Raw genomic sequence first — 144,179 nt, 5'->3', positions numbered from 1 at the left:
TATAACATCATCGGAATTCTCGTCAGAATCCGATTCATCGGAGAATTGGTAATCCTCCCAATATTTTGCTTCCTTAGCGGAAACACCATTGACCATAATTAACCTTGGTCGGTTGGTTGATGATTTTCTTTTACTTAACCGTTTTATTATTTCCCCCACCAGTTCTATTTCTTCATCCGGTTCTGATTCTTCTTCCGGTTCCGATTCTTCTTCTGGTTCCGACTCTTCTTCCGGTTCCTCTTCGGGAACTTGTGAATCAGTCCACGAATCATTCCAATTTACATTTGACTCTTCATTATTATTAGGTGAGTCAATGGGACTTGTTCTAGAGGTAGACATCTATCACATAATATCAAACGCGTTAAGAGATTAATATATCACATAATATTCACATGTTAAAAATATATAGTTTCCAACAAAATTTGTTAAGCAATCATTTTTCAAGTAAACACGGTCGAAGTCCAGACTCACTAATGCATCCTAACAAACTCGATAAGACACACTAATGCAAAATTCTGGTTTCTAAGGCCAACGCTCGGATACCAACTGAAATGTCCCGTTCTTATTGATTAAAAACGTTCCATATTAATTGATTTCGTTGCGTGGTTTTGACCTCTATATGAGACGTTTTTTAAAGACTGCATTCATTTTAAAACAAACCATAACCTTTATTTCATCAATAAAGGTTTAAAAAGCTTTACGTAGATTATCAAATAATGATAATCTAAAATATCCTGTTTACACACGACCATTACATAATGGTTTACAATACAAATATGTTACAACAAAATAAGTTTCTTGAATGCAGTTTTTACACAATATCATACAAGCATGGACTCCAAATCTCGTCCTTATTTAAGTATGCGACAGCGGAAGCTCTTAATAATCACCTGAGAATAAACATGCTTAAAACGTCAACAAAAATGTTGGTGAGTTATAGGTTTAACCTATATATATCAAATCGTAACAATAGACCACAAGATTTCATATTTCAATACACATCCCATACATAGAGATAAAAATCATTCATATGGTGAACACCTGGTAACCGACATTAACAAGATGCATATATAAGAATATCCCCATCATTCCGGGACACCCTTCGGATATGATATAAATTTCGAAGTACTAAAGCATCCGGTACTTTGGATGGGGTTTGTTAGGCCCAATAGATCTATCTTTAGGATTCGCGTCAATTAGGGTGTCTGTTCCCTAATTCTTAGATTACCAGACTTAATAAAAAGGGGCATATTCGATTTCGATAATTCAACCATAGAATGTAGTTTCACATACTTGTGTCTATTTTGTAAATCATTTATAAAACCTGCATGTATTCTCATCCCAAAAATATTAGATTTTAAAAGTGGGACTATAACTTACTTTCACAGATTTTTACTTCGTCGGGAAGTAAGACTTGGCCACTGGTTGATTCACGAACCTATAACAATATATACATATATATCAAAGTATGTTCAAAATATATTTACAACACTTTTAATATATTTTGATGTTTTAAGTTTATTAAGTCAGCTGTCCTCGTTAGTAACCTACAACTAGTTGTCCACAGTTAGATATACAGAAATAAATCGATAAATATTATCTTGAATCAATCCACGACCCAGTGTATACGTATCTCAGTATTGATCACAACTCAAACTATACATATTTTGGAATCAACCTCAACCCTGTATAGCTAACTCCAACATTCACATATAGAGTGTCTATGGTTGTTCCGAAATATATATAGATGTGTCGACATGATAGGTCGAAACATTGTATACGTGTCTATGGTATCTCAAGATTACATAATATACAATACAAGTTGATTAAGTTATGGTTGGAATAGATTTGTTACCAATTTTCACGTAGCTAAAATGAGAAAAATTATCCAATCTTGTTTTACCCATAACTTCTTCATTTTAAATCCGTTTTGAGTGAATCAAATTGCTATGGTTTCATATTGAACTCTATTTTATGAATCTAAACATAAAAAGTATAGGTTTATAGTCAGAAAAATAAGTTACAAGTCGTTTTTGTAAAGGTAGTCATTTCAGTCGAAAGAACGACGTCTAGATGACCATTTTAGAAAACATACTTCTACTTTGAGTTTAACCATAATTTTTGGATATAGTTTCATGTTCATAATAAAAATCATTTTCTCAGAATAACAACTTTTAAATCAAAGTTTATCATAGTTTTTAATTAACTAACCCAAAACAGCCCGCGGTGTTACTACGACGGCGTAAATCCGGTTTTACGGTGTTTTTCGTGTTTCCAGATTTTAAATCATTAAGTTAGCATATCATATAGATATAGAACATGTGTTTAGTTAATTTTAAAAGTCAAGTTAGAAGGATTAACTTTTGTTTGCGAACAAGTTTAGAATTAACTAAACTATGTTCTAGTGATTACGAGTTTAAACCTTCGAATAAGATAGTTTTATATATATGAATCGAATGATGTTATGAACATCATTACTACCTCAAGTTTAGTAGGTAAACCTACTGGAAGTGACAAGAAATGATCTAGCTTCAAAGGATCTTGGATGGCTTGAAAGTTCTTGAAGTAGGATCATGACACAAAAACAAGTTCAAGTAAGATTTTTACTCGAATTAAGATAGTTTATAGTTATAGAAATTGAATTAAAGTTTGAATATGAATATTACCTTGAATAAGAAAGATAACCTACTGTATATAACAAAGGTTTCTTGATCTTAGATGATTACTTGGAATGGATTAGAAAGCTTGGAAGTAAATTAGTAAACTTGAAGGGATTTTTGAAGTGTTCTTGAAGTGTTCTTGAAGTGTTCTTCCTATGATGATTATAGCTTGATTCTTGAAGTGATTTTTGATGAAGATGATGATTAACAATTTTAAAAATACGTTCATAATAGTGTGTGTTTGTTGAGAGAGAATTAGAAAGAGAATTGGAAGTGAAATGGAGTGAATGATGAGTAGTAATTGGTGAGTGGGGTTAAAAGGAGTTCTAGTTAGTTGACTAGCTCATGGTAGAAGTTAAAATTGATTAGTCATACATGACATAATCAAGAGTGGAATCCCATGCTAGTTCCTATTGGTATATACCCATAGTAAGTACGTTTTGAAGCTGTTATAATACGGGTAAGAATACGACTAGAATTCTTGATGAAAGAAAAGAATGGGAAAGTAACTGTAACCATTTTCGTTAAGTATGAGTGTTTTGATATATGTCTTGAAGTCTTCCAAAATTATTTTAATACATCTAAATACACTACATGTATATACATTTTAACTGAGTCTTTAAGTCATCGTTAGTCGTTACATGTAAGTGTTGTTTTGAAACCTTTAAATTAACGATCTCAATTAATGTTGTTAACCCATTGTTTATTATATCTAATGAGATGTTAAATTATTATATTAGCATGATATTATGATATATTAATATATCTTAATATGATATATATACATTTAAATGTCGTTACAACGATAATCGTTACATATATGTCTCGTTTCGAAATCCTTAAGTTAGTAGTCTTGTTTATGTGTATATAACTCATTGTTAATATACTTATGGAGATACTTACTTATCATAATCTCATGTTAACCATATGTATATCCATATATATATCGTCATGTCGTTTTTACAAGTTTTAACGTTCGTGAATCGCCGGTCAACTTGGGTGGTCAATTGTCTATATGAAACATATTTCAATTAATCAAGTCTTAACAAGTTTGATTGCTTAACATGTTGGAAACATTTAATCATGTAAATATCAATCTCAATTAATATATATAAACATGGAAAAGTTCGGGTCACTACACATATATTGACCAACCTAAATACGTATACTTAGGTTGCATTATTCAGCTGTAAACCGTACAAGTTATTTGTTCACTTTTTCAATCCGAGCTTATTCAAAGGTGAGTCTACAGTCCCGCTTTTTACATGTTTTCATGGATAAGAATACACGCTGTTATACTTACATTTTCAAATGCTTTTGTATTGACATGAGTACTATATATGCATATTGAGTTTGTTCAAAAAGCCTCTAGCTTTAATACTTTTAATACCATCGGTGTAAGCACAATTTAGATGGACGGATCCTTTAGATTGACAACCTCACCCACTATAAAAACTGTGGTTCATTTACTTTGAACATTAAATACATTTGAACAAGTGTATAATATTTTACGAGGTAAGGCGGGTATAGTGGCTTCTATACTCGGGTCATTGCTAGTATTCAGGTGCTCATATTATGCAAACGTTTTACGACTTTGTGTTGTACTTGTAAAATCTCGTGGTCAAGGAACTTAACTATTTTTCTGATAACTGTTTTTCAGATACTATACAACGTTATTTAAAACTGTGGTTTACGATCAAATGAGATAAAACTTGACATGTTAGCGTCAACAAACTTTTGAAATAGGAAACGATGTTGTCTACAACTATAACATTAAACCTTGGTGGTCTTCCACTAATAAACGTTTTCACAATATTGAATATTAAACATACTGCATTGTTTACCTAAAACCTGTAGATTCACTCAACATTATTGTTGATTCGTTTTGAGTGTTTTATTCTCAGGTATTAATTGCTTCCGCTGTAGAATATTGCCGTTACGTAGAAGTTAAGCCAAGCACTGGGACCAGAGTTAACATTCCGTTAAAGGAATTTTCGACGGGGTGTTAAATGTCAAAAAATTATTAACTCTTCATTTAGAAGTCGAATGGTTTCGATGAACGGATTATAAGTTATAGTCAACTGAATTTTTGTATTATTGTTAAAACGATTATTATTACTATCGTCGTTATTATCGTCGTTATTATTATCTGATTATTATTATTATTATCATTATCATTATCATTATCAATATATGTATTATCATTAAAAATTATTATTTTATTATTAGTACTATCGTTATTATTAAAAATCATCATTTTTATAAAAACTATCATTTTAATCTTTTTATTGTTATTATTATTATTATTATTAAAAGTATCATTAATATTAAAACTATCATTTTTATTAAGATTATCATTTTTAATAGAAATATGATTGTTATTATAAAATATCATTATTATTATTATTATCATTTTAGTAATATTATTATTAAAAATTATCATTTTTAAATAGGATTATTATTTTTATATAAAATATTATTATTGTTACGGTTAATATTAAAGAGTACCATTATTATTAAAAATTATCATTTTGAATAGAAGTATTATTTTAACAATATTATTAATATTGTTATCGTTAATATTAAAAATCATTATTTTTAAAATTATCTTGCTTGTTAGAAAATAATATATTTTCATTATTATTTTATTAGTATTGTTGATAACAAACAATATTATTAACATTAACATGACCATAATATTTTATCGTTATCAGTAATAATATCATTATTATATTAGTATTATTACAAAAGATTATTATTTATTATCAAAATTAATATTATTATTAGTAAATATAAATATTGTTATTATTACTATTACTAACATAATTAATGTTATTAATACAAAATAATACAACTTTTACTTATTTTTATTATTATTAATATTATTATTAGTAAATATAAATATTGTTATTATTACTATTTTACTTAAAGATATTACTTGGAGTCATTCATGGTATATTTCAAAAGACGTTGCATTCGAGTAGTTGAGTTCATCAAGATTATTACTAAGTCAATTATAGTTGGATATATTATGAAATGGTATGCATGCCGTCAACTTTCGATGTAAAGAAAGATTGTCTTTTAAAAACGAGTGCAATGTTTGTAAAATGTATCATGTAGAGGTCAAATACCTCGCAATGTAACCATATGTTATTGTATTCGTCCTTATGGATTAGGACGGGTCGCTTCATGTGGTATCAGAGCGGTGGTATTAGCGAATCAGGTCTTGCATTAGTGTGTCTAACTGATAGTTGATAAGATGCATTAGTGAGTCTGGACTTCGACCGTGTCTTCATATCAAAAGTTTTGCTTATTAATTTTGTCGGAAATAACATGCTTATTATTCTTAGTCTAGACACATCTTATTTCATTGATTGCATGAATAATGTATAGACAAAATTCATATCTTAGCGTATCTGCTAATTCATATCTTAGCATATCTGTTACTGTAAACTTTGCCTGGCATATTCCGTAAATTCTTCCGTAATCTACGAAATCTTTTGCTCTATTTATATATAGATATTCTATGTAATTAGAATACCATCCGATAGCCGGAAATCATTTCATATCGAAAAATTCTTTATTTAAACGTACGAAATGGAACTCTCCACTAGTTCAAGTCCCTCGGATTCCGATATGGAGTTTCATTCGAGCTCCGAAAGCAGTGTGACCAGAATGGATCAACCAATTAGCCATCATCTATTCTAGATGAATTGGGGATGAGTTCGTAGTCTACTTAATCATTGGAGACAAGAAGAAGGAAATCTCTTCCATTCACCATATTGCCCTCTTGGCGATGAACCTGAAGCACTCACCGACGAATCTGTTCGAGACACCATTTTATCTCTCATTTCTAGAGTATCTCGTCATGATTATATACTATCTCAAATTCTAGATTTTATTCATCCACTCATCTTAACCGACAATCACCCGGTGTAATAGAAGAAGTCAACGAGCTTCGCGCTCGGGTAGTGGCTTTAGAGAATATGGTACAAAGATTACAAGCATCAGCAGCAACACCGGCACCAACAGTACCACCATCATCAACGCCGACAGTACCATTACCACCAACAACAACATCCACATCCCACATGTCACGACCCGGAAAATTTCGACTAATTTTAAACCAAACTCTCGATAGGATATTATATTTTTGACACGATATGCAAAGTCTAATAGGATGAGTCTCAAAAATTTATTTATTTATTATGTATATTCATTTACCTTTTGACTAATCCCGATGATTCACGAACTATTATTTGGAAATGTGTGTATATATAAATGTATGTATATATATATAACTTAAAACAATAATAACTATTATACGAATTATTATTATAACCAAATAATTAAAATAAAATACGTTGTAATGAAAACTATTATTATATATATATATATATATATATATATATATATATATATATATATATATATATATATATATATATATATATATATATATATATATATATATATATATATGAATATTACTTGTATATATATTAATATATTAAATTTAAATGTTTAATATATATAATTAATATTTTTATTTACGAAGTAAAATTTGTTATTTATGAATATTCTCATATATTTAAAGTATACATTAAATAAAAATGATTTCGAGTCTAAACTGTAAACGTTTGGAACACCCGGTTGACGTTTCGTTAATTTTAATATAAACCTAATATATATCTATGAGGACTTAAATAAAAGTTGGTACGCATATTGATTAAAGAGATTATAGGCTCGATAAAATATTTTTACCTCTTTTAGTTTAAGTTTTAGTACTCCGTACATATTAATTGGAACATAAAAGAAATAATTAGTTAACCTTTTTGATCAAGTTTCAAACAGCAAATGAGTGAAACAATTAAATATAGTTAACCTAAAAAATTTAGGATTTTTAGGAACACTTTTATACTTCAACTGTTTAGCAATGGACCACGATATGATACCCGTGTTAAGATGTCGGCAGACTAATAGTAAACTGATCCGTGATATTTAGAATATTAAAAGTAGGATACTGTGTTGTTTTATTATAATCAAATATCATTACATCTTATATATACATAAGATGCAGAAACATAGAAGAAATATATCATCTTCACCTTCCATCTTGTTCAAGCTCGACACTCCCCATCTCCGGTTAACCATTTCACGGCCACCACCATCACGGAATACCACTTTCATCCGCCACCATCAACACCCTCAAGATCCATCACAACTGTCACCCTTTAAAGGGTTAATGGAATCTGTTTGTTTGGATTTGTTGTATAACCACTTTCACTCATCAATCAAAAGCACCCTCTCTATCATATTCGCCACCACCTTCTATGATCACCATGAACACATTCACCATCTTGTTCTAAAAATATACGAACGTACACCTACAACCATCACCGGTTATCATCAATAGAATCACCGTCAAACCTCCATGTTATTTTTCTGTTTCTTTCATGATTATCGAAACCACCGGTTACCATCGATAGCACTTTTCATCGTGAACCACTTCATCAAACACCACCTTGATCTCACTATATTTACCACCATAAACCGCTAATTTCCACCACCCACATGAACAACCATCCCCCACCATGAACCCATTTAAATCGACACCTCCATCTCATCTTTCCTCTCATTCTCTCTCTAATATTCCTGTGTGATCATCGTTACTACTGTTCCTGTTTCTGTTCTATTATGTTTCAGTCGATAAAAATCATCACCAAAATCCTTTTATGTTGTCGTCGTGATCAATTACAGCCGAACTGTATATTTTTTTCTCTCCTTGCCTGTTCGTGGACCTGCTGCTCACTTTTTGTTTTAGCTGTATACAGCTGTTGCCTTTTCTTTCTATCTGTTTCACACGAGATCACCCCAAAAGCCATCGGTATTTAAACAAAACATGTTAACGGGCCTTTGAAGTATATAATCAAAATGTTGGGCCATTTAGTTTTAGGATAACTTGGGCCTGAACATTTAATCTTTTCGTTGTTGGGCTGTTAAGACCGTGAACATGCTTTCCATGTTGGGCCGTGAGTGTATCTGTTGGGCCGAAATTCTGTTGGGCCAAAAAGATAGACAAGATGAGGTTGAAGCTGCAGCTAAATCACCGAGTGTGATTACAAAATTCGTTCGTGCCATTTGGAATTTTATGTTTGATCAAGTGATGGACATGTAATCTTTGATGATGAACGAGATAATGAAGTTATGATGATAATATTGTTTTAATATGATGGTGATTAATTAGATGATTAGGATGATTGGATTAGGAAGATGAAAGCAGACAGAAAAATGGTTAAAGGATTTAAGGGGCGAACTAAAACAGAAAATAATAGATAGATCAATGGTTAGTAAGGTGTTAGTTGAAACAAAAGGTCATGGGTTTGAATCTAGGTAGTGACATTTCTTTTTATTTAATCAACCATGGAAGCTACAATATACTTAAGGTAGTATTATTATTATTATTATTATTATTATTATTATTATTATTATTATTATTATTATTATTATTATTATTATTATTGTTATTGTTGTTATTATTATTATTATTATTATTATTATTATTATTATTATTATTATTATATCATTTTTAGGAATATAAGTATTATTATCAATATTATTTTTTTCATTATAAAAATGAAATAACTTATTATTATTATTATTATTAAAAATTATCATTATCATTTTTATTATTAGTATTATCATTATTAATAAAGTTATTATTATTATTATTATTATTATTATTATTATTATTATTATTATTATTATTATTATTATTATTATTATTATTATTATTATTATTATTATTATTATTATTATTATTAGTAGTAAATCATTATTAACAAAACTATCATTTTAATGAATAACTATATATAACATGTAATTTAAGATATAATATAAGTATACGTTTTTTTAAAAGGATTTTATTATAAATTCCATATAGCCACAATTATATAGATAATATATATTAATAAGTGAAATTATGATATTTCTATTATATGTTTTAACAGAAATACAAATGATATAGGTTCGTGAATCCGATGCCAACCCTGTATTGTTCAATATCGTTATATGTATTTTTACTACAAAATACAGTATTGTGAGTTTCATTTGCTCCCTTTTTATATATATTTTTGGGCTGAGAATACATGCGCTGATTTATAAATGTTTTACGAAATAGGCACAAGTACTAAAACTAATTCTATGTGGGTTTAAACCAGAAATATACCCTTAGCTTGGTAACATTAAACTACTTGTCTATGTACGGTAGGCGCGAATCCTAAAGATAGATCTATTGGGTCTGACAAACCCCATCCTGACTATGGGATGCTTTAGTACTTCGAGGTTATTTTAAACACACCTGATCTGGTGTACTTCAGAGGGTAAAACATGAACGTTAAGGCTTGCTACCGGGTGCCTATAACTTATAGAATACTTTTATCTACTTACGAGTGTACATATATTTATAAACAGAAATCTTGTGGTCTATTAAAATATTGAAATGATTGTTATGATAAACCTATGAACTCACCAACCTTTTGGTTGACATTTTTAAGCATGTTTATTCTCAGGTACGAATTAAGTCTTCCGCTGTGCATTAGCTCATTTTAAGGACATTACTTGGAGTCGATCATCGTAATGGGACCAAATGTTGATGACTTCGTCCAGGAGGGTAAGGACAGGCTCGTCACAGGTGGCATCAGAGCTGGTATAACGCCGTCCATGTGTGGCGGTGAAAGGATCCGAAACTAATCATCCGGACATCGTCCATATAGATTAAAAACGAATTACAATAGTTGATAACATCGCGAGGTACTTGACCTCTATATGATACATTTTACAAACGTTGCATTTATTTCTTAAAGGCAATCTATTATTACATCAAGAGTTGACATATTAGCCTAACATTTTATAACAACCAAATGATCTAATCTGCCATTTTCATAACAATAGTCTTTAATGAACTTCAATGACTCGAATGCAACGTCCTTGTATCATAGCTTAAATGGTCCCAAGTAGTATCCTTAACATGAGCTAATGCACAGCGGAAGACTTAATTCGTACCTGAGAATAACATGCTTTAAAACGTCAACATAAAGTTGGTGAGATATATAGGTTTGATGCTAGCAGCGTTATAACAATGGACCACAAGATTTCGTATATAATCATTTCAATAAAAATATTCTAAGTGGTTGAGCACTTGGTAACCATACTTAACATTTTCACGTCGCATATTCCCTTTAATATGAAATCTTACTACACCGTACCAAGTGTAGTCACAAAACGAAGTACTGTGCAACCGTTGAATACTGGTCGTCCAGTCCGATTGGGGTTGTCAGGCCCGATAGATCTATCAACAGGATTCGCGTTTACAATACCGCTGTAAATATTAGTTACCAAGCTACAGGGAAGTATGCCAGTGGTACAACTCAACGTAGAATATATTTTTCAGTTACTTGTGTCCATAGCGTAAAACATAAAATACATGTATTCTCATCCCGAAATATTTAGAGTTTAAAAGTGGGACTATATACTCACTGTTGTCTCGAAGATATATATATTTTTGACTTGGTCTTCCGGTTGATATCACGAACCTATCCATATATAATATATCAATATATTTTCATTTTAAACAAACATCTCGTATATATATTTATAATACTTTTAATACTTTGAATAATTCCTTAGTCCGTAGTTAGCGTTTCGATGTTAGTAATTCAATTTTAATGGTTCATTTTTAGATGTTTAATATACCCGCAATAAATAAACCCCCAACGAAATAAATAAAACTCCCATAAAACCCCATCGTATATGTGTTGGTCGAGATTAATCTTGACCCATGGTACCGGTGTTGTCAAATGACGTGTTGCGTACATAAAGTACCGGTGTTGTCAAATGACGTGTTGCGTACAATCATGGGATCTTATGATTAATCTTCTCGTGTTGTTTACGGGTGATCCTGAACCATATGAAATTGAATTATGAGTACATATATATAAAATATCATGTTATCTTAGAAATATGTGATTTATATCTTTTTTTCCAATTGATCCCGTAGTTGAAATGATCTAGGATAACCAATTTTGTTTCGGTCATAGTTTCTTCGTTACAAGTCCGTTTTCGTTGATTCAAATTGCCATCTTCTTGGATCGAGTTCTTCTTTAAGACTATGAACTGTAAATACCTTGGTTTGTATTCAAAATCATACGGCATAAGTGAAACATTAGTGAAATATATGAAGTTAAACATTTTGTTACAAAAAAAAATCATTTAATGACCATTTTTCTAAAAATACTTATACTTTGAAAAACCAAGTTTTACCTTATTAAATTAGCATATATTTAAGTTATATTACAGGTCTTGAAGTATTTTAAAAGTTAAGTTAGAAGGATCTATTTAGTTTGCAAACAAGTTTGAAAACATTCAAACTATGTTCTTGTTGTTAAACTTTTGTACCACAAAATAAGATAGCTATATATATATGAATCGAACAAGGTTATGAACATAGATTCTACCTCAAGTTCCTTGGATAAGTTTGCTGTAAAAGAGGAGTAAGAAGCTAGAATCAAAAGGGTGATAGAAGTGGATGAAAGATTGGAAGTAAGTTGGTGTTCTTGGAAGGTTTTCTTGAAGTGTTTTTGTATGGTTTTCTTATGGTGTTTATGTAAGGTTTTTAAAGCTAGATCTTCTTAGAACTTTACTGAATTGTTGAAGGTGTTTAAGGGTTATAAGTGTGTGTGTTTTAGCTAGGAGATTGAAGTAGTAAATGAATCAAAATGATGATACATATATACTCCTAAAAATGTGATCTTTAAGGATAACATGACAAAATTTTAGTTTGTAATCTTATGTATTTGTCAAACAATAATACAAAAGCAATTACCTTATACCTAGGGTAGTAACAAGGGCTGGTTAGGTGGTGATTTGATGTGTATATACCAATAGTAAATACGTATAGAAGCTAGGTATGATACGAGTACAAATACTCTAGATATACGTATAGAAATTTTGTGAAAAATGGAATGAGGATTCAAATATAGCTATCTTTTGTGAATACACTTATATGATTTTATGTATTTAAGTCTTAAAAGTGAGTAAATACATTACTTATACGATATATGTATAAACATTATAAGTCTTAAGTATTTATGTCAAATAACGTTACGTATAGTTATCGTTTTGAAAACTTAAGTTAGTAGTTTCAAAATATACTTATAACTTATAGTTTTTGATACAAAATAAGATATTAAAACATTCATTAATCATGTTAAATATGTATATATACATATATATACGCAAACGTATAATTATCATATATTGTATAGTTCGTGATATCGTCGGTCAAACTAGACGGTCAAACGTTGTGTAAAACTCTTTTCGGAAATATAAATCTCGACAATTTGGATTACTTATCATGTTGGTAAGTTTTAATTTATGTAAATATTAATCTTATAAGTATAGAACGATCGAAAAAAAATGCGGGTCAACTTTAGGGTTTTTGCTTATCGTGTCGGAACCATATAGAGATTAGAGTTTAAATTTGGTCGGAAATTTCCGGGTCGTTACAGTACCCATCCGTTAAAGAAATTTCGTCCTCGAAATTTGGTAGAGGTTGTCATAAATAACCATAGGAATGTTTTCATGACGAATATGAGGTAATAATGAAATTTTATCATTATTGAAAGATTTAGATAAAACGATTTGGTTATGTGAGACGCACGAGCGAAGCTATCACAAAAAAAAAAATGAAATGAGTAAATATGGAATCGTTTTTAATCGATGACGTGGTTTAGAATTGATTTCCGGGATTTAAGGGATTTAGGAAAAATCTTACGTAATAAGATTTGGTTATTCGGCGATCAGAATCTTCTTTGATTTAATGCGGTAATCTGTTTCGATTTCTCTGTCGGATATTTCACTATAAATCCACCCCTTCGTTTCCTTATTTTTCACAACTCGCATCTTCTACTCTTTCTCCTTAATTCCTACTTTAAGGTATCCTTTGAAATGCTTCATCCCGTTCTGATTTTTGTTATACTTCTAACTTTTATATCTTTCATTCTTCTCTTCCATCTACCGCCAGAAGAATCTATTCACTTTTATGATTTTCTTGGAATTATAATGTTTCTAATTCTCCCGTGTCTTTACGTCGCCATACGTATTGATATACATGGTTTGTAGTTTCTGGGTGGTTGTTGGGTTTGATATCTTTCCTTATACTTCGATGCTCCTGCTTCTGTTTTCCATAATCATTGTCATCCATAGTTAATATTCTCTCCTATTTGCTGTGATCTATACCCCAATTTCTATTTTGGGACTTTGTCCCTTCGTTTCTTCTTCCCGTCCTTGAGTCAAGCGATCAATAGTTCGGAATTCGTAGGTATAAAATTTGGAATGAACCTAGCTATTGGTTTTAGAATAAAATTGTAATGGCACGATCTTGATTCGTTAAATTACTCGAATATTCCGGAAAAATAGAACTATCAAGGTGATACGTTCTAATATGTTTGGAGACTTGATAGAATGTAAGAGCCGTGTAACATGGCACATGATGACGGTACTGTGAATCATCACATTCCATTAGAAACTTAACATGACTTACTGTAATATAATGAAGTTGATCAAGTTTCATTATATTATACTAATTCATGTATCAGTTCCCAACACTACTTCAAAACATTCCTATTTTAAACTTGAAGGTTTTAGAACTTAGAAACTAACACAGTTTCTTTTATATTGTAACGCAGATATTACGGAGAAATACATGATTTTGGATAAGAACAGTTGTGAGAATATCTCCAGAAATATGGAGGATATGTATAACAAAAGATATGAAGATATCTTATAATATCTAAGATAAGATGATGATGAAGAATATCATCGGGAAAGGTTTAGGATAAGGGGTAGGTTTTTTTTTTTTTTACTAATGGTTTCAGCAAGCACTGAATCGTTTGAATCCTTTGAAAGCAGATTCAGTTCTTGTGATTTATCTACATCCTCCTTCATACTTTGCTCAATCCGTTTTCCAGTTCCAACTCTCCTCTTTTTCTAAGCTTTACCAATACAATGTACTTCATCATTAAACTTTTGACTGTTAAAGTCGTTTACAGTTTTTTTTTTTTTTTTTTTTTTTTTTTTTTTTTTTTTTTTTTTCTGCTTCTTCAGCATTTCAAGAACTACTTCATAGTCCAGGATGTTTTTCAGAACTTCACATTCGAAAAATGTAATTCTTAGGGATAGTCGTTCTCGGTATAACTGGGAGAATTTCTACGAGATTTTCAAAATACTGATTGCGGGTTTCGCCAAAGAGATAACGAGTTGCTGGTACGTCTGCTGATGATGTTGTGAAAAAGGTTCTCCGGTAACAACGTCGAAAGGACAAAGTATAAATATCGAGATTATAATAGGAGTAGTCTCACTGAGAAGTCGAAGTGGAGCTGTGACAAAATTAGCTTCTTGAAAAGGAATCGTATGATTGTTTTTGATAATGAATGATAAGGAATTCGACGCGGATACGTTTTAACTATAACTTCGGTTTCGAAAATTTTTCAGGTGCATCACTGTATGCATAAATCTTTCTTCCGTAAACGAGGTGCGGCTGGTTCAACTTCTCGATCGAGGTGTTTTCAAGAATCATGAAAAGATTTGAATGAGGATTATAATTGTCGAAGTACAAATGAGGTTTAGGATGAAATCAAGTGGCAAAATTGAAGAATTGTTTAGTTTCATATGTTATAATCAACATTTTATTTCATTTTAATTGTCCAATGTTTCTTCTTTATGCCACTTGTTGGATTTGGATAGGTAAAAAAAAATTCAAATATGAAATTTAAATGGAAATGGTTATTCTGGGGTGAACGGATACGTATATCGATGGTTGTAAGTAAAATAACAAATGACCGTTGAATCAGATTCAAGAATGTACAATATAACTTATTAATGTGAATTCTAAATATTCCTCGGGTACTACCCACCCGTTAAAATATTTTCATCATTATTAGTTTGTACGAAGGAATTTTTAATTACTATCTTTATGAAAATATACTTGCATATATATTTTCTTCAGAGATAATCATAGATTTAATGAGTCAATAAGATAATAAACTCATTTGATTTATCGTTAATTCTAGATTACATAATCTCTAAGACTTTAGAAATTACATAATCGTCATACGATACGTAAAGCGAAGATAATCGATGTAGAACGATATATAGAACGAAGATCATACTCGAAGTACAGATATTGAGTCGTGTGATGTTGATATTCGAGATACAGATTGTGATGTTGAGATTTTGGGGGTGACAAAAGTACTGTCGGCGTTGATGATGGTGGTATAGATTATGCTGCTGGTGCTGCTGCTGGTGTTTGTAACCTTCGCACCGTATTTTCTAAAGCCACTACCCGAGCGCGAAGCTCGTTGACTTCTTCTATTATACCGGGATGATTGACGGTTGGAACGAGCGAATGAACAAGATTCGAAATATGGGATAGTATGTAATCATGACGAGATACTCTAGAAATGAGCGAGAAAATGGTGTTTCGAATAGGTTCACCGGTAAGTGCTTCAGGTTCATCGTTAAGAGGACAATTTGGTGGATGGAATGGATCACCTTCTTCTTGCCTCCAGAGATTTAGTATATTACGAACCCATCCCCAATTCATCCAAAATAGATGATGGGAAATTGGTTGATCCATTCCGGTGACGCTGTTCTCGGAGCTCGAATGGAAATCCATATCGGCGTAGCTATCGAAGTCGGAGGAATTCGAACTGGATGAAGAATCCATCTTGTATAGTCGGAGAAGTGAATTTTTGGTTTGGAATAGATTATAGGAGTTGGGTTTGGTACTCTTCAATACATAATTTACATATGTATATATAATATCAAAATCCCATGAATTACGGAGAATCTTTGAAATACGTCAGGCAATGTCTATAGTAACAGATACGCTAAGATATGAATTTTGTCTATACACTATCGATGCACTAAATGCAGTAAGACGTGTCTAGACTTAAGAATGATAAGCAGGCAGTTCCCTAAGGATGATAAGCAGATGATTTCCGACTAGGATTGATAAGCAAAACTTTTGACAGGCAGACACGGTCAAAGTCCAGACTCACTTAATGTATCCTAACAACTACTAGTTAGACACACTAATGCAAGGCCTGGTTCGCTAAGACCAACGCTCTGATACCAACTGAAAGGATCCGAAACTAATCATCCGGACATCGTCCATATAGATTAAAAACGAATTACAATAGTTGATAACATCGCGAGGTACTTGACCTCTATATGATACATTTTACAAACGTTGCATTTATTTCTTAAAGGCAATCTATTATTACATCAAGAGTTGACATATTAGCCTAACATTTTATAACAACCAAATGATCTAATCTGCCATTTTCATAACAATAGTCTTTAATGAACTTCAATGACTCGAATGCAACGTCCTTGTATCATAGCTTAAATGGTCCCAAGTAGTATCCTTAACATGAGCTAATGCACAGCGGAAGACTTAATTCGTACCTGAGAATAACATGCTTTAAAACATCAACATAAAGTTGGTGAGATATATAGGTTTGATGCTAGCAGCGTTATAACAATGGACCACAAGATTTCGTATATAATCATTTCAATAAAAATATTCTAAGTGGTTGAGCACTTGGTAACCATACTTAACATTTTCACGTCGCATATTCCCTTTAATATGAAATCTTACTACACCGTACCAAGTGTAGTCACAAAACGAAGTACTGTGCAACCGTTGAATACTGGTCGTCCAGTCCGATTGGGGTTGTCAGGCCCGATAGATCTATCAACAGGATTCGCGTTTACAATACCGCTGTAAATATTAGTTACCAAGCTACAGGGAAGTATGCCAGTGGTACAACTCAACGTAGAATATATTTTTCAGTTACTTGTGTCCATAGCGTAAAACATAAAATACATGTATTCTCATCCCGAAATATTTAGAGTTTAAAAGTGGGACTATATACTCACTGTTGTCTCGAAGATATATATATTTTTGACTTGGTCTTCCGGTTGATATCACGAACCTATCCATATATAATATATCAATATATTTTCATTTTAAACAAACATCTCGTATATATATTTATAATACTTTTAATACTTTGAATAATTCCTTAGTCCGTAGTTAGCGTTTCGATGTTAGTAATTCAATTTTAATGGTTCATTTTTAGATGTTTAATATACCCGCAATAAATAAACCCCCAACGAAATAAATAAAACTCCCATAAAACCCCATCGTATATGTGTTGGTCGAGATTAATCTTGACCCATGGTACCGGTGTTGTCAAATGACGTGTTGCGTACATAAAGTACCGGTGTTGTCAAATGACGTGTTGCGTACAATCATGGGATCTTATGATTAATCTTCTCGTGTTGTTTACGGGTGATCCTGAACCATATGAAATTGAATTATGAGTACATATATATAAAATATCATGTTATCTTAGAAATATGTGATTTATATCTTTTTTTCCAATTGATCCCGTAGTTGAAATGATCTAGGATAACCAATTTTGTTTCGGTCATAGTTTCTTCGTTACAAGTCCGTTTTCGTTGATTCAAATTGCCATCTTCTTGGATCGAGTTCTTCTTTAAGACTATGAACTGTAAATACCTTGGTTTGTATTCAAAATCATACGGCATAAGTGAAACATTAGTGAAATATATGAAGTTAAACATTTTGTTACAAAAAAAAATCATTTAATGACCATTTTTCTAAAAATACTTATACTTTGAAAAACCAAGTTTTACCTTATTAAATTAGCATATATTTAAGTTATATTACAGGTCTTGAAGTATTTTAAAAGTTAAGTTAGAAGGATCTATTTAGTTTGCAAACAAGTTTGAAAACATTCAAACTATGTTCTTGTTGTTAAACTTTTGTACCACAAAATAAGATAGCTATATATATATGAATCGAACAAGGTTATGAACATAGATTCTACCTCAAGTTCCTTGGATAAGTTTGCTGTAAAAGAGGAGTAAGAAGCTAGAATCAAAAGGGTGATAGAAGTGGATGAAAGATTGGAAGTAAGTTGGTGTTCTTGGAAGGTTTTCTTGAAGTGTTTTTGTATGGTTTTCTTATGGTGTTTATGTAAGGTTTTTGAAGCTAGATCTTCTTAGAACTTTACTGAATTGTTGAAGGTGTTTAAGGGTTATAAGTGTGTGTGTTTTAGCTAGGAGATTGAAGTAGTAAATGAATCAAAATGATGATACATATATACTCCTAAAAATGTGATCTTTAAGGATAACATGACAAAATTTTAGTTTGTAATCTTATGTATTTGTCAAACAATAATACAAAAGCAATTACCTTATACCTAGGGTAGTAACAAGGGCTGGTTAGGTGGTGATTTGATGTGTATATACCAATAGTAAATACGTATAAAAGCTAGGTATGATACGAGTACAAATACTCTAGATATACGTATAGAAATTTTGTGAAAAATGGAATGAGGATTCAAATATAGCTATCTTTTGTGAATACACTTATATGATTTTATGTATTTAAGTCTTAAAAGTGAGTAAATACATTACTTATACGATATATGTATAAACATTATAAGTCTTAAGTATTTATGTCAAATAACGTTACGTATAGTTATCGTTTTGAAAACTTAAGTTAGTAGTTTCAAAATATACTTATAACTTATAGTTTTTGATACAAAATAAGATATTAAAACATTCATTAATCATGTTAAATATGTATATATACATATATATACGCAAACGTATAATTATCATATATTGTATAGTTCGTGATATCGTCGGTCAAACTAGACGGTCAAACGTTGTGTAAAACTCTTTTCGGAAATATAAATCTCGACAATTTGGATTACTTATCATGTTGGTAAGTTTTAATTTATGTAAATATTAATCTTATAAGTATAGAACGATCGAAAAAAAATGCGGGTCAACTTTAGGGTTTTTGCTTATCGTGTCGGAACCATATAGAGATTAGAGTTTAAATTTGGTCGGAAATTTCCGGGTCGTTACAGGCGGGTTAGTCGTAAAGGAGGTTCTCACAGTGTTACCTGTGACGAAGCATTGGCTCTTACTCCTTGCGATCCCTTACGAGGGTTGGCAGTAGCCGGGAGGCAGGCCCTAAAATCAGTATCTGAGGTACACTCAGTGGTCACCAGGCGGTTAGCTGGGAAGGCACTGGGTGGGACGGTGGTTGTCCCCACTGTATTCACAGGTGGTATCAGAGCGTTGGTCCTAGCGAATCAGGTCTTGCATTAGTGTGTCTAACTGATAGTTGTTAGGATGCATTAGCGAGTCTGGACTTCGACCTTGGCTGCATATTATAAGTATTGTTTATCTTTCTTAGTGGAAAATTACCTGCTTATCATTCCTAAGTTTAGACACGACTTCCTGCACTTATTTGATAGATAGTGTACAGATAAATTCATATCTTAGCGTATCTGCTAATTCATAACTTAGCGTATCGGTTACTGTAGACTTTATCTGACACATTTCCTTAATTCTCTCTGTAATCTACGGGATCTTCTGTACTACGTACAGGTATTCTATGTAGATAGAATATCATCCGACATCCGAAATTCATTTCATATCGAAAACCCTTTATCTAATCGTACGAAATGGAACTCACCACTAGTTCAAGCCCATCGGATTCCGATATGGAGTTTCACCTAAGCTCCGAAAGCAGTGTCATCAGAATGACTCAACCAATTAGCCATTCCCAATTCATTTGATGTGTTCGTAGTTGACTTAATCAATGGGACACGAAGAAGACGGTCCTTTTCATCAACCGAATTCACCTCTTGGCGAAGAACCTGATCCACTTACCGGTGAACCTATCTGAAACACCATTTTTAGCCTCATCTCCAGGGTAGCTCATCATGATTATCTTCTATCTATAATTCTAAACCTTATTCATCCGCTCGTTCGAACCGACAATCATCCCGGAATAATAGAAGAAGTCAACAAACTTCGCGCTCGAGTTGTAGCTTTGGAAAATATGGTGCAGAACCTACCAGCGTCAGCAACATCACCGGCACCAACAGTACCACCAACAACCCAAGTTTCAACATCACATGCCTCAACATCTCATTCTGTACTTTGAGCATAATCATCGTTCTACGTATCGTTCTATCTACTTTATCTTCATTTTACATATCGTTCTACATCATTTATCCTCGTTCTACATGGTAATTATGTAACCTCTAATGTTTTAGAGATTATATATTCTCGTTCTAACAGTAAATCAAATGAGATTAATATCATATTAACTCATTAAATCCATGATTACATATGAAGAAAATATATATGTATGTATATTTTCATAAAGATTGTAATTAAAAATTCTTTCGTACAAACTGTTAATGTTAAAAATATTTTAACGGGTAGGTAATACCCGAGGAATATTCAGATTTCACATTAATAAGTTACACTGTACATTTTTCGAAGCTGATTCAACAGTCATTTACTACCCTACTTACATCCACCGATATACAAATCCGTTCACCACAGAATAACCATTTTCAATCAATTTCATATTTGGATTTTGACTTATCAGAATTCAACAAGTGGCATAATGAAGAAAATATTGAACAAAATAAAATTTGTTAGAAACAAACAAATTAACTATGAGAATTTTGTTAAGAATCCACGCTAACTGTTCCTAGCTAATTGTTCCTAGCTAACAGATTACATTTTATTTATCGCAGTTTAATTATCGCAATTTACATTCTCGCAATTTTATTTATCGTCATTTAATTTCTGTTATTTACTTTACGCACTTTATTTATCGTCATTTAATTTCTGTTTTTTTTTTTTACGCACTTTAAATATCGGGACATGTATACAAGGTTTTGACATATCATATCGATGCATCTATATATATTATTTGAAATAACCATAGACACTCTATATGCAGTAATGCGGGAGTTAGCTATACAGGGTTGAGGTTGATTCTACAATAATATATATAGTTTGAGTTGTGATCGAGTCTGAGACGTATACGGGTCACGAAACGTATTAATTAATTCGAATATTATATATATGAATTATTGGAGTGTTAACTGAGGACTATCAACACTGGACAATTAAAATGAATTAAAATATTGATTATAACATATGAAACTAAACAATTCATCAAGTTTGCCACTTGAATCCATCTTAAATCTCAATTGTATCTTAACGATTACAATCTGTGTTCAAACCTTTCATGAATCTTGAAAATACCTCAATCGAGAAGATGAATCAACCGCACTTCATCTACGGAAGAAAAGATTTATGCATATAGTTATGCCCCTGAAAAACCCTCGGAAACTGAGTAAAGGTTTAACACGTAGCTATGCTAATTCCTTTAGTGTTATTATTACCCAAAATAATTTGGTAATCCCTTTCAAAGTAGCAAATTTTGTCACAGCTCCAGCAAGTCAGCTTCGACTTTTCACTCAAAACAACCTTATTATAACCTTTATGTGTACTCTTTTATCGTTACCGGAGAACCTTTCATATTCCACCATACTACCATCAGCGTTTAATCATCTAAAAACATAAATTCTCTTAAAACCTCTCGATTTGATAACCAATGATCCAGATCCGAAACTTTAAAAATGCTGACGAAGCAGCATTTAGTAAATGGTCTTAATGGCTAAAAGTGATGATAAAAGAATGGAGTGTTGGAAACACTCAATAGAAAATTGGTACGGGAAAACGAATTGAGCAAACCATGAAGGAGATTGTGAACAAATCACAAAGACTAAGCATGTACTTAACGAATCCAGCTGATTCAGTATCTGTTGAAACCTTTAAATGAATATCTTGCTCCTACTTATTCTAAATCTATGCGGATAAATTTCCTCACCATCTTTTGATCTTAAATAATTTTAGAAATTCTAGGATATCATTGTATCTCCCGTTATAAATATCTTCGATATTTCTGTGGATACCATCACAGCTATTCTTGTCTGAAATTATTTATCTTTTCGTGCTATCTATATTACATCATAAAAGAAACTGTTTTTGTTTCTATATTTTGTAACAATCGAGTTTAAATTATGAATGATTTCCTAGAGAAGTGTTGGGAATTGAAGCATGAGTTAATATAATGTAATGACGCCGGGCTAACATGGTTATATTATAGTAAGTCTTGCTGAGTTTCTAATGGAACTTGATGATGGTTCACAGATCTTATCCTCATCATGTGCCATGTTACATAACTCTTTCATTCTACTTAACCTCTAGACATATCAAGAGATTATTTTCTTGATAGTTCTATCATTATCGTAATTCCAACTGTTGTTAATAAACGTGCTATTACATTTTCTTTATGATTAGAATATTTCCCTAATTTCTTTGAATTCCGGAAATCAATCATGACTATGTCAAAAGCTGAGACGAATCTCTACTTTCTCATTTGACACTTTTGTGATAGCTTCACCCGTACTCTTCAAATACTCGAATTATTTTATCCATATTACCCAATAATGATAAAACTCTATTTATCAACTCATATTCGTAATGAAAAACATTTTTAGTGTTAGCCATGAAGACCTCGATCAAATTTCGGGACGAAATTTCTTTAACGGGTAGGTACTGTCACGACCCGGAAAATTTCGACTAATTTTAAACCAAACTCTCGATAGGATATTATATTTTTGACACGATATGTAAAGTCTAATAGGATGAGTCTCAAAAATTTATTTATTTATTATGTATATTCATTTACCTTTTGACTAATCCCGATGATTCACGAACCATTATTTGGAAATGTGTGTATATATAAATGTATGTATATATATAACTTAAAACAATAATAACTATTATACGAATTATTATTATAAACAAATAATTAAAATAAAATACGTTGTAATGAAAACTATTATTATATATATATATATATATATATATATATATATATATATATATATATATATATATATATATATGAATATTACTTGTATATATATTAATATATTAAATTTAAATGTTTAATATATATAATTAATATTTTTATTTACGAAGTAAAATTTGTTATTTATGAATATTCTCATATATTTAAAGTATACATTAAATAAAAATGATTTCGAGTCTAAACTGTAAACGTTTGGAACACCCGGTTGACGTTTCGTTAATTTTAATATAAACCTAATATATATCTATGAGGACTTAAATAAAAGTTGGTACGCATATTGATTAAAGAGATTATAGGCTCGATAAAATATTTTTACCTCTTTTAGTTTAAGTTTTAGTACTCCGTACATATTAATTGGAACATAAAAGAAATAATTAGTTAACCTTTTTGATCAAGTTTCAAACAGCAAATGAGTGAAACAATTAAATATAGTTAACCTAAAAAATTTAGGATTTTTAGGAACACTTTTATACTTCAACTGTTTAGCAATGGACCACGATATGATACCCGTGTTAAGATGTCGGCCGACTAATAGTAAACTGATCCGTGATATTTAGAATATTAAAAGTAGGATACTGTGTTGTTTTATTATAATCAAATATCATTACATCTTATATATACATAAGATGCAGAAACATAGAAGAAATATATCATCTTCACCTTCCATCTTGTTCAAGCTCGACACTCCCCATCTCCGGTTAACCATTTCACGGCCACCACCATCACGGAATACCACTTTCATCCGCCACCATCAACACCCTCAAGATCCATCACAACTGTCACCCTTTAAAGGGTTAATGAAATCTGTTTGTTTGGATTTGTTGTATAACCACTTTCACTCATCAATCAAGAGCACCCTCTCTATCATATTCGCCACCACCTTCTATGATCACCATGAACACATTCACCATCTTGTTCTAAAAATATACGAACGTACACCTACAACCATCACCGGTTATCATCAATAGAATCACCGTCAAACCTCCATGTTATTTTTCTGTTTCTTTCATGATTATCGAAACCACCGGTTACCATCGATAGCACTTTTCATCGTGAACCACTTCATCAAACACCACCTTGATCTCACTATATTTACCACCATAAACCGCTAATTTCCACCACCCACATGAACAACCATCCTCCACCATGAACCCATTTAAATCGACACCTCCATCTCATCTTTCCACTCATTCTCTCTCTAATATTCCTGTGTGATCATCGTTACTACTGTTCCTGTTTCTGTTCTATTATGTTTCAGTCGATAAAAATCATCACCAAAATCCTTTTATGTTGTCGTCGTGATCAATTACAGCCGAACTGTATATTTTTTCTCTCCTTGCCTGTTCGTGGACCTGCTGCTCACTTTTTGTTTTAGCTGTATACAGCTGTTGCCTTTTCTTTCTGTCTGTTTCACATGAGATCACCCCAAAAGCCATCGGTATTTAAACAAAACATGTTAACGGGCCTTTGAAGTATATAATCAAAATGTTGGGCCATTTAGTTTTAGGATAACTTGGGCCTGAACATTTAATCTTTTCGTTGTTGGGCTGTTAAGGCCGTGAACATGCTTTCCATGTTGGGCCGTGAGTGTATCTGTTGGGCCAAAATTCTGTTGGGCCAAAAAGATAGACAAGATGAGGTTGAAGCTGCAGTTAAATCACCGAGTGTGATTACAAAATTCGTTCGTGCCATTTGGAATTTTATGTTTAATCAAGTGATGGACATGTAATCTATGATGATGAACGAGATAATGAAGTTATGATGATAATATTGTTTTAATATGATGGTGATTAATTAGATGATTAGGATGATTGGATTAGGAAGATGAAAGCAGACAGAAAAATGGTTAAAGGATTTAAGGGGCGAACTAAAACAGAAAATAATAGATAGATCAATGGTTAGTAAGGTGTTAGTTGAAACAAAAGGTCATGGGTTTGAATCTAGGTAGTGACATTTCTTTTTATTTAATCAACCATGGAAGCTACAATATACTTAAGGTATTATTATTATTATTATTATTATTATTATTATTATTATTATTATTATTATTATTATTATTATTATTATTATTATTATTATTGTTATTGTTATTATTATTATTATTATTATTATTATTATTATTATTATTATTATTATTATTATTATTATTATTATTATTATTATTATTATTATTATTATTATTATTATTATATCATTTTTAGGAATATAAGTATTATTATCAATATTATTGTTTTCATTATAAAAATGAAATAACTTATTATTATTATTATTATTATTATTATTATTATTATTATTATTATTATTATTATTAAAAATTATCATTATCATTTTTATTATTAGTATTACCATTATTAATAAAGTTATTATTATTATTATTATTATTATTATTATTATTATTATTAGTAGTAGTAGTAAATCATTATTAACAAAACTATCATTTTAACGAATAACTATATATAACATGTAATTTAAGATATAATATAAGTATACGTTTTTTTAAAAGGATTTTATTATAAATTCCATATAACCACAATTATATAGATAATATATATTAATAAGTGAAATTATGATATTTCTATTATATGTTTTAACAGAAATACAAATGATATAGGTTCGTGAATCCGATGCCAACCCTGCATTGTTCAATATCGTTATATGTATTTTTACTACAAAATACAGTATTGTGAGTTTCATTTGCTCCCTTTTTATATATTTTTGGGCTGAGAATACATGCGCTGATTTATAAATGTTTTACGAAATAGGCACAAGTACTAAAACTAATTCTATGTGGGTTTAAACCAGAAATATACCCTTAGCTTGGTAACATTAAACTACTTGTCTTTGTACGGTAGGCGCGAATCCTAAAGATAGATCTATTGGGTCTGACAAACCCCATCCTGACTATGGGATGCTTTAGTACTTCGAGGTTATTTTAAACACACCTGATCTGGTGTACTTCAGAGGGTAAAACATGAACGTTAAGGCTTGTTACCGGGTGCCTACAACTTATAGAATACTTTTATCCACTTACGAGTGTACATATATTTATAAACGGAAATTTTGTGGTCTATTAAAATATTGAAATGATTGTTATGATAAACCTATGAACTCACCAACCTTTTGGTTGACATTTTTAAGCATGTTTATTCTCAGGTACGAATTAAGTCTTCCGCTGTGCATTAGCTCATTTTAAGGACATTACTTGGAGTCGATCATCGTAATGGGACCAAATGTTGATGACTTCGTCCAGGAGGGTAAGGACAGGGTCGTCACACCACACCTCAACGTCACAATCCGTACCTTGAGCATCAACATTATACGCACCGTAAATACCAAGGAATACCAACAACAACAAACGATGAAGTACTGATTCATAACTTCATCGAGGAAATATTCTGCAGAGAATATGTAGTTTCTAAAAGTTTTAGAGATTATTTATTCTAGTTCTAATTGTAAACCAGATGAGTGGGCGAATAGAAATGATGAAATGAAACCCTGACCGGAATGGTGCAAGATTTACAAGCTAGACTTGTTTTACCAGCAGCATCAACAGTACTGTCAGCATCGTCAACACCAGCAGCATCTACAACATCCCAAGCACTGCCAGCTTCGTAATCACCGCGGACATCATCACTAATCAACAACGAGTATTTTGTATCAACGAGTTATGAAGTATTAACTCATTCCCACTGAAGGATTTATATGTATATATATATATATATATATATATATATATATATATATATATATTTTGAAACCATAATAAATCTTTTTGTACTAAGCTATTACATGTGAATCTTAACTACTCGGTTAATTCATATTACTAATATGCTATAATGTACATCTTTCATCTGCGACTTAACCATCGTTAACTACAACCTCTGTTTCAATTCATTGAATTTCATTTCATAATAAATCAAGTGTATTATTCAAATATATGTTTGATTTTACACTTTCATCATCGATGTACTCGAAACTTTTCAAACAACATCATTCGTACCTTACGAAGTTCATAAGAATTCCACGAACACCAACATCATGCATCAACAAATAACGAAGTATTGATTCATAATACTCCGTAAAAGTTATGTAATTTCTAAAGTTTTAGGGATTATTCAATTCTATTCCAACCATAAATCAAATGAGTTTAATATAATATCAACTCGTTAAATCTATATTACATCTGAAGAAAATATACATATCTATATTTTCATAAAGGCTGTAATAAAGATTCTCTTGTATGAAATATTACTTGTGAATTTTTTTTTAACGGGTAGATAATACCCGAGACATATATAAATTCACATTTAATATGTTACATTCTTCGATTCTGATTCACAAATCATCAACTATACGCATTACTTTCACAACGATATACATTCTTACATAGGAATCAGAACAACCATTCTCATTCAGATTCACTTACATATTCCGACTTTAACAGATCAGAATCCAAATCGAGATATAACCGATATCATCACTCTTAGATTCCTACATTTTTCAAAGCCATACTTTGACTTCAAAATTGTGCTAGAACATTACTACTAATCATTAAACTCATAAAACAATTTCTGTATCATTCAAAATCCATTACAATTTACATTCAAACCCTTCATGATTTTTGAAAACACCTCAATTAAGAAACAATTGAGATGATGATCCAACCACATGTCCTCCACAATCATGCATCTGGAAAACTCCCGAAACCTAAGTAAAAGTTTAACACGTACCCGCGTCAGATTCTTTGGCAATTATTAGCAAAAATAACCTTGTGATTCCTTTTCAAAGTAGCAAATTCTGTCACAGCTCCAGCAAGTCAACTTCGATTTTTCATCCGGAGTAGCCTTATTATAACCCTGATATATACGATTACTCTTTTTGTTACCGAAAAACCTTTTATATTCCACGACATTATCAGCAGATGTACCAACAACTCGTTACCCTTTGATGTAAGTCTTTCCGAAAAATTATTATATTTATCGAAACCCCATCATTTACTCATTAGCATCTTGTAACAAGAATTCTCATGCCAATTACTGGGAATCAGCAATCAGTATTTTGAAATCTCGCAGCATGTCTATGCCAACAGTTATATGTGTACATAAAACATCTATCTCCTAGACTTACATGCTTCGAATGTGAAGTTCCTGAAAAACGCCCTAAACTGCGAACTAGTTCTCCAAATTTTGAAAAAAGCTGAATGAAGCAGCAGAAACTATAGACAACCGTAACGGTCAAAAGTTTAGTGATAAAGAATCAGGTGTTGAAAAAGCACAGAAAAAGAGAAGGTTTGGAACTGAAAAACGGATTGAGCAAACTATGAAGGAGGCTGTGGACAAATCACAAGGACAAAATCTACCTTTAAAGAATTCAAATGATTCAGTATCTGCTGAAATCGTTAGCAAACACCTTACTCCTTATTCTAAACCTTCGCAGACAAATTTCTTGCATCATCCTTTGATTCCAGATATTTTAAAATTCTAAAACATCATCTAATCTTTCAGTATAAATATCCTCGATATTTCTGAAGATATCATCATAACTATCATTGTCCGAGATTATTTATCTCTTTGCGCTATCTGTATTACATCATAAAGGAAACTGGTTAGTTCTATATTCTGTAAACTTTCGAGTTTAAATTATGAATGTTTTTGAAGTAGTGTTGGGAACTGAAGCATGAGTTAGTATAATATAATGACACTTGATCAACGTGATTATATTACAGTAAGTCACACTGAGTTTCTAATGGAATGTGATGATTCACATATCATAACATCATCATGTGGCATGTTACACGACTCTTGCGTTCTACTTAAACTCTAAACATATCTAGAAAATATATTTCTTGATGATTCGGTCTTTTCCGAGGTATTCTGGTAATTTGACAAATCAAGATCGTGCCATTACGATTTCCTTCTTAGAACATTAACTATGTTCATTCCGAAATTCATATCCGCGAATTCTGGACCATTACATGCGGTGCTTAATAGATAGAAGAGAAGATAGAGCATGAAGCTCCGAAATAGAAATGGAGGTATAAATCGCAGCAAATAGGAGAGAGCATTAGCTGTGGATGTCGATGATTATAAAAAGACAGAAGTAGGGACTCTGAAAAATAAGGAAGGATATAAAGGTCGACGACAACACATAAATTACAAACCATGTATATCAATAAGTATTGCAACGTAATGACACGGGAGAACTAAAAACACTATAAAGCCAAGAGTATAATAAAAGTGAATAGATTCCTCCGGCGGCAGATGAAAAAGAAGAATGATGGATATGAAAGTTATGAGTATATCAAGAATTAGAACTGCATGAAGCATATTGATGAATGTTTTAAAGTATAAATTGAGGGAGGAAGAATAGAAGGTGAGCTGTGGAAATAAAGAAAGGAAGGGAGTGGATTTATAGCGAAAAATCTGATAGAGCAATCGTGACAGGTTATCGCATTTAATCAAAGAAGATCCTAATTTCCTTGATTACCGAAGAATCAAATCTTATTACAAAGATTTTCTCCAAATCCCTTGAACTCTAGAAGTCAATCCTACCTACATCAAAAGATATGACGAATCAACATTTACTCATTACACTCTTTTGTGATAGCTTCACTCGTACTCTTCACAAAATCTAACTGTTTTTTCTATATTACTCGATGATGATAAAATTCTAATTTTCAGCTTGTATGCATCATGAAAACATATTTAATGTCAACCATGACCATCCTAATCAAATTTTGGGACGAAATTTCTTTAACGGGTAGGTACTGTGACAACCCGGAAATTTCCGACCAAATTTAAACTTGATCTTTATATTATTCCGACACGATAAGCAAAGTTTGTTAAGTTGAATCTCATGAAGTGTAAACTGTATTCATACATTCATTTAACCTCTACCAAATACCGACGATTCACGAACCATTATATGAACGGATATGATTATATATGTATATGTGTATATATTATAACTTGAAAACATTAACAAAGTATTAGATGTATAATACTTTGCATGATCATATTTACCGACGGAATTAAAAGATGATACTAAATAATTGAGTAATCAGATTCATTATGATATGATTTACGTGTCTCTGTTGATAGGTCCATTTTGATTTGAGAAATCTTTCCATTTTAACAATATTCGGAAAATGCTAAAGTGATTTATGAGTAAGAACAAATGTGTCTATTATCGAGAATTAGACAAAGGTTAGTGGAAGACTAAATTACATAATAATCATTTGATTTAGTTTCGAATGTACGAAAACGCTTTACGATATAATAGAACTCGATTATTTAAGATGTCTTTGATTAAAAAACGTGAGATGGAATATTGGTTGATTAATATGTAGATAACTTGCAACGTGTATTTAAAACGTGTTCACGAATATTGAAGATATATATATAGTTTCAAATTAAGTAACACTTGATTCGATTGATATTTAGATATGTCATCTAGGATGTTTGATAAACGTTGGAGCATAAATGAATTACGCAGAATTAAGTTTTAAAGTATAAACGATACGTGTTATAATATTTTCTAAATAAAATTTAAAACGAACTTTGAAATATAATTAGTTTCAAAAAACTAAATATTATATCATTACATAAATATTTCCATTACTTATGATATATACAAGTTTATATTTTTAAATAAATAAATAAATAAATAAATTAATTAATATACATATATATATATATATATATATATATATATATATATATATATATATATATATATATATATATATATATATATATATATATATATGTATATTAATTTAGTTATAAGACGTGTCGATTTAAAATAATACTTTTATATATATAACGAGGCGATGATTTATAGAAGCAAATGACCAAAACACTCAAAGGATTAAGATACTGTTGACAATATTTATTGTAATATTTAATGTTGTGCGGTTTATGTCTTGTATTAGTCTAGTGGCGTGTGCGTTTTAGTCTTATAATTGTAATAGTCTAGATTAGACTATTTACCACGGTAACTTAGTATTTACCAGGCGTTTGTAACTTGGGAGCTTGCTACTATATAAAGCAAGCTCCCCACCCTTGTAAGAAAGCTAGTCATTAATATCACTTTACTTTATCTCACTAGCATCTCTCTACAATAAATCCTCTCAAAACCCACTAACACTTTCAAGAACAAGATCGAACACTCTAATTGTGGACTAACAATTGGTAACAGAGCAGAACTATACACTCGTGTAGTAGATCCTTGTCGCAAGGTGTTCATCGCATTTTTAGTGTTCGTGTTTCATTCGGTTTTGGTTGGATCTTGAAAACATACCCGCGTTCTTATCTTTTTAAACTGATCTGTTGTTTTTATCTAAAACTTCCATTGTTTGTTTTCTTTTAAACAAAACCAGATCCCGCTGTTTAAAAGATCTGAGAAACACTTGATTTAAATTTTAAATTAAAAAAAAATCAGATCTCAGGTTCTTATTATTATTACGTACTAAGTTCATATTCATGAGTTCATATTCATGAACTTTATATCCTAAATCATCATTTGATGATTCTTAGTCCAATAAATACTAGATCTGAGTTCACCATCCTAAACCGAGACTTGTGAGTCATCACCTTCGATTAATTGCATCAATTTCATAAAGAGGAAAAAAAATATCTCGTGTTCATCAACTGTTTTGGTCCCTAGACCAATTTAGAGAAAATCAGGATGAATCTTTAATAGATATGAGTTCCTCATCATTTGTTCAAGCTTCGTGAGCTATTAATCGAACCAAAAACATCAAAAATTTTCAGATCTAATTTCTATTTAAAGTCAAACAAAAAGTCAACGAATCAATTACTTTGATTCTGTTAATTTCAGGTTAAATTGATGATGAACGAGTGTTAGTATGGTGACTTGAAACATATTCATGAAGAATCCATAATCTAAGAAGCTCTAATTCGTGTTTTTTGATTTCATGCTCGTAGCTTCATAAACCCAGTTGTTCTTCACTTTGTGCTCGAAATCATCTGTCATAAACCTCTTTCTGCTCGACAACCTGCTACTCGACAACCTGAATCCCCTGCTCGAATTCTTCTCAAGCTGCTCGAAAACAATTAAGCTCGAAAACTCACCTGCTCGAAATCATCTAACCTGCTCGAAATCTTGCTGCTGCTAAAAAAAAAATAAAAAATTTGGTGCTCGATGGGTGCTTGAAACGTTGATGCTTGAAGGATAAATGCTCGAAAAATTGATCTGCTAAATATTTTTTTCTTGCTTTTTAAGTTCCAGCGTAAAGAGATATAGATATGATGTTTGGTGATGATGGTGTTGAGTAATTGAAATAGGGTCTGTAATGTAATATACTAGTCAAAACAAAACAAAACAAAAACAAAAGGGGAGGGGGAGGTACAATCATGTGGGAGTGTGGGACTAACATTGGGTGAAATTAAAACCGATTACTTCACGTGGGAGTGTAGGCCAACCATTATTTCAATTACATAACTCATATTCAATTAAAGTTTAGTCCAACACCAATTAATCATTAAAACTAAAACCATCTTTTATACTCCGTATATACCAACAATTTCCTTTAATCGAAAACGTGACCTTTTAATCTGTTCGAAAACCCTAGGTTGGATCGGTAACCGTGACTGTCCGAAGACCTTCTCTGATCGAGAACTTTTGTGTTCAAAAACTTGACCAATTCCTTTGGTTGCTCAAAAACTTTGCTCGAGAACCTTGGCTAAGTAACTTAACCAAAAACCTTGTCTGAAAACTTGGTTGTTCGAAAACTTGGCCAACATCAGTATTTGCTCGAAAACTGGTTGATGTGAAACATTGACCGAAAACCTGTGCCCGAAAGCTTTAACCTGATCGAAAACCTTTGATTGAAAACATTAATCAACAGGTTTTGACCAACTTCTATTTCGATCAAAACATTTGGTACTCAACAACGTCCAGTGTCTGAAGCGGTTGACTGACCAAAAACCAACGAAACCTAATTTTCAAAATTTGATTCATGTGAATCATATTTTGAGGGGGAGAAAAGTGATATTTCTTAAGTTTATTTGTTGTTTCGTGGTTACCCGTACAGTTAACATGGCAAATCATGATGATCACGTGTCCACCGATGTTGAGGAAGAGGTACAATTATACACTGATATTACTCATGAATGTTACAACTCTGTGCAAAATAATTATGTGTTTATATCTGATGTATCGTAAACTTTTCCTGAAACACCTCTTGATCAAAATGATACAATTGCATGTAGCTCTTCTTGTCATACCCCACTCCCACATGTCCAAATGAAACCACTTATTAAATCTGAATCTGTGCATGTTTATGATGAATGTGTGTTTCCTATACTACCTGATATGTATGTAGACAACTTTGCCAAGATGAATAGAGACCTTCGATCATTTGCTAGTCAAAATAGCGAAATAGTGGAAGGCATTTGAGACGTGGGGCATACACTGAAATGTGTGCATACACCATATAAGGTTTTGGACGAAACCTACTTTGATTTACGGGTCCCTTAGAGACCTATTATGATCATCATCATTCTCAGGGACTTCTTTGGTTTACGGGTCCCATAGAGATCTATTATGGGAACCATCATGTTCTCTATGGGAACCATCATTCCCCCTTTCTCCCCCTAAAAAAATTGACGTTTCTCCATTGAAATGTTTTTAAGAGAAAGAAAGAAAGACAGTTGAGACTCGGGGCATACACTGAAATATGTGCATACACCGTATAAGGTTTTGGTCAAAACCTTCTTTGCAGTGCGAGTCCCATACAGATCTATTATGGGAACCATCATGATCTATATGGGAACCCACATTCCCCCCTTCTCCCCCTAAAAAAATTTTGACGTTTCAGATTTTGATAACTGTCATTTCATTGCGGGTCTCATTGCTCCCTCTAGGCACATGCATTGCTCCCCGTAGACACATGCAGTTGCCAGGTTCATCCAGGAGAAGAAACTCAGATGAGTCTTTTTCAACGGACGGTGATTCGCCTACAACTACTGAAGTATATGTACCAAAGGTTATGGATTAAGGCAAAATTGGTTTTGGATTAACCGGGGATAGGACGAGGTTGAAGGAAAGATATGTTCAAACAACATATCAGGTCATCTGAGGTTACGAGTGGGTCATGCCTGAGTGAACAGTCAGGTGTCAGCGGGTTAAGTCCGGGTCTTGAACCATTGTGTCCAAGAACCATTTTGCAGTCAAATCAATTTTTGAAAGTCAAATTTGAATACCATTTATAGGCATTGTCGATATGACTTATGGACATTGAATTCCACTTGGGTTTGATAAACGGTGTATCTTTCGAGAGTAGTTCGGGTGGAATCATTGAGAATGGAAAATCATTTAACCTAGCCAGAGAAACGGATCCCGGCTTCATTTTAAGTAGCTATGACGAAGAGTACTTAACAGGTTTTAAAGAAGAAGTGGATCTTGGTGTTGAAACTGGTTTGGTTGTCCACTTCTTATTTGATACTTGTTTAGCAAAATTATTCCTTGAGTGTTTAGAAACAAGATCGGTTTTGGTACGAGGGGTTTGTCTCGGACTGATTAATGACTTCTTGGGTTCATGTGGAAGCCATCCATATTGATCGCAAAACCCCTTAATCTCCCTATTCTCCCCATAAGTAGTTTCCAGAAATGGACGGTTTATTGTGGTCTCGTAACTGGAGTAAGTCCTTTTCCTATGGGGAACGTAAATTCTGGGTTGTGAAGCTTGAGGATCTTTAGGTTTCAAGGATGTTTTTCTCGAAGTCATCGTTGACTTTGGAGATCCTTGATTGGTTGGTTTGGAGTTCTTTGAAAAAGTAACCCACTTTTCAACCGTCTTGGGTGTAGACGTTGAAGCATTAGGTGACTTGGTCTCAACATGGATCATGTTAAAGTAAGACTGTCTGGACCGACGAGCTTGCTTGCGACTATTTTGCTTTTGATTCTTTGATAAACCACCAGATACCGTGCACACAACCTTATCAATGGCAGAATCCAATTGATGTTGAATTTTTGGTTGTTGCAGGTTTCTGGTTGTTTCAGACGCTTGTTTTATCGGTCTTTCACTCCTGTTTTGAACATGTTTAGAGTAGTTGGTTGGGATCTTTGCAGACTTTGAGGGACCCTGATCTTTTGGTTAGAGGCTAGAGGGCCTTTTGGGTTGGGTAACCGGGTAAACTTTTGAATTCATGGGGGATTTCCTCACTGTCTTTATAGACTTAGGAGGACCGTTGTATTTTGGTTTTAGAACCTCCAAGGTCTTTGGTGTTTTATGTGAAGCAGTCTTCAAGTACATTGAGGATTGATACACTATGGGTTTGGGATTGGTCTTGGCAAAAGTCACATGCTTTTTCATAGTCTTGGGTGTAGACATTGAATCATTGGACAACTCAGACTTTGTAACTCTGGAACCAACTGACACATTTGATTTTGGAATGTCAGTGGAGGTCAGTATGGTCTCAGTACTTGGATAGATCTTGTAAGAACCAGGTTTTGAATATATGGTCTTGGTCACGAAGTCCATACTTTCCAGTGAATCACATTGGTCATGCAAGGTCTCATTCTCTTCCTTAAGTAGATTCACATGAGCTTTTAACTCCTGAATTTCTAAGACAAGATCATCAATAGAAACTACAATAGAGTCTTTAAAATCATAAGTGGGTTCTACTTTGGGAACTACAAGCATCTTCTCAATTGTTGCTAGAGTTTTCTTGTAGGTCTCACATTTAACCTGAAGATTTATGTTTTTTCGTTCTAGCTTGTCAACAAATTGAGTAAGGTCAGACTCAACATCCTGAGCTCCTAAAGAGATAGGTTCTTTCTCGGGTTGTAGTTCTACCTTAACTTCTGGAATCTTGGGTTGAGATTCTAAGAAGTGATCTAGAGATTTAGACCTAGATGATTCTAACCTGCGTTCAACAATGTCAAATTTGGTCAAAAGAGAATCACTAAAGTCTTTGAGTTCTTATGCTAGACCTTCACAATTGATGGAATCATTCACATATTTTGGGTTTGAGTCCCTTGATTCAGTGTTCTTTGAAATCAATTCACAAAAGTTAACAACTTGATTTGCAATTTGATTTTCAAGTTTATGAACATTGGAGACCAGTTTGTTGTTTTGGGATTCAATGATAAAGATTTGGTGTTGTAAAGCCTTAATGATCATTTGAAATTTGAGTTCGTTGTCAAAATATTTGATTTTGTTTTGATCAAGTTCATCCTCCAGACTGATGATGTATCTTTCTAAAACCAAGGTTGGTAAATAGATTATACGCCTTTTAGGACTATTTTGAGCATTCAAACTTTCAAAATCATTGAATAAATCGAGAGGTGTGTTATAATATGAACCATCTTTTCTCATGTAATTTGCATTTATTTTGTCATAAATTAACGACACCTCACGTTTCATTTTTGTTGATCGATTGGCTATTCTCTCCTCAATCTCACTTTCATTGGCAAAAGTGAGTCTCTCTGGCAAACCTATCTTAATGTATCTACCATCATATAAACAAGGTTCGACTTTGGAGATCTTGGACTGTATTTGAGGATTTTCAAACCCTAACCCCTGGTGTTTTTGTAGGAGTTTTTGGGTCGATTCAAGAACAGAGCTTGTTTAGAAATGTGGTCATCTAAGACTACTTTAGCTTGGTCAGTTCTGTAAAGTTTTTCTTCAAGTAAACGTAGTTGGGTTTTCAAGTCTAAGTTTTCTGTAACTAACTTAGAGCATTCAGAAGTCTTCTCGGCCAGGTCACTCAAAGGCTTTCTAGTGTTCTATTCTACAGTCTCTAGGAAAAGTTTCTTAGAATCATTAAGCTTCTTAAGTTCTTTTTTAGCGTTGTTAACTTTTTCCGTGAGAACTGCATTCCTCAGTTTAAAATCTGTCATTTCTATCCGTAGGGGTTTCACACTACTTTCTAGATCTCTTAATTCAGTTACTTTGTCAGCTAGATCTTGTTTTATTTTCAAATAAGTATGATTTGACACTTTTGTTTCCAATTCCGATTTCAACCTAGAGTTATCATTTTTGAGTTCGCTAATTTGACTAGCAAATTATCATGATGGTTCCCATAATAGATCTGTATGGGACTCGCACTGCAAAGAAGGTTTTCACCAAAACCTTATACGGTGAATGCACATATTTCAGTGTATGCCCCGAGTCTCAACTGTCTTTCTTTCTTTCTCTTAAAAACATTTCAATGGAGAAACGTCAAAATTTTTTTAGGGGGAGAAAGGGGGAATGATGGTTCCCATAGAGAACATGATGGTTCCCATAATAGATCTCTATGGGACCCGTAAACCAAAGAAGTCCCTTGGAATGATGATGATCATAATAGATCTCTAAGGGACCCGCAAATAAAAGTAGGTTTCGTCCAAAACCTTATATGGTGTATGCACACATTTCAGTGTATGCCCCACGTCTCAAATGCCTTCCACTATTTCTCTTAAAAACATCTCAGTGGAGAAACGTCAAAATTTTTTTAGGGGGATAAGGAGGGAATGATGGTTCCCATAGAGATCATGATGGTCCCATAATAGATCTGTATGGGAACAACACTTCAAAGAAGGTTTTATCCAAAACCTTAAATGGACCCACAAAGAAGGTTTTTCACCAAAACCTTATATGGCCCGCGTCTCAACTGCCTTACAACCTTTCTAATCAAAACCTATATTTTCTGTGTAGCAAATTGTCAAAATATATTTTAATTCCAAATAAATCATATTTTGAGGGGGAGAAAAAGACCAAGAAAATAAAGGTTTTATCAAAACATGACACGTCATATATTGAGGGGGAGGGTAAAAGGATTAAAACCAACATGGGTTCCATCCAAAATGGCTTCTACATACTTTTGTGTAGAACCCGCATTTCAAAGTGGTGTCAAACACACTTCAAAATGGTGTTAAACATCAAAAAGGCTTTTGCACTAATAACAGTGTAAAACTCATATTTTCACAGAAAACTCTTCCAAGAAACCAAAGCTAAAACGTGCAACTATCAAGGGGGAGTTTAAAGATTCAAATGTCAGTAATGATGGAGGATGTGTCCTAGTGACTGCCTCAAAAGGATGTGTCTAGATGACTGCCTCAAACAAAATAGTCATCAAATGACGGAGGATGTGTCCCAGTGACTGCCTCAGGAGGATGTGTCTAGATGACTGCCTCAACTGTGGAATGACCCAACAACTTGATGCAAATTAAGTGTTTGGAGTCTCGAACTGCTGAAGGGGTTTCGAAAAACCATGAATAGGAACCCTGCGTATCGGCCGGAAATCCTCTATCAACGCCTTATTTTAGAAGGTGGGACCTCAAAAAGGGTCCAGAGGTCAGACTTATCTTGATGAGGGAGATCTGTCTAGTTCAACGGAGAGGCAATATGCGATGACCCGAAAAATTTTGACTAATTTAAACCAATTCTCTATACGATTTATAATTTTGACACGTTAAACAAAGTCTGTTAGATTGAGTCTCAAAAATTTTAAAACTGTTTCATATATACAATTACCTTTGACTACTCTTGACGATTCATGAACAATTATATGTATGTATATATATATGTACAAGTAAAAACGACTTTCCTACAGTAAAACACTATTTGCTACAGTAAAACACTATTTGCTACAGTGAAACCGTATTTTGCTACAGTGAAACGACTTTGCTACAGTGATTTGCTACAGTAAAACACTATTTGCTACAGTAAACTATTTGCTACAGTAAAACACTGCTTGCTACAGTAAAACACTATTTGCTACAGTAAAAACTATTTGATGTCGACGAACTAGCAAACAAAACGGGAAAGGCGGCCATGCGATCGCATGGCAAAAACACTGAAAACTCATGCGATCGCATGAGCTACAGTAAATCGAAAAGTACTATAAAAAGGCCAGTTTGTTCGACGAAATACTTCACAACATATTTTCTTATGTAATATAAATTTTAATTTATAATTATAATTTTAATTTTAATTTAAGTTAATAATAATAAAGTATATTCGAGGGTGTTTTAATTCGGGTTTCAAACCGCTTTAAGCTAAGGAAATATTGGGTATTGTTTGGGGTATTGTTCTTGAATCCAAGGCCAACCATACAGTCATCTACCGTCATTACGTCTACGCAATTTGCCTACAATATTGAGTCTCAATATTGAACTGTGAGTTTATAGTCTCCCTTTTTAAATACTTTAAATATTTTTGGGCTGAGAATGCATGCAATTTATTTTAAACGCGATAAGACACAAGTACATACTAAATTCTACACTGAGTTAAACCGGAAATCCCTTAGCTTTGGTAACTAGTAGCTGCCAGTACATAGGATATGGACTGGTGGGCGCGAATAATTGTATATGGATCCATAGGGCTTGACATCCCCGTCCGAGCTAGAGCGCTAGCCTTTTAACGGACGTATGTTATTTGAGTTTAAGACACGTTGGTTTGCGTGTATTAAAACGAATGGGGTAATTATCACTATAGCGTTAAGTTTAGTTACCAGGGTGCTCTGTTACGTAGAATCTATTGATAAACTTTTGATGAAATCTTGTGGTCTATCTTTATACATGTTTATGACTCGAGCAATTAAACCTATAACTCACCAACATTCGTGTTGACTTTTTTAGCATGTTTTATTCTCAGGTCCTTAGAATGCTTCCGCTGTGATGTGCTTGTTGCCTGCATGGAGTCTCTCATGCTTTGTACAAAGTTTATTGCATTCAAAATAAAACTGCGTTGTGTAATAAATAATTGGACTGTGATGTCAACCTGTAAATTAAAGACTTATGTATTTCGGGGTTTTGCTTATACCTAAGCACTCGCCCACATGTTTATAACTTTCTATGTTTAGAAAGTCACTTATTTTAATGAATGCAATATTTTATCAAAACGTATCATATAGAGGTCAAAACCTCACTGTGGAATCAATTATTAACGTGCCGCGTCAATAGCGATTTTGACGGGTCGTTACACAATATGACAATACTTAGGCTTACCTTGGTAGATTTATCAGACCTCTGGAAGGATGATTACCTTAACGATCAATCAGCCTTTAAGCCTGACCACACATATTCCTTAGAGAGTACAACAACTGAAAGAGATTTGTCACCTCATGACATATCAATGAATTCAGGATGCGATGTAACATCTTCCTACATTACATTGATTTCTACCGACACCAATGCGGTGTTAGGTACAGTTGGAAGACTTGGTATAACCAAGATCGGCATAGTCGCACAAAAGTCCCATGATAGTTTAATCATGTAGGTGGATAGCTTGCTAACGCCGACTGGAACTACGGTGATCAGTCATCCTTAACATCCACCAAGGTTAAACATGGACCTACCAATACCGGTGAGGTCCCCAAATTCAAAAAATGCTTTGGTCTCAGAAAACTTATCTAGTGTAACAGCTAGCATGCCTGATTTAAACTTGTCTAGTATAACAACTAGCTTGATTTTTACAAAACCAAAACGTTTTCTGAAGATCCTGTTTTCCTTGAGGATCAAACTTTTACCTTAACCTCTTGTTTTTTTCTTAGCAGGTATACGTTCCCACTCAAGCGATAAACATATATTCTCTCTCTGCTATTTTGCGATGAATACGGGATGCCATATTCATGCTACACATGCTGAACACGGTACACAATATTCATCATGTGGGGAGAATGACACATGAGTCAAAAACAAACCAATCACGATCATGAAAAAGACGACTCAACATTTGAGGGGGAGCAAAAGAGGTCTTCACAACTAAGAAAGATCATATCAAGCCACTTTCAAGACCTCTTTGTCTGAACCCAAGAAGAAGATAAATCAAATCAAAGATAACACTCCCAAATCAGCTCTTCATATGTGTAAATGTTCGTGTTCAAAGTTGATAGCATCAAAAGCTTCATGGCTTCAAACCGAAACCAAAGCCCAGAAGAAGGCTGCACAAGAAACTGCAAGAAAATGATCATAGGAGGTGTTAACATTTGTAAACATAACTCTCTCGGATGAAGAATCCAAAAGAATCTACAAGAATCATGATGTCGTGCGAGGTATATATAAAATAGTTATTAATTTTAGCAGAAAATACTATTAAATACGATACAATTTTACACAAGATATTTATTTATTTATAGAATGGATATACTTAAACCTTGCTACAACACTTATAGGCAGTGTACCTAATCGTACAGTAGTGTAGTTTTTAGTAAGTCCGGTTCGTTCCACAGGGAATCTTTTTAAACAAAGCTTAACGCTATATTAGTTTACTTTTATAAAAATACAAATATATATATATAAGTAATATTATTATTATAAAGGGGGGTTTTTACCGTTTAATGACCGGTTTGTCGATTTTAAAACTTTAGTCGCAGTTAAAACCAAATGTAAAAATATTAAAAATAAATACAAGACTTAAATTAAAGCATAAAGTAAATAACGATAATGAAATTGCGAATAATAAAAATGCGATAAAATAAACTTGCGATAATTAAAAAGTACAATAATTAAAAGTGCAATTAAATACAATAACAATAAATAAAATGCGATAATTAGAAGTGCAATTAAATATAAAATAAAGGAAATTAAATATGAAATAAAAGAATTATGCTTATTTAAACTTCCATAATCATGATGTTTGACGTGTTGATTTTAGTTTTATGCCCATGGGTTAATTGTCCTTTGTCCTGGATTATTTAATATGTCCGTCTGGTTTTTGTCCATAACAGTCCATCAGTCATAAATATAAAGTGCGAGTGTCCTCGTCAAATTATTCTTATACCCGAAGTTAAATATTCCAACTAATTGGGGACTTAAACTGTAACAAGATTTTAATACTTTGTTTAATAATTACACCAGGATGTCAACTGAGTGTAACCCAAGGTTTTAATATTTTGTTATCAATTATACCAAGTGTCCTTGTACATAATTTCACCCCTGTTTTAATTATTCTAGTGACTATTAATCCATTCCCGTGTCCGGTTAAATGAACGATTATTCGTACATATAAATACCCCGCCCATCGTGTCCGATTGAGTGTATATGGTAATTTATAGGGACGCCCAATTGTAAATCTTTATATTAACATTAACAAACTATCATTTAGTTAAACAAATATAAAGCCCATTAATAGCTCATATTCTAATTTCCACAAGTGTCGTTCTTTTGTCCAAACCCCAATTATGGTACAAAGCCCAATTACCCAATTTTAGTAATTAGCCCAACATCATGATTACTTCGTTTTAAATAAGCATAATAATAACTTAGCTACGAGACATTAATGTAAAAAGGTTGAACATAACTTACAATGATTAAAAATAGCGTAGCGTTACACGGACAGAATTTCGACTTACACCCTTACAATATTCGCTAACATACCCTTATTATTAGAATTATAATTAAAATTAAAATATAAATTATAAATATATATATATATATATATATATATTACGTATGAATGAGGAGAAGAAAAAGATAGATTATTACGATCAGAATGCGCGAGCTTTATAGGGAGTTTCTGAAATTGGGGCTCCGCGACTCGCGGCATATTTTGCCTTCAAACTCCGCGAGTCGCGGAGTTTGAAATTCCAGCTCACACCAGTTTGGAGTCTTTCTTGCCGACGGTTTTTATTATTTATTATAATATATAAATAATTATAAGAATTATTTAAATATTATATTATATTTATGTGCATAGTTGACTTGTAATTTTTAGTCCGTTGCGTCGAGCGTTGAGAGTTGACTCTGGTCCCGATTCCGGATTTTCGAACGTCCTTGCGTACAATTTAATATCTTGTACTTTGCGTTTTGAATCTTGTACTCTTGTAATTTCGAGACGTTTCTTATCAATAATTGGAACCTCTTTGATTGTCTTTTGTACTTTTGAGCTTTTTGGTCGTTTGCGTCTTCAATTCGTCGAATCTGTCTTTTGTCTTCCCCTTTTATTATTTAAACGAATATCACTTGTAAATAGAACAATTGCAACTAAAAGCTTGTCTTTCTTGAGGAATAATGCTATGAAATATATGTTCGTTTTTAGCATTATCAAATATTCCCACACTTGAGCGTTGCTTGTCCTCAAGCAATATCGTCTTGAAATACTAGAATCACTTCTTTATTCTTCACACTTTGTACATCAGTGATTTCTATACGGTGATATAAACAATGGTAGTAACGATATGGTTTACAGTCCCACATGACTATGAAAATTTAGATCCGTTAGGAAATTGGATCTTTATGAAAACATTTGATCTTTTTTAAAAATTAAATCTAGTTTTTACCCTAGATAAGTTTTCCGGAATAACCCTTTACCGGTGTTTTCAAAATATTTTTGTGGGTTTGGTGGGTTTCAGATTTGAAAATTTTAGCTCAAAACTTGCGGTTTTGTGTCACCCACTTGCCAACCTTGTATTTGAAAAGCAACACGTCCAGTTTACTTGTCCCGTATATTACCTTTCGGTAAACTACCGTCCGGTTGTAAAGGAAAGCGTTGAACAAGCAACTGTTAAGGCAATGTCCCCTGACATGCTTTTAATTATGGTCTATAACGTGTCGGACGCAATTACTATCCTTGGTAGGAGCAATAGTAAAGCTCACCCTTATAATTTTTCGGTATGGCACAAGGTCCTGTCTTTGACCACTATGCAACCACCGTTCTTACGGTTGACACCCAATTTAGTTCAGGTGACCTAATGAATTCCAGGTGAATTCCTAGGATTTTACGTTCAATGGTAATGAACGCATTGAAAATAGGGTTTTCAGAAAACAAATCGGTTTGTAATTTTGATCAAAATATTTTCTCGTTCAAGCTCGAGTTTAGATATCATTGAATTCCATGAGTTTGTAATTCTCAATCTTTAAGGTCAATCTCAAGGATTGAGTAATATCAGGCTTAAAAGCTAATTTTTGATCTTTTAAGGAGATTATCCTTTCTGGGGATCTGATTCATTAGTCTTATCCAGCTAATTTGCATGGTGCCCCCCATTGTACGAGATAAATCCTTCTCATGGTTAGGATAAATCTGACCACTTGGCAACCCTGTTTAATGCTGAGGTCCGTGGATTTCCTGCTGATTTTAGTGATGATTTTCTAGATTTTTCGTCAACCTACAGCTGGTCTGGACGACAACTTCATGACCTAAATCAAGAAGCGCGTTTCTTTTTCGGAAGACTTTACTTCCTTTTAATGATGGAATTGATTCATCGTGTAGATCCATCTCTTCTTTTCTTTCATCGGGTAAAACAGTTTAGTTTAGTCCAAAGCAAAAGTATTTTCAGTTATTTGTTACAGATATATGTGACATATGTTTGAAATAACTTGGTAAATTTTCCCACACTTGGCTTTTATTTTCCTTTTTATCGTCCTCTATTCCATTTTAAATGAATTTTAACATTTTGGTTTGTTTCTCAATTTATGTCCTTTCCGAGGTAACAATAATTTCGGTGTTAACACCTAGTTTTATCGTTCATAAATATGTATAAACATGAATTTGAGTTCATTTAATTGAAATTTTTTAAAAATTTTACTAGAATTGGGTAGTCAGTATATAAGACTAGGGCTGTTCTTTATTATCAGAGAGCACTAGATTCTAATACAACTACTGCTTTACTAGTATTTTTAATGGTAACCAAGTGTTTAAGATAAAAATTTTAAAATCCGAAAGAATTTAACCCCTTCCCACACTTAAGATCTTGCAATACCCTCATTTGCAAGAAATCAGTAATAATTTAAATTATTGAGGGTGATTTGTGTGAAAATGATTAAATTTTTACCAAAGTTTCCAAATATATTGGCGTTTGTTTGCTGAATGATAAATGGTGCACATCATTTGTTCATTCCGTCTTGTTGTTATTTCACATATATTTTGCATATTGTCGTCAAAATTAGTTGCTTTTGCTGAACTTAATGCCAGTCTTTGAAAATGCGTTGTTTTACCCTGTTGTGTACATAAGATAAACTGCAAACATATATACATATTTTTAAAGTTTGGTATATTACCCCACATTCAAAAATTATTAAAATCTAAGAATAAAAGTTAGATAATTATAAAAACTATTACAATATTAACAAAAGTATTAAACGTATCAATCATTACAAATTACAAAATAAATAAAACTAAGTATACTAGGGATGATACTGGTACCAATAGGGGTTCCAGGCATAACCATAGGTGCTATAGAATGCTTCGGCAGGGTTATACGTAGGATACGGTGGTTGCATCTCTATAGACTAGGGAGGGAAGATGGGTTTCGGTGTAGGAATATAGTTTCTACCTATATGTTGGCAATGAGCTATGATTTGGTTCTGATGAACTTGCCAATCTTCAAATGCTCTCTGTCTAGCATTTTCGTACTCCTGAGAAGCTATAAACCTTTGCATTTCTTGCATCTCATTCCCCCCTCCTACATTACCTTGCTGTTGGTTTCTCTCAACCTTTGGATTTCTACCATGGTATGGTACAGCGGCGTTATTTCGTCTTTTCAAAACTTTCGCACCATGGTATACATTTAAACCTATAGTATCGCGAGGTTCTGGTTCTTCTACTAATAATCCCCCCTGACTTATATCCACACCGAGATATTCACCAATCAAAGTAATAAAAATACCACCTCCTATTATGCTATGCTGTCGCATCCCCCTAACCATAGCTGATAAATAATAACCCACACAATATGGTATACTTACAGCGCTTTGTGGGTCTCGAATACACATATGGTAAAACAAATCATGTTCATTTACCTTTTCCTTGTTCTTACCCCTTTGTGTAATCGAATTAGCTAAAAACCTATGAATCACTCTTAATTCGGCTCTATCTATATCCAAATAAGAGTAATTTCCCCCTTTGAAACGGTGATGGCTTGTCATTTGACTCCACACACCGTGTGTATCAAAATTTTCATCTATCTTTCTACCGTTTAGTATCAACCCTCTACAATCGGCAGATGCTAACTCCTCAGGCGTATATATACGTAAAGCCTGAGCCATGTCCAGTAAAGACATGTGGCGCATCGAACCGCCTAACAAAAATCTAATAAAAGAACGATCGGTTAAACTAGCTACCCGATCATTCAACTCTATACTACACAACAATTCTTCACACCATACTTTATATACAGGTCTACGCATGGTGAATAAACGTACCCAGTCATTAAAAGTAGAATTACCATACCTCTGTACAAGTAATTCCCTAATTGGCCCGGCCAATTCTACAGCTTCTAAGGGTCCCCATTCTATGACCCTCGGTACCTCAACAACCTTAGAATGAAGAGTATGCAAACCCCTTTGGTATTTTGGATAATCTATCCAAAGTCTGTCAAATCTCAGGTTCGGGTGCAACTCTTCCAAGTGCATATCAGAAAATGTCATGACCTGATGAGGTATATCCTGCTTGTAGTAGTTATCCACCTCCTATTGTTCCGCATTCTCAGCAGGAGCATTGCGAGCTTGGGATGAAGATTCACCCCTTTCAGTCTGCAAAACACATCAAACACAATTTTTTTGTGCATCTAAATATGCATTAGTGTCAGCAAAATCATCAATCAAAATAATTACAATGACATGATCAATTTATATCAAACTTAAGTTCATTTTCACATTTTTATCAAATCTACACTTTTTCAAATAAGCATATACGAAAATGTTCGCCAAGTTCATAAGCATTCAACTCAAATAACATGTCAAAATAATCATTACTAGCAATTAAACAAGTCTCAAATGGCATTATCTCTCAAAAATCAAGTTCATGAATTTTAGACTTGAAAAAGTCCACTTTAATTCTCAAAATCATGTTTAGGCTCAAAGTTTGGATCATTTAACTACCTAGACATGTTACACTACTTAATTTAGCAACAATTCATGACAAAAATCGGCCATAACCTGTTTATATCAAAAAGCCCCAAATTTGCTCAAGAACACAAACCCTAGATTACTCAAAATTTGAAGTTTAAGGCTTCTAATCATGTTAAACAGCATCAATCTAGGTTATACAAGCATAATACATAAACAATTTAAGCCTAATTACACTAAAAAGCATCAAAATCAAATTGGGGAAAAAAATTGCTCAAGAACACTAATTTCGGATTAAATGGTGTTTAGGTGTAGAAATTTACCGTTTTTCTTGAGTAATTCCTAGATAGCATCCTTCTCAACATGATTTTAGTAAAAGATTTGATGATTAACGGTTAAAAATTGTGATTTTGGGGGTGTTTTTTCGTTTATTTTCGGCAGTATTTTCGCAGGTTTTTAGTTTTTTGTGGGTTGGGGACTGATCTGTTCTGCGGTTATATTTTTTTCTGATTTTTAGTCCCTCCGCGACTCGCGGTGTTTTCCCCTTCAAACTCCGCGAGTCGCGGAGTTTGGTATATTTTTTTTTTTTAATATTTAACTTATAAAACAATTAAGTAAATAATTTTTAAAATTTTGTTTTCCTTATTATTGAGGACGAGGTCGTTTCGGATCGATGTCCTAGTCTGTCCCTCGACAAAATTTTAAAATTTGTCTTTTTGTAGCGATTGTTTTAAAAGCTAAGATTTTTGGTTTTTTAATGTTTTTGGCATACTTTAATTCAATAAGATTAAAAATAATGATAATAAAAGTTCTCGTCCCTCCCTTGGGTAAACCAATTTCGGTTCAAAGACCTAGTCTTCAACTTACGACGAATTTTTAAAAATCATATTTTTAACTTAATGAGATAAAGTAAATTTTTGTTTTTAAATTCACACAACTTAAATATAAAATTCAAAATTAATATTAAAAATTCACACCAAACTTAAAATTTGAAATGCATAAAATTAAAAATTCATATTTTAAAAATTCACACCAAACTTAATTTAAAAATTCATATTATAAATTCACACCAAACTTATATTAATTTTTCAAATATTTACAATTTTAAATATATTGTTTTTACAAAGTTTACAATATTAATTTAAGATTTAAATATTAATTTTAAAAACATGGTAAAAATAAAATTAAAAATCTTTTTGGCTTTTTATCCCACTTTGATCAATCAAATATTATCAAAAATATGCGCCCCTCTTTTCGGTAAAGTAATTTCGGTTCCAAAAACTAATTTAACTCATGACGAATTTTTGAAATATTTTGTGTTGATTGATTAAAGATATTTATACCTTAAGAATAAACGTTAAATTTCGCAGTGATGTAATAAATTTTTGAATGATATCAATAATTTCGGTCACCAAACCTAATTTTATTTAATACCAATTTAATACTTTTTAGCGAACAAATTAGCGTTTATTATCAAAAGGTTAAAAATAAAAATAAAAATAAAAACTGTACAGACATACCTGTGAAATAGATTTCTTAGTTATATGATCTATCCCATTCATAAGATAGTCGGTTTAATTGTTTTTCCATGGCTACATAGGCGTAACCTCGAGCATTAGTGTCTTTTCTTCTAAACATATGAACGGTCCGTCTCTGCATAAAGTAACAAATTCGGTATTTGAATAGATTTGATTATTTGAACATTTACCTCCATGTGACCATTTTCCGCATTTGTGACATCTTTCTAGGTGTCGTGCTCTTCTTTTCGCTGCGGATTTTGATTTTCCTTTACCAAATTGTAATTTATTATCTTCGCATCTGGATTCTTTTCTAACTCCGTCCATTCTTTCTCTGATTACTGATACTAATTCACTCGGTAGTATGTCATTATTACATTTAGTGATCAAAGCGTGTAGCATTAGACCATGGTTTAGTTCACAGGCAGTCTTCATTTTGTAAAAACCTAAAAAAAAATAAAAATTCAGAATGGGGGAAGAAGACCAGTTCTTTAGGGTCTGCTAGGGAAAGACCATTCGGGTTCCATTTTCGAGAACTACACGAAAATAGACAATCTAACTCTAACAGAAATACATATTATCCTTTAAAGACTTGATTCTCCCCACACTTAGTTAGCTGTGGTGTCGAAATTGTGATTAACTTCGTTGTCGACTTCCATCGGACTATCTATGTAGTGTTTAACTCTGTGACCATTAACTTTAAATTCAATCCCATTTGAATTTATCAATTCTACTGTTCCGTATGGGAAAACTCTTTTAACTATGAATGGTCCATACCATCTTGATTTCAATTTTCCAGGAAATAGCTTGAATCGTGAATTGAAAAGAAGAACTCTATCTCCTTCTTTAAATTCTTTTGAACTTCTGATTCTTTTATCATGCCATTTCTTCGTTCTTTCCTTATAGATTAACGAATTTTCGTATGCTTCATGTCTTAATTCTTCTAATTCGTTTAGTTGACTTAATCGTAGACGTCCAGCTTCATGTAAATCAAGATTACATGTTTTCAAAGCCCAAAATGCTTTGTGTTCAATTTCTACTGGAAGATGACATGCTTTTCCATAAACAAGTCTAAAAGGTGTGGTTCCAATTGGAGTTTTGTAGGCTGTTCTAAAAGCCCAGAGTGCATCCTCCAATTTAATAGACCATTCCTTCGGATTTGATCCTACGGTTTTCTCTAGAATACGTTTTAAGGCTCGGTTGGTATTTTCAACTTGTCCACTTGTTTGTGGATGATATGCGGTAGAGATTTTATGAGTTACTCCATATCTTTTAAGAACTTTCTCAAGTTGATTATTACAGAAATGAGTACCCCGATCACTTATCAAAGCTTTCGGTGTTCCAAACCTTGCAAAAAGACGTTTTAAAAAGTTGACTACAACTCGTGCATCGTTAGTTGGGAGAGCTTGTGCTTCCGCCCATTTAGATACATAATCAATGGCTACGAGTATATATAGATTATTATGAGATTTTGGAAATGGACCCATAAAGTCAATACCCCAAATGTCAAATACTTCACATACTTGGATGACATTTTGTGGCATTTCATCACGTTGACTTATTTTTCCGGCCCTTTGACAAGCATCACAGGATTTGCAAAGAAGGTGTGCGTCTTTGTAAATTGTAGGCCAATAGAATCCAGCATCATAAACTTTTCTTGCTGTTAGTTGAGGCCCATAATGCCCTCCAGTTGGTCCTGTGTGACAATGGTTTAAAATTTTACTAGCTTCATCTCCAAATACACATCGGCGTATTATTCTATCGGGACAACTTTTAAACAGATGTGGATCTTTCCAGAAATAGTGTTTTATATCACTGAAGAATTTCTTTCGTCTTTGGTACGATAATCCTTTTTCAAGGAATCCACATACTAAATAGTTTGCATAGTCTGCAAACCATGGAATTTCTTTATAATCTATCTTCAATAGATATTCATCAGGAAAGTTGTCTTGTATGGCCGATTCATTTAGAACTTCTAATTCGGGATTTTCAAGACGAGAAAGATGATCAGCGGCGAGATTTTCTGCTCCTCTTTTATCTCGGATTTCAATATCAAACTCTTGTAAGAGTAAGATCCAACGGATTAATCTTGGTTTAGCATCTTGTTTTGAAAATAGGTATCTAAGAGCAGAATGGTCGGTATAGACCACCGTTTTTGCTAGAACGAGATATGATCGAAATTTGTCAAAAGCAAAGACAATAGCAAGGAGTTCTTTTTCAGTAGTTGTATAGTTCGTTTGTGCTCCTTGTAACGTCTTACTAGCATAATATATAGGTTGAAATCGTTTTTCAATCCTTTGTCCTAAAACGGCTCCCATTGCAAAATCACTTGCATCGCACATTAGTTCAAATGGTAGATTCCAATTTGGTGTTATCATGATCGGTGCATTAGTGAGTTTTTCTTTAAGAATATTAAAAGATTTGATACACTCATCTGAAAAGATGAATGGAGCATCCTTTTCTAGGAGTTTATTCATAGGAGTGGCAATTTTTGAAAAATATTTTATGAAACGTCGGTAAAAACCGGCATGCCCTAGAAAACTCCTAACTCCTCTAATATTGGTGGGATGTGGAAGTTTAGCAATTACATCTACTTTAGCTCTATCCACTTCAATTCCTTTTTTTGAAATTTTATGTCCAAGAACGATGCCTTCTTTAACCATGAAATGGCATTTCTCCCAATTAAGTACTAGATTTGATTGTTCGCATCTAATAAGCATTCGTTCAAGATTAACTAGACATGATTCAAATGTATCACCGAAGACTGAAAAGTCATCCATGAAAACTTCCATGCATTCTTCTATCATGTCGTGAAAAATTGCCATCATACACCTTTGAAAGGTTGCAGGGGCGTTGCAAAGTCCAAATGGCATGCGTTTGTAAGCAAAAGTACCATAAGGGCACGTGAATGTGGTTTTCTCTTGATCTTCGGGTGCTATTGGAATTTGAAAATATCCGGAAAATCCATCTAGAAAACAATAGTAACTATTTCCGGCTAATCTTTCCAACATTTGATCAATGAAAGGTAAGGGAAAATGATCTTTTCTGGTGGCGTCATTTAATTTTCTATAATCAATACATACGCGCCATCCTGTTACAGTCCTAGTAGGAATAAGCTCATTTTTCTCATTTGTAATGACAGTCATGCCACCCTTCTTAGGTACGCATTGAACTGGACTTACCCATGGACTATCAGAGATTGGATAAATTAAACCTGCATCTAGCAGTTTAATAATCTCTTTCTTAACTACATCTTGCATATTAGGATTTAGTCTTCGTTGGCGTTGCACATACGTTTTATGACCTTCTTCCATAAGGATTTTATGTGTGCAATACGAAGGACTTATTCCTTTAATATCATGAATCTTCCATGCAATGGCTGGTTTATGGGCTTTCAACACAGAAATGAGTTGTGATTTCTCATTTTCAGTAAGAGAAGACGATATTATTACAGGTAATTCAGATTCACCATGTAAATAAGCGTATTCCAAATGGTTTGGAAGTGGCTTTAACTCTAATTTCGGAGGTTCTTCTATCGATGATTTATATCGATATTTGTCTTCTTCTTTTAGCATTTGAATTTCTTCTGTTGTTGGTTCATATCCATTAGCTATAAGTGTAGCTAACATTTCAGCTTCATCAATTGGTTCATTACCTTCTCCTAAAGAACATTCTCCTGTTCCTTGTAATTCTGGAAATTCTTCTAATAATTCTGCATGTGCATCTATAGTTTGAATATAATAACATGTATCATCTGCAGATTGCGGTTGTTACATTGCTCTATCAACTGAAAAGGTAACACTCTCATCCTCTATACTTAGGGTCAGTTTCTTACCGAACACGTCTATCATTGCTTTAGCCGTGTTTAAGAATGGTCTTCCTAATATGAGAGGAACTTGAGAATCTTCTTACATGTCCAAAACAACAAAATCTACTGGAAATACTAAAGTACCAACTTTAACTAGCATGTTCTCCATTATCCCTCTAGGATATTTTATTGATCTATCGGCTAGTTGTATGCTTATTCTGGTTGGTTTCAATTCTCCAAGGTCTAGTTTAGTGTATAGTGAATACGGCATTAGATTTATACTAGCACCTAAGTCTGCCAATGCTTCTATTGAACTAAGACTACCCAGAAAATATGGAATTGTGAAACTTCCTGGATCAGATAGTTTTTCTGGTATCTTATTCAACAGCACTGCTGAACAATTAGCATTCATAGTAACAGCCGAGAGTTCTTCCATTTTCTTTCTATTTGAAATTAGATCTTTCAAGAATTTAGCATATCTAGGCATTCCTGAAATCACATCAATGAAAGGAAGATTTACATTTATCTGTTTAAACATATCCAAGAATTTGGATTGCTCGGCTTCAAGTTTCTCTTTCTTCATTTTACTCGGGTAAGGAAGTGGTGGTTGGTATGGTTTAACATAAGGTTTATCCTTAACTATGTTATCTTCATTAACCTTTTCAACTACCGGTTCTTTTTCCTTATCTTGATCAGGTTGTGGTTCTTGTGGAGTAGGAATAGTTTCATCAGAAGTTACAGGTATTTCCGGTGGTTTAAGTGTTGTACCACTTCTTGTGGTAATTGCTTTAGCTGTTTCATTCCGGGGGTTAGCATTTGTATCACTAGGTAGACTTCCCGGTTTTCTTTCACCTATTAACCTTGCTAGGTTACTTACTTCTTGTTCCAGATTTTGAATAGAAGCTTGTTGATTTCTAAATGCTTGAGCATTTTGTTCATTGGTTTATTTCTGAGAGGTGAAAAACTGCGTTTGAGTTTCAACTAGCTTCGTCATCATATCTTCTAAATTCGGCTTTTTATCATCGGTTTGTTGTGGTGGTTTGTTTTGAAAATTAGGTCTTTGCTGATTGTAAGTATTATTGGATACTTGTTGATTGCTAGGACCTTGTTGGTTGTTGTATGGAATATTTCTGTTATAATTCTGGTTTTGATTGTAAATCGGTCTTGGCGGTTGATAATTATTCTGATAATTATTTCCAGGCCTTTGGTTTATGTATGAAATATTCTCTCTTTGTTCCATTGTTAATTCAATACTGAGACAATCTTTTGTCAAATGTGGTCCTCCACACTGCTCACAACTAATTCGTATTGAGTGAATATCTTTAGTCATCTTTTCCATTCATCTCTCCACAGCATCTATCTTTGCGGAAATGGAATCTAAGTCATGGATAGAATCGGCTCTAGCTGCTTTAGATGATCTAATGATATCTTTTTCTTGGTGCCACTCATGTGAGTGGGAAGCAGTGTTATCAATAATTTTGTAAGCATCAGCTTCGGTTTTCTTCATAATAGAACCACCAGCTGCTATATCTATGTCTTTCCTTGTAGTGATGTCGCATCCTTGGTAGAATATTTGTACTATTTGACAGGTGTCTAAACCATGTTGCGGACATCCTCTTAATAATTTTCCATATCTTGTCCACGCCTCATATAGAGTTTCATTCGGCTTCTGTGTAAACGTAACAATTTCTGCTTGAAGTCTTACGGCTTTAAATGCAGGAAAGAATTGTTTAAGAAATTTGTCAACTAAAACATCCCATGTATCGATCGCCCCTTCAGGTAATGATTCCAACCAATCTTTGGCTTCTCCCTTTAAAGTCCAGGGAAATAACATGAGATATATCTGTTCATCCTCCACTTCTCGGATTTTAAATAGTGTGCAGATCCTATTAAAGGTACGTAGATGTTCATTTGGATCTTCCTTCGGCGCACCACTAAATTGGCATTGATTAGTCACCATGTGTAGAATTTGTCCTTTGATTTCATAATCTGGCGCATTAATGTCTGGATGAGTAATTGCGTGACCTTGGCCAGTGCGTTTAGCTCTCATTCGGTCTTCCATACTTAATGGTTCCTGATTCTCCATAATTGAATTTGTTGAATCGGAATCACTAGAGGATTCTGATTTAATGGTTCGTTCCTCAACAATCTCTGTTTGAATGATTGGTGGCTCCAGAGGAAAGTTTAATGGTTCAGGATCTACGAACCGTTCCTGAATATTCTCCGGATTCTCAATTGTGAGGTCGGGTTCAAAAAATGGATTATCGGAAATTTGAACTGAAGTACTTGGTCGACTGGATGACGATTCTAAAGAGAAATCAACGGCGATTATATTTGCTAAATGTCTTGATCTAGTTACAGGTGGTGAACGTACAAAAGGTGGTGATCGTCTTGCTCGGTGCATTCACTGAATATCCTATTAGTTTTTAAAAGGAAAGAAAAATTATAATAAGTTATCCAATCAATAGACTTTTCTGATTTTGCCCACGTTTTGAATAGCCAAAAGATGCAGCAGAGGGGCAGGATTCGTTTGGTCTCAATATAATTGAGGACTGTTTGGCTCCAATAACCCGGTCCACGTACAAATCCAACTATTACTACGAACCAGAAAATTTTGATGTCTATCAATTTAACCACTTAAAATAAATTTTCTTAATTTTAAGAAATTTAGATAAGAAGTAGAATAAAAATCTATGTCCTAAAAACTAGAATAGCGAGAAATAAGAAAGAAAAAAAAAGAGTTCGTCGGAAAAAGATCGAAAAAGAAAAATGGTTGAAAAATAAAAGGTGACGGAAAAATAAAAGAAACTTATAAAACTTAAAAATACTTGACTAACCTAACCTTATTACTACAACTAACTTAAAATTATAATCGCAAATTGAGATTACTAATTGGAATGATAATTGATACATAGGTAAAAGTCGTCTAAAAATATTAAAGCTTACAGGAAAAACTAAATCCCAAATGGAAATAACTTAAAAAGAAACTAAAACTTAAAAAGGCGTCGCAAAATTCTAAAGCACCTAAATCTTAGTCTAAAGAAAAAGCACTTAAGGAATTCTACGGCAAAGCCTAAAAATCTAGAAGTAAAAATAACTATGGCAAAAACTAAGTTTAAAACTAAATATGAGCTAAATATACAAATATTACGCTAAAACGATTAAAAAGGGACGAAATATAAAAATATACAAAAAGTTGTAAAAATTACAATTTTTATAAAAATATTATTTTTATATTATTTATTTATTAAAACTACTAATTTTACAATTTAATTAAACTAATTAAACTAAATAAAACAAATTAAATAAAAAGAAATTTTAAAATAAAACTTAATTATAATAATAATAGATAATTAGGGTTTATAATAATAATAATTAATAAATACTCCGTAATTAATGCAGAGTTAGGGTTCTGTCGGTGGCATCAGAGAAACTCCGCGAGTCGCGGTAATCAATGAAGCAAACCCCGCGAGTCGCGGGGTTCAGAAATTCAAATGACAGTTTTTTTTAAAATTCGACGCGTTTTTATTATTTTTTTTTTTATTTTCTGTTTTCAGTTTTTATATAAATAAAAGATATTTAAATAAAACTTATATTTTTATAAACTAAAATAAAAATAAAGAAACTTATAAAACTTAAATATTTAACAAAATCTTAAAAATACTTATATTTTAGTTTTTTTTAATATTTTTGAATATTTAAAACGTATTTTTATAAAAACAAATTTTAATAAAAGTAAACTAAAAATCTTTTTTTTTTTTTTTGTGTGTAGCGTTGCGCTTCCGGCTTTTAAGAAGATCTCCCCGGCAGCGGCGCCAAAAATACTTGATGTCGTGCGAGGTATATATAAAATAGTTATTAATTTTAGCAGAAAATACTATTAAATACGATACAATTTTACACAAGATATTTATTTATTTATAGAATGGATATACTTAAACCTTGCTACAACACTTATAGGCAGTGTACCTAATCGTACAGTAGTGTAGTTTTTAGTAAGTCCGGTTCGTTCCACAGGGAATCTTTTTAAACAAAGCTTAACGCTATATTAGTTTACTTTTATAAAAATACAAATATATATATATATATATATAAGTAATATTATTATTATAAAGGGGGGTTTTTACCGTTTAATGACCGGTTTGTCGATTTTAAAACTTTAGTCGCAGTTAAAACCAAATGTAAAAATATTAAAAATAAATACAAGACTTAAATTAAAGCATAAAGTAAATAACGATAATGAAATTGCGAATAATAAAAATGCGATAAAATAAACTTGCGATAATTAAAAAGTACAATAATTAAAAGTGCAATTAAATACAATAACAATAAATAAAATGCGATAATTAGAAGTGCAATTAAATATAAAATAAAGGAAATTAAATATGAAATAAAAGAATTATGCTTATTTAAACTTCCGTAATCATGATGTTTGACGTGTTGATTTTAGTTTTATGCCCATGGGTTAATTGTCCTTTGTCCTGGATTATTTAATATGTCCGTCTGGTTTTTGTCCATAACAGTCCATCAGTCATAAATATAAAGTGCGAGTGTCCTCGTCAAATTATTCTTATACCCGAAGTTAAATATTCCAACTAATTGGGGACTTAAACTGTAACAAGATTTTAATACTTTGTTTAATAATTACACCAGGATGTCGACTGAGTGTAACCCAAGGTTTTAATATTTTGTTATCAATTATACCAAGTGTCCTTGTACATAATTTCACCCCTGTTTTAATTATTCTAGTGACTATTAATCCATTCCCGTGTCCGGTTAAATGAACGATTATTCGTACATATAAATACCCCGCCCATCGTGTCCGATTGAGTGTATATGGTAATTTATAGGGACGCCCAATTGTAAATCTTTATATTAACATTAACAAACTATCATTTAGTTAAACAAATATAAAGCCCATTAATAGCTCATAGTCTAATTTCCACAAGTGTAGTTCTTTTGTCCAAACCCCAATTATGGTACAAAGCCCAATTACCCAATTTTAGTAATTAGCCCAACATCATGATTACTTCGTTTTAAATAAGCATAATAATAACTTAGCTACGAGACATTAATGTAAAAAGGTTGAACATAACTTACAATGATTAAAAATAGCGTAGCGTTACACGGACATAATTTCGACTTACACCCTTACAATATTCGCTAACATACCCTTATTATTAGAATTATAATTAAAATTAAAATATAAATTATAAATATATATATATATATATTTTACGTATGAATGAGGAGAAGAAAAAGATAGATTATTACGATCAGAATGCGCGAGCTTTATAGGGAGTTTCTGAAATTGGGGCTCCGAGACTCGCGGCATATTTTGCCTTCAAACTCCGCGAGTCGCGGAGTTTGAAATTCCAGCTCACACCAGTTTGGAGTCTTTCTTGCCGACGGTTTTTATTACTTATTATAATATATAAATAATTATAAGAATTATTTAAATATTATATTATATTTATGTGCATAGTTGACTTGTAATTTTTAGTCCGTTGCGTCGAGCGTTGAGAGTTGACTCTGGTCCCGGTTCCGGATTTTCGAACGTCCTTGCGTACAATTTAATATCTTGTACTTTGCTTTTTGAATCTTGTACTCTTGTAATTTCGAGACGTTTCTTATCAATAATTGGAACCTCTTTGATTGTCTTTTGTACTTTTGAGCTTTTTGGTCGTTTGCGTCTTCAATTCGTCGAATCTGTCTTTTGTCTTCACCGTTTATTATTTAAACGAATATCACTTGTAAATAGAACAATTGCAACTAAAAGCTTGTCTTTCTTGAGGAATAATGCTATGAAATATATGTTCGTTTTTAGCATTATCAAATCACGGGAGGTGTTATATCTTGAAGAACCCATGCCACTGCAAAAAGAAAAAAAGACGAAGACATGATCGCATCTTTCAAAGAAGAAAGATCAATGAACCCTATCAAGAGGGAAGATTTTTGAAAATCTCACAGATTACACAACCATAACACTCCTAGGTGAAGAGTGCAAGTACACGCACTCAGGAGGCGTTTCAACAAAGGTCGTAATCCAAAACCCCACGACAAGGGGGAGATTGTTGACAATATTTATTGTAATATTTAATGTCGTGTGGTTTATGTCTTGTATTAGTCTAGTGGCGTGTGCGTTTTAGTCTTATAATTGTAATAGTATAGATTAGACTATTTACCACGGTAACTTAGTATTTACCAGGCGTTTGTAACTTGGGAGCTTGCTACTATATAAAGCAAGCTCCCCACCCTTGTAAGAAATCTAGTCATTAATATCACTTTACTTTATCTCACTAGCATCTCTCTACAATAAATCCTCTCAAAACCCACTAACACTTTCAAGAACAAGATCAAACACCCTAATTGTGGACTAACAGATACATCTTTAGTGATATAGTTTATTAATAATCTAAGTTTATATTTTGACAAGGGTACGAGTCATTAAATGTAAAGTGTTAGTTTTCTCAGCGTACGAGTTAACACACGAGAAACCGAAACCGAGACATAAGTCGAGTGACAACGTACGATCCATTGGAACAAAAATTACAAATTTACTATGCGTATGAATATAATATAATATATAATTAATTATATAAATTAAATAAATATATATTATATAATTTAAACCAAGTGTCGGCAGTTTTAATTGGAGGAACATGAGCTGGAACATCAAGCCATACGATCGCATGGCAAGATGCCCACAAAACCATGCGATCGCATGGCAGTGTGGGAGAGGCCAAGTCTATAAAGCTCGATCAAAATTGGATGCAGTTTCATTCATTCATCTCTCGTACTACTCTCTCTATATATAAATCATAATTATTATTATTATTAATATTATTAATATTAATTATTAATATTATTAATAATAATTATTAATATTATTATTAGTAGTATTATTATTATTTATACATAAAATACTACGACGAAGTGCTGCTCGAGTGATCTAAAACGGATTTCAAAACTGGTTTTTGAGAGGGATAGAGTTAAGGAAATTATGGGTTATAGCTATGGAGGTTATGGGTATTGTTCGGGGGTATGCTTGTGAGGTCAATCTAGTGTTTACCATCTCCGTTGCGTCTACGTACTTTCCTAGCAATATTGAATCTCAATATTGATACGTGAGCACTCATAACTTAACTTTTATATATTAATAGTGTATCCCTGACTAGTGCTCGAGTATATAGGATTATGCATGCTTGTATATTTAATTTTGTCGTTAGATAGTTTATGATAAATTATAAATTTATTACATATGTGACTGAGATAAGGTATATGATATGCATGTCGTTGGAAAGCTGTCAAAAAATTATTAACTCTTCATTTAGAAGTCGAATGGTTTCGATGAACGGATTAGAAGTTATAGTCAACTGAATTTTTGTATTATTGTTAAACGATTATTATTACTATCGTCGTTATTATCGTCGTTATTATTATCTGATCATTATTATTATCATCATTATCATTATCATTATCATTATCAATATATGTATTATCATTAAAAAAAATATTATTTTATTATTAGTACTATCGTTATTATTAAAAATCATCATTTTTATAAAAACTATCATTTTAATCTTTTTATTGTTATTATTATTATTATTAAAAGTATCATTAATATTAAAACTATCATTTTTATTAAGATTATCATTTTTAATAGAAATATGATTGTTATTATAAAATATCATTATTATTATTATTATTATTATTATTATTATCATTTTAGTAATATTATTATTAAAAATTATCATTTTTAAATAGGATTATTATTTTTATATAAAATATTATTATTGTTACGGTTAATATTAAAGAGTACCATTATTATTAAAAATTATCATTTTGGATAGAAGTATTATTTTAAAAATATTATTATTATTGTTATCGTTAATATTAAAAATCGTTATTTTTAAAATTATCATGCTTATTAGAAAATAATATATTTTCATTATTATTTTATTAGTATTGTTGATAACAATCAATATTATTAACATAAACATGACCATAATATTTTATCATTATCAGTAATAATATCATTATTATATTAGTATTATTACAAAAGATTATTATTTATTATCAAAATTAATATTATTATTAGTAAATATAAATATTGTTATTATTACTATTACTAACATAATTAATGTTATTAATACAAAATAATACAACTTTTACTTATTATTATTATTATTATTATTATTTTAGCAAATAAATTTGTAATGAAAAGATATTTTTACCATACGTAATATAATTAAATTAATAACACATACCGTTATATTTTTATGATATTAAATTGTGACGATCGCTCCAAATCCATATGGACGAACACGTCATTCATTGATTTCATTGCGAGGTATTTGACCTCTATATAATACGTTTTGTAAACATTGCATTCTTTTGAAAAGGCATACCATAAATGAATATTTAAATCAAAGGTTTTCGACATCTGATGATTTCTACATATAGACAATCACCGTATATAATAGTTTACAATAGTACTTCCGTTGACAATGCAGTCAAAATAAGGTACATGATGATGAATTGGTGAATGCAACGTTTTCTTGAAAAATATGCCATATAAGACTCCATACACATAGCTTGTCTATTATATAAGCAAACAGCGGAAGACTTCTAGGGAACCTGAGAATAAACATGCTAACAAGTGTCAACACAAAGGTTGGTGAGTTCATAGTTTGTATGTTTCGCATAATCTGTATAAAAAGATGGATCACAAGATTTCAGTTGTTTCATCCAGAAACGTTTATCAAAATATTCTACGAAATTGAGCACCCTGGTAACTAAACTTAACGTATATATAATTTGTACCCTTTGTATAATCATCTAAATAATACACGCAAACCAACGTGTACGCTTCTCAAATAGCATACGTCCGTTAAAAGGCTAGTGCTCTAGCTCGGACGGGGATATCAAGCCCTATGGATCCATATACTACTACTCGCGCCCACCAGTTCTTATAACTGGCAGTTACTAGTTACCAAAGCTAAGGGATTTTCGGTTCAAACTCAGTGTAGAATTTAGTATGTACTTGTATCCATTGTGTTTAAAATAAAGTGCATGTATTCTCAGCCCAAAAATATATATTGCAAAAGCAATTAAAAAGGGAGCAAATGAAAATCACACATATAAATATTGTATATCGGTTAATAAAGCATTTGCATGTATTCTCAGCCCAAAAATGTAGAGAGTAAAAGGGATCTTATGAAACTCATCTTAGCAGCACATACAGTTGTTCATCGTAATGTAACCGAAACTCGGTATATCAAAGAATCGTAGATCTCAACCTAGAGAACATATGTTGGTCAATAAATGTCTATCAATCTAGGTCAGGTCATAGTGTATCACAATCCTAATGCTCGAGATCGACATATAAAAGTTATCCAAAGTCGTTTCAAAAAGTCAATTTTGACAATAGTTTAACAAAACGAGACGTACCTTATATAAGGATTCATTTACTCGGTTGGTAATATTCAAAAATCCAATTTATCAATCTCGTAAACAAGTTGTTTAAATATTAATTGTAGATTCAAAAGCAATTTCAATTAACTTCAATCATAATTCAGTTGCTCATATCTTTTAATCCGTTCATCGAAATTATTCGATATCTAAATGAAAAGTTATTGATTTTTCGCCAGCTTTCCAAAAACATGTATATCGTATACCTTTTACCAGTAATATATGTATTTAATTCGTGATCTATTATAAACTGTTTAACGACGAAATTTAGCATACACGTATGTATAAAAATATATACTCGAGCACTAGACATGGATACACAATTAATATATAAAAGATAAAATATGAGTGCTTACGTATCAATATTTAGATTCAATATTGTAGGATAGTACGTAGAAGTAACGGAGATGATAAACACTAGGTTTGACTTACGAGCAAAACCCTCGAACAATACCCATAACCTCCTTAGTAATAACCCATAGTTTCCTTAGCTCTATCCCACTTGAAAACCCATTTTGAAAGTGACATGCTCATGACCTCGTCGTAGTATTTTAAGTGATATAATTAATAATAATAATAATAATACTATTAATAATAATAAAATAAATAATAATAATCTTAATAATAATAATAATAATAATAATAATAATAATAATAATAATAATAATAATAATAATAATAATAATAATAATAATAATAATAATTTAAATAAATAAATTTACACATAGTAATATATGTGTAAAACAACTCGCGCAGAAACCTGGTATTTATAGGCATAATTCCTGATTCTGATGCCCATGCGATCGCATGGGTTTTATGCCTATTTCTCATGCGATCGCATGGCCGTCAGATCCAGCTCACATATTTTTGTTTTTTTGTTTGTCGACATAATAATTAATAATATATATAATATATTTAATTTATATAATTAATTATATATTATATTAAATTCACATGCATAGTTAACTTGTAATTTTTGTTCCGATAAGTCGTACGTTGTTACGCGACTTATGTCCTGGTTCCAGTTTTTCGAGTGTCCCTTCGTACGCTGAGAAAACTTGTAATTTTCATTCTGGGACACGTACCTTTGTCAAAATATAGCCTTAAATTATCCCTAAATTATACCACCCAGAGTATATCTTAAACTTTAGAGTATTTTGGTCATTTACTTCTATAAATCATTGTCTCGTTATTTATTAATATAATAGTATTTTTCAAACGTTTCATAACCAAGTTAATATCTATTCTCAATATTTATAAACACGTTTTAAAATACGTATCGCAAGTTATTCATATAATTAATTCTTAACAGTTAATATTCCTTATTATTGTATGTGTCCAAATTACGTTATTTAAACAAATAATTCACCATTTATTCCGAATACCGTTAAAATGAATGATTTCTCAAATCAAGTGGACCTCTCAACAGAGACTCGTAATAATATCATAATTCTTAAGAGACTCGGTAAATATCTTTTACTTGAATCGTTTGGCATAATCTTTTAACTCTGTAGTTAAATATATCAATCAGATAATTAAACCAATAAGTTTAATGCACAGTATCATATCCTCAACACTTTGTTACGTTTTCAAGTTATAGTATATGTATCTATATATAATTGTTCGCGTTTCATTGAGAACAATCGAAGATTAATTGAACAGTTCAAAATTTTGAGATTTAACTTCATAGACTTTGTTTATCGTGTCGGAAACGTTAATCATACAAGATTAAGTTTAAATTTGATCAGAATTTTCCGGGTCATCACATAAATAAACTTTATAAATTTTATTACTTAAGAAATATAAGAGTATATTTCTATATATACAAATTTATACAAATTTTTATTAATAAATGATTTATATTATTTACTTAAATAAAATCCGATAAATATATTTAAATATATATAACGACTATTTAAGTTATATAATAAACATGTATAGGTTTTGTGAATCATTTTGGGTCAAATTGAGTTTTATTGACTTTTGCATATCGATCCCGAGCATTAGGATTGTGGTACACTATGACTTGACCTAAATTGTTAGACATATATTGATCATTATATAAATATAAATATATATACTTAATATAGGTTCGTGAATCCGAGGCCAACCCTATACTTGTCAGTGCCATCATATGCACAATTGCTACGAAATACAGTATTGTGAGTTTCATTTGCTCCCTTTTTAAATGCTTTTGCAATATATATTTTTGGAACTGAGAATACATGCGCTGCTTTTATAAATGTTTTACGAAATAGACACAAGTAATCGAAACTACATTCTATGGTTGGATTATCGAATCGAATATCACCCCTTTTAGCTTGGTAGCCTAAGAATTAGGGAACATACACCCTAATTTACGCGAATCCTAAAGGTAGATCTACGAGCACTAACACCCCCCATACTGAAAAATGGTATGCTTTAGTACTTCGAGTTTATATTATACAGATGGATTTATGTTTTGGGGATATTCTATATGCATGATGTTAATGTCGGTTAGCAGATGTTCAATCCATATGAATGATTTTTAAACACTTGCGAGTGTATGATTATTGAATAAAGGAAATCTTGTGGTCTATTAAAATTATGTAAGTGATTGATTACGATAAACTAATGAACTCATCAACCTGTTGGTTGACACTTTAAAGCATGTTTATTCTCAGGTATTAAGGAAATCTTCCGCTGTGCATTTGCTCATTTTAAAGATATTACTTGGAGTCATTCATGGTATATTTCAAAAGACGTTGCATTCGAGTAGTTGAGTTCATCAAGATTATTACTAAGTCAATTATAGTTGGATATATTATGAAATGGTATGCATGCCGTCAACTTTCGATGTAAAGAAAGATTGTCTTTTAAAAACGAATGCAATGTTTGTAAAATGTATCATGTAGAGGTCAAATACCTCGCAATGTAACCATATGTTATTGTATTCGTCCTTATGGATTAGGACGGGTCGCTTCATAAAACCAGAAACTTGAATCAAAAATCAATTCAAAAAAACAACAAAAAACTAACCTGACATGGATGTTGTATGTTAAAAAACAAAATTCATGGTTTGAGAGCATAGTCTTTTTTTCTGATCTATAATGTGAATCAAAGACCCTTATCTTTGTTTGTTTGTCCCCTTTTATTAGATTAACAAGGTATTTTGGTATGTTTAACTAATCCAAAAGGGATTATCACTTGACAATGTTGACTAATTTTAATCAATGACCTAGATTGAGTTGTTATTAATAATGGATGGTTAAAGATGATGGTTTTAGCTTCATTTGTCACTCTATTTTTGTTTTATTTTAAGTGAAGTATAGAGATAGAGATTGAAGAAGACGAATATTTTTTTCTAGATTTAGGCGAATTAAATGAAATATATCACTGATTTTATCGAGTATTTTATCATATATATGGGGCTTAAACCGATTATCTCGTAAACATGATTAATCATCGTTTATCCTTTTACAAATGTCCAAAGGGAAAATTGATTCAAAATGCATTGAATTTTCACACAATTCCTATTGTATGCATCCAACTTTAAAAATTCCTATAGTATGCATTCAACTTTTATATTTTTCTTATTGTATGTATTGGAAGGGTAGTAACCGGTAACCATCTTATGTGTTTCCAGTTACCTAAAAAATGTATCCATGTCATCGTCCACGTCAGATCATTATTTCATGCTGGATTTTTCATCTGGCATCTTATTTAAACCCTTTGTTGACAATTCTTTTCCATCTTTTCACAGTAAAAACCAAAAACCCAAACATGGCTGCTTTTTCATCTAGTTCCAAGAACACCGTGACTTCAAACCAAGGAAGAAACTTTTGTGATTGTGGTAATCGATTGTATGAGAGTATTGGATGGACAAAGAAAAATCCGGGAAGAAGATTCATTGGTTGTCCAAATTTTGTAAGTGTTTATTTTCCCCTAATTTTGACCTAATTTTTTTTTCAGCTTTTTCCCAAATTGGTGTTTGCTTTTACAGGGCAAACCAAGAAAATGTAAAGTTTTTTGGTTTATTGATGACGAGCTTCCAAACCAACACTACAAAGATTTGTTGTATGAAATGCATTTGGAAATTATGAAATTGAAGTCTCAATGTATGTGTAATCGTGATGTTGAAGATTTGAAACTTTTGGAAGAGTTAGCAATGTTCAAGTCGAAGCTCAAATTTTATGATAGGTTATTTGTAGGTATGGTAGGAATTTTGGCAGTGTTATGTATTGTAGTAGCTATTTTGGCTTTAAAATGAAACTCATGTGTTATGTAATGCAGTAGAAATTGTGCAATTGTTTTGGTTTCAATGTTTCAAAGCTAATGTAATGACTAGATATTTTGGTTTCAATGTTTCAATGTTAAGTGATTTATCTTGTGTGCAAGTGTTTTTGGTCACAATGAAACTGATGAGCATGTGTAATTGCATCAAAAAGGGTTTATAGTTGCAAACAAGTATTTTTGTGCAAGTGTTGGAACAAACATTCTGTTGAAAAAAGACTAACATACAAAAACAAAATACAAACAAACAATGGCATCATTACAATGGCATGCCATTCCAATACAAAAGACTACATCATTACAATTCAAAGCAAAAGACTACATCATTACAATGGCACAATTCAAAGCAAAAGACTACATCATTACAATGGCATGCCATTCCAATACAAAAGACCACACAAACACCTGCAATTCGTGCCAAAATACATCTCATGACCCTATACAATAGACCACATTACAAAAGACAACATAAAAACTAACAAACAATTCATGCCACCATTCTATTCAACACCACTTGGCTTGCCATCCTTCCTAGGCCTTCCAATAGAATTACTAGCCTTAACAACTTTTTCTTTTGGATTGTTTGTACAGCTTCTTTTATTATGGCCAGGTTCTAAACACTTTGAGCAAGTCATGGAAGCTCCTACCTTTGATATCCTAACTCCAGAATTTGATCCTTCATGTGCAGCTCTTCTTCTCTTCCTTTTAGGCCTCCCTGGCATTGTTCTAGTTACTGGTGGTAAAGGTTTGTTCAACTGGTTTGGTACCCAACTTTTGATTCCACCAACAAGTCTAAGATATGCTGAGTATGTCCTCATGTACATCTCTTTTCTAAACCATGCTGGTATATAATCTTCAGGTGATTTGTTTATGGCAAATATGGCTGAACAAGCATGAGCACATGGAATACCTGACAACTGCCACATCCTGCAGCTGCAAGTTTTTCTTTGTTCATTTACTTTAAAAGCTTCATTTTTATGCCTCACTTCAAACTCAAAACCACCAGCAAAAATTGCATGCCAATATCTAAAATCCATAAAATAAGTTAAATAATACACATATGAATAAAATATGTAACTGAATAAAAATTAATTATGTACATACTTGTGATGATCTTTATTCCTTTCAAGTGTTCTTGCAATATTTGGAGCAATATCACCAACCCAATTCTCAGCAAGCCTTCTCATTACATTCATTCTTTCCATAACAATAACCCTTATAGATTCCAACATTGTTATGATGGGCTTATGTCTACATAATAAAATCACAGCATTAAAACATTCACTGAACCCATTTTCAACAGCCTCACATGCTCTATCAGTTTCAAAAAATGCCCTAGACCAAGATTTTGGATTTTTGTCACTCAAGTATTTAAATGCATTTGGGTTAGCATCCTTAATCTTTTCCATGTTTGTATCAAATAAAACTGGATATGATGATTTAGATACTGCCCAAAAAAGATTTCTTAATTCTACACCACTGTATTGTTTCCTAAAGTTTTCATAGATATGTCTAGCACATTATCTATGTTCAGCATGTGGCATAATGTGAAATGTCCCGTTCTTATTGATTAAAAACGTTCCATATTAATTGATTTCGTTGCGAGGTTTTGACCTCTATATGAGACGTTTTTCAAAGACTGCATTCATTTTTAAAACAAACCATAACCTTTATTTCATAAATAAAGGTTTAAAAGCTTTACGTAGATTATCAAATAATGATAATCTAAAATATCCTGTTTACACACTACCATTACATAATGGTTTACAATACAAATATGTTACAACAAAATAAGTTTCTTGAATGCAGTTTTTACACAATATCATACAAGCATGGACTCCAAATCTCGTCCTTATTTAAGTATGCGACAGCGGAATCTCTTAATAATCACCTGAGAATAAACATGCTTAAAACGTCAACAAAAATGTTGGTGAGTTAAAGGTTTAACCTATATATATCAAATCATAATAATAGACCACAAGATTTCATATTTCAATACACATCCCATACATAGAGATAAAAATCATTCATATGGTGAACACCTGGTAACCGATATTAACAAGATGCATATATAAGAATATCCCCATCATTCCGGGACACCCTTCGGATATGATATAAATTTCGAAGTAATAAAGCATCCGGTACTTTGGATGGGGTTTGTTAGGCCCAATAGATCTATCTTTAGAGTTCGCGTCAATTAGGGTGTCTGTTCCCTAATTCTTAGATTACCAGACTTAATAAAAAGGGGCATATTCGATTTCGATAATTCAACCATAGAATGTAGTTTCACGTACTTGTGTCTATTTTGTAAATCATTTATAAAACCTGCATGTATTCTCATCTCAAAAATATTAGATTTTAAAAGTGGGACTATAACTCACTTTCACGGATTTTTACTTCGTCGGGAAGTAAGACTTGGCCACTGGTTGATTCACGAACCTATAACAATATATACATATATATCAAAGTATGTTCAAAATATATTTACAACACTTTTAATATATTTTAATGTTTTAAGTTTATTAAGTCAGCTGTCCTCGTTAGTAACCTACAACTAGTTGTCCACAGTTAGATGTACAGAAATAAATCGATAAATATTATCTTGAATCAATCCACGACCCAGTGTATACGTATCTCAGTATTGATCACAACTCAAACTATATATATTTTGGAATCAACCTCAACCCTGTATAGCTAACTCCAACATTCACATATAGAGTGTCTATGGTTGTTCCGAAATATATATAGATGTGTCGACATGATAGGTCAAAACATTGTATACGTATCTATGGTATCTCAAGATTACATAATATACAATACAAGTTGATTAAGCTATGGTTGGAATAGATTTGTTACCAATTTTCACGTAGCTAAAATGAGAAAAATTATCCAATCTTGTTTTACCCATAACTTCTTCATTTTAAATCCGTTTTGAGTGAATCAAATTGCTATGGTTTCATATTGAACTCTATTTTATGAATCTAAACAGAAAAGGTATAGGTTTGTAGTCAGAAAAATAAGTTACAAGTCGTTTTTGTAAAGGTAGTCATTTCAGTCGAAAGAACGACGTCTAGATGACCATTTTAGAAAACATACTTCCACTTTGAGTTTAACCATAATTTTTGGATATAGTTTCATGTTCATAATAAAAATCATTTTCTCAGAATAACAACTTTTAAATCAAAGTTTATCATAGTTTTTAATTAACTAACCCAAAACAGCCCGCGGTGTTACTACGACGGCGTAAATCCGGTTTTACGGTGTTTTTCGTGTTTCCAGGTTTTAAATCATTAAGTTAGCATATAATATAGATATATAACATGTGTTTAGTTGATTTTAAAAGTCAAGTTAGAAGGATTAACTTTTGTTTGCGAACAAGTTTAGAATTAACTAAACTATGTTCTAGTGATTACAAGTTTAAACCTTCGAATAAGATAGCTTTATATGTATGAATCGAATGATGTTATGAACATCATTACTACCTTAAGTTCCTTGGATAAACCTACTGGAAAAGAAAAAAATGGATCTAGCTTCAACAGATCCTTGGATGGCTCGAAGTTCTTGAAGCAGAATCATGACACGAAAACAAGTTCAAGTAAGATCATCACTTGAAATAAGATTGTTATAGTTATAGAAATTGAACCAAAGTTTGAATATGATTATTACCTTGTATTAGAATGATAACCTACTGTAAGAAACAAAGATTTCTTGAGGTTGGATGATCACCTTACAAGATTGGAAGTGAGCTAGCAAACTTGAAAGTATTCTTGATTTTATGTAACTAGAACTTGTAGAATTTATGAAGAACACTTAGAACTTGAAGATAGAACTTGAGAGAGATCAATTAGATGAAGAAAATTGAAGAATGAAAGTGTTTGTAGGTGTTTTTGGTCGTTGGTGTATGGATTAGATATAAAGGATATGTAATTTTGTTTTCATGTAAATAAGTCATGAATGATTACTCATATTTTTGTAATTTTATGAGATATTTCATGCTAGTTGCCAAATGATGGTTCCCACATGTGTTAGGTGACTCACATGGGCTGCTAAGAGCTGATCATTGGAGTGTATATACCAATAGTACATACATCTAAAAGCTGTGTATTGTACGAGTACGAATACGGGTGCATACGAGTAGAATTGTTGATGAAACTGAACGAGGATGTAATTGTAAGCATTTTTGTTAAGTAGAAGTATTTTGATAAGTGTATTGAAGTCTTTCAAAAGTGTATAAATACATATTAAAACACTACATGTATATACATTTTAACTGAGTCGTTAAGTCATCGTTAGTCGTTACATGTAAGTGTTGTTTTGAAACCTTTAGGTTAACGATCTTGTTAAATGTTGTTAACCCAACATTTATAATATCAAATGAGATTTTAAATTATTATATTATCATGATATTATCATGTATGAATATCTCTTTATATGATATATATACATTAAATGTCTTTACAACGATAATCGTTACATATATGTCTCGTTTAAAAATCATTAAGTTAGTAGTCTTGTTTATATGTATATAACTCATTGTTAATATACTTATGGAGATACTCAATTATCATAATCTCATGTTAACCATATGTATATCCATATATATATCGTCATGTCATTTTTACAAGTTTTAACGTTCGTGAATCGCCGGTCAACTTGGGTGGTCAATTGTCTATATGAAACATATTTCAATTAATCAAGTCTTAACAAATTTGATTGCTTAACATGTTGGAAACATTTAATCATGTAAATATCAATCTCAATTAAAATATATAAACATGGAAAAGTTCGGGTCACTACAGTACCTACCCGTTAAATAAATTTCGTCCCGAAATTTTAAGCTGATGAAGGTGTTGACGAATCTTCTGGAAATAGATGCGGGTATTTCTTCTTCATCTGATCTTCACGCTCCCCGGTGAACTCGAGTCCTCTACGAGCATTCCATCGAACCTTAACAATTGGTATCTTGTTTTGCTTAAGTCTTTTAACCTCACGATCCATTATTTCGACGGGTTCTTCGATGAATTGAAGTTTTTCGTTGATTTGGATTTCATCTAACGGAATAGTGAGATCTTCTTTAGCAAAACATTTCTTCAAATTCGAGACGTGGAAAGTGTTATGTACAGCCGCGAGTTGTTGAGGTAACTCAAGTCGGTAAGCTACTGGTCCGACACGATCAATAATCTTGAATGGTCCAATATACCTTGGATTTAATTTCCCTCGTTTACCAAATCGAACAACGCCTTTCCAAGGTGCAACTTTAAGCATGAACATCTCTCCAATTTCAAATTCTATATCTTTTCTTTTAATGTCAGTGTAGCTCTTTTGTCGACTTTGGGCAGTTTTCAACCGTTGTTGAATTTGGATGATCTTCTCGGTAGTTTCTAGTATAATCTCCGGACCCGTAATTTGTCTATCCCCCACTTCACTCCAACAAATCGGAGACCTGCACTTTCTACCATAAAGTGCTTCAAACGGCGCCATCTCAATGCTTGAATGGTAGCTGTTGTTGTAGGAAAATTCTGCTAACGGTAGATGTCGATCCCAACTATTTCCGAAATCAATAACACATGCTCGTAGCATGTCTTCAAGCGTTTGTATCGTCCTTTCGCTCTGCCCATCAGTTTGTGGATGATAGGCAGTACTCATGTCTAGACGAGTTCCTAATGCTTGCTGTAATGTCTGCCAGAATCTTGAAATAAATCTGCCATCCCTATCAGAGATAATAGAGATTGGTATTCCATGTCTGGAGACGACTTCCTTCAAATACAGTCGTGCTAACTTCTCCATCTTGTCATCTTCTCTTATTGGTAGGAAGTGTGCTGATTTGGTGAGACGATCAACTATTACCCAAATAGTATCAAAACCACTTGCAGTCCTTGGCAATTTAGTGATGAAATCCATGGTAATGTTTTCCCATTTCCATTCCGGGATTTCGGATTGTTGAAGTAGACCTGATGGTTTCTGATGCTCAGCTTTGACCTTAGAACACGTCAAACATTCTCCTACGTATTTAGCAACATCGGCTTTCATACCCGGCCACCAAAAATGTTTCTTGAGATCCTTGTACATCTTCCCCGTTCCAGGATGTATTGAGTATCTGGTTTTATGAGCTTCTCTAAGTACCATTTCTCTCATATCTCCAAATTTTGGTACCCAAATCCTTTCAGCCCTATACCGGGTTCCGTCTTCCCGAATATTAAGATGCTTCTCCGATCCCTTGGGTATTTCATCCTTTAAATTTCCCTATTTTAAAACTCCTTGTTGCGCCTCCTTTATTTGAGTAGTAAGGTTATTATGAATCATTATATTCATAGATTTTACTCAAATGGGTTCTCTGTCCTTCCTGCTCAAGGCATCGGCTACCACATTTGCCTTTCCCGGGTGGTAACGAATCTCAAAGTCGTAATCATTCAACAATTCAATCCACCTACGCTGCCTCATATTCAGTTGTTTCTGATTAAATATGTGTTGAAGACTTTTGTGGTCGGTATATATAATACTTTTGACCCCATATAAGTAGTTCCTCCAAGTCTTTAATGCAAAAACAACCGCGCCTAATTCCAAATCATGCGTCGTATAATTTTGTTCGTGAATCTTCAATTGTCTAGACGCATAAGCAATCACCTTCGTTCGTTGCATTAATACACAACCGAGACCTTGCTTTGATGCGTCACAATAAATCACAAAATCATCATTCCCTTCAGGCAATGACAATATAGGTGCCGTAGTTAGCTTTTTCTTCAATAACTGAAACGCTTTCTCTTGTTCATCATTCCATTCAAATTTCTTCCCTTTATGCGTTAATGCAGTCAAGGGTTTTGCTATTCTGGAAAAGTCTTGGATGAACCTTCTGTAGTAACCAGCTAGTCCTAAAAACTGGCGTATGTGTTTCGGAGTTTTCGGGGTTTCTCACTTTTCAACAGTTTCTATCTTTGCCGGATCCACCTTAATATCTTCTTTGTTCACTATGTGATCGAGGAATTGAACTTCTTCCAACCAAAATGCACACTTTGAAAACTTAGCGTACAATTCTTCCTTCCTCAATACTTCTAACACCTTTCTCAAATGTTCACCGTGTTCTTGGTCATTCTTTGAGTAAATAAGTATGTCATCAATGAAAACAATGACAAACTTGTCAAGGTATGGTCCACACACTCGGTTCATAAGGTCCATGAACACAGCTGGTGCATTAGTTAAACCAAATGGCATGACCATAAACTCGTAATGACCGTAACGTGTTCTGAAAGCATTCTTTGGAATATCATCTTCTTTCACCCGCATTTGATGATACCCGGAACGTAAGTCAATCTTTGAATAAACAGACGAGCCTTGTAGTTGATCAAATAAGTCGTCGATTCTCGGTAGTGGGTAGCGGTTCTTGATGGTAAGTTTGTTCAACTCTCGGTAGTCGATACACAACCTGAATGTACCATCTTTCTTCTTGACAAACAAAACAGGAGCTCCCCACGGTGATGTGCTTGGTCGAATGAAACCATGCTCTAAAAGTTCTTGTAATTGGCTTTGCAGTTCTTTCATCTCGCGGGGTGCGAGTCTGTAAGGAGCACGAGCTATTGGTGCAGCTCCTTGTACAAGATCTATTTGAAATTCAACGGATCGATGTGGGGGTAATCCCGGTAATTCTTTCGGAAATACATCGGGAAATTCTTTTGCGACGGGAACATCATTGATGCTCTTTTCTTTAATTTGTACTTTCTCGACGTGTGCTAGAACAGCATAGCAACCTTTTCTTATTAGTTTTTGTGCCTTCAAATTACTAATAAGATGTAGCTTCGTGTTGCCCTTTTCTCCGTACACCATTAAGGGTTTTCCTTTTTCTCGTATAATGCGAATTGCATTTTTGTAACAAACGATCTCTGCTTTCACTTCTTTCAACCAGTCCATACCGATTATCACATCAAAACTCCCTAACTCTACTGGTATCAAGTCAATCTTAAATGTTTCGCTAACCAGTTTAATTTCTCGATTCTGACATATATTATCTGCTGAAATTAATTTACCATTTGCTAATTCGAGTAAAAATTTACTATCCAAAGGCGTCAATGGACAACTTAATTTAGCACAAAAATCTCTACTCATATAGCTTCTATCCGCACCCGAATCAAATAAAACGTAAGCAGATTTATTGTCAATAAGAAACGTACCCGTAACAAGCTCCGGGTCTTCCTGTGCCTCTGCCGCATTAATATTGAAAACTCTTCCGCGGCCTTGTCCATTCGTGTTCTCCTGGTTCGGGAAATTTCTAATAATGTGGCCCGGTTTTCCACATTTATAACAAACTACATTGGCATAACTTGCTCCGACACTACTTGCTCCGCCATTACTCGTTCCGACACCATTTGTTCCTTTCGTTCTATTAACCCCTGGTCCGTAGACCTCACACTTTGCCGCGCTATGACCATTTCTTTTACACTTGTTGCAAAATTTGGTGCAGAACCCCGAGTGATACTTTTCACACCTTTGGCATAGCTGCTTCTGATTGTTGTTGTTGTTGTGGTTATTATTGTTGTTGGGATGATTGTTGTAGTTGCTGTTGTTGTTGTTGTTGTTGGGCCGTTTTTTGTAGTTGCGATTGATATTGCGATTGTTGGGATAATTGTTGCGATTATTGTTGTAATTGCTGTTGTTGTTGTATTGGTGATTCTTATCACCGTTTTCCTCCCACTTTCTTTTGACTTGCTTCACATTGGCCTCTTCAGCAGTCTGTTCTTTAATTCTTTCTTCAATCTGGTTCACTAGTTTGTGAGCCATTCTACATGCCTGTTGTATGGAGGCGGGCTCGTGTGAACTTATATCTTCTTGGATTCTTTCCGGTAATCCTTTCACAAACGCGTCGATCTTCTCTTCCTCATCTTCGAATGCTCCCGGACACAATAGGCACAATTCTGTGAATCATCTTTCGTACGTGGTAATATCAAATCCTTGGGTTCGTAACCCTCTAAGTTCTGTCTTGAGCTTATTGACCTCGGTTCTGGGACGGTACTTCTCGTTCATCAAGTGCTTGAATGCTGACCACGGTAGTGCGTACGCATCGTCTTGTCCCACTTGCTTTAGATAGGTATTCCACCATGTTAACGCAGAACCTGTGAAGGTATGCGTAGCGTACTTCACTTTGTCCTCTTCAGTACACTTACTTATGGCAAACACCGATTCGACCTTCTCGGTCCACCGTTTCAATCCGATCGGTCCTTCGGTTCCATCAAATTCCAAAGGTTTGCAGGCAGTGAATTCTTTGTAGGTGCATCCTACACGATTTCCTGTACTGCTAGATCCAAGGTTATTGTTGGTATGTAGCGCAGCCTGTACTGCGGCTATGTTTGAAGCTAGAAAAGTACGGAATTCCTCTTCATTCATATTCACGGTGTGTCGAGTAGTCGGTGCCATTTCCTTCAAAATAGTCAAATGGAACAAGTTAATCATACAGAATATTAAGAGTAGTTAATAGTATTTCGTAGCATAATATGAACTCATTTATAAACGCTTTTTCTTCATATTAGCGTTTTATAAGTTTAAATTCGGGTAGTACCTACCCGTTAAGTTCATACTTAGTAGCTAATATACAATTCAACTACTACAATTCTATATGAAAAACTGATTATAATAATATTTCGCGTTCAAACTTTTATACAATATTTTACAAACTTACAATACCGCTTATTTTACATAAAGCATGAAATATAGCACACAATAACTTTGATACAAGATAGTTGTGAAGATAATTCTAGCTAGTACACAAGTCGTTCAGCAAAGGCAATAAAGACACGTAATTCATACGTCCAGAAACAAGTCATGCATTCTGGTTTTACTAGGACTACTTCCCATCCTTGGTCTTGTGGAACATAACCGTTATGGCCATTGATAAGACAGCGTGTTGTAACGTCGTCAAAGGGACTAGGGTTACGTAATGTCCAACAGTCCCGTAACAATCTAAAAACCTCATTTCTTACCCCAATTACCGACTCCGTCACTTGTGGGAACGTTTTGTTTAATAGTTGTAGCCCAATTTTCTTGTTCTCACTTTGGTGAGAAGCGAACATTACTAATCCGTAAGCATAACATGCTTCTTTATGTTGCATGTTAGCCGCTTTTTCTAAATCACGAAGTCCAATATTCGGATATATTGAGTCAAAATAATTTCTTAACCCATTGCGTAAAATAGCATTTGGGTTCCCCGCAATATATGCGTCAAAGTAAACACATCGTAACTTATGGATTTCCCAATGTGATATCCCCCATCTTTCGAACGAAAGCCTTTTATAAACCAAGGCATTCTTGGAACGTTCTTCGAATGTCTTACAAACTGATCTCGCCTTAAATAGTTGTGCCGAAGAATTCTGACCGACTCTAGACAAGATTTCATCAATCATGTCTCCGGGTAGGTCTCTTAAAATATTGGGTTGTCTATCCATTTTGTGTTTTTATACTGTAAAATAGACAAGAGTTAGATTCATAAAAAAAATACTTATTAATACAAGCAATTTTTACATATATCATAAAGCATAAGCACACTATATTACATATATTACACCACACGAATACAACTATCTTATTCCGACTCGCTTGTTTCTTCTTCTTCGATTTTGGTTCATTTTGCCAAGTTTCTAGGGATATATGATGTTCCCCTAATACGAGCCGTAATTTTCCACATTGGTTTAGAAAAACCTGGTGGTTTAGAGGTTCCCGGATCATTGTTACAACTTAAGGACTTCGGGGGTTGACGATACATATAAAGTTCATCGGGGTTGAAATTAGATTTCTCTATTTTTATGCCCTTTCCCTTATTATTTTCTTTTGCCTTTTTAAATTCAGTTGGGGTAATTTCTATAACATCATCGGAATTCTTGTCGGAATCCGATTCATCGGAGAATTGGTAATCCTCCCAATATTTTGCTTCCTTGGCGGAAACACCATTGACCATAATTAACCTTGGTCGGTTGGTTGAGGATTTTCTTTTACTTAACCGTTTTATTATTTCCCCCACCGGTTCTATTTCTTCATCTGGTTCCGATTCTTCTTCCGGTTCTGATTCTTCTTCCGGTTCCGACTCTTCTTCCGGTTCCTCTTCGGGAACTTGTGAATCAGTCCACGAATCATTCCAATTTACATTTGACTCTTCATTATTATTAGGTGAGTCAATGGGACTTGTTCTAGAGGTAGACATCTATCACATAATATCAAATGCGTTAAGAGATTAATATATCACATAATATTCACATGTTAAAAATATATAGTTTCCAATAAAATTTGTTAAGCAATCATTTTTCAAGTAAACACGGTCGAAGTCCAGACTCACTAATGCATCCTAACAAACTCGATAAGACACACTAATTCAAAATTCTGGTTCTCTAAGACCAACGCTCGGATACCAACTGAAATGTCCCGTTCTTATTGATTAAAAACGTTCCATATTAATTGATTTCGTTGCGAGGTTTTGACCTCTATATGAGACGTTTTTCAAAGACTGCATTCATTTTTAAAACAAACCATCACCTTTATTTCATAAATAAAGGTTTAAAAAGCTTTACGTAGATTATCAAATAATGATAATCTAAAATATCCTGTTTACACACGACCATTACATAATGGTTTACAATACAAATATGTTACAACAAAATAAGTTTCTTGAATGCAGTTTTTACACAATATCATACAAGCATGGACTCCAAATCTCGTCCTTATTTAAGTATGCGACAGCGGAATCTCTTAATAATCACCTGAGAATAAACATGCTTAAAACGTCAACAAAAATGTTGGTGAGTTATAGGTTTAACCTATATATATCAAATCATAATAATAGACCACAAGATTTCATATTTCAATACACATCCCATACATAGAGATAAAAATCATTCATATGGTGAACACCTGGTAACCGACATTAACAAGATGCATATATAAGAATATCCCCATCATTCTGGGACACCCTTCGGATATGATATAAATTTCGAAGTACTAAAGCATCCGGTACTTTGGATGGGATTTGTTAGGCCCAATAGATCTATCTTTAGAGTTCGCGTCAATTAGGGTGTCTGTTCCCTAATTCTTAGATTACCAGACTTAATAAAAAGGGACATATTCGATTTCGATAATTCAACCATAGAATGTAGTTTCACGTACTTGTGTCTATTTTGTAAATCATTTATAAAACCTGCATGTATTCTCATCCCAAAAATATTAGATTTTAAAAGTGGGACTATAACTCACTTTCACGGATTTTTACTTCGTCGGGAAGTAAGACTTGGCCACTGGTTGATTCACGAACCTATAACAATATATACATATATATCAAAGTATGTTCAAAATATATTTACAACACTTTTAATATATTTTGATGTTTTAAGTTTATTAAGTCAGCTGTCCTCGTTAGTAACCTACAACTAGTTGTCCACAGTTAGATGTACAGAAATAAATCGATAAATATTATCTTGAATCAATCCATGACCCAGTGTATACGTATCTCAGTATTGATCACAACTCAAACTATATATATTTTGGAATCAACCTCAACCCTGTATAGCTAACTCCAACATTCACATATAGAGTGTCTATGGTTGTTCCGAAATATATATAGATGTGTCGACATGATAGGTCGAAACATTGTATACGTGTCTATGGTATCTCAAGATTACATAATATACAATACAAGTTGATTAAGTTATGGTTGGAATAGATTTGTTACCAATTTTCACGTAGCTAAAATGAGAAAAATTATCCAATCTTGTTTTACCCATAACTTCTTCATTTTAAATCCGTTTTGAGTGAATCAAATTGCTATGGTTTCATATTGAACTCTATTTTATGAATCTAAACAGAAAATGTATAGGTTTGTAGTCAGAAAAATAAGTTACAAGTCGTTTTTGTAAAGGTAGTCATTTCAGTCGAAAGAACGACGTCTAGATGACCATTTTAGAAAACATACTTCTACTTTGAGTTTAACCATAATTTTTGGATATAGTTTCATGTTCATAATAAAAATCATTTTCTCAGAATAACAACTTTTAAATCAAAGTTTATCATAGTTTTTAATTAACTAACCCAAAACAGCCCGCGGTGTTACTACGACGGCGTAAATCCGGTTTTACGGTGTTTTTCGTGTTTCCAGGTTTTAAATCATTAAGTTAGCATATCATATAGATATAGAACATGTGTTTAGTTGATTTTAAAAGTCAAGTTAGAAGGATTAACTTTTGTTTGCGAACAAGTTTAGAATTAACTAAACTATGTTCTAGTGATTACAAGTTTAAACCTTCGAATAAGATAGCTTTATATGTATGAATCGAATGATGTTATGAACATCATTACTACCTTAAGTTCCTTGGATAAACCTACTGGAAAAGAGAAAAATGGATCTAGCTTCAACGGATCCTTGGATGGCTCGAAGTTCTTGAAGCAGAATCATGACACGAAAACAAGTTCAAGTAAGATCATCACTTGAAATAAGATTGTTATAGTTATAGAAATTGAACCAGAGTTTGAATATGATTATTACCTTGTATTAGAATGATAACCTACTGTAAGAAACAAAGATTTCTTGAGGTTAGATGATCACCTTACAAGATTGGAAGTGAGCTAGAAAACTTGAAAGTATTCTTGATTTTATGTAACTAGAACTTGTAGAATTTATGAAGAACACTTAGAACTTGAAGATAGAACTTGAGAGAGATCAATTAGATGAAGAAAATTGAAGAATGAAAGTGTTTGTAGGTGTTTTTGGTTGTTGGTGTATGGATTAGATATAAAGGATATGTAATTTTGTTTTCATGTAAATAAGTCATGAATGATTACTCATATTTTTGTAATTTTATGAGATATTTCATGCTAGTTGCCAAATGATGGTTCCCACATGTGTTAGGTGACTCACATGGGCTGCTAAGAGCTGATCATTGGAGTGTATATACCAATAGTACATACATCTAAAAGCTGTGTATTGTACGAGTACGAATACGGGTGCATACGAGTAGAATTGTTGATGAAACTGAACGAGGATGTAATTGTAAGCATTTTTGTTAAGTAGAAGTATTTTGATAAGTGTATTGAAGTCTTTCAAAAGTGTATAAATACATATTAAAACACTACATGTATATACATTTTAACTGAGTCGTTAAGTCATCGTTAGTCGTTACATGTAAGTGTTGTTTTGAAACCTTTAGGTTAACGATCTTGTTAAATGTTGTTAACCCAACGTTTATAATATCAAATGAGATTTTAAATTATTATATTATCATGATATTATCATGTATGAATATCTCTTAATATGATATATATACATTAAATGTCTTTACAACGATAATCGTTACATATATGTCTCGTTTAAAAATCATTAAGTTAGTAGTCTTGTTTATATGTATATAACTCATTGTTAATATACTTATGGAGATACTTACTTATCATAATCTCATGTTAACCATATGTATATCCATATATATATCGTCATGTCATTTTTACAAGTTTTAACGTTCGTGAATCGCCGGTCAACTTGGGTGGTCAATTGTCTATATGCAACATATTTCAATTAATCAAGTCTTAACAAGTTTGATTGCTTAACATGTTGGAAATATTTAATCATGTAAATATCAATCTCAATTAAAATATATAAACATGGAAAAGTTCGGGTCACTACATAATGTCCTTGACTGCTTCTATTAAACCCTTGTGCTGGTCAGACATGAGAGTTAGTCCAACACCACCTTCAACTTCCAAATCTAAAGAAATAAGCTCTAAAAACCATGTCCAGTTTTGTTTATTCTCTACACTAACAACAGCCCAAGCAATAGGGAAAATGTGATTGTTGCCATCCCTTCCTATAGCAGTTAGTAACTCACCTTGATTAGGTTTTTTCAAAAAGCATCCATCCAAAGCTATTACCCTCCTACAACCATTCTTCCATCCTTCTTTGAGTCCATTCAAGCAAACATACATTCTGTCAAAAAACACTTTCTCATCAGGCCCATTAGTTACTCCTATTTTAACTGTTGACCCTGGGTTGCTACTAAGTAGTTCATCACCATATGACCTTAAAAGAGAGTAATGTTGTTCAATTGATTTCTCATACTCAGATAATGCCCAATCCTTTGCCTTTCTACACTGATTAGGAGTGACTTGACACTTGTACTTTTTCATCACTAAGGCAGCTATATCTACTAGCCTTATGTTTGGATTTGCCCTGATTTTGTCACCAAACTCTTTTCCAATCCATTTATAATTAATCAAACTACCAAACCTAAAATTCCTAACACAAGTGTGTTCATCTTTTAAAGAAATAACCTGAAATGAATCTTCATTCTTCATTTTTCTACCATAACACCTCCAATCACATTTAGGTTCTTCACTCTTATCTACACCAGAGTATCTCTTATACTTCCTTTTTTTACCTGCTTATCAATTATCAAAAATGGAGTGTTAATATTAATATTTAATATATAATATACATATAAGACAGTTATGAAAGCATATATTACCTTCATCTGGATTTTTGAGTTTAGGTGGTCTTTGGCCACACTTTGCAATCACCACCTTTTCAGAGCTCCTATGATACCATATTGATAAGCCATTTTGTGATGCCCCGTACAAAATCATCGTGTACGGTACATCAACAACAGGATCATTACAAGGTCAAACACTATATGCTGTTTGAAAACCAGTTTTGCATTCATTAACAGATAACATTTTACAAAAGATGAATAGGAAACATTAACATGAGTACATGATACTAAGGTCATTACAAAGCTATTGTTTTGAAAATAACATAAGTTGGGAATGTAAAGTAAAAGTTTCATGCTTGAGACATCTCTAAGTAATGCAGCGGAAGTCTAACACAGCAAGTCTGTAACAGCAAGTCTATACACCGAGACTAGAACAGCAAGGCTAATAGCAGAAGCAACAACGTCTAAACACCTGAGAAATACATGCTTAAAAAGTCAACACGAATGTTGGTGAGCTATAGTTTGTTTGTATTCAGTAATGTAATGTAGGCCACGAGATTTCAGTGCTTCAAACAAGCGTTTCAAATCAGTAATTCAAATCAGTATGATAAAATATATGTATAACCGTGGGCACTCGGTAACTAACTTAACGTTTATACCCCCTGAAAGTACACTTGGCAAGTGCGTATGTCTACAAAGTATTAAACACTCGTTAAATGCTAGAGCGGCTAGTCCAAGTGGGGATGTCAAACCCTATGGATCCATATCTAAGATTCGCGTTCATGGTTCAAAAACCAATGATTAAACGTTACCGAGCTAAAGGGAATGTTTATGCCGTTGTATAACCCACACATATATAAGTTTAAGTACTCGTGCCTAGTATGTAAAACATAAAATCCGCATGTATTCTCAGTTCCCAAAATAAGTTAAAGTAAAAATGGAATGCTATAACTCACAGTGATAAAAGCGGAAAAGTCGGTAATGAAAGTACGCAAGTAGTAATTCGGTCCGAAAGGTCGTCAACAAGCAATACTAGAAAGGAAAGAAAGAAAGAACAAGTGTGTGTGAAAACCAAATGAGCAAGTGATTTGAATGAGAGGTAAATGGCTAGTATTTATAAGCAAGAAATTTGACAAGGATTGATGACATGGACAAGGGCTAGTATTTATAAGCAAGGAATTTGACAAGGATTGATGACATGGACAAGGGCTAGTATTTATAAGCAAGGAATTTGACAAGGATTGATGACATGGACAAGGGCTAATTAATTGAGTCACTAGCTAGAGTAGGGTGGGCTTGAGCCCAACAAGGTAGAAAGTCCAACAAGACTAACTATTGTGCATAATTAAATTACTACTCGTAATTAAGCATCCAAAAACCCAGGTAATTATTATTATAAAATAATAATTAATATTTCGCAGTCATAATATTCCGATTATGACAAAAGTTAAACGTGCGCGCAAGTTCGCGGTTTATTCGAAACGTCAAATAACACTAACGGTTATAAAGGCTTCCAATGATCAAGTTATGTATCCTACGTACTCTAAGGCACGTTTTAACATATAAATGGAAGTAAACCACGTAAATCAAGTTTCCAGAGTATAAAGTAACACAGTACGCACAAATACGCAGTTTCGCAAAAACACAAGGCGCAAAAGCAAGTCGAAAAAGCCGGGTCGTTACATTACCCACCTGTTAATGGAAATTTCGTCCCGAAATTTGAGGAGTGAAAAAAAAATGGTACCGTATTTAAATAAGAAGTAGCGTATCAAAGTTCCGAAAGATTCGTGGGCTAAAAAGTGAGCTATTTACCTTGAAAGGTACTCTGGTGTATAAAAGTAAGAATAGGTATATGCTATTAATTAAGTCTCTTAGGAGATCAACAAATTGATTTCGTTTCTGGTTAACATGAGTATGTTGTCTGAATATATCCACAAAAGAAAAGATGATGTTTTTAGCCTTACAGGCATCTTTAGTAAGCTGGATGCATGAAATACATCATGAATGTTACTAAACTCATCTAAAACATTGAGCGCTTATGTCGCAATACAAAGCTGACAGGTAGGATGGAAAACATGGTGATCATAACCATGCGATTTGATGTCTGGATAGTGTTAGCCACGGATTTTACTAACCCCTTGATTTCGAAAAGAGACCATAGGCATAAAGAACTCGATATTTAAGAACGTTTCATTTGACTATATGAATTGAAACTTTTGCTGAAAGTGAATAATCGGACTTATATGCAATGCAAGCCATAATTATCTATAGTGCCTTCATGACGGTCTGAACGAACAATGAAGGATATCACCCAGTTTACCATACTGCAGGTGAACTTATCCTTAGATGGAATGAAAGAACAGTTCCATAATGTAACTTTATCCTTTCAGTTACATGTTGAAGTTAGGGTTAACATTAACTAGAACAACATATAGTTGCAACCAACGAAGAAAGGAATGTGTAGAGTAACCATATCCGTATTACAGATGTTTTAAGCAGTCCCTTCCAAGAGGATAACAAGATTCATAGATTCCTAAAGTATGTTACTTTACATTTCCGAAAGAGAATCGCACGAAAGGTGTGATCTTTGAACCAGGGTGAACTCTTCGAGCGGTTTGTTCTGAATTTATCCTTATACTTAAGGAGATGCGCGGACAAGAAGATACGTGGACCCTTGGTCGTAAAGAACGGTTTACTCTAAGTGAAAAGAATCTCAAAACGATTCCTTGTACCTCAACCTACTAATTCATAGAGATGATTTTTACGAGGATGTTGCGATTAGCCGTGAAATATTGAGAATAGAAACCCACCTAGTGCCCTTCCTATAATGGGGTGACCATTGAATGTACCTCAGAAAACTGATTTATCGGCCCGCGATTTTGCCATGTTTAACCTTAAAAGGAACATTTTTCGAGTACAAAGACTTCCTAACAAATTTTTTTTTTATAAATCTGCCACCCAAAGTGGCTCAGCGTTTTTAACAAGGATTTTAATAGTAACCTTCATCCCTAACGGAGGGAGAGAAGAAGTGTGATCCCTACATGGTGTAGTCTAATACGGAAACCTTTAATAAAATCAACCGAGGAAGTTTTGAAAAACCTTTAAACGTTTGATGCGACAACATAAATGGAACGAAGTTCTTGGTAAATTTAGAAGTATGTATAACGAGTACCATTTGCACAAAATTATTTGACTTAAAACAACTCAATAAAGGAGCGATTTTTAATCATTTTGAAGGTATAACTTAGTATGTACTAACCCAAAATAAGTAAGGGTAAATTTATACATATATGATTTTATAAATCGCGTAAGTGATAGAAAAGTTTTTAGTACTTTCATTTGTCCATAAATCTCGTGAGGACCGCACAAATAAGCAACGTGTAAATCAACGTGTAAAAATTTTGATAAACATAGTTTTTCGTATTTCAGAGGTTATGAGTTGAAAAAGGTCGAGTGAAAAATCTTTGAATCATCGGTTGACATGTTACTAGGTAATGAAAACTAATGAATTAAATGTAGTTTTGATGATTATCCGAACTTAAGTCTTTGGCCCAAAAATGTTTACGTCCGAAGCCGTTGCTAAAAAGTGAGGTATGAAGGATAGAGCATGAGGATGAGAAGTTAATCGCTTCTTGACTTTGTAGAATGCCACACAGGTTATGGCTAATATTAAAGTCGGAATACTAATGATGTTAATATCGCTAGATGAGAATTTCCTTGGAATAGGTCAGGACTTTGAGTTATGTAAGATAGAGCATCGCTCCTACAGATGTGAAGAATAAGATCCCTGGGGTAACGCAGTAATTTTCAATGGTTTAAGTGTTTGTGGATGCCCGAAGGCTCTGCATGACGTGGTAGTAAGTGCCTTCATCACATACACACACATGAATCTCTTAGTTTCGACAGTTGTCTGTCTTCATGATGACTTGGATACGAATAAGCAACGAAAAATTTTATATTGACAAGCAACGAAAATTTTATAGAATTCATTTAAGGTGACGATGTAAGAAAAGAAATTAAGTTCTTAGCAAACTAGGGTTATGTACAACACGTACCATTCAAGGTAAAATATCCTTTGAATAAAAGATTTGATTTGTAAAAGTGAAAGTAAAATTTCATATGTATTTGTCAAAAAGAAGTAATTATTTACTTTATTTTATATAACGTATACGATTTCAAAAATTTTCACGAATGGCAAATAAAATAAATTTATTTTTATTAAGTTTTGAGAGGATCGCACAGTAAAATAGTGTAAGTAAAATTTTGGCAAACAAAATTTTCATATTTCGGAGGTTACAAGTTGAAAAAAGATTGATGAGAATCGAGTAAAAGACTTTTGAAAATCTCGGGTGATATTTGAGCAAAAATGTTACGAGGTAATGAAAACTGTTGAATTTTAATGTGGTTGATGACTATTAGTAGAGCATAAGTCCTTCGACCAAAAATGCTTAAGTATAAAGTTATTGCTTATAAGTGAGAAACGAAAGGGAGAGTATGAGGACGGGGATTAACTACCCATTGATTTTGGAAATTCCGAACTGGTATGACTAATATCGAAGTAAGAAGGGTGATGGTGTGATTATCATTGATTAAGAATTCTCTCGGAATAAGTTAGGATTCAGTGTCGCATAAGAATGAGTATCAAATACGATTCTTGGGTAGTATAGTATTTAAATTGCTGAAGTGATGGGATACAATTTCCTTTATGTATCGTTGTCCATTGTATCGGTTTCTTTCATGGCTAGAAAGTGAGCAGATTTGGTGAGGCGATCAACGATAACCCCGATAGTGTCATAACTGCCGACTGTTTTCGGTAGTTTCAGAATGAAATCCATCGTCATCCCTTCCCATTTCCATTGTGGGATCTCGGGTTGTTGAAGTAATCCGGATGGCTTTTGGCTCACCATTCTCGCGAGGTATAAGAATAATCTTCTTACTATAAATAACTTTCGCTTTCGTCCTTCAAAGTCAGTCCGTTCCAACTATTTCTCAAAGCTTTCTAACTCGATGAGTATTAGGTTAATTTCAAGGTCCATTCCAACCAAATCTTATTATACTGCCGTGAAAATTTTTATCAACCTTCTCAAATAACATCTTCTTGTGCGCAGGTAACTAATCCTTTCCAACTACTACTATAAAACTTCCAAGTTTTGTTGGCATTAGGTCATCTCCAAATGACCCACCTGTTAATTTTTAAGGTACTATCTTAAATTACTCCTCTATCTCTGCCAACTTACCATTAGCTTGTCCTATAGAATACTTAACTCTCATGATTGTTAATGGCTTATTAGTCATCACACTAGGATTCTTAGATATAAGGTTTCTATCACTCTAGTATTAAACAATTCCGAGACGATAAATCGTTGTGAAGAAACGTACCCTAACTAAAATCAGGATCCATGCGAGTCTCCATAGCTGAGATAATGATTGCTCTATCGTATGTGAGTCCAAAGTTTTTTTTTTTTTTTCCTATTTGAGAACTTTTTCCTTAAGTATCCAGGGTGTCTATATCTATAACAAATTTTCGGGTTATCAATTCTGCAGTCCAGGCCCTTCTCGTACAGTATCTAGACTAAGTGGTTATTCCTGCCTTTATCAGACCATAATGCGTATACTCAAGTGGTTCCTACCAAAATTTCCTTTGAATCGCTTCATATTCCTTATGTAGTAACATTGGGACTTCTGCATAATTCACTTCAATATAATTACGCTGGCCTGGCGTCATTATATTGTACTAAATCGTACGTTCATTCCAATATCACTCCATATGGTCAATGTAACGTGATCACTTTCAGTTCTACTCAATTTCATCCAACGGTGCTTTATCTATGCTATCTCAAAACAAAATCTACATAATTAATCTCACGGTTTCTCGGTGTGGGTGCGTAAGTTCCGTAGGTCATGCACCAATGCCTAAATGTCTTGAAATTTCTTCAAAATGTTCAGGTTCAGGTAACATCGTTAGGTTCCTTTCTAGAAATTCAATCTGGGTCTCGCGTCGAGTTGTATGTGTAGCAAGTAGTAGTACGATATGTCTTAAGGCGACTCCCAAGTCTTTAGGTATGGTTGAGCATCAGTAGAAGGCACTCTGACCTTGTGAAAGGAGATGTCCTCCCGACTTCCCCAATGCCTAAGAGTGTTAGGGTACTAAATCCAGAAATGTCGTCAGATCATCGAGCAGTGGTGAAGAACGAAAGAGATAAGTGATGATCATGAAAGCGTACGAGATACGAGCCATCTTACAGGAACTGAACAACCTTCGAATGTTCACACGTCGTACGTGGCTATTTAGAGTGAGCTCGGGGTGCGGTTACTCCGACAAATCCTCCAATATCTCCTCCTCCGAGGATCGACTTTAGTGGGCGTGTAATCCGACGGGTACTCCTCCTAGATTGCGTGAAGAATCGTTTCGATCTCTGGAACGGTGGAACAGTAGTAACAGGTGGATTACAATACTAATCCTTAGGGTTAGACGAGTGGGAAATGGGTTCAGAAGAACATCTGAACTAGGAAAGGTAAGTTTTTCCAAGTCGGTGCAATGAATAGCAGGCATGAAGCAAGCACGTAATCAGGCACTACAGCAACCTAGCTCGTTTACAGCAGTATATAGCATGTCAATATTAACAGTACTAAACAGAAGTAACATGCAATCGAAAGCAGATAGTAGCATGCAGTAGCTAGAATAAGCAAAAGCATGCAGCGAGTTTACATAGCAATAAAAGAAAACGGTAGCATGCAGCAAGTTCATACGGTAGTAAAAGTAAGCAGTGGCATGCAGTAGTAGTAAGCAGTAACATGTAGTAATATAACACAGTAGCATGCAGCAGGTTTCGCAGAAACAAGTAAACTAGCAAGTTGTAGATTAGTCCTATTAGTGAATCCTACTTGGGTCGGTCCTAGACTCACTAATGCAACCTAATTCCCTACAACCAATGCTCTGATACCAACTGTGACGCCCCGTACAAAATCATCGTGTACGGTACATCAACAACAGGATCATTACAAGGTCAAACACTATATGCTGTTTGAAAACCAGTTTTGCATTCATGAACAGATAACGTTTTACAAAAGATGTATAGGAAACATTAACATGAGTACATGATACTAAGGTCATTACAAAGCTATTGTTTTAAAAATAACATAAGTTGGGAATGTAAAGTAAAAGTTTCATGCTTGAGACATCTCTAAGTAATGCAGCGGAAGTCTAACACAGCAAGTCTGTAACAGCAAGTCTATACACCGAGACTAGAACAGCAAGGCTAATAGCAGAAGCAACAACGTCTAAACACCTGAGAAATACATGCTTAAAAAGTCAACACGAATGTTGGTGAGCTATAGTTTATTTGTATTCAGTAATGTAATGTAGGCCACGAGATTTCAGTGCTTCAAACAAGCGTTTTAAATCAGTAATTCAAATCAGTATGATAAAGTATATGTATAATCGTGGGCACTCGGTAACTAACTTAACGTTTATACCCCCCTGAAAGTACACTTGGCAAGTGCGTATGTCTACAAAGTATTAAACACTCGTTAAATGCTAGCGCGACTAGTCTGAGTGGGGATGTCAAACCCTATGGATCCATATCTAAGATTCGCGTTCATGGTTCAAAAACCAATGATTAAACATTACCGAGCTAAAGGGAATGTTTATGCCGTTGTATAACCCACACATATATAAGTTTAAGTACTCGTGCCTAGTATGTAAAACATAAAATCCGCATGTATTCTCAGTTTCCAAAATAAGTTAAAGTAAAAAGGGAATGCTATAACTCACAGTGATAAAAGCGGTAAAGTCGGTAATGAAAGTACGCAAGTAGTAAGTCGGTCCGAAAGGTCGTCAACAAGCAATACTAGAAAGGAAAGAAAGAAAGAACAAGTGTGTGTGAAAACCAAATGAGCAAGTGATTTGAATGAGAGGTAAATGGCTAGTATTTATAAGCAAGGCATTTGACAAGGATTGATGACATGGACAAGGGCTAGTATTTATAAGCAAGGAATTTGACAAGGATTGATGACATGGACAAGGGCTAGTATTTATAAGCAAGGAATTTGACAAGGATTGATGATATGGCCAAGGGCTAGTATTTATAAGCAAGGAATTTGACAAGGATTGATGACATGGACAAGGGCTAATTAATTGAGTCACTAGCTAGAGTAGGGTGGGCTTGAGCCCAACAAGGTAGAAAGTCCAACAAGACTAACTATTGTGCATAATTAAATTACTACTCGTAATTAAGCATCCAAAAACCCAGGTAATTATTATTATAAAATAATAATTAATATTTCGCAGTCATAATATTCCGATTATGACAAAAGTTAAACGTGCGCGCAAGTTCGCGGTTTATTCGAAACGTCAAATAACACTAACGGTTATAAAGGCTTCCAATGATCAAGTTATGTATCCTACGTACTCTAAGGCACGTTTTAACATATAAATGGAAGTAAACCACGTAAATCAAGTTTCCAGAGTATAAAGTAACACAGTACGCACAAATACGCAGTTTCGCAAAAACACAAGGCACAAAAGCAAGTCGAAAAAGCCGGGTCGTTACACATTTGCCAGAGCATAATAAGTTAAACAATCCTTAAACTGTTTTGCATTAATATATCTCTCACACACCACCGGTTTCTTCAATCTCCAATTAGTTTTCTCATCATGTATTGGTACCTTTTCAACAATAACAATTTCTTTAAAAGGATCACTATCTGCTTCCTCACCTTTTAACTTCTTCAAAAGCTCTTCCATAAACTCTTCATGTTCATCAATTGCATCCATCATTGGATTGTCATTTTCTCTTTTTGGAACACCTAACTTTGGTTGTGGAACTGGTTTTGTTCCTTTTTTGGCATTTGCTTTCAAAATCCTAAGTTCCTTCAACTCTTCCTCCCCTTCTGATAAATGATCTATCGAGGCATTATCACTTATCACTTTCTACACCTACATAGTCACTTTCATACTCACTTTCTCCATCTTTGTCATCCAATTTACTTTCAGTGTCATCTAACTTAGTTTCAACTATCTGTAAATCAGTAATATCCAATTTACTCTCAACCATCTCTATGTTATCCTCCTCATGATTTATACCTTCACCATTTACTATATATTCACTTAAATTATCATTAAAATGGTCAACATAGATATCCACTTTACCATAGCAGTAGGCAATGTCAAACATTATATTCATATGATCGTTGTTCTCTAACAAAAATAAACCATTTTTAAGTGTTGAGCCCGATTCTTGATAATACAACCCAGACAATTGCATACCAATTTCTTGTGACAAAAACTCAAGCAATTCATCAAACTCAAGTTTAGCAATAAAGATGGGAAGAACACTACCATTCTCATACCTAAGTGGGTTGAACATAAACGCACCACTATGGTGAACATCAAAATCAAAACCTCTTGTTGGAATTGGGCTTCCAACCATCCTGAAATAAATGTTTTAACAGTTAATAAAAGTACAAAACGAAACAAAATTGAACAAAAAAATCATATCAAGCACTAATCTGTTGAATCTGATTTTTTTTAAATAAACCCTAAAATCAAAATTATTGTGTTGAAACATCTTAAAATCATGCAAGAAAAGTAACTAGTTACCTTCTGAAAGTTAGATGATACAAAAATCGAGTGGATTTTTTCACCAATTTTGGGTCCTCGTTACGTTATGAAGCAGGTAGGGTTTTTTGAGCGGGAAAGTTGATCAGTACAGGAGAAGGAAATGGAAGGGGTTTTTTCCATCTAAGCATAAATATATCAATATTAATATCCAACATGGCAAAAAATTGACTTTGTAACCGGTTACCCATTGTGTAAGTCATTTAAGGCATACAAAAGAACAAAAAATAAAGTTGAATGCATACAATAGGAACTTTTAAAGTTGAATGCATACAATAAAAATTGTGTGAAAGTTCAATGCATTTTGAATCAATTTTCCCATGTCCAAAATATATTCCTTTTACAAGCCATCGACAACACTCTAGGCATCCATGTATACACACAGATAAAGTTTTTAAATTTTATATTTTCATCAAAGATATAATCAAATCAAATCAAACTTTAAACTTTATTAGATAAAAAAAAAAATGAGATTGTGAGATACTTTAAGTCGGCAGTTGTATGGGGGACTCGATATATCTAATACACATTTGTGGACCCCACAGAGTTAGTTATTCCAACGATCACAATCATCGACATATGCCACCAACAACTCATCATGCACCAAAATCATACCATTACCTTCCCATTTTTTCACGCTAAACCTTTTCAATCAAATTTTCAAATCCCTAATTTGTTCCAATTCCATTTCGTACACCAATGTCAAAGCAAACATACAAAGTCTGTTTCTGTTTCCGACGACGGTTTTGGATTCCGGCAGCGGAACCTCCTACCGGAATCAAGTTCCTGTTTGATAAGTATTCCGATAACGGTATAATGACCGCTGATCACCTTTTACATTTTTTAATCGATGTTCAGAAACAGGATAAATCTACGATTGATGAAGCTGAAGCTATTATTACGCATAATACGCCGTTTATTTTCCGTCGCAAGGGTTTCAATCTGGATGCGTTCTTCAAATACCTAATCGGTGGTTCTAATTCCGTTCTATCTCTATCTCATTCGGTAATTTTGCTTTCATTTGTATATATTTTACATCGAATCGTACAAATACATACGTACATATTAATATATTAATATGCTAACTCAGTAATTGTGTTTGATCTAGTAATTTTAGTTTTTAAAAAATTACTGTATGTGTTCATAGTACTACATGATATATCCAATGCTCCACATATATATTATCTGGATAGATACATATATGTGCATATGTGTATATGCTAGTATGTGATTGCGATTGATAGAGTAATTTTAGTTTTCAGGATTCATGAAGCGGTTATCCAGTTGTTAATTGTCGGTTTTAGTAAAAATCGTTGAACAGTAGCATATCGATCATTCGTGTTCGATTAAATTTTTAGTTACATAGTAATAGTATTTAATATAGTTGTTCACAACAAAATCTGTTAAGAGATGTTGGTGGTGTGTTATTTAATGTGTTAGACTGTATGAGTTGGTTCATTTCAAAAATTGCGAGTTCGTTTTCTAATTTTAAACTGATGTTGTATTATTTTTCAGGCTCACCAAGATATGACTGCTCCGTTGTGTCATTATTTTATCTACACTGGCCACAACTCGTATCTAACCGGAAATCAACTTAGTAGTGACTGCAGTGATGTTCCCATCATTCAAGCGCTTGAAAGAGGTGTAAGAGTTATTGAGTTAGATATATGGCCTAATTCATCAAATGACGATGTGCTTGTTCTTCATGGAAGGTGACTTGATTGTTAGTTATAGTGATGGATTGAATGTAATCTTGCAACACGTGAAATTATATAGTCTGCACTGTAATAATGAGTAATATATTTGATCTGTTCTATAGGACATTGACAACTCCTGTTGAACTCCGAAAGTGTTTCGTGTCTATCAAGAATCACGCCTTTTCTGCATCTGAGTACCCTGTCGTGATTACTTTAGAAGACCATCTTACCACTGATCTTCAGGCTAAAGTTGCAGAGGTAACTCTGTTCTAGTCTTTTTTTTTTTTTTTGTTGGTGTGGTTTATTTGTTAATCCTTTTATCACTGAAATGTAGATGGTCCATCAAATATTTGGAGACATGTTGTTTACTCCTGACAAAGAATGTTTAGAAGAATTCCCATCGCCCGAGTCTCTCAGAAAACGTTTCATCATATCTACAAAGCCACCTAAAGAATACCTAAAAGGGGATAAAACTAAAGAAAAGGAAAATGGTACAAAGGAGAAGGATTCATCTGCAGAATCTTGGGGTGGCGAAATTACAACCTCTCTTGGAGATAAGGTATATAAACATGTTGTAATAGAAGTGGCAAGATGGTTGGGTCACCCTTAAACTCTTTTTGGCCATTTGTAATTTGTTTCAGGATGATTCAGATGATTCGGATGACGATGATGATGAAGATCTTCAATCTGAAAATGTAGCTCCCGAATACAAGAGTTTGATTGGCATCCGTGCTGGAAAGGGGAAGGGTGGTTTGGATGATTGGCTGAAAGTGGACCCAGATAAAGTAAGACGTCTTAGCTTAAGTGAACACGAGCTTGAGAAGGCAGCTAAAACTCACGGCCCACAGATTGTCAGGTATCAAATTATTCTGTCAAACAATTTTTGTTGTGTATGTGATGATGAGATCATTTCAAACTGTTGATTCTGATATTGAGTCTTATAAGGAAAAATAGTACAACCCGTTGCTCAAATGAGCTAATGTTCTTGGAATAAATAAAGTAATTATTGTGTTATTCACTAAAATGTATGACTGGGGTGTCAAGGAAGCCTGCTTGAATACTTGAGGTGGCATAGGATCTGGTTGGGTGGGCTGGGTGATGGGTCAAGATGGATTCAAGTCAAAATTATGTAGGTTTAAATTTTCCTTATCTTCTAATTATAATAACCAAAATTATACTGCTATTAGAATTACTCAACCTTGCATAATAAATGATTTAGGATGTTTTTTTCTTACACATTTGAATTAAGCCTGTTATATTCCTTATTGTCACATTTATCATCATTGAATGTTTATAGGTTCACCCAAAGAAATATCTTGAGAGTTTATCCTAAAGGAATACGATTCGACTCATCAAATTACAACCCGATGATTGGGTGGATGCATGGAGCTCAGATGGTGGCCTTCAACATGCAGGTTAAATATATCTACTTCCATCTATGAATTCCGATTCTTTTGCTACAATCTCTTTATTTAATGTGCATCAGTGTTTAAACTTCAGTCACATTGTAATTGAAGTAGATTAATATAAATAATATTCATTGATCCTTTAATATGGAGCTACTAACTTTATGATTTTATTAAAATATTTGTGACAATGTTATGTATACCAGTTTCATGCGACAGGGGTTTGGAAGATCATTGTGGTTGATGCAAGGAATGTTTAGGGGCAACGGAGGTTGTGGATATGTTAAGAAGCCCGAATTCCTGTTGAAGGGTGGTGAAGATGTCTTTGATCCGAGTGTCTCATTACCCGTTAAATTGACCATTAAGGCAAGTTACTAATCCACTTAGCTCGGTTGATAGTAAGAGTTATTTTATTTTTCTTTTTTTTGACTAATTTAACTTCTTGATAGTACTCAGATAACTCTTTATATGGGTGAAGGATGGCATTGTGATTTTAAACACACCCATTTCGACCCGTATTCTCCTCCAGATTTCTATGTGAGGGTAAGTCAGTTTGTCGTTGTTTGTTTTTTTAAGATGTTTCTATCTGATGATGAAGAAGATATGCAAACCATGTCTGTAAAGAATATGTAGTCTAAATGTCTGTATGCTGAATACTGTTTGTTTTTATGTCTGCAAAATAATTTAATCAACACTTAGAAACATATTTCTAAGTCTGCAAGTTTGCAGACAGAACAAGACATTATTTTATCATGTCTTCAGAAAAACAAACAATCTGCAGTGCAGGCGTGCAGACATAAGACATAATAAGATCTACAAACCTTACATGTTGTCTATTAATATGCAAACTTTTGTATTTAGGGGTATTCATTCGGTTCGGTTGTCAGTTGATTGGGTTTGCGTTTCAGATTAAACGGTTCTTAACCAATCATCGAACATCCCATTTGTATTTTGAATCTATGATTGTTAATTGGTTCAGTTTTGGAGTGCTTGCAGATTGGAGTTGCTGGAGTGCCTGATGATTCAGTGATGAAGAAATCAAAAACGATAAATGACAGCTGGAACCCAACATGGAACGAAGAATTTGAGTTTCCTATAACGGTTCCAGAACTAGCACTAATTCGAATTGAAGTTCATGAAAGTGATGTATCGGAGAAAGATGATTTTGCAGGCCAAGCATGTTTACCAGTAAGAGATTTGCATAAAGGCGTTCGATCTGTTCCGTTATACTCTCAACAGGGTGACATGTACCAATCTGTAAAGCTTCTTATGTTGTTTGACACTCTTTAGATTGTTATTTTTATGTACTCGTGTTCTTGTTACAAGGGTATGGATGTTGACATTTTTTCAGAATTGGTGATTATAGTTAGGGCAAACGTGTAACTAAACTGAAATGTCAAAATTCGGTACAGAGGGTCTGTCGAATGTTTAGCTTGGTCTATCGAATGTGACAGACACAATTGTTGCGTATAAATAATGACATAATGTGTGGTGCAAATTTTGCAAATGCAAACTTCTACTCACTTATCATTATGTTTTACCAAAGGTAACATCTAATGCATATGCATAAATATCGATAACAGGTATTCATTCATAGTTACATAACAGGTATTCATTCATAGTTACATAATTTTTTTTTAAACTAAAATGCATATAATAATGCTAAGAATATTAAATTAAATCTATTTATATTTATATCTCTATAATTTATAACACTTATAAAGTGTTGTATAATATTTGACCTTAAAAGCTACAAATTCAAGAACGAAAATGTCACTTATATGGAAACCTTCTAACAATTAGTATTATTCTCTCACTAACATATCGTATATCAAATTCAAATTCATATAATATTATATTAATTAAATTAAATTAAATGTTAATATTATAATCCAACTATTTTTTTATTTATAACTCAAAGTTATCATAAATCATGAATATATATTAATACTAAATTTAAACAAGAAAAATCATTATTAAAAATTAAAAATAAAAAATCATATCTTATATAAACTTAAATATATTAAGTTCAAACGTACATTCAGGGGTGGAATTTAGGGTCTTTATAAATTCATTTAATGATCTATTTCTGTACAACTCTCAATGCAGGAATTAAATTGTTGATTTTTTGTCAATTAATCTGTCACATAATCTGAAAATTAGTCTATTTATAGGAGACGTAGAGGGGTTGTTTACTTTTCTTCTGAATTTGTTTATGTTTCAATTCGACTCTTAATGAGAAGGTTGCGTGTGATTTATGTCTATTAGAACAGACCAATTTTCAAATTTAGTGACAAAGAAACAGCAATTTTACATATTGAATTAAAATTTGTACAGAAATAAATATTAAGTGGAAAGTAAACAGTTACAGACACCTTTTTTCAAACATATGCAAATAGAAACATATACAAACTCAAGAAAAAAAATAAACAATCGTTAGTATAATTTGAGGAGTTTGCCCCATCTTAATTTTTTTTTTCTTTATAAAAACACAGTAGCACATTTTTGTACACTATAGTGTGTTGACCCGGAAATTTCTGACCAAATTTAAACTTTATCTTTAAATGATTTAATGTTTTTGACACGATAAGCAAAGTCTGTAATGTTGAGTCTCAAAGTTTTGGAACTATATTCATGTAATCAATTATTCTTTGACTGTTCTCGAAGATTCACGAACAATATATATATAACTTAATGTGCATATATATATATATATATATATATATGATTTCAAGTTATTTAGTAAACGATATTAACATTCGATTATTGATTCGATTAATATTTAGATAAGTTAACTAAAACGTTTAAGATGAACCAGTAAAACACTAATTTGCTACAGTATTTTCGAATTTCTACAGTACCCGAAAAGCTACAGTGTTTTCGAAAATCACTATTTGCTACAGTAAAAAACTTTGCTACATCAACTTTGCTACAGTAAGACACTATTTCAAAATGAAAATGTATATATGTATATGTATATACTACGAGACGATGATTTATAGAAGTAAATGACCAAAACACTCGTAAGTTTAAGATATACTTTGAGTGGTATAGTTTAGGGATAATTTAAGGCTATATTTTGACAAGGGTACGTGTCCCAAAATGTAAATTACAAGTTTTCTCAGCGTACGAAGGGACACTCGAAAAATCGGAACCGGGACATAAGTCGCGTAATGACGTACGACTTATCGGAACGAAATTTACAAGTCAACTATGCACGTGAATTTAATATAATATATAATTAATTATATAAATTATATATATAATTAAATATTATGTCGACAAACAACGAGACAAAATCATTTTGAGCTGGACAGCGAAGCCATGCGATCGCATGGCCTTTACACTAGTTTCCCATGCGATCGCATGGGAAGGAAATTCAGAAAACATCTATAAATCGAGTTGGTTCCTGCACTTATAACACACACACATATTCGAATACATATTACTCCCTCTGTAATTATTATTATTATTTATATTATTATTATTATTATTATTATTATTATTATTATTATTATTATTATTATTATTATTATTATTATTATTATTATTATTAAGATTAATATTATTATTAATCTTATTATTATTACCGTTATTATTAGTATTTTACATAAAATATTACGACGAGGTTATGGCCAAACACTTTCAAAATTGGTTTTCAAATGGGATAGAGCTAAGTAAACTATGGGTTATAGCTATGGAAGTTATGAGTATGATTCTAGGGTATGCTCGTAAGGTCAATCTAGTATTTATCGTCTATGTTGCGTCTACGTACTTTCCTGCAATATTGAATCTCAATATTGATACGTGAGCATTCATATCTTATCTTTTATATATTAATTGTGTATCCATGTCTAGTGCTCGAGTATATATATTTACACATGCTTGTATGCTAAATTTCGTCGTTAAACAGTTTATAATGAATCACGAATTAAATACATATATTACTGGTAAAAGGTATATGATATACATGTTTTTGGAAAGCTGGCGAAAAATCAATAACTTTTCATTTAGAAATCGCGTAATTTCGGTGAACGAATTAAAAGTTATGATCAACTGAATTATGATTAACGTTAATTGAAATTGCTTTTGAATCTGCAATTGATATTTAAACAACTTGTTAATAAGATTGATAAAGTGGATTTTTGAATATTACCAGCCGAGTAAATGAATCCTTATATAGGACACGTCTCGTTTTGTTAAACAACTGTCAAAATTGACTTTTTGAAACAACTTTGGATAACTTTTGTATGTCGATCTCGAGCATTAGGATTGTGATACACTATGACCTGACCTAGCTTGATAGACATTTATTGACCAACATATGTTTTCTAGGTTGAGATCTACGGTTATTTGATAATCCGAGTTTCGGTCACATTTTGGTGAACGACTTTATATGCTGCTAAGGTGAGTTTTCATTTGCTCCCTTTTTAATTGCTTTTGCAATCTATATTTTTGGGCTGAGAATACATGCACTTTATTTGAACGCAATGGATACAAGTACATACTAAATTCTACAACGAGTTTGAACCGAAAATCCCTTAGCTTTGGTAACTAGTAACTGTCAGTTATAAGAACTGGTGGGCGCGAGTAGTTGTATATGGATCCATAGGGCTTGACATCCCCGTCTGTTCCAGGTTTATAAACCCTAGCCTGAACTATTAAACAGACGTATGCTATTTGAGTTTAGTACACGTTGGTTTACGTGTATTGTACATGTTGGTTGCATGTATGTTAAAACAGGGGTACTTACGTTAAAGTTTAGTTACCAGGGTGCTCAATCTTGTAGAATATTTTGATAAACGTTTCTGGATGAAACAACCGAAATCTTGTGATCCACCTTTATGTACAGATTATGCAAAACATTAAAACTATGAACTTACCAACCTTTGTGTTGACACTTGTTAGCATGTTTATTCTCAGGTTCCCTAGAAGTCTTCCGCTGTTTGCTTATATGTTAGACAAGCTATGTGCATGGAGTCTTACATGGCATATTTTTCAAGGAAACGTTGCATTCACCAAATCATCACCATGTATCTTATTTTGACTGCATTGTCAACGGAAGTACCATTGTAAACTATTATTTACGGTGATTGTCTATATGTAGATATCATCAGATGTCGAAAACCTTTGATTTAAATATTCATTTATGGTGTGCCTTTTCAAAAGAATGCAATGTTTACAAAACGTATCATATAGAGGTCAAATACCTCGCAATGAAATCGATGAATGATGTGTTCGTCCATATGGATTTGGAGCGATCGTCACATATAGTTAACAAAATAAGTTATTACAGTATTATTATTAACTTTTTGCCCTTCATACTAGTTTCACTCTTTCTGGCATTAAGACGATTTGTATCGGGCACAAGACACGCCGTTACTTGGCGACGTGGCACCGAAGAAACGCCGGAGCCACCCGTATCGCGACGTCACTTGGCGAATTTTGGTGGTGTGCCGTTCGATTGAAACGGGAAAAGACACGGACGTCACTTCATCAAATTAAAAAAAAAAACTTGTTGATTAAAAAAAATTTGAGGGAAACAAACCTTGTTGCTAGATGTATGCAAGAAATCTGATTTAAATCTTGGATTAATCATCATCTTCATCAAATTAAACTAGGGTTCATGGTTTGGGAAAAGTACGAACGAGAGGGAAGAATGGGAAACATATGATACATTAAATGGGGAAACAGATAATACATTAAATAGGGGCGTCCTAACCCATTAAATTAAATGGGTAATTAAACTCATACCAGATAATACACAGGTATTTAAGTTTAATGCTTATTGTATGTTTTTCAAATTCTTGATTATGTATTTTTTTTATTAGTAATGGTATTAATTAAATGCGTTTTTATTTAATTTATAATATGTGACATTTTTTATTTTGCATTTTTATTAAACAAGTAATATAAAGAAATAAATAAATCAGAAAAAATAAAAATAAAATACCACCTGAGCATTCCACTAAAAATAACACCAAAGAAGAAATACCACCACTACTCCACTCAAAAAAGAAACACGTCATACTCATTCAAAAAGTACAAAAAGACAAGTGACACGAGCAAGAAACGCCTTAACCAATACAGGTGGTCTAAGTAGATTGTCCTTTCATCAAACACACTTAAATCCATCACTAGATAACATGTAAACTTTTCTTACCAGTTACCAAAGTGACATCTTCTCCGGAATGTCTATCACATTGTAGTATGTAATCACAAATCTATTAACCTCGTAAGATAATCTAAATTCTAAAGTATATTTTCTACTTTAAGATATGACTTGATGTATTGAGTTATGGAGTAAAATGTAAGCTATCTTATCTTATTTAATATTTACAACAACTAATATTCGAGGTTAATCACAACCTCTTTTGATCAATTTTCAAATTTATCTGTGACATCGTACAAGGATATTACCATTTACCATACAGACTTAAAACGTACTCGGTATCTAATTGAGTAGGTAAAGATATAAAACAATACAAAATACATATAATCTACAATAGTACAAGTACAAAAACTTAAAACGTACGAGTGAACTAAAAACAATAGTACAAGGACGTTCAAGCCATTACATATAATCTACAAGTAGGTAAACTGCAACAAAATACAAAACCGAAGCGCAAAGATCTCACATTCTATATCTAAAAAAATACTCTCTCTCTCCTAAATTTATTAGTTAAAAAAGTACGGAAAAAGATCCAACGGCTGTAATTTCATCATCAAAAAATCCTTACAAAAAAAAAAAGGTCAAAATTCCCTTTTCATCTCTTTCTATTTACTAGTATAATAATTTCTCTTTCTCTTTCACGATTAAACTTTAGGTCAATCTGAACCTTCTAATCCATCGATGGCCAATCAACGTCAACCGTCGATTCATCTTTAATCCGTCCCCTAACTGTCGCTCCGGTCTCAAATATCTCAGATCTGAACAAAATTACACTTTCAGTTTTTAAAAAACTATATTTAATTTATTTATGGAAATGGCTGCAATTTCTTCAAGTCCGCGTAGCGTTGAAGAGATCTTTAAGGATTACAGTGCTCGTCGATCCGGCATCGTTCGAGCTTTAACTTACGGTATACATACATATATACGTATATATACATGTACTTATTACTTTTGGACTTTGTCTATTATTGTTATTTATTTATTATTTTATTTTTTTTGTTGTTGCAGATGTTGATGAATTTTACGCTACCTGCGATCCAGGTTTATTTTTTTTTATTTTAATCTTAAGCACCGCTTCGAATCTATTGTCAGGGCTGATTTTAGTGATTTTATGCGTTTTTGGTATGCACTGTAATATTTAAACTAGGTATTTTTATAATGGAGAATGCTAAATTAGCTTAATATTTTTATTTGTAACTCAAATTTACCATTTACTTAATTTAAATAAAGAAAATTGGTATGAAAAACAAATACTCCGTATTATATATACTTGATGATTAATTCAAATGTGTTTATAGTTAAATATAATAAATTTAGGCTACATTTACGTCAGAAAGTAAAACTTTATTGTTATGGTAGCAAGTAAAGATTAAAATAAGAATAAATAATGTAGTTATTTGACTTATTTCATATTTGTGGTGAGTGAAATTCTTTTTGGCGTGGTTCTATTTACCTTTTAAAGTCAGACTGCCATCTTTGACTAATTTGGCTAGTTAAATGCAAGAGTGATGTTGCATTGAATTTCTGTACAGTTGGAGACACACTATAGCGGGTGTGTAACTGGTAACTTACCTTGCATATGAACCCAGTACCCCAAGTTGGATCCCACCCCCATACCACTCAAGCCAAGCTTCGGTAGTAGGAACTAGGTGTATTAAACGATAGACGGTTAGACCAAGCTCGATTGTTAGCTTAAGGCCCGTTAGGGATTAGTTACGGTTTCATATAATATGTTATCTCTTCGAGGAAATCATTATCCCACATCGTATCAGAGCGGGTTGGGTCCCTTGTTACCTAGTCGGCCGACATGTGCTGCTATCTTAATGTCACCATGTCACGTCTCCCTATCCACCATCTCGTACTACCTTATATAAACAGAAGTCCTAATTTTCGGCCAAACCTGTTTTGGTTATAACTCATAAATCGTTTGGAGTTGTTCGGAGTTAACTGATACCAGGGCGTTGGGGTTTAGTTACAGTTTCATTGTATATACAGTGATTAATAATATGTTCTATCTACAAGGGTTTGCATATTCAATAGGTGGAACTAGTAAGGATGTACGGTAAAGTGATTATTGATTTTTAAAATTTGAAAGTGCAAGCTTTGGAGGGTCTAATAAAGCTTCAAATCAATATCAATAGTCTTAATGAAATGACATGAGTAGTTTTTGTTTGGTGGTCATGTTTTTTGGTTCTCATTGTTGCGTAGTGTTTTATGATGAATTCATTTGGGTTAATTGACTGAATATGTTTATGTTATTGTGTGCTTGCAGAAAAGGAGAATTTGTGTTTGTACGGACATCCAAATGATACATGGGAAGTAACGTTGCCAGCGGAGGAAGTCCCTCCGGAACTTCCGGAACCAGCTTTGGGGATTAATTTTGCAAGGGATGGGATGCAAAGAAGAGATTGGCTGTCGTTGGTGGCTGTGCATACCGATTCTTGGTTGTTGGCAGTTGCTTTTTACTTTGGTGCTCGCTTGAATAGAAATGAGAGGTATCTTCTAATTTATAAGTTTTGTCACTCTTTTACATATGACCGATCTATTTTGTAATACATTCTCATGCATACAACTTAGCATGTCCACATTTGTTCATATGTGATCTGAATTTTGTTATCTTCTGGAGTTTGTCATCTTCCTTTAGTGAAAGTATTTAATTTGGGAACTTGTCCTTCAAAGCTTAGGGATTATTTACTATTTTTTCTGAATTTGTATGTTTCAATTTGCCTCTATTTGGGAAGGGGTATCTGATTCTTTGTCTCCTAGAACACACTAATTTTCAGATTAAGTGACAAAGAAACAACATTTTTACTTACTGAATAAATAGCTGTATAATCAATAATAGGAAAGTAAACAGGCCCTTAGTGTGCGATTGGCTAGAAATTGTGAGTGGGAAAGGGAATACTAAGCAATGCAATGAGCATTCCTTAGTATCATCCTTGTCAATGATGTTGCTTGGTTCATACAGCTACGGGTACGGGTAACAAACTGGTCAGGTCAAGTTGACGGGTCAAAAGTACTGGACCCGTCTTCAACATGGTTCAACAAACGGGTTGTGGGTCAAATAAGTCAAATATAATGGCTTACTTATGGGTTGGTGGGTCAACCCGATAAACCAAAATTTGACCCGAGCCTGACCTGGAAATTTAGCTGGGTTTGCGAGTTTCGAGTTAGCCGATTGACAAGTGAAAAGTTCCCAATACGAACACGATCTTCATAACTCGTTTTAGTAAACGAGTCAAACGGGTTAAGAAGTGCAATTTGGTTTTTGATTAAGTCCGGGTTGATGTGTTGGTTTTGAGTAAAAACCGGTCAATTTTGATAGTTTTTTTTTTTAGTTTGAGGGGCTGGCCTGTTAATCCGAAACTTGACCCGAGTCCGACCCAAAAAATTAAATGGGTTGCAGAGTCTAGGGTTAGTGGATTGACGGGCTGCGATATGTATATAAATGTTATAATGTAATGATAGCCATTATCCCCAATATGGTGGAGAATGGGTGATTACCCACCAGTGGGAAATGAATGATTGCATTATAATAACCAAGCACCATTATACATTTCCTTTCCCATTATATAACCTTGGTTATTATGATGTTTTTTGTTCGCTTGTCCTTTGTCCTACTGTTGACCTAAGTCTCTCTACATGCTTTACATGGAAAGGTTATAGATTGACTTTTTAAATCTTTCTAGAAATAATTGACGTTTTGTTTCTTTTGGCTTTTATGAAAAATTGACGTAAGGCGAAGATTACATTTAATTGGCAGTGGAATCTTTCAAAAAAGTATAATGGAGCACATTTTGCTTCTTTCTTATTTTTTTCTAAAGGGGTTTTTCACATAAAATTTTATAAATAAAAAGATTTGGCTTTAGTCTCTGCAAATGGAAATGGCTGCCACTTTGGCACTTTGTGATTTGATGGATCCAAAAGACCAAAGATGTATGGTTTACTAAATAATGTTTTTTGTTAATAGATCTGAGTTGAATGTCACTATGTTTTTAGTTTTAACCTTGTGATTTGGGAGCCTGCGACACTCAGACCAACTAAAACAAAAAAACATAGCTGCGTATATAGAAACATTCATGTCTCTTTTTAAGTTGCGGCAACTGTATCATCCTCTGTAGGAGTAAATATGTATAGTTTTTATTTACTTACCTTTATTGAAGTTCTTTTAGTTAGGATTAGCACTAGCAATAAGTTTACTGATGGATTAGTGGGCCAGTCCTATACTCTCAGTTATAGTAGAAGTGTTCGATTTTTGTGAACCTTATCTCTGGTGCTCTTTATCATATTATGATCTGTCATCTATAGTTTTATGTTATCAATAATTCTAACTGTATAAAATTATGCCATGTAATCCCAATCAGAAAAAATTAGCTTAACCAAGGGAACAAATTACTAATATGAAAGAAAGGAAGTATGTATCTTTACATTTTAGTACTTTTTTAATGAAAATTTATTTAACTAAGATTCTAGAACCGTAAGCTCCTCATTGTATCCACTACATCATTGAGAAAAATACTGTTAATATGCTGTTACATGATGATAACTTTGTGCCTCTGTGTCATTATCAAGTGTTTACATATTTGGTTGAAGTTCTCGTGTTTACAACATATATTAACAGTAAAATTGATCTTCTTAGGTTATACATTATTATTATTTACTAAATTAACAAGTTGAAACCCTATTCTTGTATAGGAAACGTCTTTTCAGCTTGATAAACGATCTGCCCACTGTCTTTGAAGTCGTAACAGAGCGGAAACATGTCAAGGACAAGCCCAGTGCGGATAACGGCAACAAATCCAGATCCAGCACAAAAGTAATCAATTGATTTATCACACACACATTTTAACATCATATATGATGCTATATAATATAATATAATAATTTATCTTTGCTTACAGAGAACAAATGAAGGACAAGCTAAAAACACACCAAGGGTTTACGATGAAGGTTACGCGGAAGAAGACGATGAACACGGTGAAACCCTTTGCGGGAGCTGCGGCGGGAATTACAGCGGGGACGAGTTTTGGATCGGGTGCGATATCTGCGAGAGGTGGTATCACGGTAAGTGTGTGAAGATAACACCCGCTAAAGCTGAAAGCATTAAGCAGTACAAATGCCCTTCTTGCACCACAAAAAAAGGCCGCCCGTAAGACCGTAACAGTAACACCCCCTTCAAACATGACGGATATCTATCTATATGTGGTTATTAAAGTGATGTTAACTTGTTCGTTTAGGATATGGTTTATTTTGCAGGATTTTATGTTTTATTATTTAGCTGTTTAGCAGGTTATTAGTGCTACAGTGCTTGTTGCCCCCTTGTCTTATGCTTGCACTTCAGTTTCATTATTTTAGTCAGTAACATTTACCAACTGTTATCCAGAGTTTATATAATATATATTGTATTGCGTATTTAAAATCATTATTTCAACCCGTTGGATTGCAAAAGTGCTGCGAGTGGGACTCGATGAATTTTGGCTTAGTTTGAACTGGCTTGAGCGCTTAGTTGGAAGAAGATTCAAACGCTATTTTTGAGCTTGAATAGCTTAAAAATAGACAAGTTTGATTTAAAATCTTAACCGATCTTCGGTCTGGGTTCAAGCTCCAAATTAACTGATAGAAACTTGATGTGTTTGCCTGACATATAGGCTTTCACGTGTCTAATTCTTCTTATATTTTGTTCCTTAGACTTTCACTAACACAGCGCGAGTCAGAAGCATGAGATGAGCTGGACCAGATTTGATGGAAGGTAACGAATTTAACTCACCGTTAGTCACAAATGTGATGGAAGGGTGACGCAAAATCCAACCAAATCATGATTTAATATTAATATATTACGGAGTATTATTTATTATTAATTAATTTTTTTTCCACTTAATTTCTAATCAGAATTTATTACATAACCTTACAAATATTTGACACAAAAATTTGACTTTTTGAGTTAACAAAGTTCAAATACACTCATAGTGAAAAATCTACTTTTTTACTAGAAAATGCACCATTTGCCTCTGTCCAGGTTGATAGCAGTCTTATATGAGCCGATTTTTTTTTTTTTTTTTTTTTTTTTTTTTTTTTTTTTTTTTTTTTTTTTTTTTTGTGTACTAGGCGTCTTGGGGAAACAATTGCGTTTTTTTTTTTTGCGGGGGGGGGGGGGGGGGGGGGGGGGGGGGGGGGGTTGGGGGGGGTTGGGGGGTTTAACAGTTGAAAAACGAAGATTTCCAAAAGTTGCGATTTTTGAGATAATCAAACTGTTTTTCCTAATCATTCTTGATTATGTTAACTGAACCGGTAAATCTTTTGGTTTTTTGTTTGGTTAGGGTTTTCAATCTTTTATTCAGGCATACAAATACTAACTAGTTAGAATCTGTAACACTATGTGCCAAACTATAGTAAAACAGAACCATATCAGGTTATTATTAATCACCCCAGATAAAATTAGTTTAGATTTTGCAGCACCAGATTACTCTTTAGGGATTAAAGTTTGAGTTCCACAAACTGTTGTTTACAGATTTGCAATGATTAAAAATCTGCTCTAATTCTGTAACGGTGATTTGTTCTTATTTGATTATGTTTTCATCTATTTGTAGCTTCATCCCTTTGCTAGATAAGGTTCGAGTCAGTTGATCATATTACAAAAACGTAACAATTTGTTCTCGATCAATACAGTGTGTGTATAAGTGAGGCTATTTAAATAACAATCTGTGCAGCCACTTGATTGGGCAATTTCTGCCCAATATCAGTTAACTCTGCCCAATATCAGTTAACTGTAACTAAACCAAAAAACATCAGTTAACCTCTCATCGGTTAAGCGGCTCCATCTGTGTGGGTTTAGATTCAAGTAAAGTACAAACCAAAAAATCTGGTTAACCTATTTATTATACCAGACATATAATGGCTTTGTACAATTAATATGACATGAATGGCATGATCATGTGCTTATATACATATTCTGAAATCATATTAACCAAAAAGACTGGTATTTGTTTGTCAGGAAGTCATTTATGCAAACTTATTTAATTTGGCACTCGGTGTATATTTGGATAAGTTTGTTATATATTTTCTATAAATAGAAACAAGTGAAGTGTTGTGCTGCTTCTTTCTAGAACTAGGAACCTAAATGTCAACTTATGCTTGTCATCTTATTTTTTTTATTCTTTCATAAAGATAATTTTATTTTATACATATCTTTTTCCAAACTTATCACTTTTAATGGACTAAACGAATTTTGTTTCTTTGCTTTTTATCTAGTTAGTCAATCGAATTTATCCAAAAGATATATTGTCTACATATGTCACTTTTAGCATTCCAAATTTTTAATTATGCTCGTTGTTTTCTCTAGCTAACCACGTACTGATCTAGTAAACATTTTAGGAATCACGGAAAAAAGTGATCACGAGAATTTCTTAATTAGAATGTATATATCTGAGTCAAAAATACCCGGCTTAATAACCTAAAAAAAAAAAAAAAAAAAAACAAAAAAATCACACTTTATATATATATATATATATATATATATATATATATATATATATATATATATATATATATATATATATATATATATATATATGGTGTTTGTCATAGGGCGGATCTACTTACGTAGCACTGGTTGCACTAGTGAAATTATAATACTCAATCTAGTAAATTTTATTATTGGATTTTTAACTAGTGACGTCATTGAATAGTGTAAACTTTTTTGAGTGACATCATTGAATATTGTAAATTTTGTTGAGTTTTTAACTAGTAACACTCGTGATTACGATTCCTAGATCCGCCACTAGTTTTTCAAACTATTACTAGTTAAAAAAAAAGTTTTGGGTATCTATAAATGTGATCCTAAATTGTATATATATTCTTCTCAGTATGATAAATTCAAAAGTAAATAGTTATATGATTTATATGTATGTAAACGCATAAAAGATGCAAAGGAGAGGGCCACAAGGGCCGATGTACTATGTTATCCGTAGTTGTACTGGACATCAATGAAATACGCGATGCAGTGGAATTTTTTTTGGATTTTTAACTAGTGATACATGTGGATAGTGTAAATTTTTTTGTGTGACACCAATTCAATTAAGCCATCCAGTAAATTTTTTTTTTTTGAGTTTTAACCGGTGACATTAGTGACCACCTCTAGATCCGCCACTGGAGGGCCAACAAATAATCTTAAAGTGGCAAAATATGCCCGTGTGTTACAATGACATTATTATACAGTAACATTTCACACTGTTGGTGCATGTAATCCCCAATTCTATGTTTGTTAGACGTTTAATTCGATCATGTCATGTATGAACAATTGTATTTGAATATTGGTTATTGTTTATTTATGTTTATCTTGTTTAACCAATGCCGAAGGATGAGTTTAGAGTTGTTGGTTGGCAACTTTGACCATCGCCCGATGGAAGGCACCATCGGACGAGGGACGTGGACCATTGGCCGATGGTCAAGGACCATCGCCCGATGGTCACTGCAGATGGCTATAAATATGGGTTACGGGGTTCATTGTTAGTTTACGAGCCCTACGGCACTTAGTCGTCATATTGTGATCTCCAATCGTCCCTAGACAAACCCAACCGAATACAAACCCTTAGGCGTTGTTCTAATCATCTAGGTGTTGGTTTAATCGATCCCGAAGTGTGAACGTATTCGTCTCAATCTAGTTTATTGTTTTCCGCTTTTAAACTGGTCATAAACGTATGATCTAAGATCCTTAATTCGTCTACACAAACACACTGGATCAAATCAAATACTCCATATTATCACATATGATGATGTTAGTTTTACAACTTTATTATTCAAAGACGCTTTAACAGTAGCTTCGATATAATGGATATTACAACTTTGATAGAACAGTATTACAAAGTATAAAAGAAATAGTATAACTTTGATAGAACATCATGTATGTTATCTAGGAGATTTTAAAGACTCCACCTGAAATTTTCCTTGAGGACCTTTAGTACGTATGTAACGTCTATATTCTTCAAATGTCATCGGTAGATAAAGAGAAGGCGTTTTTGTGGTCACAAGTTCTGATATCGGTTGAATAAGAAGATCATTTTTCGGATTATAGAAATAAGCCAACGAAACTCGCTCTTTATTTGGGTTCACAACCACCCTATGTTCCACGCTCTTATATATCGAGTTGCTTAAAACCTACGGTCGCGAACAAAGCATTTATTTAAACATTTGGTGAAGTTGAAGTAAAAAGGTTTTAGCATTGTGTTTTAATCATCATTTATAGGTAAAAGGTAAAAGGTAGAAGGTTTTTCTGTTCGGGCTTTTTTAACGAATCTGAGTGACAGGGTGAATCTCATCGTGGCACCAAGGCCACTGCCACTCAGTGGATCGTATCATCATTTATAGTTTATAATTAATAATTAATAATTAATAATTAATAATAGCTTAGATGTTCTCAGGGGCGGTTTTATGTAGGGGCAAGGGGGTGCCCGTGCCGAGTGAATTTGTAATTTTCAGTGTAAAAATTTCGGATTTTTCGACTTTGCTCCCGGTGAATTTTTTTTTTTGTCCTAAAACCTACATATTTTGCCCAAAAACATCCAAATTTTGCACAAAAACCTTCAAATTTTGTCCCAAAACCTCCATATTTTGCCCAAAAATCTTCATATTTTGCCTTAAAAAATTGCACGGTTTAAAAATTCTTTTGCCCCCGGTGAAAAAAAAAAATCCTACTTCCGACACCTGATGTTTTGTGACAATAGAACTCTGTTAAATTAGATAATATGAGAAGCTACAAATTATGAAACCAGATGCATTATTATATAAGTTCAAGTACATATATGTCCAAATGTTTGCTACAATCTTCAGGGTGATAACAATTGTTTTATTTCTTGAAAAGGACAATATTTCTAATCTATTTACTTCACTAAATCTGTGGGGAACAACTTTTAGGTAATTGTCTTTGTTAAGATGTTTTTTGTTGACTAAACCACTTCACTTAATTAGTTAAAGGTTCACAACTGTACTTCATCTGAACTCAAATTAAATTCTTAATTATAAGATTGAAAAAGGGATAGATTAACTAGATGATGATATATATACAGCCACTTTCAACATATATTACACACAAAATATGGGCCCCAAATGCATGTATATATATAATATATACACACATGTTTATCTTTAAGTGAGGTCCATATGTTATTTGTTTGACGAATATTTTTAATGAACTGCTGCCTAATATCATCATAAAGTAAACAAGAATGCAACTTTTTACTGGTAATACAACTTTTGTTCATAAATTAGTGTTAAAATCAATCTCTTAAACCTAAATCTAATTGAAAACCAATCTAGCCAACCCACTTATTTTGCCACCTTTTTAGATTAACAACTCAATTTTCAGGATATATATAGATATATACATGAGGGATAAGGGTTAATTAATTGATAATACCTGAAGTTGGTCCCCAATGTTGACAATTATAGCATTATGTGCAGGTTTAACGGTTGCCCATTGATCATCTTTTCGGATTTGAAGTCCTGCGACCTGCTCGTCTGGTAGTAAAAAGGCCATTCCACCAGGGTCCGAGTGAGACGATAAACCAAGGGTCAATTCGGGTTGCGGACACTTTGGATAAAAATTTGCTCTTAAACAAGCTCCAGCTTCTTTCCCACCAAATGCATTTTGAAGTGAATCCTCTTTTAATCCAAGGTTTATTGACAATACCTCTAATAAAACCGCTCCTAGTCTTAGTATTTCTTTCGTGTATTCCTCCATCACGTCTCTACATATGATCAAATGAATTGTGAGTTAGGACATCAACATGACCTTAGGAAAACCTATATGAACTTGTATTTTTAATTAACCATTTGTGGTTTTAGTAAAATGCCATACCAACTGATGCAAACCCTCAGGGGAACCTGCTCATTTCTCTTTTGAATTGAGAGGAATTGATGGAAGGAGAACAATTATCAAAATGAGAACCATTTACTTTGTCAACATCTTAATTATAGCAATAAATATGAACAAACTTTGAAGTATTTGAAAACATGTTTGATCTTGGCATAAGGTGGCAATGAAATTAGTTTATTGTCGATTGAGCTCATTTTAAGTTTGATTCGATCGAGCTTTTCATATCACAAGTCACAACCATTTCTCTATGATTTTATTGTCCATACAAAACTTATAGTTTCATGAAATAAACAACAAAATCAGACGTAAACAATTATTTCACTATCTTGGAATGAAAAAAAAGTCTTCGCCCTACTCCAGAGCAAAAAAGTCATCTCTCTAACCCTAGTACATAGAGGCTATTTCACGAAATAAAAAACCTTAGAATCTATACAAGTTATATTAAATATTTGGTTATAATATATACCTTAATGAAGGAGGATGGGCAGGCCATTTTGTGTGACAAAAAGGAAGATAATGAAGGTAATAATAATCATTCCAATCAAGTATTGCTCCTTTCTCAACCCCTAATCTACTCCCAAATCCTTCATAAGTTTTTGGTGAGTTTGCATATATTTTTTTCACTTCCATTGGTTCATGAAAAAACTCCCTCCAAATATCTCTAGCTTCATCAATTAACTCCGTCTTAACGCCATGATTCACCAACTGGAAAAACCCCCATTCACGACACGCGTGTGAAATTTGTTTCATGGTCACTTCACGTGAAGTGACCAAACCGGATAAATCAACTATTGGTATGTTTACGTCGTTTAGGCACGAAGAAGGCCTTTCGAGTTTCGGTTTGATGTATTGGTTTGGGATCACTTGGTTACCATTTTCGGATAAAGATTGTACACAAACAACGGGTTCGGGCCAATCTTCAAGGCTTCCCATTTAATTTTTTGGTAGTATTTTATGTGTGAATTTTTTTGGAGAAATGAGGGTGGTATAAATAGTGGTCTGAAATGAAAATGACGTTAAAAAACGTGGGAATATTATAATTTATAGTGTTATATTAAAAGGCATGTGTTGTGTTTGTAGACAAAATGGACTTTTTGGTAATTTTGAGTTTAAAGGAAATGGACAAAGCCGACATGATCACTATTATATAAAACGTGTCTTTCGGCACTAGTTATCTAGTATGTTTCGGCGCCGAAAAATAATCTCCAAGTCGGCTTTTTGTAGTTGATTACTGGTAACTGCAATTACCCTAACATTTTTCTAAAAATAGTGGTCTAATATTTGTATGAAATGTTTGTATCTTTGATTTTTGCAACTGAGTAATATTAAAAACCATCAACTTTGAACTAAAGGACTTTTAAACCTATTTCTTTTTTCATAATAAGTACAATCGAACTTTCTAAGGCTGATTTGACACATTTTACTTTAAACCGAAGTTGCCGTACGTGGCTAAACCGGATTTTCTAAGGCCGCTTTGTAAGGTGCTTTAATTTATCTAACACCATCAAACCGTCATGCCAGGTTTTACTGCATTGTCCTTGGGATTATGTTTAGATAAATCCAATATTAGATTGTATGTATATATGTATTTGGATAAGCTCAAGTGTATAGACGGGCTCGGCCCGTTAGTGTTTTAGCATTAGGGTTTCAGTTTTGTATTCTATAAATATTGTATCATTTGTGAAATTTATCATTGAGAAACATTTGATTTCATGGTATCAAGAGCCATACTTTTCTCGATCACTTTCTTTTCTTTTTCTTCTCCACTTTAAAACCCTAGCCTACTATTTATTTTATTTTACTGTTCTTGGTCGACTTGTATACTTTGCCGCCAACTTATACGTTGCCACTGGAATATTCATATTCATCGCTTTGCTATTGCTTCATCGGTAAATAATATTTATTTCCCTACTTACATTGCACTTATTGAATTTGGTGCCTTGAATTAATTGTTTGTGTTGAATTCACAATCAACTAGTGGTCATCGTTTATCTCACATATTATTAATTATTATTTCCATTCTTTCTGTAGCGACCCGACCAAATCATGTTTGACGGCGCCGCCTACTTAGGTCCCGTTACGTGGTCATAAGTCTTTAACATGACGTTTGACCAAAATATGTCGCATTCATTTCATAAGTAAAAGGATGTTTCAAGTCTACAAAAGTAGTTCAAAGACTAGTTACATTACAAAGTTTAACGTACGAATGAAACCTATGCGACACAATTTAAAAGTTGTCAAAAGACGCTCCAACTATGCATGTATACTCGACATCTAAGCAAGTATCAAAAAGAGTGCGGAAGCATGTATCAAGTAGCGCTCAAGGACCTGAGAAAATATATAGAAAAACTGTCAACGAAAACGTTGGTGAAATCATAGGTGTTTTAGTAAACGTTGCATTTGAACCACAAGATTTAATATAATATGATTATCAAAATCATTTGCATTCCAAAGTTGTTATTTGTTTCGCGGGCACCCAATTATCAAACTTAACTGTTTTGCACCCTTTGCGTAGTGTTAGAACATACACTAGACCCGAAAATATATTTCATCCGCTAACGGTAGCGAACCGTCCGAATGAGGCTCGTCAAGCCCATGTGATCACATAATATAAGTTCACGTTTACACCCTGCAAGTGTAACTAATGATAATTGAATTGAGGATTTTTGTTCAAACCCGTACGTGAAATGTTCGTTTTCGTACTTTTGTTCAAAGTGTAAAAGCATGATACATATATGTTTCTCATCCCATAGTTTAAAGCATAAAAGTTTTTTGAAAGATGGGACTATGATCTCACCTTGTGTACACGAGTAATAAGTACTTCAACAAGTAACGTGTGCAAAGAACAATGCTAGTCTTGACCTAAACAAATAGGTCGTATCAATAACGGTAAACACGATAGGTCAAAGATGTTCAATTAGTCCTATGGCTCGTTACGACTCGATTATGTAGCATGTGAATCAAATTGTCCAAGTTTCGTGCAAGATACAAGTATAGAAACAAGTTAGAAAGATTGCATAATCATTTGGTTAAGTTTGACAAAAAGTCAAACTTTGGTCGGTCAAAGTCAACAAAAAAGTCAACACGTTCGGGTCGGGTCCCGAACTATTTTTCTGAGGTTTTTATTCATATATAAGCATGTTAGAACAAGTCTCATATGAATCGGAGGTCCATAGCGTGCCAAACATTTTTCGTATATTGGACAAGGTGGTCAGAAGCTGGACACGCCTTATGTCGCGCCGCGACAAAGGCTGGCCGTGCCGCGGCATTACACGCGAGCTGGTACCTGGCCAGTTTCAGTTTTCTAAGTGTCAAACCAAAATTCAAACAAACATAAAACACAAACCGTAAACACTTAGAACTCGTATCTTATATCGTTAGAAAGGTAATTTGACAAAGAACACAACTAAATACATTTCACCAACCAAAAACATCATTTGCAATAACTGACTTTCCAACATTTAATGCTCAATTAATGCTCACCATAAATGCTCAAGTTCATAAATGCACAAAATAGGATTCGAGAAATAAATGCATCCATATAACGCGCCGTTTCGTAGGTAATCAAGCATACAATACAACTAACTACTTACTAACAACAATTCATGGCATTCAATACATCAAAAGTTCATTTCAAGTTCATCAAACCCTAACCCAAATTCACCAAAATCACTAATCAAGTTTATGAAGTTTTTTAAAACAACCTACACATCAAATTGAAGCTAGTGATGTTAGGAACACATTTAATACATGCATTTATAACATTTAACAACATTTAAGCAACCAAATCATCAATCAAACACACCAAACTTTCAAGTTCATGCTAGTTATCAAAAATTACAAGATCGAACATATAAATCATATATTCATGTTAGACTTGAGCCATAGACACTAATTAACAACTTTATAAGTTAAAAACATCAAGAACACAAAATCTAGTGATTTTAGAAAGTTACCCAAATGAGATGTAATCGGTATGGAATCGAAGAGGAAGTCGCAAGGAGTTCAAATATGTAATTTATTTTGATTGAAGCTTTCTTGAACGAATTTAGATGATGATTCTTGGAGATGGAGTTTTAGAGATAGTTTGAAAGTGTTAAAAGAAAAGAGAAAAGAAATTGATAAAGTAAATGGAGGAGATGGAGTGTTGACCTTTGACCTAGTCAAAGGTTTGGCACTTTTGAAAGTTTGGTCCCTCTAGTTTCATTCGGGTGTGGGAATTTCCTAAACGAGATATTTTTAAAACGCGTATTAACGAGGGATGTCATAAACATATAACGGAATTTAAATCATTAAACGGAAAAGTAAACAGAAAAAGGCGGGATGTTAAATTACCTACTCCTTAAAAGAAATTTCATCTCGAAATTTAAGTAGTCGTAGTAGTCGTTGTTTCTTCCTCAGGATCTTGCGTTTTCGAATTCGCGAATAGATGAGGATACTTCCTTTGCATTTGATCTTGTCTTTCCCAAGTAAACTTGGGTCCCCTTTTGGCATTCCAACGGACCTTGACAATTGGAATTCGGCTTTGTTTTAACGTTTTGACGGAGGTGTCCACAATTTCAACCGGTTCCTCCACAAAATGAAGTTTATCATCAATAGTAAGTTCCTCGAGAGGGATGAAGATATCGTGTTTAGCAAGACACTTTTTCAAGTTAGACACATGGAAGGTAGGATGAACGGAGCTCAATTGAGGTGGAAGATCTAAACGATAAGCAACGGTTCCAATACGCTCCAAGATTTCGAAAGGACCAATATACCTTGGATTTAGCTTCCCGCGTTTCCCAAAACGGATTACACCTTTCCAAGGCGCGACTTTTAACAATACACGATCACCGACTTGAAATTCTAGGTCGTTGTGTCTTTTGTAGGTATAGCACTTTTGACGACTCCGGGCCGTCCGAAGCCTATCTCGGATTTGTACGATCTTATCGGTGGTTTCGTGAATGAGTTCGGGTCCGGTGATTTGCACGTCGCCTACCTCGGCCCAACAAAGAGGTGAATGACATTTTCGGCCATATAGCGCTTCAAAAGGTGCGGCTTTAATACTCGCGTGGTAACTATTGTTGTAAGAGAACTCGGCAAGAGGTAAGTGCTTGTCCCAAGCTTTTCCAAAATCAACCAGGCAAGCTCGTAACATGTCCTCCAAGGTTTGAATTATGCGTTCGCTTTGTCCATCGGTTTGAGGGTGATATGCGGTGCTCATGTCTAAACGCGTTCCCAACGCTTCTTGCAAGGTACGCCAAAATCTAGAAACAAAACGGCCATCTCGGTCGGAGATAATCGATAAAGGTACACCGTGTCGGGCTACGATCTCCTTGATGTAAAGTTGTGCAAGTTTCTCCATTTTGTCGGTTTCTTTCATAGCGAGAAAGTGTGCGGATTTGGTGAGACGGTCAACAATAACCCAAATGGTATAATAGCCGCCCGTTGTCTTTGGTAACTTGGTGATGAAGTCCATCGTTATTCTTTCCCACTTCCATTGCGGGATTTCGGGTTGTTGAAGTAACCCGGACGGTCTTTGGTGTTCGGCTTTGACTTTGGAACATGTCAAACACTTGGCAACATAAGTAGCTACGTCCCTTTTGATGTTCGGCCACCAATATTGTTCTTTAAGGTCGTGGTACATCTTATTAGCACCGGGGTGAATCGAGTATCGTGACTTATGGGCTTCATCTAAAATAAGGCTTCGTAGGTCCCCATATCTAGGCACCCAAATCCTTCCGGCGAAATATCAGAGTCCGGTCTCCCTAATTTCGAATCGAGAGACGAGAATGTTCAAGAGCTCGTGTGAAACGTTTTCATCCTTGAGAGCCTCATCTTGGGCTACCCGAATTTGGCTATTAAGGTTGGTGTGGATGGTGATGTTTAAGGCTTGGACACGAAGAGGCACCGCTCTTTCTTTACGACTTAAGGCATCGGCTACTACGTTTGCCTTCCCGGGATGGTAATGAAGCTCACAATCATAGTCGTTTAAGATTTCAATCCACCTTCGTTGTCTCATGTTTAGTTGCTTTTGGTCGAAGATGTGTTGTAGACTTTTGTGATCGGTGAAGATGGTACTTTTGGTTCCATAAATATAGTGTCTCCACATTTTAAGTGCGAAGACAACGGCTCCGAGTTCGAGATCATGTGTCGTGTAGTTTTGTTCATGAATTTTGAGTTGTCGAGAAGCATAAGAAATGACTTTCGTTCGTTGCATCAACACACACCCAAAACCATGTTTCGAGGAGTCGCAATACACAACAAAATCATCGTTGCCTTCGGGAAGTGACAAGATAGGAGCGGTGGTTAGCTTCATTTTCAAGATTTGAAATGCGGATTCTTGTTCGGTTGCCCAAATGAATTTTCTTCCCTTATGATTTAACGCGGTTAGAGGACGAGCAACCAAAGAAAAATCTTTGATGAATCTACGATAGTATCTGGTAAGACCCAAAAATTGACGAATGTGAGTAGGAGTAGTAGGAGTCTCCCATTTACTATTGGCTTCGATTTTTGATGGATCGACTTTAATACCTTGATCACTTACAACATGACCAAGAAATTGAACTTCCTTCAACCAAAATTCACACTTGGAGAATTTGGCATAGAGTCGTTCTTGTCTTAAGAGTTCAAGCACAAGTCGGAGATGTTCCTCGTGTTCTTCTTCGCTTTTAGAATAAACCAAAATATCATCGATGAACACGATAACGAATTTGTCAAGATACGGTTTGCACACGCGGTTCATAAGATCCATGAACACCGCTGGTGCGTTAGTGAGACCAAATGGCATGACAAGGAATTCATAACTACCATAACGAGTTCGGAAAGCGGTTTTGGAGACATCTTCCCCTTTAACCTTTAATTGATGATAACCCGAGCGGAGATCGATTTTCGAATATACACAAGACCCTTGTAGTTGATCAAAGAGGTCATCGATGCGAGGAAGAGGATATCGGTTTTTAACCGTCAATTTGCTTAGTTCACAATAATCAATGCACATTTGTAGGGATCCGTCTTTCATTTTAACAAACAAAATCGGAGCGCCCCAAGGTGAATGGCTAGGTTGGATAAAACCACGATCAAGTAGTTCTTGGATTTGACTTTGCAATTCTTGCATTTCGGATGGGGCGAGTCTATATAGTGCACATGCTACGGGTGCAGCTCCCGGAATAAGATCAATTTAGAATTCAACCGGCCGATGAGGTGGAAGACCCGGAAATTCGTCGCGAAATACATCGGAATAGTCACTAACAATTGGCACATCATCGATGTGCTTCTCATCGGACTCGACTTTCTTAACGTGAGCAAGGATCGTAAAACAACCCTTACGGAGTAGTTTTCTAACTTTAATGCATGAAACGAGGTTGAGTCCGGTGCAACTCTTATCGCCATAGACGATCAAAGGTTCGCCGTTCTCGATAGGAATCCGGATTGCGTTAAGATCACAAAGGATGTGAGATTTCGTTTTGGCTAGCCAATTCATACCGATTATTACATCAAAGCTCCCTAGTTCCATGGGTATCAAGTCAATTTCAAACTCCTTACCCAAAATATTTAACGTACACCCCCGGTAATATGTGTCGGCACTCAATAGTTTCCCGTTGGCCACTTCAATGGTATAAGTGGTATCTAGTGGAAATGGTGGAGTGCTAAAAGAATGAGTCAAAGTCTTGGATACAAAACTCTTATCGGCACCCGAATCGAATAAACAAGTAACATAAGTGTTGTTGAGGAGAAACGTAGCCGTGACTAATTCATTGTCATCTCGGGCTTCCTCGGTGTTGATGTTGAAAGCTCGGCCGCGTGTGTTGGGGTTGGCTTTCTTCTTCGAACATGCATTTCTAAAATGACCCGTTTGGCCACATTCATAACAAGTACCCGGTTTTGGTGCATTGGGCACTTTTTGAGTGACGGGGGCGGCACTTCTACAATCGTTGGCCACATGACCACCCCTTTGGCACCAGTGGCAAAATAGATTGCTACATTCACCATAGTGGTGTTTGTGGCATTTGTTGCAAAAGGGTTTATTTCCGCCATAACTTTTCTTGGCGTCGGAGGTGAAAGGCTTTTTGGTGAAATTGTTGTTGTAGTTGTTGCTTGATTGGGGGGCTTCCCATTTTCTTTTGTTGCCACCCGATTTATCCTCGGCCTTAGGTGCCAGAACTACGATTTCGTCAACCGTTTCGATCAATTGGCGGGCCATGTTTAAGGCTTGTTGTAGGTTAGCGGGTTTGGATGACATCACTCCTTGTTTATTGCTCTTTGTAAGACCATCCATATAGAGTTCAACCCTTTGAGATTCGGGGTTCATGAGGTTGGGACACATCAAGGATAGCTCGGCGAATCGTTGATTGTAGGCCTTGAGATCGTTTCCGACCGCCTTTAAAGTTCTTAGCTCATGTTCGAGCTTTCGGGTTTCTTCACGAGGGAAAAATTCGACGATTAACCTTTCCCTTAAATCGGCCCAAGAGAGGGCGTGAGCTTCATCGGTACCCACCGATTGTACATATGTGTTCCACCACATGAGGGCGATACCGGCAAAGGTGTGGGTGGAATATTTGACTTTATCTTGATCCCGACAACCGCTTATGCTAAAAACGGCTTCCGTTTGTTCGAACCATCGAGTGAGTACAACCGGTCCCCCGGTCCCATCAAAAGTATGAGGTTTGCACCCCATGAAAGCTTTATAGGAGCACCCTTCGCTTGAGTTACCGGCCCCTTGATTGTTGTTGTTGTTGTGGTTGTTGTTATTGTTGTTGTTGGAGGAGTGACCGGCCATGGCCGCATCCACGGCGGTGGCTATCATTCGTTGTAGAGCTTGTTCGGGAGTCTCATGGCGTGGCACACGATGAGGAGGCATTGTTCCTTCAAAACACAAGAATACCGTTGATTAGTATTTTCAATAATACTAATCATGATATGGAATAAGGATAGAGAGAAAAATTTTCCTTGACTCGCCTTAAATTCTTTATGCCACAATGTCGGAACGTTCATATGAGTCACCGTAATATAATCCCGAAAATTATATTACCCTGATTCATATGTGCATTCAACATCATTTCATATAGTCAAGGTGGCGCGTCAATTAAATCAAGTAACGTGAGATTAAGGTTGAATAAGAATCAGATATGATAGAAGAGTTCGAGTATAATGCACAAGTAGTCAAGTAATTCCTACTTCAAGTCTATATGCCGGTTGTAATCTAGACTCACTAATGTACCCTATGACTCGGGGTTGACACCAATGAACTCTAAATCCCTACAACCAACGCTCTGATACCATTTGTAGCGACCCGACCAAATCATGTTTGACGGCACCGACTACTTAGGTCCCGTTACGTGGTCATAAGTCTTTAACATGACGTTTGACCAAAATATTTCGCATTCATTTCATAAGTAAAAGGATGTTTTAAGTCTACAAAAGTAGTTCAAAGACTAGTTACATTACAAAGTTTAACGTACGAATGAAACCTATGCGACACAATTTAAAAGTTGTCAAAAGACGCTCCAACTATGCATGTATACTCGACATCCAAGCAAGTATCAAAAAGAGTGCGGAAGCATGTATCAAGTAGCGCTCAAGGACCTGAGAAAACATATAGAAAAACTGTCAACGAAAACGTTGGTGAAATCATAGGTGTTTTAGTAAACGTTGCATTTGAACCACAAGATTTAATATAATATGATTATCAAAATCATTTGCATTCCAAAGTTGTTATTTGTTTCGCGGGCACCCAATTATCAAACTTAACTGTTTTGCACCCTTTGCGTAGTGTTAGAACATACACTAGACCCGAAAATATATTTCATCCGCTAACGGTAGTGAACCGTCCGAATGAGGCTCGTCAAGCCCATGTGATCACATAATATAAGTTCACGTTTACACCCTGCAAGTGTAACTAATGATAATTGAATTGAGGATTTTTGTTCAAACCCGTACGTGGAATGTTCGTTTTCGTACTTGTGTTCAAAGTGTAAAAGTATGATACGTATATGTTTCTCATCCCATAGTTTAAAGCATAAAAGTTGTTTGAAAGATGGGACTATGATCTCACCTTGTGTACACGAGTAATAAGTACTTCAACAAGTAACGTGTACAAAGAACAATGCTAGTCTTGACCTAAACAAATAGGTCGTATCAATAACGGTAAACACGATAGGTCAAAGATGTTCAGTTAGTCCTATGGCTCGTTACGACTCGATTATGTAGCATGTGAATCAAATTGTCCAAGTTTCGTGCAAGATACAAGTATAGAAACAAGTTAGAAAGATTGCATAATCATTTGGTTAAGTTTGACAAAAAGTCAAACTTTGGTCGGTCAAAGTCAACGAAAAAGTCAACACGTTCGGGTCGGGTCCTGAACTATTTTCTGAGGTTTTTATTCATATATAAGCATGTTAGAACAAGTCTCATGTGAATCGGAGGTCCATAGCGTGCCAAACATTTTTCGTATATTGGACAAGGTGGTCAGAAGCTGGACACGCCTTATGTCGCGCCGCGACAAAGGCTGGCCACGCCGCGGCATTACACGCGAGCTGGTACCTGGCCAGTTTCAGTTTTCTAAGTCTCAAACCAAAATTCAAACAAACATAAAACACAAACCGTAAACACTTAGAACTCGTATCTTATATCGTTAGAAAGGTAATTTGACAAAGAACACAACTAAATACATTTCACCAACCAAAAACATCATTTGCAATAACAGACTTTCCAACATTTAATGCTCAATTAATGCTCACCATAAATGCTCAAGTTCATAAATGCACAAAATAGGATTCGGAAAATAAATGCATCCATATAACGCGCCGTTTCGTAGGTAATCAAGCATACAATACAACTAACTACTTACTAACAACAATTTATGGCATTCAATACATCAAAAGTTCATTTCAAGTTCATCAAACCCTAACCCAAATTTACCAAAATTACTAATCAAGTTTATGAAGTTTTCTAAAACAACCTACACATCAAATTGAAGCTAGCGATGTTAGGAGCACATTTAATACATGCATTTATAACATTTAACAACATTTAAGCAACCAAATCATCAATCAAACATACCAAACTTTCAAGTTCATGCTAGTTATCAAAAATAACAAGATCGAACATATAAATCATATATTCATGTTAGACTTGAGCCATAGACCCTAAATAACAACTTTATAAGTTAAAAACACCACGAACACAAAATCTAGTGATTTTAGAAAGTTACCCAAATGAGATGTAATCGGTATGGAATCGAAGAGGAAGTCGCAAGGAGTTCAAATATGTAATTTGTTTTGATTGAAGCTTTCTTGAACGAATTTAGATGATGATTCTTGGAGATGGAGTTTTAGAGATAGTTTGAAAGTGTTAAAAGAAAAGAGAAAAGAAATTGATAAAGTGAATGGAGGAGATGGAGTGTTGACCTTTGACCTAGTCAAAGGTTTGGCACTTTGGCAAGTTTGGTCCCTCTAGTTTCATTCGGGTGCTGGAATTTCCTAAACGAGATATTTTTAAAACGCGTATTAACGAGGGATGTCATAAACATATAATGGAATTTAAATCATTAAACGGAAAAGTAAACGGAAAAAGGCGGGATGTTACACTTTCCAAGTGAATAAATCTCTATTGTTATCACTTTTTAATGGACCAAACATCCTACAGACAGAATGATTGTACCGACAATTATTTTAGAGGGAGTAATCTTTGTATTCAAGAAACTTATTGTTCACCTTGGGCCTTCCATCCTTCGAGGCAATATCCATCATTTTTTCAGAGTCAAAAACAATTAATTAGTCCATCTCAGCAGGCTCTTAGGTCCAATGGCAATATTCAGCAGCCTTATTCGCAAGTTTTTAGTACGTGTGTGCGTCAAAACTTGGGTGATGACAAGTGGTACATGGATATAGGGGCCTCTACTCATCTAGCCTCTGACTCAGGTAAACTCGACACTGTTTTTAATAAAAGGATTATACCATCAGTTATTGTTGGTGACGGTTCCACCATACCGGTATTACCATCCGGAAACGCCACATTACCCAATCCCTACCGACCCCTACACCTACATAATATCCTTGTTACACCCAACATTGTGAAAAATCTAATTTCTGTCAAACAATTTAATAAAGATAACAAATCCACTATTGAATTTGACGAATTTGGTTTCTCTGTAAAGGATGCTCGAACCAGACATACTCTCCTTCGATGTGATAGTGATGGTGACCTTTACCCCGTCACCTCTTCGAACATATCCAACATTGCTTTACTTACATCGAGTCAACCTCTTTGGTACAATCGCTTGGGACACCCGGGCGATCATATCTTACGTACTTTAGTTTCTCGTGGTTTCTTTAATTGTAAGAAACCACCCGTTAAAATCTTATGTCATGCGTGTCAATTAGGAAAACATATTAAATTACCGTTCTCTCGTTCTACTTCTGTTGTTTCAAAACCCTTTGAAATAATACATTCTGATCTATGGACATCCCCCATTGTTAGTGTAGGTGGTTTCAAATATTACATGTTATTGTTAGACCACTTTACACATTTTTTGTGGATATACCCTCTTCGCAAGAAATCTGACGCCGTTTCCAAATTCTTAAACTTTCAAGCATATATTAAAAATCAATTCAATACCACAATTAAAGCCCTCCAATGTGATAACGGGGGTGAATACGATAATGCCTCCTTCCATGACCTCTTTGCTACCCATGGCATTGAATTTCGTTTCTCATGTCCGCATACCTCCCAACAAAATGGTATGGCGGAACGGATGATCCGCACAATTAATAATAGTATTTGCTCTCTTCTCTTTCATGCTCACCTTCCTCCTGTATATTGGGTTGAGGCACTTCACATGGCCACACACCTTCTTAACATTCTTCCCTCCAGTTCTATCTCAAATGATATACCATTTACTAAGCTTTTCAACAAAAACCCTAAATTTTCTCATCTTCGTGTCTTCAGATGCTTGTGTTATCCACATATTCCAACACCTCACAAACTCGCCAAACGTTCCAGCCCATGCATCTTCCTTGGCTACCCATACAATCATCGTGGGTATCGGTGTCTTGATCTTGAAACCAAAAAGATCATTATTTCTCGCCATGTCACCTTTGATGAGACTATATTTCCATTTGGTTCTATGCAACCAAACTCCTCTCCCTCTTACTCGTTTCTCGATATTCCCGGTGAGTTCCAACCTCACCCACTCCACCACCACACCGAAAACCCTAGCATCCCACCTACTACTACTACTACTACTACTACTACTACTTCGGTTCCTGCTTCCGCCAACCCTGATCTTTCTTCTATCGATACTTCAGTTACTCCTGATGCTTCGACCTCTGTTCACCCTTCCTCGACTGGTTCGACCACCCCCACTCCAGCAATCCACAATCAACACCCAATGCTCACCCATGCCAAAACTGGAATTCACAAACCCATCTCTCGCTTAAACTTAAATGTTAATACCCCACCTGATATTCCTAAATCTCACATCCAGGCCCTTTCCGACCCTAACAGGAAACAAGCAATGATTGATGAATATAATGCTTTAATTAAAAATGGTACTTGGGTTCTGGTTCCGAGACCTTCGGGTGTTAATATTGTGAGATCTATGTGGTTGTTTAAACGTAAGTTACACTCTGATGGCACTTTAGACAGGTACAAAGCTCGTTTGGTGGCTAATGGAAAAAGCCAACGACCTGGTATTGATTGTGGTGAGACTTTTAGTCCGGTGGTAAAACCAGCAACTATTTGGGCTGTGCTTAGCCTATCTGTTTCTCGACATTGGCCGATTCATCAGCTAGATGTCAAGAACGCCTTTTTATACGGTGATCTTACAGATACCGTCTACATGCATCAGCCACCAGGGTTTCATGATCCAACAAAACCAGGTTTTGTATGTCATCTTCGCAAATCATTATATGGTCTCAAACATGCTCCTCGCGCTTGGTTTCATAGGTTTGCTCAGTATGCTCTTCGTGTTGGTTTTCAACATAGCCGTTGTGATTCATCATTGTTTATTTACCGACATGGGACCCATACTGCTTATTTATTGTTATATGTGGATGATATTGTTCTTACTGCTTCGTCCAACTCTCTTTTACAAAAGATTATAATTTCTCTTGGCAAGGAATTTGCCATGACTGATCTTGGACCGCTTAATTATTTTTTGGGGATATCTGCTACTCGTACTACACAGGGCATGTTTCTGTCTCAACGAAAATATGCACTTGATATTTTGGATAGGGCTGATATGTCTAATTGTAAGCCCTGCAGCACTCCTGTTGATACAAAGTCCAAACTTGGACCTGACGGGCCTCCAGTCACGAATCCCACTCTATATCGTAGTTTGGCTGGTGCACTTCAATATTTGACATTTACTCGACCTTACATTACGTATGCTGTTCAACAGTTGTGTTTGTTCATGCATGACCCAAGAGAACCTCACTTCGGTGCTCTTAAACGCGTGTTGCGTTATGTTCGTGGGACAGTTGATAATGGGCTTCAAATTTTTCCTTCCTCCACTACGAAACTCATTGCCTACTCTGATGCAGATTGGGGAGGTTGTCCTGATACTCGTCGCTCTACTTCTGGGTATTGCGTATTCCTTGATGATAATATTCTATCTTGGTCTTCTAAAAGACAGGCCACCGTATCTTGTTCGAGTACCGAAGCTGAATATCGGGCAGTTGCTAATGCTGTTGCCGAGACATGCTGGATACGCAACTTACTTCGCGAACTTCACTCACCGCTCTCTCACGCTACCTTGATTTATTGTGATAATGTGAGTGCGGTTTACCTCTCTACCAACCCAGTACAACATCAACGCACAAAACACATTGAGATCGACATACATTTTGTGCGTGATAAGGTCGCTACGGGCGATGTTCGTGTTCTTCACGTCCCTACTACTCCTCAGTATACTGATATTTTTACTAAGGGACTCCCTGCACAGTTATTTACAGATTTCAAGTCCAGCTTGAACGTCCGTTCTCTAACTCCCGTTCCAACTGCGGGGGCGTATTAGATTGTATGTATATATGTATTTGGATAAGCCCAAGTGTATAGACGGGCTCGGCCCGTTAGTGTTTTAGCATTAGGGTTTCAGTTTTGTATTCTATAAATATTGTATCATTTGTGAAATTTATCATTGAGAAACATTTGATTTCATCCAAAATATAAATAAATATATAGTACTTTATAATAGGAATTTTATAAATTTTAATCGTGTAAATTAATTATTAATTACTACATGATTTTCAAAATATAAATAGTAAAATGATGAGTATCATATCAACACATCAATTTTAATACAAGTGAAAGTGATTACGAAAGTATTTCGTTTATAGTTTTTCGGAAGCTGAATAAATCATATTACACTTTTGAACTATTAACGAAGTTATTGTAAGACCAATCCCAACCATGACCAGAGGCGAAACTATGATTTTTTTCATCGGGGGCAAATTTTTTTTTTTAAACCGTAGCAATTTTTTTGGACAAAATTTGAAGATTTTGGGGCAAAAGTTGGAGAATTTGAGGTAAAATTTGAAGATTTTGGGGGCAAAAAAAAAAAATCCACCGGGGGAAGTCGAAAAACCCAAAATTTTTACACTGAAAAAAAAATTCACTGGGGGCGCCCGCCCCCCTCTGCCCTGTGACGACCCGGCAATTTTCGACCAAATTTAAACCTAATCTTTATATGGTTTCGACGCGATAAGCAAAGTTTGTAAAGGTTGAGTCTTAAAATTTTGAACTATGTTCATGAATTCAATTACATTTGACCTTTGACCATTCCGATGATTCACGAACAATTAATTGTAAATGAATGTGTGTGTATATATATAAAGTTATAAATACTAATATAAGAATAATTAAAATTATAACGTAGTTGTAATTTAAATATTATTAGTTATTATTATTGGGTTATTATAATTATCAATCATTATTATTATAAAAAAAAGTAATAATAATAATAATACCATTTATTATTATTATTATCATTTGTCATTTTTATAGTTATTATTATTATTATTATCTTTATCAAAATACATACTATTATCATTATTAACAAGATTACTAACAATTATCGTTTTTATTATTTTTATTACTTTTATCAATGTTATTATTATTAGTATAATTTTTATTGATATCCTTAATTATATTTTTTTTTCTCATTAATATTATTATTATCTTCATTATTAGTATTAGTGAAACAACCCAACCCGTATTAAAACCGGCCCATAAAATTTTTTCTTTTAATACGCGTTAAATAATACTTTAGGTCCCAATTGTGTTTCCATAAACATCTTTAATACAATAGAAGGTTCAATAAACCTTAAAACATTTAATACATTAGTTAATTTTTCAAACGGACATACACGACCCGACTAGTTTAGTTTCCAACAAAACCGAGCATGTTGATTTGAAACTACGCTACCCAAATCCTAATCGAATACAAAAACAAGATCTTCTAAGCAACCTAGCCAAGATCTCTAATCCCCAAGCTTACCCGAGCCGCCGAGCATGCGAACCTATAAAAATATCAACAACGAGAGGGTAAGCTAACGCTTAGTGAGTGAGAATATACTACATACATATATATGCATAAAATGGACACGCCACACAAATATCCAAATACCGCATATCGGGGCATCCAAGCATAAAGGCAAGCTAGTCTAAGCATACCGTAAGATCACTAAGCAATGAGCTAAAGATACATCCACAAAATACAAGTTCACCAACAACGATGTGAACAATTCCAATAAACTACACCCGGAGGGTTAGCTATATCACGACAAAACAACGTTATACGTATACAATATATATATATATATATATATATATATATATATATATATATATATATATATATATATATATATATATATATATATATATATATATATATATATATATATATATATATATAACTCGAATAACATAAAATGCTTACGCTTACAACGCAATAAACATGGTTAACCAAGTACAAGGGAATGTTACTTCGAATTTCCCATCGGTGTTCTCAACAACCGTTAGTGTACAACGAAATATATCACTAACCCCTGGGTGGTATCGATCGCCCGAACTTAAAACTCACCCGTCACGTGTAATGTGGTATCGAACGCCCGAACTTTAACCCACACTACACGCCCACACACACACACCTATATGACATGGTATCGAACGCCTGAACTTTAAACCCATATCATATATTGACCCGATGTGGTATCGATCACCCGAACTTAAACCCACATCGAACCTCGTACAAGTAAATACATTATATACACACATGTATAATCATTCCACTCACTATATTAACCCTTCGTCATTGGGGTTATATAAGTCCACATCACACGCCCATGTGATAACGTACACACAAAGTGTGCACCTCGCCAACGTGGTCAACCAAAATGCACAACCGTGTCAATTGGACCTATACACAAGTCCAACAATTCCACCTATACGAGAAGTGAGCTCTATAACCGAGAACCCCTTCACCCGACCCGCGCCCATCCTACACATACATATGCATATAGGATATTAACACTCACCTTGTCGCCTTGAAGAATGCTTCCAAGAATCCGCAACTCGTCAATGGAAAGTACCACTAGTATCACCGTGTAGCTAAGAACGACTAGAACAAACTTGTCAACTACGCCAAAGATCAAAACCCGCTTCTTCCTTTCCAAAATCCCACTTGAATCACTTGGGGTATTTGAGTTTCTTGGGAGAAAATGAAAGAAAAAGGAAAAGAAAATAAGAAATGAAATGAATGGATGAGGTTAAATCCTCAAATCTGGCTCAAAAGCGAAAAGACCAAATTGCCCTTGAATTTCATTTAAAATTACAAGAATCTGGTGCCAGTTCGTGCAGTATGCCGCGCCGCGGCCTTAAATGTCGCGCTGCGACATTTGACTAAGTCTGGGATCATTTTATAACTAACTTCTGATCTAAATTTCAATAGAATGCCGCGCCGCGGCCTCGTTTGTCGCGCCGCGACCCAAAACTCGACCTGACCGCGTACAAGACTTTAACACCCGAACACGTCTCAAATCCTTCAAACTCTAGTCGTACCTACACAATACACCTATATATCATGTACGGAGAAAAATGGGGTGTTACAACTCTCCCCCACTTAAATTCGATCACGTCCTCGTGATCCTAGTCACAAACCCAAACGGACCCACACTCAATGGTCCTCGAACATGCGTTTCAAACCATCTTCTACCACAATTTCACTAACTCGGAGGTTAATCCAATGACAAGTCACACACTTGCTCGCATCCCGAGACGTACAATACACGCAACAACCGAAGTCTACAACGATCCCTTAGACAATTCTTCTCAAAGAGTTACCCTTAACAACTAAATCGTCACCCGCGATTTATCAAATTCCATAATTCCGAGCACTAGCACTAACTCAATCCCTCACATCGGGAAAACTAAACCAATCTCGTATCGAGATATCAATTCCATAGCATACCCTTACCGAGTACGACGCTAAAAATAACCAAGTCTCAACCTAAGGTCAACAACCCGAAACGATGAAGACCGAACCAAACGAATCCTTACGGATAACACCAATCACTAAACATCCCTTGTAGTGCGCAATACGACCAATACGCAACTACCGTAACATCCTAACAAACGGTTAAGACCGATAAAGCCCAAAACGACTATGGTAACGTTAATCTCAAGGTATACAAAATCGACTATCGTCACACCCATAACAACACGTGAGAGAAACACGGCTATCGCCTCACTGATCATACAACATGGTCCTCACGACCCCGCCATCGGCGTATAAAACAACCGATAGTTCAAACATCACAGTCCTTACGACCCCACCATCGGTGTATAAAACAACTGACAGATCACACAACACGAAGGCTAGCCGAAAACACACGCGCCTTAGTGAATCCGAACTACACGTGACTCACTACCTTCACCACAACAACAATCGGGATTGGCCGAACTACACGCGCCTTAGTGAATCCGAACTACACGTGACTCACTATCCCGGAGGAATGACCGAACTACATGAGTCATTTGTGAATTCGAACTACACGAGACTCACTCCTCAATACAATGACAGAAACCACACGAGTCATTTGTGAATCCGAACTACACGCGACTCACTTCCACAATAAGATGACCGAACTACACGCGTCATCGTGAATCCACAAACACACGCGATCCACAATCTCAACACAGGAATGGTACTCGCATTTCCCACCGGTACTCGCATTTCCCGATAATGTTATACCATGCCGATATAACACTACTCCTATCACACACGCTCTTTTGGCCTCCATCACGACGAGTAGTGTAACATCGCGCACTGTTACACCATAGTGCATCCTAACGGAATACACTAACCATCAACACACGCTCTTTTGGCCTCGATCAACGAGTAGTGTAACATCACGCACTGCTACACCATAGTGAATCCTAACGGATACCACTAACCATCACCATACGTACGCGTACACAACGCCAACACAATCGAGCAAGAACCACCTATATCGCACATAGGCACAAAACAACAATTCTCCATAAGAGAACCCGGCACGCACATCCCTTAACCGAGGGATTTCACCCTGCTAGCCAAACACGTCCTTTATCTCTCAACGAGATTTTCCACATTACCACCTCGGTGGTAATTTAAATCCAAACCATAAGTACAATTTATCCGAAATTGTAATCTACCAAAAATCGACCAAAACCAGGTCTCGACAATATTTTCCGGATCCACCAAAAGCATCATCCGAAATCTCACACTAAAACTTCCTCGTGCGGGAGTGTAACTCCCCCACTTGGAACTACGTCCCATATCCACAACTCGTACAACCGTACAATGCTACTAAAGGTAGACTTTACAAACGATTGGGCTCACACGACCCATCACCATATCTTGCTCCAATCTTGAGCACACGATGGATTTCAAACCATCCTTAAATACTTCGAACAAAAAGTGTACCGCAAATTACATAACTCTACCCTCGCAATCATCCAATTGCTATAGCTTGTCAAACTTCACCCAATCACTCATGTACTTAAGGGTTTCACTTCGGTACCCTAAGTACAATGTAACCGCAACACAATCGGAGTCGAACACCACGCTAGTAGGTATAAAAGAGGCACCTAATGTCGCGTCACGTAGACTCCTTTACCAACATACATCGAGATCAAACACTCGCTCTTTTTCGGGTTCCAATCCACCCGACGAACCTCATGGTTCATCAACTTCCACATTATAGCGAACATGCGCTTAACAATCGAACACCAAAACCCATTTTCATGGCTTGGTAGAAACATTCTCAAATACTAAGGAATGCTTGGTTGCACCAAGTCTTACGCCCTTCGCCCATTAATCAAAACATCACCATAGGGTACTTCCATTAGGAACGTCACCCATAACAACAATATGCACAACACAAGGCATTTTACAAACTCAAATTCAATGGCACTTAATAAATAATCAAAGGACATATTTATTAAAATGAAACGTACCTTAACGTCTCCTTGCCGCACCCGTCCCCGCTAACTTGGGACATTCCGACTTACGATGTCCTTCTTCTTGGCAATTGAAACACACCATACCATCACCCTTTGGTACCGAACATTCCCAAGACTTGTGACCCCTCATCCCACAATTGTAACATCTAGATGCACTAGAATCCGGTATACCCGTCTGCGTACCACCCGTGCTCACACTCGGACCCTTAGTCCTCTTACTCGGAGCACCATATGAAACAACCCTTCTCTCACTTGAAGGTTCACCATCGACAAGATCAATCTTACCATCCAACCAATCCTTTGCCCTACCCCGCAACAAACTAGTAGCGAGTCTCGTCTTCTTCTCAGGAGGGCATTCAATAGTACGAAAATACCCTTCGACATCCGTGATCCAAGTTGTGCTTACCAAAGGATCCGGTTTTCCGTCATATATCGGGGGTTTAGACCTCATGAAGCTCTTAAGACAACGCTCCATTTCACTACTACCCCGAAATTCGGAATACTTCCTATCCATTTCTTCTCGAAACGCACTCATTTGCTCTGCAACGGCGGCCGCAACTCTAGTGTTAAACTCAGCATTGTTAGTCTCGATCCCACTTCCCGTCGCCATTCTAAGGAATGCAAAGCGATTAGATCACGAACGTATAAAACACACACTCCACACCGGTCCATCTTGCTAAACACTCGTCGTACATCACTTGTTAGACACGATTTGCACCCGTAATAAGGTTTGTAAGTCCTTATTACTGATGTTATGCGAGGGGTATATAAAATAGTTTATATTTTAGCAGGAAATACTATTAAATACGATACAATTTTACACAAGATATTTATTTATTTATAGAATGGATATACTTAAACCTTGCTACAACACTTATAGGCAGTGTACCTAATCGTACAGTAGTGTAGTTTTTAGTAAGTCCGGTTCGTTCCACAGGGAAATCTTTAAACAAAGCTCAACGCTATATTAGTTTACTTTTATAAAAATACAAATATATATATAAGTAATATTATTATTATAAAGGGGGTTTTTTACCGTTTAATGACCGGTTTGTCGATTTTAAAACTTTAGTCGCAGTTAAAACCTAATGTAAAATATAAAATAAATACAAGACTTAAATTAAAGCGTAAAGTAAATAACGATAATGAAATTGCAAATAATAAAAGTGCGATAAAATAAACTTGCGATAATTAAAAAGTACGATAATTAAAAGTGCAATTAAATAACAATAAATAAAAGTGCGATAATTAGAAGTGCAATTAAATATAAAATAAAGGAAATTAAATATGAAATAAAAGAATTATGCTTATTTAAACTTCCGTAATCATGATGTTTGACGTGTTGATTTTAGTTTTATGCCCATGGGTTAATTGTCCTTTGTCCTGGATTATTTAATATGTCCATCTGGTTTTTGTCCATAACAGTCCATCAGTCATAAATATAAAGTGCGAGTGTCCTCGTCAAATTATCCTTATACCCGAAGTTAAATATTCCAACTAATTGGGGATTCGAATTGTAACAAGGTTTTAATACTTTGTTTAATGAATACACCAGGTTATCGACTGCGTGTAAACCAAGGTTTTACTACTTTGTTAACAATTACACCAATTACCCTTGAATGTAATTTCACCCCTGTTTTAATTATTCTAGTGGCTATTAATCCATTCCCATGTCCGGTTAAATGAACGATTATTCGTACATATAAATACCCCGCCCATCGTGTCCGATCGAGTGTATATGGTAATTTATAGGGACGCCCAATTGTAAATCTTTATATTAACATTAACAAACTATCATTTAGTTAAACAAATATAAAGCCCATTAATAGCCCATAGTCTAATTTCCACAAGTGTCGTTCTTTTGTCCAAACCCCAATTATGGTACAAAGCACAATTACCCAATTTTAGTAATTAGCCCAACATCATGATTACTTCGTTTTAAATAAGCATAATAATAACTTAGCTACGAGACATTCATGTAAAAAGGTTGAACATAACTTACAATGATTAAAAATAGCGTAGCGTTACACGGACAGAATTTCGACTTACACCCTTACAACATTCGCTAACATACCCTTATTATTAGAATTAAAATTAAAATTAAAATATAAATTATATATATATATATATATCGTTTACGTATGAATGAGGAAGAAAAAGATTATTATTTTGATCAGAATTCGGTTGGCTTTATAGGCAGTTTGTAATTTTGGGGCTCCGCGACTCGCGGTGATATCCTCTTCAAACTCCGCGAGTCGCGGAGATTGAATTTACAGCTCACGCCCTTGGAGTTTTCTCTGCCGACGGTTTTTAATATATATATATAATTAATATAATTAATTATATATTATATTATATTTATATACATAGTTAATTTGTAATTTTTAGTCCGTTGCGTCGAGCGTTAAGAGTTGACTCTGGTCCCGGTTCCGGATTTTCGAACGTCCTTGCGTACAATTTAATATCTTGTACTTTGCGTTTTGAATCTTGTACTCTTGTAATTTCGAGACGTTTCTTATCAATAATTGGAACCTTTTTGATTGTCTTTTGTACTTTTGAGCTTTTTGGTCGTTTGCGTCTTCAATTCGTCGAATCTGTCTTTTGTCTTCACCTTTTATTATTTAAACGAATATCACTTGTAAATAGAACAATTGCAACTAAAAGCTTGTCTTTCTTGAGGAATAATGCTATGAAATATATGTTCGTTTTTAGCATTATCAAATATTCCCACACTTGAGTGTTGCTTGTCCTCAAGCAATATCGTCTTGAAATACTAGAATCACTTCTTTATTCTTCATACTTTGTACATCAGTGATTTCTATACGGCGGTATAAACAATGGTAGTAACGATATGGTTTACAGTCCCACATGACTATAAAAATTTAGATCCATTAAGGAAATTGGATCTTTATGAAAACATTTGATCTTTTGAAAATTAAATCTAGTTTTTACCCTAGATAAGTTTTCCGGGATAACCCTTTACCGGTGTTTGCAAAATATTTTTGTGGGTTTGGTGGGTTTCAGATTTGAAAATTTTAGCTCAAAACTTGCAGTTTTGTGTCACCCACTTGCTAACCTTGTATTTGGAAAGCAACACGTCCAGTTTACTTGTCCCGTATATTACCTTTCGATAAACTACCGTCCGGTTGTAAAGGAAAGCGTTGAACAAGCAACTGTTAAGGAAATGTCCCGTGACATGCTTTTAATTATGGTCTATAACGTGTCGGACGCAATTACTATCCTTGGTAGGAGCAATAGTAAAGCTCACCCTTATAATTTTTCGGTCTGGCACAAGGTCCTGTCTTCGACCATGCTATTCAACCACCGTTCTTACGGTTGACACCCGATTTAGTTCAGGTGACCTAATGAATTCCAGGTGAATTCCTAGGATTTTACGTTCAATGGTAATGAACGCATTGAAAATAGGGTTTTCAGAAAACAAATCGGTTTATAATTTTGATCAAAATATTTTCTCGTTCAAGCTCGAGTTTAGATATCATTGAATTCCATGAGTTTGTAATTCTCAATCTTTAAGGTCAATCTCTAGGATTGAGTAATATCAGTCTTAAAAGCTGATTTTTAATCTTTAAGGAGATTATCCTTTCTGGGGATCTGATTCATTAGTCTTATCCAGCTAATTTGCATGGTGCCCCCCCATTGTACGAGATAAATCCTTCTCATGGTTAGGATAAATCTGACCACTTGGCGACCCTGTTTAATGCTGAGGTCCGTGGATTTCCTGCTGATTTTAGTGATGACTTTTCTAAATTTTTCGTCAACCTACAGCTGGTCTGGACGACAACTTCATGACCTAAATCAAGAAGCGCGTGTCTTTTTCGGAAGACTTTACTTCCTTTTAATGATGGAATTGATTCATCGTGTAGATCCATCTCTTCTTTTCTTTCATCGGGTAAAACAGTTTAGTTTAGTCCAAAGCAAAAGTATTTTCAGTTATTTGTTACAGATATATGTGACATATGTTTAAGATAACTTGGTAAATTTTCCCACACTTGGCTTTTATTTTCCTTTTTATCGTCCTCTATTCCATTTTAAATGAATTTTAACATTTTAGTTTGTTTCTCAATTTATGTCCTTTCCGAGGTAACAATAATTTCGGTGTTAAAACCTAGTTTTATCGCTCATAAATATGTATAAACATGATTTTGAATTCATTTAATTGAAAATTTTGAAAAATTTTACTAGAATTGGGTAGTCAGTATATAAGACTAGGGCTGTTCTTTTTTATCAGAGAGCACTAGATTCTAATACAACTACTGCTTTACTAGTATTTTTAATGGTAACCAAATGTTTAAAGTAAAAATTTTTAAAATCCGAAAGAATTTAACCCCTTCCCACACTTAAGATCTTGCAATGCCCTCATTTGCAAGAAATCAGTAACAATTTAAATTATTGAGGGTGATTTGTGTGAAAATGATTAAATTTTTACCAAAGTTTCCAAATATATTGGCGTTTGTTTGCTGAATGATAAATGGTGCACATCATTTGTTCATTCCGTCTTGTTGTTATTTCACATATATTTTGCATCTTGTCATCAAAATTAGTTGCTTTTGCTGAACTTAATGCCAGTCTTTGAAAATGCGTTGTTTTACCCTGTTGTGTACATAAGATAAACTTGCAAACATATATACATATTTTTGAAGTTTGGTATATTACCCCACATTCAAAAATTATTAAAATCTAAGAATAAAAGTTAGATAATTATAAAAATGATTACAATATTAACAAAAGTATTAAACGTATCAATAATTACAAATTACAAAATAATAAAAAATAATAAGTAAACTAAGGATGATATTGGTACCAATAGGGGTTCCAGGCATAACCATAAGTGCTATAGAATGCTTCGGCAGGGTCATACGTAGGATATGGTGGCTGCATCTCTATAGACCAAGGAGGGAAGATGGGTTTCGGTGTAGGAATATAGTTTCTACCTATATGTTGGCAATGAGCTATGATCTGGTTCTTATGAACTTGCCAATCTTCAAATGCTCTCTGTCTAGCATTTTCGTATTCCTGAGAAGCTATAAACCTATGCATTTCTTGCATCTCATTCCCCTCTCCTACATTACCTTGCTGCCGGTTTCTCTCCACCTGTGGATGTCTACCATGGTATCGTACTGCGACGTTATTTCGCCTCTTCAAAACTTTCGCACCATGGTATACATTTAAACCTATAGTATCGCGGGGTTCTGGTTCTTCTACTAATAATCCCCCCCGACTTATATTCACACCGAGATATTCACCAATCAAAGTAATAAAAATTCCACCTCCTATTATGCTATGTGGTCGCATCCCCCGAACCATAGCTGATAAATAATAACCCACACAATATGGTATACTTACAGCGCTTTGTGGGTCTCGAATACACATATGGTAAAACAAATCCTGTTCATTTACTTTTTCCTTGTTTTTACCCCTTTGTGTAATCGAATTAGCTAAAAACCTATGTATCACTCTTAATTCGGCTCTATCTATATCCAAATAAGAGTAATTTCCCCCTTTGAAACGGTGATGGCTTGTCATTTGACTCCACACACCGTGTGTATCAAAATTCTCATCTATCTTTCTACCGTTTAGTATCAATCCTCTACAATCGGCAGACGCTAACTCCTCAGGCGTATATATACGTAAAGCCTGAGCCATGTCCAGTAAAGACATGTGGCGCATCGAACCGCCTAACAAAAATCTAATAAAAGAACGATCGGTTAAACTAGCTACCCGATCATTCAACTCTATACTACATAACAATTCTTCACACCATACTTTATATACAGGTCTACGTATGGTGAATAAACATATCCAGTCATTAAAAGAAGAATTACCATACCTCTGTACAAGTAATTCCCTAATTGGCCCGGCCAATTCTACAGCTTCTAAGGGTCCCCATTCTATGACCCTCGGTACCTCAACAACCTTAGAATGAAGAGTATGCAAACCCCGTTGATATTTTGGATAATCTATCCAAAGTCTGTCAAATCTCAGGTTCGGGTGCAACTCTTCCAAGTGCATATCAGAAAAGGTCATGACTGGATGAGGTATATCCTGCTTGTAGTAGTTATCCACCTCCTGTTGTTCCAAATTCTCAGCAGGAGCATTGCGGGCTTGGGATGAAGATTCACCCCTTTCATTCTGCAAAACACATCAAACACAATTTTTGTGCATCCAAATATGCATTAGTGTCAGCAAAATCATCAATCAAAATAATTACAATGACATTATCAATTTATATCAAACTTAAGCTTATTTTCACATTTTTATCAAATCTACACTTTTTCAAATAAGCATATTCGAAAATTTTCGCCAAGTTCATAAGCATTCAACTCAAATAACATGTCAAAATAATCATTACTAGCAATCAAACAAGTCTCAAATGGCATTATCTTTCAAAAATCAAGTTCATGAATTTTAGACTTGAAAAAGTCCACTTTAATTCTCAAAATCATGTTTAGGCTCAAAGTTTGGATCATTTAACTACCTAGACATGTTACACTACTCAATTTAGCAACAATTCATGACAAAAATCGGCCATAACCTGTTTATATCAAAAAGTCCCAATTTGCTCAAGAACACAAACCCTAGATTATTCAAAATTTGAAGTTTAAGGCTTCTAATCATGTTAAACAGCATCAATCTAGGTTATACAAGCATAATACATAAACAATTTAAGCTTAATTACACTAAAAAGCATCAAAATCAAATTGGGGAAAAAATAGCTCAAGAACATCAAATTTCGAATTAAATGGTGTTTAGGTGTAGAAATTTACCGTTTTTCTTGAGTAATTCTTAGATAGCATCCTTCTCAACATGATTTTAGCAAAAGATTTGATGATTAACGGTTAAAAATCGTGATTTTTGGGGTGTTTTTGGGTGGTTTTTCGCAGCTATTTTCGCAGTATTTTTTCTGTGTTTTGGGTTTTGGAGTGCACTGATCGTTCAGCTCTTTTTATTTTTTTTCTGATTTTCGGTACCTCCGCGAGTCGCGGGGATTTACCCTTCAAACTCCGCGACTCGCGGAGTTTGGTATTTTTTTTTTTTTTTTTAATAATCATTAACTTATTAAAACAATTAAGTAATTAATTTTAAAATTTTGTTTCCCTTGTTATTTAGGACGAGGTCGTTTCGGATCGATGTCCTAGTCCGTCCCTTGACAAAATTTTAAAATTTGTCTTTTTTGTAGCGATTTGTTTTAAAAGCTAAGATTTTTGGGTTTTTTAATGTTTTTGGCATACTTTAATTCAATAAGATTAAAAATAATGATAATAAAAGTTCTCGTCCCTCCCTCGGGTAAAGCAATTTCGGTTCAAAGACCTAGTCTTCAACTTACGACGAATTTTAAAAATCATATTCTTAACTTAATGAGATAAAGTAAATTTTTTGTTTTTAAATTCACACAACTTAAATATAAAATTCAAAATTAATATTAAAAATTCACACCAAACTTAAAATTTGAAATGCATAAAATTAAAAATTCATATTTTAAAAATTAAAAATTCACACCAAACTTAATTTAAAAATTCATATTATAAATTCATACCAATCTTATATTAATTTTTCAAATATTTACAATTTTAAAAATATTGTTTTTACAAAGTTTACAATATTAATTTAAGATTTAAATATTAATTTTAAAAATATGGTAAAAATAAAATTAAAAATCTTTTTGTCTTTTTATCCCACTTTAATCAATCAAATATTATCAAAAATATGCGCCCCTCTTTTCGGTAAAGTAATTTCGGTTCCAAGACCTAATTTAACTCATGACGAATTTTTGAAATATTTTGGGTTGATTGATTAAAGATATTTATACCTTAAGAATAAACGTTAAATTTCGCAGTGATGTAATAAATTTTTGAATGATATCAATAATTTCGGTCGCCAAACCTAATTTTATTCAATACCAATTTAATACTTTTTAGCGAACAAATTAGCGTTTATTATCAAAAGGTTAAAAATAAAAATAAAAATAAAAACTGTACAGACATACCTGTGGAATAGATTTCTTAGTTATATGATCTATCCCATTCATAAGATAGTCGGTTTAATTGATTTTCCATGGCTGCATAGGCGTAACCTCGAGCATTCAGTGTCTTTTCTTCTAAACATATGAACGGTCCGTCTCTGCATAAAGTAACAAATTCGGTATTTGAATAGGTTTGATTATTTGAACATTTACCTCCATGTGACCATTTTCCGCATTTGTGACATCTTTCTAAGTGTCGTGCTCTTCTTTTCGCTGCGGATTTTGATTTTCCTTTACCAAATTGTAACTTATTATCTTCGCATCTGGATTCTTTTCTAACTCCGTCCATTCTTTCTCTGATTACTGATACTATTTCACTCGGTAGTATGTCATTATTTCTTTTAGTGATCAAAGCGTGTAGCATTAGACCATGGTTTAGTTCACAGGCAGTCTTCATTTTGTAAAAACCTAAAAAAATAAAAATTTAGAATGGGGGGAGAAGACTAGTTCTTTAGGGTCTGCTAGGGAAAGACCATACGTGTTCCATTTTCGAGAACTACACGAAAACAGACAATCTAACTCTAACAGAAATATATATTATCCTTTAAAGACTTGATTCTCCCCACACTTAGTTAGCTGTGGTGTCGAAATTGTGATTAACTTCGTTGTCGACTTCCATCGGACCATGTATGTAATGTTTAACTCTGTGACCATTAACTTTAAATTCAATTCCATTTGAATTTATCAATTCTATCGTTCCGTATGGGAAAACTCTTTTGACTATGAATGGTCCAGACCATCTTGATTTTAATTTTCCAGGAAATAGCTTGAATCGTGAATTGAAAAGAAGAACTCTGTCTCCTTCTTTAAATTCTTTTGAACTTTTGATTCTTTTATCATGTCATTTCTTCATTCTTTCTTTATAGATTAATGAATTATTGTATGCTTCATGTCTTAACTCTTCTAATTCGTTTAGTTGACTTAATCGTAGACGTCCGGCTTCATGTAAATCAAGATTACATGTCTTCAAAGCCCAAAATGCTTTGTGTTCAATTTCTACTGGAAGATGACATGCTTTTCCATAAACAAGTCTAAAAGGTGTGGTTCCAATTGGAGTTTTGTAGGCTGTTCTAAAAGCCCAGAGTGCATCCTCCAATTTAATGGACCATTCCTTCGGATTTGATCCTACGGTTTTCTCTAGAATACGTTTTAAAGCTCGGTTGGTATTTTCAACTTGTCCACTTGTTTGTGGATGATATGCGGTGGAGATTTTATGAGTTACTCCATATCTTTTAAGAACTTTCTCAAGTTGATTATTACAGAAATGAGTACCCCGATCACTTATTAAAGCTTTCGGTGTTCCAAACCTTGCAAAAAGACGTTTTAAAAAGTTGACTACAACTCGTGCATCGTTAGTTGGGAGAGCTTGTGCTTCCGCCCATTTAGATACATAATCAATGGCTACGAGTATATATAGATTATTATGAGATTTTGGAAATGGACCCATAAAGTCAATACCCCAAATGTCAAATACTTCACATACTTGGATGACATTTTGTGGCATTTCATCACGTTGACTTATTTTTCCGGCCCTTTGACAAGCATCACAGGATTTGCAAAGGAGGTGTGCGTCTTTGTAAATTGTAGGCCAATAGAATCCAGCTTCATAAACTTTTCTTGCTGTTAGTTGAGGCCCATAATGCCCTCCTGTTGGTCCTGTGTGACAATGGTTTAATATTTTACTGGCTTCATCTCCGAATACACATCGGCGTATTATTCCATCGGGACAACTTTTAAACAGATGTGGATCTTCCCAGAAATAGTGTTTTATATCACTGAAGAATTTCTTTCGTCTTTGGTACGATAATCCTTTTTCAAGGAATCCACAAACTAAGTAGTTTGCATAGTCTGCAAACCATGGGATTTCTTTATAATCTATCTTCAATAGATATTCATCAGGAAAGTTGTCTTGTATGGCCGATTCATTTAGAACTTTTAATTCGGGATTTTCAAGACGAGAAAGATGATCAGCGGCGAGATTTTCTGCTCCTCTTTTATCTCGGATTTCAATATCAAACTCTTGTAAGAGTAAGATCCAACGGATTAATCTTGGTTTAGCATCTTGTTTTGAAAATAGGTATCTAAGAGCAGAATGGTCGGTATAGACCACCGTTTTTGCTAGAACGAGATATGATCGAAATTTGTCAAAAGCAAAGACAATAGCAAGGAGTTCTTTTTCAGTAGTTGTGTAGTTCGTTTGTGCTCCTTGTAACGTCTTACTAGCATAATATATAGGTTGAAATCGTTTTTCAATCCTTTGTCCTAAAACGGCTCCCATTGCAAAATCACTTGCATCGCACATTAGTTCAAATGGTAGATTCCAATTTGGTGTTATCATGATCGGTGCATTAGTGAGTTTTTCTTTAAGAATATTAAAAGATTTGATACATTCATCTGAAAAGATGAATGGCGCATCCTTTTCTAGGAGTTTATTCATAGGAGTGTCAATTTTAGAAAAATCTTTTATGAAACGTCGGTAAAAACCCGCATGCCCTAGAAAACTCCTAACTCCTCTAACATTGGTGGGATGCGGAAGTTTAGCAATTACATCTACTTTAGCTCTATCCACTTCAATTCCTTCTTTTGAAATTTTATGTCCAAGAACGATGCCTTCTTTAACCATGAAATGGCATTTCTCCCAATTAAGTACTAGATTTGATTTTTCGCATCTAATTAGCATTCGTTCCAGATTAACTAGACATGATTTAAATGTATCACCGAAGACTGAAAAGTCATCCATGAATACTTCCATGCATTCTTCTATCATGTCGTGAAAAATCGCCATCATACACCTTTGAAAGGTTGCAGGGGCGTTACAAAGTCCAAATGGCATGCGTTTGTAAGCAAAAGTACCATAAGGGCACGTGAATGTGGTTTTCTCTTAATCTTCGGGTGCTATTGGAATTTGAAAATATCCGGAAAATCCATCTAGAAAACAATAGTAACTATTTCCGGCTAATCTTTCCAACATTTGATCTATGAAAGGTAAGGGAAAGTGATCTTTTCTAGTGGCGTCATTTAATTTTCTATAATCAATACATACACGCCATCCTGTTACAGTCCTAGTAGGAATAAGCTCATTTTTCTCATTTGTAATGACAGTCATGCCACCCTTCTTCGGCACGCATTGAACTGGGCTTACCCATGGACTATCAGAAATTGGATATATCAAGCCTGCATCTAGCAGTTTAATAATCTCCTTCTTAACTACATCTTGCATATTAGGATTTAGTCTTCGTTGGCGTTGCACATACGTTTTATGACCTTCTTCCATAAGGATTTTATGTGTGCAATACGAAGGACTTATTCCTTTAATATCATGAATCTTCCATGCAATGGCTGGTTTATGAGCTTTCAACACAGAAATGAGTTGTGATTTCTCATTTTCAGTAAGAGAAGACGATATTATTACAGGTAATTCAGATTCACCATGTAAATAAGCGTATTCCAAATGGTTTGGAAGTGGCTTTAACTCTAATTTCGGGGGTTCTTCTATCGATGATTTATATCGATATCTGTCTTCTTCTTTTAGCATTTGAATTTCTTCTGTTGTTGGTTCATATCCATTAGCTATAAGTGTAGCTAACATTTCAGCTTCATCAATTGGTTCATTACCTTCTCCTAAAGAACATTCTCCTGTTCCTTGTAATTCTGGAAATTCTTCTAATAATTCTGCATGTGCATCTATAGTTTGAATATAATAACATGTATCATCTGCAGATTGTGGTTGTTGCATTGCTCTATCAACTGAAAAGGTAACACTCTCATCCTCTATACTTAGGGTCAGTTTCTTACCGAACACGTCTATCATTGCTTTAGCCGTGTTTAAGAATGGTCTTCCTAATATGAGAGGAACTTGAGAATCTTCTTCCATGTCCAGAACAACAAAATCTACTGGGAATACTAAAGTACCAACTTTAACTAGCATGTTCTCCATTATCCCTCTAGGATATTTTATTGATCTATCGGCTAGTTGTATGCTTATTCTGGTTGGTTTTAATTCTCCAAGGTCTAGTTTAGCGTATAGTGAATACGGCATTAAATTTATACTAGCACCTAA

The 144,179-nt window shown here is 34.0% G+C and overlaps 5 protein-coding genes across 5 annotated transcripts; 2 read left to right on the top strand and 3 right to left on the bottom strand.

The window, feature by feature from the left end:
* Positions 1-66,887: 66,887 nt before the first annotated feature.
* Positions 66,888-67,796, bottom strand: LOC139869181 (uncharacterized). The gene is made up of 2 exons (XM_071857503.1): positions 67,492-67,796; positions 66,888-67,413 (listed from the first exon to the last, which is right to left on the bottom strand). Exons 1-2 carry the CDS (start codon positions 67,794-67,796, stop codon positions 66,888-66,890), a joined length of 831 nt encoding a protein of 276 aa, XP_071713604.1.
* Positions 67,797-81,021: 13,225 nt separating this feature from the next.
* On the bottom strand, positions 81,022-81,981 carry LOC139869180 (uncharacterized). The gene is made up of 2 exons (XM_071857502.1): positions 81,864-81,981; positions 81,022-81,776 (listed from the first exon to the last, which is right to left on the bottom strand). The coding sequence occupies exons 1-2, from the start codon at positions 81,979-81,981 to the stop codon at positions 81,022-81,024; spliced, it is 873 nt and encodes a 290-aa protein (XP_071713603.1).
* Positions 81,982-92,145: 10,164 nt separating this feature from the next.
* Positions 92,146-96,035, top strand: LOC139867498 (phosphoinositide phospholipase C 2-like). The gene is made up of 9 exons (XM_071855867.1): positions 92,146-92,451; positions 92,962-93,158; positions 93,266-93,401; positions 93,478-93,702; positions 93,785-93,999; positions 94,441-94,558; positions 94,769-94,915; positions 95,006-95,092; positions 95,546-96,035. Exons 1-9 carry the CDS (start codon positions 92,146-92,148, stop codon positions 95,837-95,839), a joined length of 1,725 nt encoding a protein of 574 aa, XP_071711968.1. The 3' UTR covers positions 95,840-96,035.
* A 5,319-nt stretch (positions 96,036-101,354) lies between these two features.
* LOC139867497 (PHD finger protein ALFIN-LIKE 1-like) lies at positions 101,355-106,041 on the top strand. The gene is made up of 5 exons (XM_071855866.1): positions 101,355-101,629; positions 101,730-101,762; positions 102,994-103,216; positions 105,417-105,537; positions 105,623-106,041. Exons 1-5 carry the CDS (start codon positions 101,530-101,532, stop codon positions 105,872-105,874), a joined length of 729 nt encoding a protein of 242 aa, XP_071711967.1. The 5' UTR covers positions 101,355-101,529; the 3' UTR covers positions 105,875-106,041.
* A 3,501-nt stretch (positions 106,042-109,542) lies between these two features.
* LOC139867496 (jasmonate-induced oxygenase 2-like) lies at positions 109,543-112,528 on the bottom strand. The gene is made up of 3 exons (XM_071855865.1): positions 112,058-112,528; positions 111,133-111,463; positions 109,543-109,874 (listed from the first exon to the last, which is right to left on the bottom strand). Exons 1-3 carry the CDS (start codon positions 112,522-112,524, stop codon positions 109,626-109,628), a joined length of 1,047 nt encoding a protein of 348 aa, XP_071711966.1. The 5' UTR covers positions 112,525-112,528; the 3' UTR covers positions 109,543-109,625.
* Positions 112,529-144,179: the final 31,651 nt, after the last annotated feature.

Source organism: Rutidosis leptorrhynchoides, chromosome 9 (genome assembly GCF_046630445.1).
Source record: "Rutidosis leptorrhynchoides isolate AG116_Rl617_1_P2 chromosome 9, CSIRO_AGI_Rlap_v1, whole genome shotgun sequence".
Lineage (NCBI taxonomy): Eukaryota > Viridiplantae > Streptophyta > Magnoliopsida > Asterales > Asteraceae > Rutidosis > Rutidosis leptorrhynchoides.
Note: the sequence above shows the minus strand (reverse complement) of the source record. Positions and strands in the feature narration are given on the sequence as shown.

Bases quoted from the DNA above. Each gene is read 5' to 3' on its own strand.
- LOC139869181 (XM_071857503.1), bottom strand. From the start codon at position 67,796: ATGGAAAAGATTAAGGATGCTAACCCAAATGCATTTAAATACTTGAGT. The intron at 67,414-67,491 runs GTATGTACATAA...TATGGATTTTAG, and splicing joins AGGAATAAAGATCATCACAA to ATATTGGCATGCAATTTTTG.
- LOC139869180 (XM_071857502.1), bottom strand. From the start codon at position 81,981: ATGATTTTGTACGGGGCATCACAAAATGGCTTATCAATATGGTATCAT. The intron at 81,777-81,863 runs GTAATATATGCT...ATTGATAAGCAG, and splicing joins ACTCAAAAATCCAGATGAAG to GTAAAAAAAGGAAGTATAAG.
- LOC139867498 (XM_071855867.1), top strand. From the start codon at position 92,146: ATGTCAAAGCAAACATACAAAGTCTGTTTCTGTTTCCGACGACGGTTT. The intron at 93,159-93,265 runs GTGACTTGATTG...TCTGTTCTATAG, and splicing joins GTGCTTGTTCTTCATGGAAG to GACATTGACAACTCCTGTTG. The intron at 93,703-93,784 runs GTATATAAACAT...AATTTGTTTCAG, and splicing joins CAACCTCTCTTGGAGATAAG to GATGATTCAGATGATTCGGA.
- LOC139867497 (XM_071855866.1), top strand. From the start codon at position 101,530: ATGGAAATGGCTGCAATTTCTTCAAGTCCGCGTAGCGTTGAAGAGATC. The intron at 101,763-102,993 runs GTTTATTTTTTT...GTGTGCTTGCAG, and splicing joins TTACGCTACCTGCGATCCAG to AAAAGGAGAATTTGTGTTTG. The intron at 103,217-105,416 runs GTATCTTCTAAT...ATTCTTGTATAG, and splicing joins CGCTTGAATAGAAATGAGAG to GAAACGTCTTTTCAGCTTGA.
- LOC139867496 (XM_071855865.1), bottom strand. From the start codon at position 112,524: ATGGGAAGCCTTGAAGATTGGCCCGAACCCGTTGTTTGTGTACAATCT. The intron at 111,464-112,057 runs GTATATATTATA...GATCATATGTAG, and splicing joins GCCCATCCTCCTTCATTAAG to AGACGTGATGGAGGAATACA. The intron at 109,875-111,132 runs GTATTATCAATT...TCGCGACCGTAG, and splicing joins ACATTGGGGACCAACTTCAG to GTTTTAAGCAACTCGATATA.